Source organism: Barbus barbus (genome assembly GCF_936440315.1).
Source record: "Barbus barbus genome assembly, chromosome: 23".
Lineage (NCBI taxonomy): Eukaryota > Metazoa > Chordata > Actinopteri > Cypriniformes > Cyprinidae > Barbus > Barbus barbus.
Window position 1 is genome coordinate 25,775,772 of NC_136751.1, and position 144,179 is coordinate 25,919,950.

The 144,179-nt window shown below is 37.8% G+C and overlaps 6 protein-coding genes across 16 annotated transcripts; 2 read left to right on the top strand and 4 right to left on the bottom strand.

The window, feature by feature from the left end:
* Nucleotides 1-16,500: 16,500 nt before the first annotated feature.
* LOC306842893 (metabotropic glutamate receptor 3-like) lies at nt 16,501-42,689 on the top strand (the record flags this gene model as incomplete). Its single annotated transcript, XM_079374063.1, has 5 exons — nt 16,501-16,956; nt 19,908-20,781; nt 36,447-37,522; nt 39,875-40,052; nt 42,613-42,689. The coding sequence occupies 5 exons, from the start codon at nt 16,501-16,503 to the stop codon at nt 42,687-42,689; spliced, it is 2,661 nt and encodes an 886-aa protein (XP_079230189.1).
* A 6,478-nt stretch (nt 42,690-49,167) lies between these two features.
* LOC306843186 (endosome/lysosome-associated apoptosis and autophagy regulator family member 2-like) lies at nt 49,168-78,161 on the bottom strand (the record flags this gene model as incomplete). Of its 3 annotated transcripts, none has more annotated exons than XM_079374494.1 (22): nt 49,168-50,353; nt 53,173-53,335; nt 53,426-53,604; nt 54,737-54,863; nt 55,576-55,677; nt 55,839-55,935; nt 57,117-57,300; nt 57,372-57,545; nt 58,177-58,440; nt 58,532-58,669; nt 60,708-60,810; nt 61,065-61,155; nt 61,338-61,466; nt 61,587-61,767; nt 61,973-62,061; nt 62,352-62,504; nt 62,602-62,707; nt 63,046-63,135; nt 63,238-63,385; nt 63,827-64,016; nt 65,152-65,272; nt 77,908-78,161. In XM_079374494.1, the coding sequence occupies 22 exons, from the start codon at nt 78,025-78,027 to the stop codon at nt 50,285-50,287; spliced, it is 3,018 nt and encodes a 1,005-aa protein (XP_079230620.1). In that variant the 3' UTR covers nt 49,168-50,284. The 3 variants fall into 3 exon arrangements, 2 of the variants coding, with proteins under 2 accessions (XP_079230620.1, XP_079230619.1); XM_079374493.1 differs by lacking the exon at nt 77,908-78,161 and adding an exon at nt 67,963-68,130; XR_013781812.1 differs by lacking the exon at nt 77,908-78,161 and adding an exon at nt 67,963-68,130 and having other exon boundaries at nt 49,241-50,353; nt 54,737-55,089.
* On the bottom strand, nt 68,750-70,507 carry LOC306843268 (transmembrane protein 243-like). Its single transcript, XM_079374639.1, has 4 exons — nt 70,203-70,507; nt 69,907-69,957; nt 69,569-69,673; nt 68,750-69,139 (listed from the first exon to the last, which is right to left on the bottom strand). Exons 1-4 carry the CDS (start codon nt 70,266-70,268, stop codon nt 69,017-69,019), a joined length of 345 nt encoding a protein of 114 aa, XP_079230765.1. The 5' UTR covers nt 70,269-70,507; the 3' UTR covers nt 68,750-69,016.
* Nucleotides 71,053-78,349, bottom strand: LOC306843187 (transmembrane protein 53-like). 6 transcript variants are annotated; one of them, XM_079374498.1, is made up of 4 exons: nt 78,130-78,349; nt 77,908-77,964; nt 73,662-74,152; nt 71,053-72,344 (listed from the first exon to the last, which is right to left on the bottom strand). In XM_079374498.1, the coding sequence occupies exons 3-4, from the start codon at nt 74,137-74,139 to the stop codon at nt 71,983-71,985; spliced, it is 840 nt and encodes a 279-aa protein (XP_079230624.1). In that variant the 5' UTR covers nt 74,140-74,152; nt 77,908-77,964; nt 78,130-78,349; the 3' UTR covers nt 71,053-71,982. The 6 variants fall into 6 exon arrangements, with proteins under 6 accessions (XP_079230624.1, XP_079230626.1, XP_079230625.1 ...); XM_079374500.1 differs by lacking the exons at nt 77,908-77,964; nt 78,130-78,349 and adding an exon at nt 74,787-74,943 and having other exon boundaries at nt 73,662-73,793; nt 73,959-74,152; XM_079374499.1 differs by lacking the exons at nt 77,908-77,964; nt 78,130-78,349 and adding an exon at nt 74,208-74,871 and having other exon boundaries at nt 73,662-73,793; nt 73,959-74,128.
* Nucleotides 78,350-84,667: 6,318 nt separating this feature from the next.
* On the top strand, nt 84,668-90,882 carry LOC306843042 (proline-rich transmembrane protein 4-like; the record flags this gene model as incomplete). The annotated part of the gene is made up of 3 exons (XM_079374278.1): nt 84,668-85,367; nt 86,781-86,924; nt 88,994-90,882. The coding sequence occupies 3 exons, from the start codon at nt 84,668-84,670 to the stop codon at nt 90,880-90,882; spliced, it is 2,733 nt and encodes a 910-aa protein (XP_079230404.1).
* A 765-nt stretch (nt 90,883-91,647) lies between these two features.
* On the bottom strand, nt 91,648-110,670 carry LOC306842516 (inosine-5'-monophosphate dehydrogenase 1a). 4 transcript variants are annotated; one of them, XM_079373437.1, is made up of 16 exons: nt 109,775-110,670; nt 105,869-105,967; nt 104,101-104,149; nt 101,875-101,976; nt 101,712-101,786; nt 101,365-101,571; nt 100,810-100,897; nt 100,528-100,727; nt 98,230-98,320; nt 97,984-98,079; nt 97,259-97,402; nt 96,993-97,137; nt 96,588-96,731; nt 95,164-95,247; nt 94,875-94,891; nt 91,648-93,575 (listed from the first exon to the last, which is right to left on the bottom strand). In XM_079373437.1, exons 1-16 carry the CDS (start codon nt 110,005-110,007, stop codon nt 93,481-93,483), a joined length of 1,869 nt encoding a protein of 622 aa, XP_079229563.1. In that variant the 5' UTR covers nt 110,008-110,670; the 3' UTR covers nt 91,648-93,480. The 4 variants fall into 4 exon arrangements, with proteins under 4 accessions (XP_079229563.1, XP_079229565.1, XP_079229566.1 ...); XM_079373439.1 differs by lacking the exon at nt 109,775-110,670 and adding an exon at nt 106,422-106,667; XM_079373440.1 differs by lacking the exons at nt 94,875-94,891; nt 109,775-110,670 and adding an exon at nt 106,422-106,691 and having other exon boundaries at nt 91,649-93,575.
* Between the last annotated feature and the right edge of the window lie 33,509 nt (nt 110,671-144,179).

Here is a 144,179-nt window from a genome sequence, read left to right on the forward strand (position 1 = left end):
TCTCATATGTAGCTGTAAACGGCCCGTTAGATTATCTGTCACTTTTAGAGGACAGAACCAGAGAGAGAGAGAAAGTGAGAAACAAGGATGGGGGGGGGGTTAATGGAAGGGGTCTAACAGCACACCCCAGAGGGTCCTTGCTCAAATAATTCCTCTCAAGTCTCATTTGTTTAGCGGCAGACCCAGTGTGGTATTAATAAATGCTGCCTATTTCCTTTCCCCTTGATATGCATTACTCTGGAGGTCACCGTTAAAATGGCATAAACATTGTTTCAAGATTGGACTCCACCTCCTTACCTATTTTTTATATTGTAAAAGTGCATGATATTAACTCTAATGTAAAATATTACAATATATGAAGTCGATAATGAAAAAAACGCCTTAACATAAAGATACACATATTAAGTTCATGTGGATGGACTAATACAGCTGATCTGGTGTGTGTGTGTGTGTGTGTGTGGTCCTTGTATTGCCTACGTTATGGGTGTATAATATAGTAATACCATTCAATTTTGACCTTGTGGGGACATTTTTTGGTGCCCATGAGGAATCAAGCTAGTAAATCACACACAACAAAATTTTTAGAAAATCTAAAATAGCAGAAAGTTTTATGTGAGCGGTAGGGCTAGGAGTACAGTTAGGGTAAGGGGATAGAAAATACAGTTTGTACAGTATAAAAACCATTACGTCTATGGAATGTCACAATAAAACATGAAAACCAGTTTGTATGTGTGTGTACTTATCTATAGGTTGGCGACAAAATATTCCTGAAAACAAAACTAGATATGACAATTATGGATGTCCTGTTAAGAGAAAAACAATAGATGTTAAAATTCAATGTGTTACTATATTTATTTAGAAGTCTGTCATTGACCACATTTAGCTAGGTAAATGTGTGTTTGTGTGTGATCGTTGTGCATTAATGCCTCACATCAGAGTTGTACAACATTAGCTAAACCCCACACCGTGCATGCCAACTAGTTTATCACACACACACAGACAAAACAATCAGTACCTGGTTTCTTACAATACAGAAATTAAACATCCACATTTCCAAATTCCACTCCACACTTCACCGACTTGAAAAAAATGCATAAATAATTAAGAGTGAATCAATAATAAATTTTTTCTTCCGCAAACGAACATTTTGTATTTCTCATGCAGTAAAGTGTGGACAAAGCAGAGCGCCACACACACAAGCTCAGCCATGCATGCGCCTTTGCTCCGTCCAATTGCAGCCCATTCGAGGGGAACCACAGGCTTAAATACTTGCATTTTAAAGACACCCGACAGACCTTGTTGACATCACGTCTGAGACAGAATGGATTAGTATTGAAGGACAGAAATCTAACTGCACATCCTCCACTGTAAAGCACAACATGCTCAAGTGTTTACCGGACATCTCAATAGAGTCAGCATAATGAGACAGGAGTGTAGCCACACACAATAAAGATGACAGATTGCAGATGTTACATTGGTTATCTAAACAATTACCTTAAATTGAAATGACCATGGTGTCTCTGCACATAATTAATATTCTCAGAGATGTGTTTGTATGCAGAATGAAAATGATCTGGCTGCATATCTAACATCACTGCGCACTGCTGCCGGTGGGCAGAGCTCATTTCACACAGAGCTGCTGATACCCCCACACATAACCGATCAATGTTTTGTTGCATTTAAACATGCATTTGAATAGATCTGAAATGCTTGCAATTCATAATGTTGATCTATGCAATAATATAACTAATCCCCAATTATGACTACGGACAGAATCATAGCACACCTGAGACCCTGACCATGTGCTCCTGTAGGTAATGTTTGTTGCTCTCTCTCTCTTTCTCTCTCTATACCTCCCAAGCTCTCAAATGCATTATCTAGGTAGCTAATCTTTATCCGTTTGAGCGTGCAACTCGTATTAATTGTTTAAAGGTGAGTTTTCTCTCTTTGGCCAATAAAAAATGCATCCTCTCCAGATCGATTGTTGTTGCTAGGAGACAGAAGCATCCTGAGGCGAGGCAGCATCCCAAACGCCAGACGTGTGTGTTTTCTACTACAGCAACGGCACTATTTCTCTCTCCCTCTCCCTCCCTCTCTTTCTAGCTCTCGCTCGCTAGCTCTCTGATGAGTGAGGACAGTGTTGTCAGCCTCTCTGCTGCGCTCCCCGCGTGCAGACCCACACAAACGGAGTTAAGGAACAGTTTGAAATACGGCAAAGAAGAGGAAAAATGCAAGATTGCCAACAAAAGGAATGTTTAACAGAGGTAATGCATTTTTTCACACAGAATACTAAATAAGCTTTGCTGCTGTTTTATAACACTGGAGAAATGGAATGTGGGAATGAATGCAAAGAGAAATGATGCTGTAGATAAGCCAAAGTGCAGAGTTGAGCTTCATAAATCAGGGCTGATGTGATATCATTCATTCATGAGTATGTGGTAATGCATAAAAATTAAGGCAAAACACTATTCGCAAATGTTTTAAATTTGTATATGGGGTCTAAAATGTTTAGGAAGACATCAAGATTGCATGAGAAAACTTTGCTTCTAAGCTCATCATGTCTATAAGAGATGCGTCTTAGTTTACACAGATGCAACGCGTAAAAGTCTTCAACCACTCTGAAATCCAAAGTGAATCAAAACTCACTGGGTAAAAGGTTTTTATATATCTTATGCATATATCTTAGCCATAAATGTAAATCGATCAAGAAAATACTTCAAGAAAGAAACACAAGAAAACAGTGCTTCAAAACTCACTGGGATACTCCTGGAAAAAAAATGTCCAGAAGTTTTGTATGACCTCTAGGTAAAAATATTGATTTACATGTGCTTGTTTAGGAAGTCTGGAAAAAGCGGTAGTGTTGCCTAGTGGTTAAAGGTCTGCGCCCAGTTAAGCACCTTTCATTGTAAGGGTTGTCTTAGCTTAAGAGTTTGTTGCTGCTGGTGACTGAAAGGTTGCAGGTTTGAACATGAATCATTCTGTCCTTGATCAAGACACATAATCTCTGATATCTCCAGGAGGATGGCTCTTATTCTCATACATTTAAGTCACTTTGGATAATAAACATCAAATAATAGACTAACTTGTAATTAGTCTTGTTTTGCATCCTTACAGTCAGTTTCAGCAACAGTGTGGCAGCTGTGCTTTAGACTTCACCTGGATCTGTAAGATAACCAGAGAAAAGACGAGGATGATTCATAATTTATTGCGTCGGGGGTCTGCGCTGAATTTTAATATCTCTGTTGCGTTGGGTTGGAGCAATGAATGTTATAGTGAGATGTGAGGTTGTAAAACCTGATGATGTTCGGATATTCTGCATGCAACAGAGGTGTGGCTTTAACTCGTTTGGAATGATAATTAGCACAAGTAGTTAAGCTGGAGAACACTACAGAATAGAGTACACACATGTGAAGGGACTTTCACTTCAACTTAGCCACTGATAAAGGCAAAGAATGTCTGTGTCGTCCAGGGTTGCACTGGAGAGTGTGCGTCATTAAAGGTCTATAAATGTAATGATGCGCACATGTTTTGCATATATGTTTATAGAAGAATAATAAAAACTGTTAATGTGTGTGTGTGTGTGTGTATATATATATATATATACAGTATATATATATATATATATATATATATATATATATATGCATGTATAATAAAAGCTACTAATGTATATATATATATATATATATATATATATATATATATATATTAGATATATAGACAGATAAATAAATATAGATATTGATGTAGAATCCACATCATATGTAGAATACATCATGAATATATTAAGCCTTTTTTGTTTTTTTTATACTTTTTAATAATTTTTAGTATTCTCCTAGATACATACAAATATACAAACCACACATTATATGTATGGAATATATATAAAATACATCAAAATATAATAGCTTATTATTAATAATATAATGCATAAAATTATACTTAATTTTTCATCAATTGACATATTTATCACATTATAATAATTTTATTAACTAATCATATACACAAGTTTTCACAGTCACCAAAGAGTTTCCAACATAATATTTGCAACATATTTTATTTTAAAATGCTGGCTGAAATCGCTGATGTGTGGATTGTGTGTGAATGTGGGTGAGCTAAAGAAAACATTGTTATTGGACTGGAGGAGTTGGCCTTGAATACACCAGACCACCCTGTTGAAATGCCTGAGAGTGTATTGTGTTTAAAGCTCACAATGCATGCGTTCTATGACCATGCATATGTGCATGAAATTTACAGCTTCTAATAAAACTGCACTTTCATGCACACAATAGCGTTTGCTAATTAGCATGCATCAAAGTTGTTATTCAAACTAACTACTGGGATTTGCAAGATGTTATGCATGTGTGCTTCTCTCCATCAGCATGCATGTTTGTGCAATGGGCCGTTTTGTACACATGTGTGCTTGTGTGGGAGTTTAAATTAGTAAGATGCAGAATGGCCTTGTATAAGACCAGACGGCGCTACATTTACTGAATATGATGCAGTAAAGTGCTGTGCAGTAATAATTAGCCTTTCAACAGTGTGGTCCGCTCAGCGCATGTAAATAAGTTCTTCCACAGCCCAGCGTGCTATAACTAGACTTGCACATATGCTGGCTATCCGTCAGTCAGATGAGCGTTAAATGAGACTGAGATCTCACTCTATTACAAACACATTAGAAATCACGTCTTGATGATTACATAGAATAAACGTAAGGCAGCAATGGATTTTATGCATTCTGGACCTTGTCACCATTCACAGGTATTTTCCAAAAACCAAAAACATGCGACAAACAGCATTACAAGTCGAACCCAAAAACGGCAGGCATGTAAACCACTGTGAACACAGCTGAAGTATTTGTGAGCTCAGTGATGCGAATGCTGTTTATCTCCATAAGCGTTAAAGCATCCTGAGTGCTTATATTTTTCTTCCTCCTACGCATGTGTTCTCTCTCCGCTTAGGAAGTCTACCTTTGTTAGACTGCGTTTTTCCCTGCGACGAAGCCCATGGGTGCAGAGCTCTGTTAGAAATTTTGCTTTAGTAAGAGACTCCAAGGCCCCATCAAGCTTTCAAAAGCCTTGCCTTCATATTCATTAATATGGAAAGAGTATGGAGCTGAAAACTAAAGATGCCATCAATGCATAGTAATATTCTTACATACGCAGGACAAGTATGCTGCATGGTTGCATGCAAACACACTTCCAAAGTGCTCCCCTCTTCTCGGCTTGCTAAAATATGAAATTTGCATTGACAGACATCGTGTAAGAGTAAAAGAGTAGCGTTAGATCATAATGAGAAGAATGAGCACGTCAAATGCACGTCTGGTGGCTGCCAGAGTGTGGCGTTCCCGCTGAAAGTGATTTCATAAAGTAGGCTAGCCTCTTCAGACTCCTTCAAAACAGCAATTCTGTTGCATAAGTCATGCATCAAATCAATAAAGAGATGCTTGAGTGTGTGTGCCTGTCTGTGTGCATGCAGAGAGAAAGAGAAAGTGATATGCAGAGATTTCAGCAGTCTGGCAGTCCCACTCGCTGCCAAGTAAATCCATTTCTGAGCAAAAAGAACAGCTTTGTAGTTTTTTTTTTCTGTTTTGGAGGAGCAGCGTTGTTGCTGCAGAGCACTTCTACAGTCTACAGAGCTCTACAATCTCACATTTACAAAGCAAACTGAATCTCAAACCAGATGCGAACGCTTTATTATGATAAAAATATACAAGTACAGAATGATTTCCCAACAGTAGGAGGTGTCAATTATGTCAATTAGGTTTAGGCTTAAATTCAGCCACAGATTATTTTGGTGGAAAAACAGATACAAGGGCTATAAAGTGAAGAAGGCAACAACCTTTCATGTGAGAACATTTAATTGTTCCTCGAGGTCAGATTAGTTAAACTCTTAAAGTTCACCCAAATATGAACATTCTGTCATAATTCACTCACTCTCATGTTGTATCAAGCCTGCATGACTTTATTTCTTCTGTAAAACACATATTTTTGAAGAATATGCTGGCCACCTTTTTCAATATAATGTAAGTGAATGAGGACTGGGGCTGTCAAGCTTCAAAATGATAAATAAAATGGTAAATGTATCATTAAAGTGGCCCATGTGACTTGTTTATTATTATTATTATTGAAAATCTTGACATCCACCCCTCTGTAGTTCTAATTTGCGATTCATTCTTTTGAGTGATTTTTTTCAAATGAATCAGTTTACAAACCGAACTGAATGATTCATTCACAAATCAGACTGATATAGCTCCCAAGTTCAACTCACTGACTATCTCTATGTCCATTAATTGCAAATAATTTTAGGTACAATATTTACCTATGTTGTATGGTCATGTTCATTGTCATGAGCTTGGAGCAACATCTAAAATTTATCTACGTAGCTCCAGATCAAATTCTTTGATAAATAATATCAGAACCCTTTCTGCTGAAGTAGCATAAAAAAGCATTATCAAAAATGTCATAAGATCAATTTCTAGAAGGCTAAAATAAAAGGAAACATGGTAAAACACTACACACAGTTCTTTGTGTAAACGGCACAACACCGGCTTATTTTCATGGTCAACTTATGATATATATGAATTCTACATCAAGTTCTGGAATTCATAAATATACCTACTCACATGACATTTGGCCTGATATGTTACGCTGTGGCACTTGTGGGCATTCTGAGTTGCAAATGTAGTTAAAGTTGTTTTCCTATGCCAAAACAAATATATAAATAAATTATGCTAATATTAAAATCTATTCATGATAGGGTACATGTCTAGATCATGAAATCTGATTCAGTTTGATTCACCCAGTAGGTCTTGTTAGCTTATTTACTAGGAAAACCCTTTTATATACAGCATATAGTTCAGTTTTGGGGTAGCAATGAACAGGGGATTCGGTATCTGCCTTAAAATTCCCTTTCAGCGCATGTTGAGTGACTGAAGCAGACTACATCTGAAACGACTGAGATGTTAAACATAGCGTAACGTGCATCTCTTCTAGACTGGAATGAAGACTTTCTAATGATAGTAATTACTGACTGTGACGGCTTGGCAGGAGGGATCACAGTTTGACGACAAAAGTTTGGGCATGTAGCCCAAAATGAAACTAACTGCTTTGTCTTTTAGGAGTCTTATGCTGATTGTGTCTGAAGATGTATCTATTTTGTGTGTGTGTATGTGACTAAATAAATGATGTGTTTTATCAGCTTCAGTCTATGGCTCCTGCCAGCGTATCTCTAAGTCGCCACTGCAGGGCCACTTCCCCCGCTGAGTCACAGCATCCTGACATACACTTTATCTCTCTGCTCTCTCCAGCTTCTCTGAATATCTTAATCCATAGAATGCGATTAATGGCAAACTCACTCAACTCCATTTCATATCTCAGGATACAAAAGTCCTAATAAAACACGTTGTAGGTCACTCTGTCTTGCAGGACTCGTCCTCACGCTCAGCTTTCTGGATTTGCTGCGTTTGGAGTTTTTCCCGGCTATATCTCAGTGTCGTGTTTATGGATCAGTGGCCTTACAGCTGTTACAGAAGCATTTTTAATATTTAATTGTGTCCCTCCACTATTGCTGCTCAAAGGTCTTTTTCTAATCTGCAACACATGTATTATCGTCAAAAGCTTTCCTATGTATCTAACAAAAAGATTGAGCAATATCACACTTGCCTGTTGTGGTTTTGCTACTGCTCTCGAATTCGATTTGATACTGATCTTGTTTCAATATTGATTCTTTTGGAAATATTTTACGTACGTGTCAATTTTTCTTAAGTAAAAAAATATTATCTCAACTAATGCTGCAAACTGCGATCCTTCTCACTTGATGCATTACTATAATATTAAAGGTTAATATTAACCCAAAATATATTAAATTAAATTGTTATTTATCAATATTCCATTGATATCAATATTAAACATTTTATTTTAATTATCAGCACTCTTAATAAAGTTACATTTAAATATACACATAAGGCAGTATTTATATCCACTTTCTAATGATAGAAAAGCCTATGTTTTGGTCCAATTCATTATATGAACCTTTAAATAGTGGCTATCATAAAAACTAATGACAAATATATTACTTCAACAGGTTAAAAATATATATAATGAATCTAATAAAGTATGTATATTTACCAAAATTTTACTTTCTAAGATCAAGTTAATGAAAAAAAATTTAAAATTTAAATTTAAAAAAAAAAAATGACACATATGACTGGTCCAGGGTCACAAATGGGTTGAAATTTGTATGATGTGTCATTGTGTGAGAAGGATGCGTTTCATACAAGTTATGGCAACTTGGACAACCTTGGAATATGTTGACGTGATTATTCATGTGATGAATTATTCATATGATATTGTTTTTTATAGAAAGATTAAAAATACGGGAAAATATTTAAACGGGATGATAGCAGGATAGAATGGTAAGATACGGGAGAATCCCAGAAAAAAACTGGAGGTTTGACAGTTATGCATTTGTATCCGTACATAACATGATCAATGCAGCACGATTTACGGTGTATGAAGTGTATTTGAACAAACCCTTAACTCTAAGGTTCCTTTAATGCAAGTGATCTGAGATTAAACCTACTGTCTTTTAATATGAAGGGCAGAACCATTAAGCTACAAACATCTTAACCACAACAGAGATTGTGTTAAAGCATGGGAAACAAATGAAGAGCTCTATGGCTCTGAATAACTACTTCATTTAGCAGGGTTGATGGTCCATCGGGCATGTGTGTGTGTGCGTGTGTTGTAGTGCCAGGTTTCAAGCTTAGTACCACCCCCTCTATGAAGAACTCAAGTGGATCTTTTAGTCCTTCTTAAAGAACCGCTTCAATAGTGGGAAAACGGTCCTACAGACACTCTCATAACATACAAGCAGAGAAGCAGAACACAAACACTTCAGAAATGAACTCTATTTGAACCCAGCCTTAATTATCAAACCTCTGTGTGTAATCCCGTTTACTGTTCAGAATTATATAATTTGCCTGGAGAATGATAAAACAGGTATAAAAATTAAATCATAAACTCGTAAAAAAAGGGAGGGAACGACCATTTATATACACGTGAATATCTACTTAGACTGTTGATATATCGTAGCAACATGCAAAAAAGGCTCTGTGTGTGCCTTTGGATAATTTCTAAGTTTTTTATTTTGTGTTTATGTTGTACCTTCCTTGCCAATACCTTAAAAGGAACTGCTAAAAAAAGGTACAAATCTGAATTACTGTACTAGCCATACAGGGGGGAAAAATAAGAAAATCTTTATTTTTGATTCTAGAATGTTAGTATCACCAGAATTCAAAGCTGAACTGAGACGACTCGCCTCATTAAAGGTCAAAGGTGAGCCTGAAGTCAAGGGTCTACCATAACAGTGACAATTCAGTCCAGATCCTTTCTAAAAACCCCATAACTAGCAGACAGATTCTATATAACCTCATCTACATCAACACACAGTGACTGTATTTAGATGAGAACAGAGGTTCTTAATGAGCTGTATCTGGTATCAGATGCACCAGTGAGCGATACGTCCTCTCCATGCGTAATTTGTCTTCAACTCCATTTCTAAAACCATGCAGTAGCTTAATGTCGTGCGCTGTGGTAATGTCCTCCCTTGATCTGCTCTGTTGATTGGCAGATGAATCGATTGGCATGTTGGTTAAGACTCTCCGGCGCCTCTTTTGGTGTGTTTCATCATCAGAAGAGTTACTCACAAAGAGGACGAATCATCAAAGGCTCTAGTGCACATTACAACTTTGCAAATGCAACTTCTGATGGATGATTGGATAATGTCTAATGTCTCGGCCAATCAAAAGCTCTCATTTTGCTGCGGTAAAATGGTTTTGCGTGCACTACATGCTTAAGTTAATGTGTCAAAAATCAAATAAAATATATTTTTAAAAGCAATTCTATCTATCTATACACACAAAATATAAAAAAGAAAGTAAAATTGTAAAAACAAAAAAGTTACAAAAATATAATAATTGGCTTACCATACTTTATCATTTTCAGCCCATTCTAACTGTTGCTTGCACAATAGTCCCATAAATCATTTTCACAATTTCAGCAAAGTCTCATCTGTGTACGCCAGCTACATAATGTTACCTTGGTGACATATTTAATTTCCAGGAACAATGCTATAATACATCACACAAAAACAAATGTTAAAATTTGAAAGGCATGAAAACATATGCACGTGATCAACAAACATGAAAAGCAGTGGCAATGCAGCACTTGCAAGTGGCAGTTCTGTCAACTGGTCTGAAATGCTATCACACTGGCCCCGGGCCATCCTTACTGTTGAACCCCTGCTATTATTCCCGTACTCTTGTAAAAGCACAAGTATGCAATTTAATAGAACGTATTCTGTCCCAGGAGGATCCAGACTCTCTCCAATAAAGACTATTTCCAAATAATTGCACCATGACAAAAGAATTCTTGTTAAAAACATTTTGCAACAACTCACTATATTATTTGTGGCCCTTGAAGCAAGCAAAACAAATTTCATAGTTTTTACGGATGAAGAGCATTGTTGCTTGGAAAAAGGGATAACTTAATTTTTTTTTTTTCCAAGTCCTTTTTTTGGCACGGGAATTTAGAATTGATTTTTTCAAGCTGACTGTTTGATTTAAGCATGCTGTTAAGGATCTGCCTGCGAGCAAAATCCAATTAATTCCTGAGCCACTCTGTACCCAAAAAACGCCCCGTACCGCTCTTCTGTCCTATTCCTCTTAACTAATTAACATGATTAGCCATGAGGAACTGCTTAAAGATAGGCTACAGTAGGTGGTTGAGCGAAGGAACAAAAATGTCTGCAACTTCCCGCCACCAAGAAATTAATTACGAATTAATTGTGTCAAAATCAACCTGTTTGATTGATTTGATAATGAGCATGAATATCATAACTAATTTAAAGATGTTCAGGGATTTGACCTCGGATTTTGTTGTGGTTCATTTTTTTCTGCCTCTGTATTGATTGCACTCATGAGAAAATGACCTGTGTGATGGACTATTTAAAGATAAAATCCTTTATAAATTTAAATTTTAATTAGCAAAACTCTCATTTTAAAGTGTTTATCTTACTACAATTCATATGGTTATGAAATGTGATTAATTAGCCCACTCTGAGAACTTTTTTCACATGTAACACCTGTTCTTAAAATTAGATTCCAGCTTTGTGGAGAATGTAAATAATTCATTAGCACAAATTATGCACAGGGGCTCCCTTTGTATACAATAACATACAGCTGGTTATTATATTCCCACTGATTTAAGACAGACATATTTACAGAGTATAATAATGGTTAAACATCTGTGCTCTTATTTTGAATGTGTGCCATGTTTAAAATAATCACAAAACAAGGTTTCCAACTCATTTTACCTCTGTAATCAGATGCATTTCTGAGAGAAGCAGGATATTCAGCAAGAAAATAATGCAGGACTTTTATCCGTCGGGAATTGAGTGGATCGTGAAAACTGCTTTCTATATGACAGGTGGTCAGAGGAAAAAGGCTGGGGGGAAAAAAAAAGTGATGTCAACCTTTTCAGAGGCAGAGAAAGTCATTACATTTTGATGTTTTTCTTTGAAATAATGTGCACTGACTAATCGTCCATAACGTCAAGCATCTTTGTTCCATCTTAACATTTTTTTTTTTTTCAGTATTATTTCTTCAACATTTTCTTCATTTAATCTTAAACATAAAAATATCACAAAAATAAAGACCCTCCCATCCACTATAATGGAGACCATTGTTGTGTGCCATACAGAACTGAACTGAGAAATTAAATTCTGTCATCATTTACATACCCCCAAGTTGTTCCAGACCTATATGAATTTACCTCTTCTGCTGAACACAAAAGAAGATATTTTGACATTTTGGACACTAGCAAATGTTTGGTTACCCACATTCTTCAAAATATCTTCATTTATGTTCAACAGAAAAAAGAAACTCATATAAGGTTTGTAACGACTTGATGAGTAACTGATGACAGAAATGTTATCCTTGGATGTACTATCCTTTTAACAAATGTAAGGAATCTGAATTAAAAATAGCTGAAATGTAAACGTTTTACTGTACGTTTTTACTATGTTTTACTTGTATTTAACTACAAAAAAAGTTTGTTTGGCAAACTTTAAATGTAGACATTATAAAGCCTTGTTTGAAAGCTTATTTGAAAGCTGAAAAAAAATTAAAACCATTAATATAAAAGGTTTATAGGCCTCACAGATAGAATGACAGAATCATGGATAGAACGTTAGATAGATAGATAGAACGTTAGATGGATAGATAGATAGATAGATAGATAGATAGATAGATAGATAGATAGATAGATAGATAGATAGATAGATAGATAGATAGATAGATAGATAGATAGATAGATAGATAGATAGATAGATAGATAGATAGATAGATAGATAGATAGATAGATAGATTGATTCAAATTCAACTTGCTGGTGTGTGAGGCCAATTCAATTCAAATTCTAATTCATAAATTTGAAGTACAACCCTGTTCATGCAGTTCAGCACATTTCAACTTGTGGATGATGTCTGACAGGGCCGCTCATGCGTTCTCCTCGCATTCTCACTCAGTTCTGCTCGGCGTCAGGGTGTGAGCGGGAAGCGGGCATGAATTTCTTCTTGCCCAGTGTGGCCACAGATACTCAGTGTGCTAAAACAACACCAGTCCACTTCTGAAGAGTCCAAGAGTCTGTCATCAAAGCAGAAAGTGCTCTCCTTCCCCTCTCCTCCAGCCCTCCAGATCTCCCGCTGACCTCTCGGGAGAGAGAGGAAGAGCACAAGCAAGTGGAGGCACTTTAAACTGGCGGCGGCCGCGTAGCTTTTGCCCAGCGAGAGCACCATTGTTGCTGTTTGGCTGGCTGACTGAATCACGGAAGAAGATAATGAGGAAAGCTGCTGTTAGTGCGATGCTGCCAGAGGCCTGCGTGTTGAGCTTTGTGTTGCATTGCACGGTGACGATAGCATCACTGCGGTTGAGTGTTATCCAGCCTTGGAGCCATCTCCGGGCCAGGCTGTGAGCCTTTGTGTAGCTGCCAGAGCCGTGGAAACCCGGCAAGCCGTCTCACACACCTCATAAATCCACCCCCCATCGCCGTCACCACTGCCTGCGCTCACCCACCCTTCTGCACGAAAAAGTGGAAGAGGAAATCAGATTAGGGACGTTTTTTCCCAAGCCCTGAGATCAAAAACCAGGCTTAGATATCAAGGCTGCCTTTTGCACGGTTTCAGCACAAATGGAGAGACGCACATACCCAGCATCAGATTTAACAATTAGTGCCTTTCGCTTAGCTCTCTGAGAAGCTATTTATCAGGCGGCTAAATTTGTAGTGTTTTCTAAAAGTCGTAGGTTCAGGATTTAATTAGTATTTCATACTTCTGTCATCTGAGCTCCATTAACAAGGGGGAAATCAACTCCATACTAACAAGGAAGAAACATTAATGCTTATTTGAAGAAGGGAAAGGAAATGATGTTACATAACAGGACATAATGGATTTAGCTTTACAATAGTTTCTCATACTCTCCACAGACATTCACAAACCGTTGCATCGCTTTTGCACATTTCAGTGCAAAAACCTTCATCATGCACAGTTGAATTTAGTGCTTTAACACAGACTCAAACTTAACAAATGTATGACTTTTCCACACAGCTGAATGGATTTATGTGAACTTAAAGGGTTAGTTCACCCAAAAAATGAAAATTAGCCTGTGTTTTACTCACCCTCAAAGCATCCTAGGTGTACATGACATTCTTCTTTCAGACGAATCCAATCAGAGTTATGTTAAAAATTGTCCTGCCCCCCCCCCCCCCCCAAGCCTTACAATGGGGTAAGCGGGTGCTTTTTGTCAACAGTGCAGAAGAAGTTAAATAAAGTGTGCACATCCGTAATGTGCCTTATACGGCCCTGGGGGGGTGAACTAATTTTTATTTTTGGGTAAACTAACCCTTTAATCCCCGTTCACACCAAGAACGATAACTATAAAGATAACGATTAATCGTAATTTTTTCAAACGATTAATCGCAATTAATCGCATCCAAAATAAAAATAAAATATACTATGTAAACAAAAACTTTTATTTTGGATGCAATTAATCGTGAGTAATTGTTCGACAGCACTACTATAAAGATAACGATATTAGCGTCCACACTAGTGGATGATATCGTCTATTTATTGTAAGCGCACGCTCATCTGCCGCTTTAAATTTTTTTGCTCGTTATAGCAGGATGGATTCTGATTGGCTGTCAATGTTTTCATCGTTCATCAGCTGGAAAAAAAAAACATTTTGAAAGTGATTCCAACAATATCGTTTGTACAATATCTGTGCCTTTATCGTTATAGCTGTGGTGTGAACTCTGCTATACTTTAATATTGAGGACGATTTTTAGAACTATATATTTATCGTTATCTGTATAGTTATCATCCTTGGTGTGAATGGGCCTTTAATCTGGGCAAACTAAAGAGAAAATAATAATCTTGCTTGAGATCACAACATAAAATTGCATCTGACTTACTGTTTACTCAATGAACTAAGCAACAATTATTGAACTTTTTATCACAACTTAATTTCATTATGTCTAATTCGGGGGTTTTTTTCAAACATGAGTGAAATGTTTGTGAAATGTGTTACTTTAGACCATTAAGCAAAATAGGGGGAAAACAGGCAGCAAAAATATTTTGCCATACAATTTACTATTCTAAAGAGACACCAGCATGCATTTTCTATTGATCGTAATAATGTAAATAAATGTGTTGATTGATAATTACCTGATTAGCATAATTCCTTTAGTGAATCAAGGGTTAAAAAAACTAAATTAAATATCAGTGGATACAAAGTTTTGTTTTGTTTTCATCAATCAGCTAAACAGTTGCATCATCTGTCTGAGCTTCTGTGCTGATTAATTTATGTTTCTCGTGTGTTTTCCATCCTTGAGAATCTGTTTTGACAAATCTGTTCGTAAGTGTACGGAAGGCGCAGAGGAGTTGGTGTTGGGCGAATTTGTTGAGATTCGTTTGTCTGTGCGCGCCTGTTTTATATCTTTGCAGATGATCTTCTTTCAGTGTTCTTTAAACAGAACACTGTGATTACAGAGACCAAACTGACCCTGCAAAACACAGGAGAGCCCTGAAATGTCTAATGCTGAAGTCTGAGCTACATCTGACTAACAAAAGTCTATTTAATTCAGTTCAAGCGGCGGCTGTCTTTGTAACGCCTCTGGGTAGTTATTTCCTATGCAAGTAATAGAGCTGTTCAGGTAGTAGTCTAAAAACCCAGAAGAGAATTAGCATTTTCGACCTACAGGTTCCCTCTGGATTTTCCTTTGGGCTTTTATAGTGACAGTTTTAAATTTAGGAGTAAAATAAGGTCTGTGGTAAGCAGTACTGGAAGATACTTGAACATTTTATTCTATAACATATATTGCACAGTTATATGCTAAACGTCTATTTTATATACCAAATATGTATTGTGTATTATGTAAACATGTATTTTATATGCAAATGCCAAAATGCTTTACGAATCAGACAACTATTCAACTTCCTTACATTAAAGAAATAGTTCACTAAAAAATGAAACTTATGTCATTATATATTCACCCTCCAGTGTTGCACAACTGTATGTACAGTATTTCCTCCTTCTGCTGAACACAAAGAAGATATTTTGAGGTATTTGTGTAACCAAACAGTGTTTGGTCACCATTGAATTCTACAGTATTTTTTTTCCATACTAAGGAAGTCAATGTGGACAAGCAACTGTTTGGTTACACGCATTCTTCAAAACATCTTTCATGTTAAGCAGAAGAAAGAAACTCATATGGAATACTTGGGTGAACTAAAAATATTTAAAAATGACAAAAATCTTGACAGCTCTTCTACAGTAACTTGTTAGCAACTTATGTTTATAAAAACTTCAAAATTCACATTTGAGGTATGATTTTGTGTAATTTATGTAGTAAAACAAAGCATCTAAATATAAAAAAAAAAAAAAAGAATTATGGCACAAATTTATAGTACATAATGGCTTAACAGCTCTATAGGTACATCATGGAAGAAATAATTAATCAAAATAAATACTCTGATTAACTACTTGAAAAGTCTGAAATCTCCAAAACTGTCATGATTTCATGTCATTTACATATTTCAAATATGTTTTGCTCCTAAGACTAAGAACAACTTTTATTTTCCAGGCTGGTCCAGTTTATGTGCTTCCCAAAACAAACTTGTTTTTTACTGAAAGGCGGGAAGTACTACAGCATTATGATTTCTCACATATATATTTTACGCTTAGTCTCCTTGCCTTATAGTGTCTCTTTCTCTCTGTCTGTTTCTCTGCAGTTCAAAGGCTGAACCCAGTGCTGTGGATCTCCATGAGTAACCAGACAGAGTTCCCTGCTTCCCCTTCATGCCTCTGTCAGTTCCTTGACGCCCACCTTTCACCCTCTCTCTCCCCACCTGACCGTTACACCTCCTCAATCTTCTTCCCTTAAATGATGTGGTCCGGAGTCCGTGCTCTGCTCCTGGTGCTGCTGGGTACTACGGTCCTGCTCTCCAGCGGCGACTTTCCCCGCAAAGAAATCAAGATCGATGGGGACCTGGTTCTGGGAGGCCTCTTCCCCATCCATGAGAAGGGCATGGGCATGGATGAATGTGGCCGGATCAATGAAGACCGTGGCATCCAGCGGCTTGAGGCAATGCTCTTCGCCATAGATCAGATCAACCAGGACGTAGGTCTGCTACCGGGTGTGGCTTTGGGCGTCCATATCCTGGACACCTGCTCGAGGGACACCTACGCTCTGGAACAGGCGCTGGAGTTTGTTAGGGCATCGCTTACAAAAGTGGATGATACAGAGTTCATCTGTCCTGATGGATCCTACGCTCTTCAGGAAGACAGTCCGCTGGCCATAGCCGGTGTCATTGGGGGATCTTTTAGCAGTGTCTCCATACAGGTCAGAGCCAGTCAGTTTAGTCTAAATCTAAAATACACAAAATAATAACATAATTGTTGAGTTAAAGAGAAAAGTTTTACTAAATTTAACCAAAAATAAAATTATCAAAAAATAATTAGTTTTTGCATATGCTCCAGCATGCAACATACCAGACCACATACATTAGTCCACTTTAACATAGTATTACAAATATTATTATAATATGCACTATATTTCTTTATAAAACATTTTTTCAATTTCTGGGATCTTACAAAAAATTATTTTAAAATTAATTCTTTAAAATAAAATAATTGTTTATGGAATAAATTAAATATTGTTAGCTATTTAGGTTAAAAGGCTTAAATTTCACATTTGAAATATGATTGTGTGTAATTTATGTAGTAAAACGAATAAATCCAAATATCTAAAAATGTCAATAAATAAAGAAGGTAAGTACACTGAAAAAAATGCCTTTAAAACTATTTTCATTCAAAATTGCTAGGAAAAAAAAAAAAGGAAATTAATTACAAAGAAACCGCAAGTAACTAAGACTGAAAGACTGAAATAGTATTTTCTAGTAATAATATTTTTGAAAAAGCATTTCGTTCTAAAGCATAATCATTGGTTTATGTACAACTTAAATTTTTTTAAACAGTGTAAGTAATAAGCAACTTACAAGTCTAAGTCATGCCTGAATGCATTAAAATAAGAAATTGTTTATGGAATAAAAGAATTATGGAATACTACAAGAAAAAAAAAGCAAAATTTCAAATGAAATATAATTTAATATAAATATATAAATGTAATTAAGCAAAATAAACCTATACAGATCATATTAATTAAAAAACCTATTTCTTATTTTCTAAAATATTTGTGACCCTGGACCACAAAACCAGTCTTAAGTGTAATTTTTTTCAAAATGGAGGTTTATACATCCTCTGAAAGAAGCTTTCCATTGATGTATGGTTTAATAGGATCGGACAATATTTGGCCGAGATACAACTATTTGAAAATCTGGAATCTGAGGGTACAAAAAAATCTAAATATTGAGAAAATCGCCTTTAAAGTTGTCCAAATGAAGTCCTTAGCAATGCATATTACTTATCAAAAATGAAGTTTTAATATATTTACGGTAAGAAATTTACTAAATATCTTCATGGAACATGATCTTTAATTAATGTCCTAATGATTTTTGGCATAAAAGAAAAATCGATCATTTTGACCCATGCAGTGTATTTTTGGTTATTGCTACAAATATACCCCAGCGACTTAAGACTGGTTTTGTGGTCCAGGGTCACATTTATAGCATTCCATATCGTCCCAAAAAATGGATTAAACATAGTTTGATTTCACAAATTAGTTGCAACAACATGTTCAAGAACAGAGTTTAATTAGCTCATTTAATTCACTAAAGTTAAACAAGCAGCAGAAAATCCAGTCTCTGTAGCATAACCTCCCTTGAGATCTTCCGTCACCTAAATAAACCCCTTTTATTTGTATACAGTTTGGAAGAATACATCATTACTGAATTATTTGCAAGTTCTGCTTTGTGAATCACAAATTTGTTCTTTACCCTCTAGAAATCTAATTGGCAAAAAAACAACACAGCTCTTTTTCCTGACCAACTATGAAGAACTCAATCCATTATTTAGAGGGCCGCCCTCAAATAAAACTCTGCGCCACCCCCCGTTTCCATTCTTCGCTCCTGTAAATCCAGTTTGCTCTTTCCTTTCCTCTTGTACGTGCACGGATTAGCACTGCGGCTATACTATTGTGTGTGTTGTGCGTTGTTGCTTTCTAGTACCACTGGTGACAGAGCCATGGGAATCTGCATAATTTTGCAAAACCCTCTCCCCATTTGTGGCTCAGCAAAAGCTGACTTCCTCTATCAGTTCCGAAATCCGTAATCTGTCTAACCCTCCTTTCTTCTTGTTCCCTCTCTCTGTCTTTTTCTTGTTCTCTGTCACTCTGTTTTTCCCCGTCTTCCTGCAGTTTTATTTACCGATATTGCTCTGTTTCTGGCAAAGAGCCGGGAGAATTGTGACCTCACAGTGGTCTCTCGTTAGATAACCATTGTTATCCATCGCTCTCCTTTCATCGCCAACGACTGGGCATTGTTTTTCTCTCACGACACCGGCTGTTGTTTGACAATCCCGCCTTCCTCCCTATGGCAGACTTTCTCCTGAGAGACTATGTGCACTACTGTCCCTCATTCCTCCAAGTTACATCATATCTCAGCTTTCAAAGGGATAAAGTAATACAGGTTTCCTTTCCGTCGAACTGAAAAAACAAGGTCACTTTACAATTGCTAAAACAATACCTTAACTGGTTAAAATTAGCTAATAACATACATGGCCTCAGTGACGTCAGCAAAAAAAGGAAAGTAGACTTGATTTAAACTTTTTTCCCCTTTGGAATAACATGCTTTGATCAATCACAATAAGACCAGAAACGTGCATGAAGAAAATAAAATGGTCAATATAGATTTCAATTTGACTTTAATCTCTTCTTCCACCTAAACATCAACAAAGTGTCAGCGACTCTTGTTTTGAGCATTTTGCAAACATTCATTACTTTCATATGTAGAACAAATATCTGTGAGCATCCCAAAACACAAAATAAACAAGAGGACCGAACTGCAGGTTTTGTCCTATTTTTGACGTAAAGAGCTATGAGCTGTCATTGTGCATGCCAGTGTCAGTGTTATGCAGGAAAAGAGATGTTATCCTGTACATTTCTGTGCGTGGGATGTGAGATATGGAAGAGCCAAGCTGCGTCTCACCAAAGAGAAACATTTCCACGCTGCTCGGCCCTGCTGAGGCTACCTGCGTCCTCTTAATTGGGCTAATGTGGTTAAAAAAAAGAATATTTTATGTATCATAGACTTTGGATAATTAATTCATAAGATGCTGACTTATTGATCGAAACAGGGTTCGTAATGCAGTATATGTTTGTGTGTGTGTTTCTCCCAGGTTGCCAACCTGCTGCGACTATTTCAGATCCCTCAGATCAGCTACGCCAGTACCAGTGCCAAACTCAGCGACAAATCCCGCTACGACTACTTCGCACGCACCGTCCCGCCAGATTTCTACCAGGCCAAGGCCATGGCGGAGATCCTGCGTGCTTTCAACTGGACCTACGTTTCCACCGTCGCCTCAGAGGGTGACTACGGAGAAACGGGAATCGAAGCCTTCGAGCAACAAGCCCGTTTGAGAAACATCTGCATCGCTACTTCGGAAAAAGTAGGACGGTCGAGCGCGAAACGCTCTTCATACGAGGCGGTGGTTCGTCAGCTTCTACAAAAGCCCACGGCCCGTGTGGCAGTGCTGTTTTTGCGTAGCGATGATGCACGAGAACTCATCGCGGCTGCCACCCGCCTCAACGCATCTTTCCTCTGGGTGGCGAGCGATGGATGGGGGGCGCAAGAGAGCATCGTTAAAGGGAACGAATTCACGGCGGACGGTGCGATCACGTTGGAGCTCGCGGCTCATCCTATACCAGAATTCAATCGCTACTTCCAGAGCCTCACGCCTCTTAATAATCATCGCAACCCTTGGTTCAAAGACTTCTGGGAACAAAAGTTTCAGTGTTCGTTGGGCGGCGCTTCAGCAGCAGGGGCGGGAACCCCAAAGCCACCTTGTGACCTAGAACTGGCTGTCGACAAGTCAAATTTTGAACCCGAATCAAAGATCATGTTTGTTGTAAACGCTGTATACGCCATGGCGCACGCCTTGCATCGAATGCAACGGACTCTTTGCACCAACACCACACGCTTGTGCGACGCAATGAAGAGTCTCGACGGCAGGAAACTCTACCGGGACTTTCTACTTCACGTCAACTTTAGAGGTAACCTGCTTTGTTTTTCTCCACACAGTCTAGCAGCATACGAGTTTACGTTGTTCGCAGCGTATCTGTGTCACTCCATGGTTCCGAAACGACAGGTTTACAGGCTCTGTAATTAGAGACACTGTGTGTCTTGATTGCGACTGGGAGAATGAGGCAGGAATTGAGCGTCTTCTGTCAGCGCTGCTGAGAGCTAGGCGTTGACTGACAGCTGAAGGAGAGAGAGGCAGGTAAAAATAAACTATGTAAAAGTGCTCAGCATGCTCAGGTTGGCGTAGCAAGTAGATGGGATTATGCCACACTTATCTGTGACTATGCACAAACACATTCAAAGACAAACTCACAGAGGGAGAGAGCAAACGATAGCTAGAAGTTTAGAGGAGGAAAGGATGCAGAGAATTCTGACTACGCCAAACAGAGATGATGGGAACAGCAGAACAATTACATTATACATAAGCACCGCATAATGAATACATAAGGGATAAGGTAGAGATGCAAAATAAACCTCAACAGGGTAATCAGGATTAGAGATCGACCGATATATCGATTTACCGATATTTTTCCCGATATTTAAGCATTTTTTCATAATCGAATATCGGGTTTGTAATATCGGATTCCCCGATAAACACCGCCATCTTGTGGACGTTTTCAGAATTGCGCGCAGGATCGCAATTGCAGCGCATCTGAGGGGAGAGACAGCAACGGCGTGCAGGTACTTGATTTGCTGTAGTTAGTAAACTATTTAATATTACAGGCATTAATGCACAAATTAGATGTATTACATAAATGCCTGATATATAGTTTAAATGCAACTTGGCTCTAAGAAATATGATAAATAAGATACTCTGTCAAGCCCTGTCCCTATAAAGATAGGCTATAACTTTGCCTGAAATAACACAGCCATGAATTAGCACATGGTGGAAATAAAAGCGCTGAATTTAATTCTCTCTGTGGTCTATTAGTCTCGTGAAGTCGGAGTCACATAGATAATCCATCAAGTCCTCTCCCAATAAAGACGTAATTTTGCATGAATTAAATAATACAGCCATGAATGATTGCATGTTGGAAAGAAAAGCATTGAATGTAATTCTCTCTCTGTTGTCTATATGCTCATCATTAGTCTCGTGAAGCCGCTTTCATATTGCAGTTCACTCAGCGGGTTGATGCTCAAGAAATGCTCAGCACGGCCACCGCATGTAACTTTTAACAAGATTCACTTTTTTGAAGCACCCTAAATTGTATTAACACTTACTATATAACCATTATTTCGTTTATAAACATCTAAATTAATACAACTCAATGGAAATTAATTATTTATTATCTCCGCGATCGATCGCAGTTTGAGTAGCCTATAGTTCTGTGTAAAGGCATAGATAAACCGCGCTGTCAGCAGCATAATTTAGAGCATGCCAGTTGAGAAATGCAATAAAATACAATGCTTGTTATATTCCAATATTCCAGAGAATATTATTCCGTGAATTAACATTATCCAGTGAATTATTCTTCACTCTTTATCCTATTAAACAGCTTAAAAAACTGTTTTTAAAAATGAAGTTAAAAATGAAGTTGATATGACTCCTTTCCTTTATTTTTCTCCATTTGAAAACATTAGACTTTCTATGTTCATTTTGCTTACTGCTAATATTAGTGTTGCTGCTAAAGCTTTTTATAAATAAAATGTTTTTTATTGTTGTAATACGAAGATTACATTTAACATGACAGGGCTCTAGACTGCGACCAAAATGGTAATTGTTTGCGAGTTAAAATTTGACGTGGTCGCATTTGTACGAGTGCCAGGTCTGCGCTGCTCCAAAGCGTCTGCTTCATACAGCGCGCGCTGCCAGCCGCAGCACATTATAGCAGGAGTCAGATTTCACTGATCACGTGAAGAGAGGTGCTTTCAGCCGAGCGCTTAGTGGGTAGAGCCTGGTTCATACTCGCTGCGTCAGCACGAGCGTGAAGGTGCGCTTCGCGGATGGAGCGCAACGGATGGATTTGTTTTCAAACTAAAGTAAAAGACCGCTTCTTAAACCAGAGAAGGTGAACGTGGTGGTATTCTTGTAGAAAAAACATGCAAGTCCTGTCAGCTACAGCCAGTTTAGTTTTACTTTTCTTTTTCTTTTCGTTTTGAGAAGCTTGTTATCTTTGCTGTTTACCTCAGGTTATGCTGCTTTCCTTAATTATATATATATATATATATATATATATATATTTGCTTCCTCAGAGTTTGCTAAACATTCTGTAATATACTAGGTATATAGTACAGCATGTGGTGTGTCCTATGCATGCCTCGTCTTATTCGTTTTTGTTGATAAATGTTATGCAAGATAATTTGTCATTGTCAACGTACTGTTTTATTGTTGTTGCGCTTTTTAATTAAGAATAACAATGAATCCATCTTTTGTTTTAGTCTTAAAAAGTTAAAGGTGTATAGATATAAGCAAAACAGACAATGATCTTTTCTTGTAAAATGTGACACCAAGATCGCAAATTTGAAAGTAAAAAGCGCACGAAAAAAGGAATTCCTGTTCACAAAATTTAAATCACAAATAATACAGATGAAAAAGAACGAGTTGAATGTTGAAAACTTTCGTTACCATATAACTATAAACTATGATAAAAGTTCATCAGCATGCATTGATTAATCAAATGTTGTAGCAAAAACAAAAAACAAATTGCAACCAAATTATGTGCTCGTGCGCAAAAGTGAGATCAGTGGGAAGAATGAGTCTAGAGCCCTGCGTGAAAGACTGCTAATTCTCAAAACATTTTTTGTTAAGATGACTGAAAGGAGGTAAAACTAAAGTGAAGTATGGACTTACTTCACGCAGTCATTTATTTACTTCATAACAGTAAATAAATATCGGTTCTGCATATCGGTTATCGGGCACATAGACATGCAAATAATTGGTATCGGTATCGGTTATAAAAAATCAATATCGGTCGATCACTAATCAGGATCCTCACTTGAAACAGAGTGGTCTTATATCATTCTAAGGGGGTTATTTTGCAATAATGACTGGCAGACTGTGCATAATTTAGTTGATTACAAGACTACTTACCAAATAAATAAATAAATGGACATTAAATATTGATTTGAGCTGAAATTTATGAATGTGAGAAGAAAGAGGCTGCAGAGTGATGTAAATAAATACCATGGTCTATTTCACAGCATTCACTTAGCCTACAAAAAGTACTGTGATGGTACTATAGTACAGTGGCAGTATCAGATGGTAATACTGTGGTATTTTGAAATATACCATAGTACTGTATTTCATGGTACCATATCTAAAATACCATAGTGGCACCATAGTAAAATCCCAAAATACCATGGTTAGTACTTTTTATAAGGGATGTACAATGGATCAGAAATTAATATGTACATTTAATAATAATAATAATGCTGATAATAATAATAATTAATAAATAAATACTCTTAATAGAAATCTCTTGCTCACCAGGAATACATTTATTTGATCAATAATACAGTAAAAAATATCATAAAAATCAGTAATTTTGTGAAATATTATTACAGTTTAAAACAACTGTTTTCTTTCTTGATACATTTTCAAATTATATTTATTCCTATGATTGCATAGCAGAATTTTCAGCAGCCATTCAATGTCACGTGATCCTTAAAGGGATAGTTCACCCAAAAATGAAAATTTGATGTTTATCTGCTTACCCCCAGGGCATCCAAGATGTAGGTGACTTTGTTTCTTCAGTAGAACACAAATGAAGATTTTTAACTCAAACCGTTGCAGTCTGTCAGTCATATAATGGCAGTTAATGGGACCCACAGCGCGTAATGCGTCAATGTGCTTTGGCATACTAGACGTATGCGTGGAAGCGATCTAAACAATGAGTGACATATACGCGTGACAGATCACTTCCGACATTGCGGTGGATCAGAGTAGTGCTGCTCAATTATGACAAAAATCTGAATCAGAATCAGAAAGAGCTTTTATTGCCAAGTATGCTTGCGCATACAAGGAATTTGTTTTAGTGTCATAAGCTTCCAGTTCACAGTGATAACAACGACACACAGACAATAAAATAAGATGAGAATAAAAAATACACATATGTAAATATAAATAACCAAAACATTTAAAAAATAAATAATTGTATGTACAGTTGTGTTATAGATGATAGAAATGAATAGAATAGAAGAATATGCAGGGACTTACTAGGATGGAGGTGGTAGTAAATAAATATAAGGTTATTGCACATTTTTATTGCATAATGGGGGGGGGGGGGGCATTTAACTGTTCATAAGGTGGATTGGGGGAAGAAACTGTTCTTGTGCCTGGCTGTTCTGGTACGTGGGGCTCTGTAGCGCTGACAAGATGGCAAAAGGTAAAAAAAGGGATGACTTGGATGTGAGGGATCCAGAGTGATTTTCTGAGCCCTTTTCCTCACTCTGGATGTATACAGTTCTTGAAGGGTGGGCAGGGAGGCACCAATAATCCGTTCAGCAGACCAAACCATAGTCTTCCGATGCCTGATTTTGTAGCTAAGCCAAACTAGACAGTTATTGACGTGCACAGAACAGACTCGATGACGGTGGAGTAGAACTGTTTCAGCAGCTCCTGTGGCAGGTTAAACTTCCTCAGCTGGCGAAGGAAGTACAACCTTTGTTGGGCTTTTTTTTTACAATGGAGTCGATGTGAGTGTTCCAATTCAGGTCCTGGGAGATGATGGATCCCAGGAACTTGAATGTCTCCACTGCTGCCACAGTGCTGTCTATGATGGTGAGTGGGGGGAGTGCAGGGGGGTTCCTCCTGAAGTCCACGATCATCTCCAAAGTTTTGAGCGTATTAAGTTCCAGGTTGTTTAGACTGCACCAGACAGCCAGCTCTTTAACCTCCTGTCTGTAGCAGACTCGTCACCGTCTTGAATGAGGCCGATGAGTCTGCAAACTTCAAGAGCTTGACAGAGGGGTCCTTAGAGGTGCAGTCTTTGGTGTACAGCAGGGGTGCCCAACCCTGTTCCTGGCGATCAACTATCCTGCAAAGTTTAGCTCCAACTCTAATCAAACACACCTGAAGCAACTAATTAAGGTCTTCAGGATCGCATGAAAATTAAAGGCAGGTGTGTTTGATTAGAGTTGGAGCTAAACTTTGCAGGACAGTCGATCGCCAGGAACAGGGTTGGGCACCCCTGGTGTACAGGGAGAAAAGCAGTGGGGAGAGAACACAGCCCTGATGGCTTTCAGGCCTTTCCACACTGAAGCGGAATCATTGGAAGTGAACTGATCTTCCAGCTTTTTAGCGTAGCTTCTTTTAGCCGCTCTAATCTCCTTATTCAGTGTGTTCCTGGCCTGATTGTACAAGACTCTTTCCCCATTTCTGTAGACGTCCTCTTTGGCCTGATGAAGATGTCTGAGTTTTGCAGTAAACCATGGCTTATCATTGTTGAATGTTACATTAGTCCTGGTGGGAATGCATATATATTCACAGAAACTGCTATATGAAGTTATAGTCTCTGTGAGCTCGTCCAGCTCGGTGGCAGCAGCTTCAAAAACACTCCAATCAGTAAGGTCGAGACAGGCTTGTAAATCCCGCTCTGTCTTGTTGGTCCATCTCTTTACAGTCTTTACAACAGGTTTAGCCGATTTAAGTTTTTGCCTGTAGGTTGGTACAAGATGAAACAGGCAGTGATCAGAGAGCCCCAAAGCTGCCAGTGGGACAGAGTGGTATGCATTCTTTATTGTGGTGTAACAATGGTCCAGTATATTACTGTTTCTGGTGGGACATGTATGATGCTGTCTGTATTTTGGTTCACGTGAGAGATTTGCTTGATTAAAGTCCCCAAGAATTATTAAAACAGAATCCGGGTGTTGTTGTTCTGTGTCTGTGATCTGATCAGCGAGTTTCTGTAAAGCTGAGCTCACGTGCGCCTGCTGAGGAATGTAAACACTCATGAGAATGAACGAGTGGAACTCCCGCAGCAAATAGAACGGCTCACAGTTAATGAAGAGCGCTTCTAGATCGGGACAACACATCTTCTTTAACACAGTTACATCTGTACATCCCCTCTCACTGATGTAGAAGCATGTCCCACGATTTCCCCGTTGATTCTGCACCGCGGTCTGCTCTAAACAGCTGAAAGCTCGATGGATGAAGTGCGCTGTCCGGAATGGCGTCATTCAGCCAGGTTTCCGTAAAACACAAAGGAGCAGAGTTTGAAAAATCCTTATTTATCTGGGAGAGCAGGAGGAGTTTGTCCGTTTTATTGGGTATAGAGCGTAGATTTGCCTGATGGATGCTAGGCAACAGCATTCGAAATCTACGCATCCTGCGTTTGATCAGCGCCGCCGCTCCACCGACTACAATGTCCAGCAAAACATCTGTATAATCTAAAACTGGTAGGAGATTTTGTGGTGTGTTCTGATCGTGTTTGAGAAACAAAAAACAGGAAAAACTAACAAAAACACTAAAACAACTGGAGAGCGAAGCACGGTGGCTGCCATATGCGGCGTCATCTTGAAGAGATGATTCATAATCAAATCATAATCACGGTTATTTTGGTCAATATTGTAATCACGATTATTTAACACGATTATTAGTGGGCCATATAACCAAAAAAAAAATCTAATGGAAGTCTAAAGTATTCAGTTTACAGCCTATAGAAACTGAATAATCAATTGTCAAATAAAACAGCATAGTCTTCACTGTAAGAATTAAACTTCCTTTGTTTCTTATTAAAGCTAAAGACCTTTTAAAATAACTTCTGTGAAGAGCAGTGTGTTATTTTGTCTTTTGATTCATATTAAGCACACAGTCGGCAGCAGGAATATAGCCCACTGTCAATTTAAGAGCTGCACGGATCCAATTTACTGTTACACACGTATTTTCATTCTCGTCTGTTTAAATTAATTTATTACGTAACCGATGAGGGTTTATGTGAATAATCATTAAGCACCACATTTTGACACATTTTTGCGTGTATTTGACTGTTTAGGCGCATACATTCAGCTAAAAGATGATGTCCATGTTCTGTTCCGTTTCTGAGCGCAAGTCTCCTGAGGAACAGCGTAGGTTCCCTTTCGCGCTTCTAAAATCATTAATAAATCTAAACAACTTTAATAACTCAAGCATGTCCCATTTTGCAAAAGTCACGTTACATGATTATACAGATTTCCACGTGAAAATGGGCTTTTATGGAGGAGTGAAAGCACACTGCTAGAAAGGGGGCAGAATGGGGTTTGGTTTTGTCTGTGTGTTTTTTTTTACTCTCAAAGCCTTGGGTCCCATTGACTGCCATTATATGGCTGACAGACTGCAACGGTTTGAGTTAAAAATCTTTGTTTGTGTTCTACTGAAGAAACAAATTCACCTACATCTTGGATGTCCTGGGGGGTAGATAGATAGACAGACAGATAGATAGATAGATAGATAGATAGATAGATAGATAGATAGATAGATAGATAGATAGATAGATAGATAGATAGATAGATAGATAGATAGATAGATAGATAGATAGATAGATAGATAGATAGAAAACTACATGAAAAAATGTGCCATACAACAAAATACCATGCTTTTTCCCTATGATACTATCACTGTACCGCCACAGTACGTTTTGTACAGTGCATATGTGTGCATGTGCATGTATGAAAGACAGAGCAACAGAGGGAAGTAACGCTAGTTTCACACACAGAAAAGAGAGAAACAGACACAAAGACAGATGGAAAGAGTGTGGAAAGAGTGAGAGAGAGAAAGAGAGAAAGACCGGGCAGATAAAATGACGGTAGAGAGGTTGAGTGGGCTAGTACGCATCAACAGAAGAACATTCTCTTTGAAGTTCACCATCTTCATTTTTCAAGCGCAGAATCAAAGACGTGTGGGGTTTGCTGTCTGGGGCGATTGAGATGGAGGCAGGAGGCAAGCCATGCAGGAGAACAGGAGGGGAAAAAACGTCATCATCATGCAGACAGAGGAGATGGCGGTAGAGGGAGAGACAGAAAAGACAGAATGGAGGAGCTTGTGGAGTGAGAATGATCGTAGATGTGCTTAGAATCAAAAGAAGGGTGTTGGTATAGATGATCTGCCATGGTGAAAGACAGAAACGGAGGAAAGATGGAAGCGATGAGAAGAGAAGCCCAGAAGGATTTACAGTTCACATTCTCCTCCCTACAGTGAAGAATTAAGTCCCTCTGCGCTTCTCAGCATTCTGACTCACAAAGTTCACACAGCTGCCCCTTCTCTAGCTCTCTTTCTGTCTGTGGAGAGCCTATTATTACTGAAGGTGCTTTCACACTCAAGCTTTTGGAGTCTATTTGTTGTTCGTTTGACTGGTTTTCAGATGCACACCTTTTGGCATTTAGTATGACCAGTGGCAGCCCATTTACACTTGATATTAACATTTGCTCTGTTCCAAAACCTAGTGAGCTGGGAGCTTGGAATCGAGTCTGGTCCTTAAAGTGATAGTTCACCAAAAAAAAATAAAAAATTATTTGGTGTATTTTATTTTTATTTTATTTGGTTTACGTTTTTGTATTTTTAGTACCTCAAGTTCAAGCAAATGAGAACTAAAAATGAGAAATATTGCAACTACTATTTTTTAACTAATTTTATGTTTTAAAATTCTTTATTTCAGTTTATTTTAGTTCATATTTAAGTAACAAACCTTTTTATGTTTTAGTTTTATTCAACTAATAACCTGGCACAAAAGAAAGAAACTCGTACAGGTTTGAAACAACATGAGAGTGGATAAATGATGACAGAATTTACATTACTGGCCAAACTATTCCTTTAATTAAATCCATTGGATACACATTTTAACATCTGGTATACAGTTAATTGCAAACATCTCAGTTGATCATCTGTGACTGAATCACCTAAAGATGGCTATTAACACCAGGTTGCCATCTACTCTACAACCCTGAAGAATATTCCAGCTCCTTCTAGAACATTCCTCCAGCAGGACCTGTTTATTGCTTATTGCATGTTAAAAGTGTTAGAAGAGGTTAGCTGGATGTCACAAAGTGGTATTCACAGGCAGCTCCTCTTGTCAGTGGTGTTGTGTAAAAACCTTACCCTCTGCGTCAGAGCGTTTCTGTGCTGTGAGGAGCCTGTCACATCTCCAAGAGCCCGACTCCTCGAATAACCTAACACACTGTGGCAACATGCCATTGCTATAGCAATTAGGTCGCCACATGGCATCAAGTGGTGAGGTAATCCAGTAGGTTTACAGAGGGGAGTTCTGTCAACAAAGAGAGAAAGAAAGCAAGATAGAGAGGGATACAATACTTCCACTGAGTGCCACTCATTTAGACACTAAGCACAAACACATATTCGCCCTCATATTCCAAAACTGCATGATCTTTATTGCTTTCTACTACCTACAAAGGCAACTGCTTTATTAAGCAACATCCAAACTAAAATAAAACTTCATATGTGATACTGGATGTCTGGAACGCTTTACACAGGGAGCAACTGTACTTAAACATAGTCAAATTTAGTTGTAGCTTATATTGGCTTGTACTCTTTTTTTGTAATGAAAGACTAATTTAACGTCATATTGAAGAGGTTGAGAAACTAACAGTTAGCACCTGCTTACAGTATTTACAGTTTCTGCTGGATAAGTTAAAAACAGATATTGCTAAAACTATAACTGTAAGCCATTTTCAATTGCAGTTGTAGGGCAGTGTACATTTAAAATGACAAATGTATAAATATTTATAAATATATGTCATTTTAAATGTACTAAGCAATACCACTGCGATGCATGCAAAAACTATATAATAATACATATATTTGGATAATTTGACTACCTAAAGCTAATTTAGATGACAGGCAATTATATTGAATATTGCATACAGTAATCTGTGTAAAAAATACTTCAATTAATTTAAAAATATATATAGTATTGTTGTATTTCTCCATGAAGGATGCATGCAATTACAATTGCAATCTACAGTACACTACTTTGTAATAAAATACTAAGAAATTTTTATAAAATTTAATATAAATTCTTTATATATTTGATTGAAATACTGAAAGAGAAACTTTATATAAAGCTTTATATATAAACGTGTGTGTGTGTGTGTGTGTGTGTGTGTGTGTGTGCGCGTGTGTGTGTGTGTGTGTGTAATAAAATTTAAAACAAATTCACACGGGTATCTAGAGGGCAGTATAATTCTGCCTCTATCCTTTTGAAACAGTCGCCTTTGTGTCGGAAACACCTGTGACGCTTCAAAATAATGTCTAGGTAGGCAGATCATAGAATCTGAAAATGAGCTATCAAGGCACACACACACACACAATAGGATATTTGTGTTTTTCCTTTTCTCAGACACTTTCAACCCACACACCATGAAACAAAACAATTGCTCGTCCGCCTACTATACACACACACACACACACAAACACATTGAAAGCTGGGATTTAAGCATCACCTCCATCTGCAGCCACTAGATCACTTACAACTAATTAGCCGCCTCTCAAATTCACAGATTTGGAGTAAATATTTATCATGCCTAACAACAATGGATTATTATTTTAGCGATGGTGTATTTTTGAAGCTGCAGAAGCGTTTGACACAGCATCTACAGAAGAGTTTTCACCTTGCTTACATTCTAAACACACACACACAGAGTAACATCATAATACACTATGAAACAAAGCAATCGCTCATCCACCCACCATTAACACAGACACACACATGCACTACACACACTGAACTGACACCACAGAAAGAAGAGCTTGTGTATTTGTTTCTCTGTGGAAGATTTATTGTCATGTAAACAGCGATGGGGGAAAGTCAGGCATGGATAGCATCTCTGCGCTCATACAACACTATCTCACAATACCGTGTCCAAACTGCTGTGCATTTATATAGCTGAAAAGAGTCATAAACACATCCACAACTATCTAGCATGATGGTAAACCATAGGCAAGTCTCAAGTCTGCAGTAAAGAAAAAAGGTCAAGTCACTGCCTCACCTCATGCAAGTTGTCCCACTAAGAATCAAGTAATGTCACAGTACAAAAAGTGCCTTATATTACTTATTCATGTCCCTCCAGAAAATGAACTTTCTGTTTTATGAATTATAAATATCCAAAAAGAAACATACTCTTGTTTTGGCTACATTAACATCTAAAAGCTGATTCTGTCAGCTGTAGCTAAATTGTGTTACGAGGAGAACAAAAATATAGTAAATAGATCACAAAAACATTAGTTGTTAACCCTTTATATGAATGAAAATTTAGGATTGACTCATTTTTGGAGGAATAGGACTCAAGATGTAAAGAAATGTAAAATGATGTATTAAATTGATCTGAAGTGACAGTACATCTCAAATAAATGCAGTTTCCACAAAAAAAATAATAATATTATTATTATTATTATTTTGAGCACCAAGTCAGCATATCAGAATGATTTCTTGAAGGATCATGTGACACCTAAGACCGGAGTATTACAGAAATAATTTGCATTTTAAAATTTTAAACATTTAAAAACTGCTCTTTTATAGGCCTATATGTTTTTTCAATAGAGTGAAAATAAATTTTGTTCAAAATTTCGAAAAAGGACCTAAAGGTAGCATGAAAGTAATCCATTAAACACAAGCAATTTAATACAATATAATCACATTGTATTATGAACAGAGCAATATTTAGGTAGTTATTAAATCTTGAATCAATTGAAATGATTGATCAGCTCATGTATACACCCAAGAACCAATGAGGTTTGATGTTACTGAAATGTAGCTGCAGCCTATTTGATTTGAACTCTGTAAAAAGTTGAAATTTAAAAAATAATAATAATAATAATTAAAAAATAAATAGATTCAGTCTTCAATTTCACTCTGGGTGACAAAAGCAATATAAATGGCATGCTTTTGCATGTCAGTGCACTGTGTAAATGTAGACAGAGGTTTTAGTTTTTCTGTGACTGTCATTTTGCAAAATAATTTATTATTATAACATTGTTGCATCATCTACCACAAGTCCAAGTAGTCTCCTGAGTCATTTCATTTAGTCAAGCAAGTCACAAATCCTTAAATGAGCAACTCGAGTCAAATCATGTAACTCCACCTCTGCTATCTACTCATGACACACCTCTTTATCATTTCTTTCTGCTCTCCTTTCTCTGTGAAGAAGCTCTTCAAAACACAACTGTCAAACTCAGCTGTGCGTAGGTCTGTGGATGTGTGTGTGTGTGTGTGTGGTCCTTGACGGGGAAGCTGTATCTGAATGGTGACTGTCAGTTGCATAGGTGTGCACAGTAAAGATACGTTGTTTTTAAGCCCTGAATTTTGGAAATGTCTCGGATGCCAGATTGACATGTTGTGGTACAGTACAACAGTAATGCCACATCGCCAACTCTATGTGTCTCTGTCAAAACGGAAAATAACGTTACCATAGAGCTTAAAGAGTAACTGACAAGCATATATTACCTGAGAGAGACAGAAAGTGAGACTTCACAAGTTGCTACAAAAAAAATAATAAAAAATACTGAAACTAGCACTTTTCTGTTGAAAACAATAGTGTTTTATATAGCTATGTATGTATATATACACATGTATGTATAAAACATACACTGTCAAAAATCAATCTAGTTAATGTTATAAACTTAAGTTCAGCTGCAGCTAAATTGTTTGAGTGCATGATTCAACACGTCACTAATTTATTTGCTGAATGAACCAGTGTTTTGGAACAAATCGGCTGAATTAATTAATCAATAACTCACTCATAAAGAGAGTCACTTGTCGCCACCTACAGGCATAACGATGTAGCCTGCAGAAACGGTCACTGAATAATCCTCGCCATTGCGCATAGTTCATCTGGAACGAGAAAACACAGACAAGTGGAGGGATAGGAGCGAAACGATATACAGGACTATTAAGTGAGTAAAAGTGTATAACACGTATAACAAAAATAAGTGCATAACACCGCTGACCGTGTTTATACACTCGATATGATGTACAGTGATGTTCTATGTGCCTTAATGGTGATCTTTATACCTTGTGTCAAAATCTGTAAACAACTTTGTGAATCCCCTACAACAAGAGAGATGTAAATTATAAATTCATGTTCATCCTCAGTCGGTCTGTGAGTGTTTATGTCCCTCCGCTCCACGAGCAGTCTGAGTGATCCGTGTCGAGCAGTAATAGACAGAATTGCTCTTCTCACACAGGTTAAACTGCTCTTGCCGGATCTGTTCAGATCAATAAAGCTATTCTAAGGCATCGTCAGACTAGCCTGATTTGTTGATATACTGTATCTGTGTCTAAAGCATCCCATAACAAAACATGCAAACATCTGTCAGGGATGCACAGAGAGATATTCTGATCGACACTTAGTTATTTTACTTTGGGGTTTTGGCAACGATACTTTGTTCTTTGAATGACACAAGGCATCAAAAGACCATAAAATAAAAGTGTAAAAAATTTACAATAAAGTAATTATTTTGTAGACTGCCATAAAATAAGAGATTTTGAGAATTGAACTCGGATCAAATCAAATTATGACCATTTCAAGCTATATTTCAATCATAATCCCATATCTATCCATCCATACATGATCTAATATCTGCATTTCAATCATACTGATCTATCCATCAACCTATCCCTGATAGATGTATTACACCCTCAATCATAACCCCATATCTTAGATAGACAGACAGATAGACAGACAGATAGATAGACAGACAGACAGACAGACAGACAGACAGACAGACAGACAGACAGACAGATAGATAGATAGATAGATAGATAGATAGATAGATAGATAGATAGATAGATAGATAGATAGATAGATAGATAGATAGATATCCACATCGTCGCTGTGAATCCTATATGGAAAGCATTTTTAACCACAATAGGTATGTCCATATCCTTGGAGGCTCAGCGCAAACTAATTAACTGCAATTAGTGTTTGTAACGGGTAATTATATTACAGTTAATTATCCTGTTACCAGATGCTGATTATTTAATATAAGGGTGTACTCAACATCTGCTGCCAATGAGGGATGATTACACATTATCGAGGGTCGCGTGCCATCAAATTCTGGAAAGAACAGATGAGCTATGAAGAAATGAACTATGGGCCTCAGAAGGTTAATTTGATCCAGCGCACGAAGTAGTTCTAGAATACAGCAAGACGTGTGTGGATTTCATTGCACCTCAGCTGCATGTGTGTGTGTGTGTGTGTAAGTGGGTGTGTGAGTGCATGGGTGTTGACATTGACATTATCTTTGTGAATGATGGGGTTCATAACTTCTAACCTGTTTTCCTTATCTGATGAATCATCATCCAGCAGCGAGCTTTCAGAGACCCTCTGAGCAATTATACCGTGCAGAGAAAATGCATTGCACCAGGTTTGGCTGTAGCCTACTATTTGTGTGTCTACATATAGTACAAATTACAAAAAATAAGTATATAAATATCCAAGCCAAATTTACCCATTGGGGACAATATTGTATTAGTATTGAATTGAATTGAATATCATGGCACTGTTATAAATACATAATATATACATATACACATCCCTGACAGAACCAAAATAACTAGCCAAATATGTATACATGTATATATTTATAAAATTAATAGTAATAATAATACGTTATACAGACAGACAGACAGAGAGAGAGAGACAGACATACAGACAGACAGACAGACAGATAGATAGATAGACAGACAGACAGAGAGAGAGAGACAGACAGACAGACAGACAGACAGAGAGAGAGAGACAGACAGACAGACAGACAGACAGATCAATAGATAGATAGACAGACAGACAGACAGACAGACAGACAGATAGATAGATAGATAGATAGATAGATAGATAGATAGATAGATAGATAGACAGACAGACAGACAGACAGACAGACAGATAGAGAGAGACAGACAGACAGATCAATAGATAGATAGACAGACAGACAGAGAGAGAGAGACAGACAGACAGACAGACAGACAGATCAATAGATAGATAGACAGACAGACAGACAGACAGACAGACAGATAGATCAATAGATAGATAGATAGACAGACAGATAGAGAGAGACAGACAGACAGACAGATCAATAGATAGACAGACAGACAGATCCAGAGGCAGAGAGATAGATCGACAACTTCTATCAACAACTTCAATTCTCACTCTTTCTCTTGCCCCTATAGAAAAATGATCACTTGTACAAACAGTAGTGACAGTTTCACCATCATCCCTTGAGGGGCATTTTCTTCTCGTCTTTTCTCCCGGTTCACAATATATCATTCTCCCTGAGGCCAAAACGCAAGACAGAAGCATCAGCTCCTCTGTGCTCATTTGCCCGTGTCTTATTTTGCAATGTGCTGACCAAGGACACTTACTCCCAGAGCCCCGAGCTACAGTACAGAGGTGTGTGGGAGACTTCATATGAACGATAAAACCAATACCTAGCACATAAAACCTGACAGTAAGCAGCCCGATTCCTCATCAAACCCGCGATATGTTCTCCGCTCAAAGTTGAACGGCATTGCAAAGTCATTTTGTTTAGAGATTTGATGATACTTTTCTTTGCCTACTATAATTACTTTATGAGCCTGCAGCCGTTTACGTACTTACTGATAATAACCAAAGACAGTCATAAAGGGAACTATCTGTTCTTGAGTTAATAATGTGTTTCGTTCCGTTTGATATGTGTGAATTAACTTTTCCCCTCTTTCTCGTACTCTCTCTCAAGCTCCGTTCTCCCCTGCCGGCTTGGAGAATCAAGTAAAGTTTGATGCATATGGCGACGGAATTGGCAGATACAACATCTTCAACTACCAGCAGGTGCCAGGCAGCGACAAGTTCACTTATATCCAGGTTGGAGAGTGGGCAGAAAGTCTTTCCCTAAATGAGGGCTTGATCGGCTGGCCGAGAGGAGCGGATGTACCCACATCTCAATGCAGCGACCCTTGCGCTCCCAACGAGATGAAAAAGATGCAAGCAGGCGAATACTGTTGCTGGATTTGTACTCCTTGTGAGCCCTACGAATACCTGCCAGATGAGTTCACATGCATGCCCTGTGCACCCGGCCAATGGCCCCGTCTCGACCTGACCGGATGCTACGACCTTCCTGAGGACTACATCATGTGGGAGGATGCTTGGGCCATTGGACCCATCTCGATTGCATGCGTTGGCTTCATATGTACCTTAATGGTCTTCGTCGTGTTCATTCGGCACAACGACACACCGCTGGTCAAAGCATCCGGTCGTGAGCTCTGCTACATCCTGCTGCTTGGCGTCTTCATGTCCTACGTCATGACTTTCATATTCATCGCAAAACCTTCGCCTATCGTGTGTACACTGCGGCGGTTAGGCCTCGGTACCTCATTCGCGGTATGCTACTCCGCCTTGCTCACAAAGACCAATCGCATCGCTCGCATCTTCAGTGGCGTAAAAGAGGGTGGGGCTCAGCGGCCGCGCTTCATCAGTCCCAGCTCACAGGTGTTCATCTGTCTGTCGTTGATCTCCGTGCAGCTCTTGTTGGTGTCTGTCTGGCTACTCGTGGAAGTGCCCGGTACACGGCGGTTCACAACACCAGAGAAACGTCAGACTGTCATTTTGAAGTGTAACGTACGGGACTCTAGCATGTTGCTGTCGCTGATCTATGATGTGGTTCTGGTGGTCCTCTGCACGGTCTATGCTTTCAAGACCCGCAAGTGTCCAGAGAACTTCAATGAGGCCAAGTTCATCGGCTTCACCATGTACACCACTTGTATCATCTGGCTGGCCTTCCTGCCCATCTTCTACGTCACCTCCAGTGACTACAGGGTACGTCTGTCTGTCGTTTCTTTTGTTCTGCTATGACATAATGACAAAATTTTCATTTTTGGGTGAACTTCTCTTCAAGTAGAAAAGGAAGGTCTGTCAAGGCAAATCTTGAATGATGGATTCATTAAGCCTCGTCTGAAAGTTTAAAGATGTTTCATAGACCTTATACATAGACAGATCTATAATATTTATAATTTATAGATTGTTTGTTATATGAATTTTTAAAAGAGTGCAAAAATGCAAAATTCTAATAATAGCAGACAAATCAAATAACATCTGAACAGTAACATATACTGTATGTGACCCAGGACCACAACACCATAAGTGTTAATTTTTTGAAATTGAGATTTATACATCATCATTGATGTATGGTTTTTAGAATAGGACAATATTCGGCCGAGATGCAACTATTTGAAAATCTGGAATCTGAGTGTGCAAAAAAAAAAAAATCAAAATATTGAGAAAATCGCCTTTAAAGTTGTCTAAAGGAAGTCCTTGGCAATTCATATTACTAATCAAAAATTAAGTTTTCATATATTTACGGTAGGAAATTTACAAAATATACTCATCGAACATGATTTTTACTTAATATCATAATGATTTTTGGCATAAAAGAAAAATCAATCATTTTGACCCATACAATGTATTGTTGGCTATTGCTACAAATATGCTGGTGCTGCTTATGACTGGTTTTGTCGTGCAGGGTCGCATATATAAATTCAGAATTAATGATTCCGCTGAATTGGCATGTGATGTGATGAATAATGAATATGTTTGCAATAAATCTAATTCATGGAATTATTAAATAATATGTCCTTATTGAATAACTTTAATTATTAGAGAACTAATTCATATTAATTAATGTTAATAAAAATACCAGCAGCCACTGTGAACCTCAGTTCTGATGGTAGGGGATATCTGACTTACCTTTTTACTTAAAAAAAAAATATATATATATATTTGTTATTGTATAAATTGAAATGAATTCAGCTTCCTTTGGGGTGTGGCCAAATGATTTACATTTCCAGCTCATGAATTTAAAGGTAACAAATTCTTAACATAACTGAATTATACCCAGTCCTGTCTGACATAAGCAGAAATACTGATCAAATCAAATGAAAGTACCTGAAGCTAACTGAACACAACTAGATTTAATCTGCTTTAGTGAGAATGAATCAAATTGATCTGAGCTGAAAAGCGGAACCAGAAAAAAAGCCATTAACATGCAAAACAGACGACGTTGTCTTGTATCCGCGCTTGTGGGACTGCAAGACGCCTGCTGTTCGGATAGCTGCTACGTGTATTAGGAATTACACCAAGTAAGCAGAACTGTCAGATAGAAATCTGTTGACAAATTTAAATCTTGAGCAAACACGTAGCCTCAACAGACAACTTTTCAATAGCTCGTTGATGCAACAAATATATCACATAGAGCGATTCAGTCTCTATAACCGAGCTTGTCATTCACCACACCAGCTTGAAGTACCCAAACAGAATTGCCACTCAAGAGAGAAACTGGACCATGTAGATAGCCTGCTGACGCAAAGAGGAATTCTTGCAGTGAGCAGGACGAAAACGTATCTTACTAGGCCGCAGTCAATGAAGTGCGAAGAGAGGCTCTTTTCTCAAGAGACGTGGCCCTCAGAGACCGTTCGCGCAGAATGCTGATGCCCGTAGAAGTGCAGCATAGTTGAAAGATACAGAAATCCTGAGTGCAAATGCATGCAGAGCTACGAACCAACCGAGTAAAACACAACAGAATAAGGAAGGCTTTGTAAGATGGCTCACGCTGATTACATTGCAGAAAATATGAGCAAGACTAACAGAACAGCTTATCGGTTCGTGTATTTTTAGCAGGACATGAACAAACGCGCATGGGGAACCCGCTGATAAGTCATAATGAGATAAAAGTCTAACTGAAATGGATCATATCGTCCATTTAGCTCTCTGGGAAATCGTTCCTTAAGCGGAACAGCGTTGGATTGTTAGTGAAGGTCTAGATTCCCCTGGGCTGATTCCTATTCAGTTTAGCGTTATATCCGTCCTCCTATTCGTTCACTAACAGCAGTGCGCCTTGACGGGGGACCGCAGGGAACAACAAGAAGATCTAAAACTGGAGGGAGGAAAATTATGTTGCTAATGGGAGACGTTCAACTACTTCTAATCAAATGCTATTTACGCAGCACTTTGCTAAATGTCACTGTTATTATACCCCCATGCTCTACCTCTTTATTAGCCAAGGGGGTTCTTGATAGTTACAACTAATAGCTTCTGATTATGGGAATGAATGGGAGACACCATAGAGACAGTGAGGGTGAGAAATGAATTGTGGTTTTCCTCTCTCTCTCTCAGGTCCAAACCACAACCATGTGTATATCTGTCAGTCTGAGTGGATTTGTGGTGCTGGGCTGCATGTTTGCCCCCAAAGTCCACATCATCATGTTCCAGCCTCAGAAGAATGTCACCAGTCACCGGTTAAACATGAACCGGTTCAGTGTGAGCGGGCCGGCCACTAGCTACGCATCCCACGGTGAGATCTACACACAAAACAAAAAGATATATTGCCATATTTGAAGTGTTACCGTCATATTTATGCCATTGACATGAATAATACAGTTGTTGGGGGGGGGGGGGATTATATATATATATATATATATATATATTTATATACACATTATATATATATAATATAATATTTTTAATTATTACTTCTCTAAGCAAGCAGACTACAGACTTAGCAGATTATCTGGCAACTACCATGGACACCCAGTGTGTTTAAACCAGGGTCAAGAGCAGGGTCTGGGACAAAAACAATAAAAAAAAAAAAAGCCTGGATAATGAAATTGTTGTTTTAATAAATAAAAAAATAAAATAAATATATATCTACTTATTACTTTTCTAAGCAGTTAGACTTAAAATTTCCACTTAGCAGACTGACTGGCAACTACCCAGAACAAATAGGGTCAAGAGAAAGTATAAAATAAATATTTTAAAAAATTGATCAATCAATTTAAGTCTAGGGAGCACATATTATAAAATAGTTCATTCAGACACAGGCTTAAACACATAACACCTTAATAATGCCTTAGCAAGAATTTTTGTTATTGTTGATTTTATCGCCATGGTTGTGGCATGATGGGTCTAATGTGATCATATATTATATACTTACACAATCATGCAAACTTGCAACCACGTTGACCCACAAAAAAACAGCAAAAAATGAGAAAATGCTGCAAAGCAATTCATTTGTGCTCTAAATACAAGTGACATGCAAGGCCAACTGGTTGCATGTGTTGAACTTTCTGCAGTGATTACACAGACGGTTTGTAGTGATTACAGCCCTTTGATATGCCAATTTACACTGAGGATTTTAATGTCAGCATTGTCACACAGAGCAGTTGTGTAAGAGCCCAGAGGAAAGGTAAGCATCTGAGCGGCCGTTCTGTCGCCTGATGCTAGGTAATAAGCCCATGTGTGCACAGAAAACAGCTTCTGCTCTAATGCATTATTCACAAGCACAAAAACAGATCAGGTAAACAGTTTCATCTTTATTTACATTTCATCTGTCTAATAAATAACATGGCAGACACTGCAAAGAAGAGAAGACACTGCAGAGCAGAGATCACATACAGTCACCCGCTAGGAGGGAAAAGAGGAGGAGGGAGGTGATGAGAGGAGAATTAAATCGGGGGAAAGCATGTCGGTGAACTTTGTGAAAAGTTTGTGGTGCCTTTTATGTGAAGTCGGCCAACCTGGCTGTGTTTGGAACTGCATTTTAACATGCATCACTATTGCTGCAGTATACAGTATAGCATGTAAACACAGTATGAATATCTTAATAAGTGATGGCCCTATACCTACTTTATGGTCACACTTTATCTTAAGGTCCAATGCTCACTATTAACTAACTTTTAACTATGACTGTTGCCTCAAATACATCCTAATTTGTTTCTTGTCAATAGTTAGTAAGGTGGTTGTTAAGTTTAGGGAAGGGTGCAGGATTAAGGGATCTATAATATGGTCATGCAGAATAAGGCATTAAAATGTGTGGTAACACTTTATTTCGAAAGTCCACTTTAGACATTCTACTAACAGTAAATAACTTTGCAACTACATGTCAACTAGCAGTCATTAGAGTATTAGTAGACTGTCTGTTTAATATCTTCTAACACTTTATTTTGATGGGCCCACAACATACAACATACTGAGAAACTTTGCAAGTATATGTCAACTTATTCTACTAACCCTAAACCTACCCTAACAGTCTACTCTGAGAGTTAGCAGACATATAGTTGCAAATTAATGAGAATTAGTTGACATGTAGTTGACATGTAATTAAAAAGTTACTTATAGTTAGTAGAATGTCTAAATTGGACGAACTAAAGTGTAACCATATGTGTTTTATAAGTACTAATACACAGCCAATATGCTAGTAATATGCATGCTAATGAGCAACTAATAGTGAGAATTGGTCCTTACTATTTCTAATGCTATTTCAGTTTTTCTTTGCAATTTCTTTGTAATTATTTGTTCAATTTATTTGTTTACACACTATGCAAAAACGATTAAACTATGATATATGCAGTTACCATGATACAAAATTACTGGATAACTGAAAAAATGCATGGCTTAATATGCATTAAATATATTAATATATTAAATGCATGTAATAACTATTAAAAAAACTATAAAAAATAACTATATAATGATGTATGCAGTTACCGTGTTATAAAATTACTTAATACATCCTGACTCATTTACATCCCTTTGTCCATTCTTTCTTTGCATTTGTTTAATTCGCATTCAGCTTGCTTTCTTTTTTTGCTCCTTCGCTCATCAAGTAACTAAATTCTATAAAAATTTTAATTAGTGAAAGAAATTGATTTTACTAGATGATCAAAAAATAATATGCATTACCGCATGGTTTCGTAATATATATAAAAAAAAAAAATTGTGGATGATAACTAAGTGATAATATATGCTGTTACAAATATATAAAATGATGACCTGTTAGGTCCCACCTCTTTTACATTCCTGTGTCCATACCTTCTTTTCCTTTGTCTAATTCTCCTTTTGCTCTCTTTATTAAGCATCTGTTAGTGCCCACTGCGTTCCAACAGTGTGCAACGGCAGAGAGATCGTCGACTCCACCACTTCCTCTCTGTGACCTTGCCTCTTCCTCCAGACTCCTGCTCCTTAGCGACTGTTAGCCAATCAGCACACATTGTGCTCTGCCCAAGAACTAGGTCTGCCTACAGTGTGTAGAAAGTGTGTATGATTATGATGATTATTAAATTATTTTTAGGGCTTGTTGTAAATATTAACTGACATTGTTGTAGAGAAACAAAAGAACAAAAAAATAATTTATAGAGAGATTTTGGATTTTGATAGCTTTATTATGTATGTTGTAAACGGCCATGATGTGATGATGTAAAACTCAAACCAGTTCTCGATTGGGCCACAGTAGAGACTGACAGAAACGGCTCCGCCTGCAATACTGGACACTGGAATTTGTGGTCGTTTTCTTTTGTAGACCTCATTGTAATAACCTAAACTGTATGTATTTCTATGTTGTACATTTTGTACAGAATCTTAATCGATGGTTTTATCAGCACAAGTCGACAGTATTAGAGTCTACGCTGGTCATGAGGTCCAGAGCAGGAAAACCATCGAGTAAGCGCTCGCACCTCAAACTTCACATCGTCTCATCACAGGCAGTGGCTTGATGCCAGAGGTTACAACACCATTTTAGTACACTGTCATGACATCTGAAAGCATATTACATTAACTGCATCTCATAAGTGTTGCGTTCGGATTGGCTGTGATGCATGTTTATGTTGCAGCACAGATATGCAGTGCTAAGAGACGTTATATATGTTTACATTGCCTGTGACGAGAAGCCTTCAGACACGGAAAGTCTGGAAGATGAGCATGTGAGGTTGACGTATACCTCTTTTCCACCATCATGGTGCCGTCCCACACTTGTCGACTGGATAAAAGGTGATTCGCCAGAAGAAAATAAAAAAACACGTCCACACCTGCCCCTTAAACCTGTTTGTGACAAAGCAAGAATCAGTATTGTCAGAGGGCAAACAATAGGATAATGTCCTCACCAAATATACTTTTTAAAACATAAATTGGAATTGTAAGTAGATTTGAAATTACAAGTTCTTGGAAAAACATAATTGGCGACCATAATTGGAAATCGATAGTAACGAGAAAAACTGAAATTAAAAATATTTATATTATCTTTTGCTCACCAAGGTTGCATTTAATCAAAAATGCAGTAACATTGTGAAAAATTATTACAATTTAAAATAACTGTTTTCTATATTAATAGATTTTAAAATGTGATTTAATTCTTAAATGGCAAAATTGAATTTTCAGCATCATTACTTCAGTCTTCAAGTGTCACATGATCCTTCACAAATCATTCTAATATGCTGATTTGCTGCTTAAGGAACATTTCTTATCTTCAATGTTAAAAACAGTTGTGCTGCTTAATATTTCTGTCTACCCCAACACTGGAACCGGTGCCATTTCAGTAGAAAACTGGTGATAATCGGTTGCGTTTCTGATGTGTGAAATGCTTTGTGATGCAGTGAATGTAAAATGTATTCTTTTGTTCGATATCGGCTGGTTGTGCCTTATCATTTGTCCTATAGTTTTAATATGAGAGGTTCCTCAGAGCCTTTGGGCGGGAGGGGACCAGGCCATTTTTTACAGACGTCTTTTTTTACATTTCAGAAGTTTTATACATTTCTATGTTTTCTGTTGGTTTGTTTGGAAGAGAGTGGGACGCTTGGGTTCTTTGACAAGCTGAAGATTGTGGAGAGCTAAATGTTAAAAGTTTGCTTGTTTTTAGCTTGGGCCATCGCACGCCCCCAAGGGATTCTGTACAATATCACGCTTCCTAATGTAATGTGTCAAACTGTATCACGTCATTGTAGGATCATCCATTCTTAGCTCGTCATGAAGAGACATAGTAAACAGTAACAGTAACCTAGAAATGCTAAAGCTCTCAACATTCATAATTCAACAGCATGGCAGCAAAGGAAATCATTTGTGTGTCAGTTAACAGTACCAGGATGTGAACACACAGCAGGAATTGGAAAATCAGATGAGAGAAAAACATAACCAATCAATGACAGATTTAGTCTTCCGATGGAGACGGACTTGCTCACAGTAACACAAGAGATGTAGCTCAACTACACAAATATGTACAATCAATATGCAGCTGAGCCCATATAAACTGTACACTTCATCATTTTTTTCCCTTTTGGCCCACTAATTAGTGATGACTACTGGTGAGCAATAGGCTTACGAATTCCAACAAACCCCTAACCCTAAGTAAATGTCATTAGGTAGCCTAACTCAAAACTCAGAATACCCTGCATAGCAATATTTAAAAAACACTCTGAACATCTGCAGCACCTGCACAGTAACTTGCTAAAAACCACTTAAAACATCTGAACAACTGCATAGCAACACCCTGGAAACTGCCCAGAACACCTTAAAACATGCTAACCAACACTTAGGAACACCTTAGGAACTGTATAGCTACACCCTGGCAACCATCCAAAACACCCTAACTGCACAGTAACATGGTAAAAGAAACACTCAGAGCACTTTAGCAACTGCATAAAATGCCTTGGAAACCACCCACAACACCTTAGCACCTGCATAGTAACATACTAAAAAAGCACTCAAAACACCTTACCAACTACATAGCAATGCCAGTAACATTCTAAAAACCACCAAGAATATCTTCACAACTGCATAGCAACACCCTGGAAACCAACCACATCCTATTAACTGCACAGTAACATTCTAAAAACCACCCAGAACATCTTCACGACTCCATAGAAACACCCTGGAAACCAACCACTTCCTAACAACAGCACAGTACCATTCTAAAAAAACACCCAGAACATCTTTGCAACTGCATAGCAACACCCTGGAAGCCAACCACATCCTAACAACAGCACGGTAACATTCTAAAAACCACCCAGGGGTGCGTTTCCCAAAACCATCATTAGTTAACTATGGTCGTTAGTTCCATTTAACTCTATTGGTAATGACGGAACTTGCGAGCTTTGTTGCTTTTGTGAAACCCACCCCAGAACATCTTTGCAACTGCATAGCAATACCCTGGAAACCACCAACAACATCCTAACAAGAGCACAGTAACATTCCAAAAACCACCCAGAACATCCTCGCAACTGCAACACCCTGGAAACCACCCACAACATCTTAGCAACAGCACAGTAACATTCTAAAAACCACCCAGAACATCTTCACAACTGCATAGCAACACCCTGAAACCAGTACTGTGGCAGTCAGTTTACACAGGTAAGATCAATAGATCTAAATTTTGCTCTTTGTATAAATTACCAATGAAAGAACTACAAAAATATATGAGGCAATATAAGGACAGCAGATACAGTCCACATTTGAAACAAAGAAAGTCAATAATTCAGCGAGTGCAGAGAGATAAACAGCATGGTTTATGTAATGTATTTCACTGCCCCATAAACTCAGCCCCATACTCAGCAACTCAATGCTTTTGTGGTGAGGCTTACAGTACAACACCCTCCCAAAATCTGCACACATCCTCTTTCTGCATGTTAAGTTGCTAGGGGTCTTCGTTCCAGCCTTAGCCTCTTTAAGAATGTTTTTGAGAGAAGAAAAAGTCAAATGTGGCGGTTTCGTCTGAGTGGCTTAGAAACGGTTTAGGAGGGAGCCGAGACTGCAGTCTGCGCAGAAACACAAATTAAGAGCGAGCCTCCCTCACCCACTGCAGCAATTTCATTTCAGAGTGGGGATCGAGGGTCTTACTGCAAAAGCAGCCGGCTGTGTCTGAACGCGTCACTGCGTGGGAAAGTTTAAGGCAAATTTCAGAGATATGTTCATGTTTGACATAAATCTTCACCCCACGGCAGAATACAGATGTAAGCCTTATTTGGAGTGCTAAATACGGTTAGATTAATAAATTGTTTTGAAAGAAAGTGACAACCGTCCGTATCCTATAATCAAAGTGACTACTTCACACTTCCAGGTGTCACATCTGAATTCAACATCGAGTTCGGTTGATGTGTGAGCAGAACTACAGACGGTAAATAGTGGAGTGTATATTATGTAGGCTGAGAGCAAGATATAAATCCTGTTAAAGAAACAGTTCACCCAAAAAAGAAAATTAGCTGATTTTAAAATGATTTCTCAGGCCATGCAAGGTGCTCCTTCATAGGAACAGATTTGGAGAAATGTAGCATTCCATCATTCGCTCCCCAATGGATCCTCCGCAGTGAATAGGTGCCGTCAGAATGAGACTCCAAACAGCTGATAAAAACATCACAATAATCCACATCCTGTACATCAATTATCATCTTGTGAATTGAAAAGTTGCACGTTTGTAAGAAACAAATCAATCACTGTGGTGTTTTTAACTTCAGACCGCTGCTTCTGTCCAAAATATCAGTTCATATTCCATAATAAAGGACAAAAGGGGATGGACTTATTTTTGTTTGTTTCTTTACTGGAAAATGCATTATTTTGAAGCATAGACATGATGGATTTTTCTTCTTACAAACACACAACCTTTTGCTTTTTAAGACATTTAAGTGTGACCTTTTCAACGGCATTATGTCATGACCGCGTATCACAGAACAGGCGATCATTTGTGTAACTGATGGACTGAAATCTTCTGGATTTCTTGTTGATTATTGTGATGTTTTTATCAGCTGTTTGGACTCTCATTCTGACGGCACCCATTCACTGCATTGGTAAGCAAGTGATGTAATGCTACATCTGATCTGATGAAGAAACAAACTCGTTGAATGGCTTAAGGGTGAGTAGATTTTCAGCAAATTTTCATTTTTGGGTAAACTATTTCTAAGTGTCTGGACAGACAAGGTAATTGAGAAAAACAAGATTTTTGACTCAATATCTACAGTAAAGGCAGAAGGAATTGCCAAAAAAATGGTTTAGATTAATCCAACTAAATCAAAACAATACAAAATCTTGATGTTACTGTGGTTATCCATCACTTATGGTTACAGTCACGACTCGAGACCAGGCCTGAACAGAATCTGCAGACTTTTCCCCACATTTTTCTGGAAAGAAAAATTAAGGATTCATTTTGTTTTCTGTTGTATGTACAGGACAATTTAGTGTCACGTCTGTTAGTAAATACAGTACAGTTGTCAATCCCAAATACTGAATGTGTGACTCTTTCTCTGTCTGTTTTTCTGAAACAGCATGTTCGTTGGATGTACCAAGAACAATTTGGGGTGGTTTCGAATTTGTATGTAAGGCTTAAATAGACTAAAAACCCTCCTTCAGATCTGTAAAGGAGTTACAAATGTGTGGGATGTGTACTTCTGGAAGGCACTGAACTTTTCGGTTTGAACACAAAGCAATAGAACAGTACCCATGGTGCAGTGTGCAATAAAAAAGGACATTATGACATCATAATAAACAAACTAAAGGATGAATTGTCTGTTTTATTCCTCGTGTCGAGGTTGTGTGATAACAGTGAATCTTTATCATACACAAACACACAATGACGTACCTTCTCAACACTTTCTGTCATTGGGACTGTGATGGATTCAGATGTCAAACAAAGAAGAGTCAGGTTAGCATTTCCTCACTGAAATTAAAAAGAAAAGAAAAAAACTTCCCCTGGTATTCTCTCTTCCACTAAATTATTCTGCTGACATTCAATCAGCTGGCTTCTGGCTTTCTAAAGAGAATGAAGCAGCAGAGATTATGAGCGGGGAAAATGGAATGCAATTTTTGCCAGGGATTTTCTGGCCAGAATAATACATCGGAAGTGCTGAAGCCTTTGAAAACTCTTCCTTTTATCAGCCACACGAGTTCGTCTGAGGAGAGAGAGAGAGAGAGGGGAGACAGGTGAGAGAAAGCGAGAGAGAACGGCATGAATGAGAGAGTTTAAGTAATGGCTGAGGCATAGAGATAGTGAGGGAGTTTTTTGGTGAATTGTGCACATCACACTTCCTCCGTCCTCGGTGGAATTCTAATGGCTGTGGCACTGAGTCAAGGCTTTTATGGGAGATATCAGAACCGCTACACTTTTCCAGGTTAGACACGACCTCCTCCACCTACAACCACAATATATCTGAAGCCCCACAAAGACGAGGAGGCACAGGAATGAGTGAGAGTCAGAATAAAAGATAGTGAGTCAGCCTGACATTCAGAACGAGTCTATATTGTGTTTTGTCACTGTTATCATCCCATTTGCTATACCCACAATCTCAGCTAGCCTACTTTTCAGTATTTTTCATTCATTTCCAAAACTTTCAAAAATACAAAGGAAACCAGATTCACAATATTCGATTGGAGGAACAGATACATTTAAAAATAGCATAAATAAATAACTATACAAATCTTGACATCTCTCATGAGAGAATGGACGACTTGTACCATGAAGTACTGCAAATGATGTAATCAGCCATGAAGTATTAAAAAATAAAGCAAAATAGAAATCTTTAAAAAAAAAAATAATAATAATAATAAAACCCTGTCCAAACTACTTAAAATTAAAAGGATGACTGAAAACTTAATAAGCTAATTTCAAATATTTATAAATATTATAATAGTAAAAAAAATTCAACAAAACATCAGATGATGTCATCAAGATTTTTTACAGAAATTCTTCACATTTGTTTTTTTTATTAAGTTCTTAAAATTGACACATTTGAGCGTGCAAACAATCATTTATTATACACAATATCAAAAACAAATTATATCAAGAACTGACATCAGTTGGACACATCAGTTACAAGTTCATTTCACTGTAAACACACACACACACACACACACACAAATCGAGATTACTCAAGTGAATAATATTGCCTACCTAACACTTCAGAGTAGTATAGTGGACCAAACAAAACAACTAAATCCCAGTGGCACAGTAGGAGGTTTATACCTCAATCCAGAATCAATACGGGTCTCAGCAGATCATTTCCAAGATTTCATGTCGATGGGTCTAAAATTTCATGAATAAAAAAACCCACCGGCAGTTCATCAAGTTCCTTAATTAGACTGCTAATGTTTCATCACCTCAGTCTGCAGTCACAGTTCTAAAGGAATCCTTTTCTCCTGAAATCTCCTGTGTTTGTCTTGGTACTGTAAGGCGGATTAACACAGAGGTATGTCGAAAATCATAAAAATAGCTGTACAGAAATGACTCCTGCTTTGCTGTAATCTCTTTATGCATAGACTTTATTCATGTCATATTTCATTTGGAATGTCACCGTCACAGTCAAATAGGTTACTTAACTAAAAAAAAAAGAAAAAAAACAGTCTATTTTGGCTGCACTTGAACACAACACACTTTACATGGCTTTCCAGTGCTGTTTAGCTGGGATTGGAAGCGTCTGTCAGTAAAGCTTAACGTCTGAATGTATTTGCGTGACCCTTGGTTACATTCACTCTGACAAGCTAGGACTCGTGTAAAGTCGCGGCTGTCGCTCCAAAAAGCTTCTGGAGAAACCCGGGCACTGGAGAGGGAGGGAATTTTCACACATTTACATTATTAAAAAAACACATACACAACTGCATAGTGACAAATCTCAACAGGAATATACGTAAAAGCACGTCCATCCGGGTTCCTGAGGCATCGCAGGCTTGTTTAACCCATATTCCTTCCTCGGCCAAGTGTGCCCTTGCAAGGCCACTGCGTGTGATATCGAACTTCCATTCATCCCTTTCTTTTCCATATTCCTCTTCGCTCCTCTTCTATCCCCACACAGACTTCTCTGTATTGGAGAATTGCAGTTGGATGGCTTCACCGCTCTTCTTGTTGCCCTAGAAACAGGAACATGGTTTTGAAAACGCAGGCGAAAAGGGAACAAATCACTGAACGCGGGTGCGACAAATGTACACAAACAGAGTGCGGATTCGGCCTCTTCGTCAAGGTCGCCTCCCTTTGAAAAGCCTGCCCTGCGAAGGCCAAGGACTGTCTGCGGACACCGCGTGTTACCAGGACAACCAGTGTGCAAATCAAACAGCTAGTTCTGTTAAACAGAAAGACAAATGACATGCAACTGCCTCTGTATGGCACAGATTTCTGGAACGCTGTTATTCACACGTAAGTTTGGTTATGAAACATAGTTTCCTACATAGGGAGTGTGCCGGTGATGCGTTAAAATACCGTCTATGCAAAGCCTGTTCTAAAAGGTAGCCAACGTAATATTAAAATAGACCTGATTTAAGATGATTACACATTCCTTTTTTTTTTTTTTTTTTAAATATAAAAAAAAAACAATAGAAATAATCACTAAAAACCAAATTATTAACCCTCAAAGACCCAAACATTGATATTCATGTATTTTTTTAGGACGTCTTTAGGATGTCATTAGTTGAAAAATTGCATCTGTACAATTTGAGAAGTTTTGAATTTACAACACACTCAGCACAAAAATGTACTTGAAAAATAAAATATTTTAACCAGTAAGAATACAGTTATGAATATTCATATGACAGCAGTTTTAAATAAAATGTATTCATTTCTATTTTATTTTATTTTTATACCTCAGAAAACTATGGAAGCCCGTTTCCGCCACTGAATAAAAAATAAAAGGTTATTGCGACACAATTCTGACTTTTTTTCTCATAATTGTGATATAAACTTCAAATTGCGAGACATAGTCACAATTCTGAGATATAAAGTCAGAACTGTGAGATATAAACTCACAATTCTGACTTTTTTTCCTCGCAATTGCGAGTTTATTGCTCAGAATTGCGAGATAAAAAGTCGCAATAACCTTTTTTTATTATTATTTAGTGGCGGAAACGGCCTTCCATAGAAAACAGCTGAAAAAAGTATATTTTTGTAGGTTTTTTTTTTTCATACACTCCACTGTGAGAACAACAGAAAATGCATCAATTTTTACTACACTTTAAAAATGGTCTCAAATTTATGTACTTTCACATACAAGACTTTTCCTATCACTAGACACTGACATAAATGTGTCAAATACGTATTTTGTGAATATATAAATTTGTTTCAGAATTCTGTTAATATTTGATTTTCCAGTCCAAACTGGTTTAAGCTGGTCTTCCAGCCTGGCCAAGCTGGTGTTTTTAGCTGGTTTTCTTGCTGAAAAGTTCCCAAAACCCAGCTAAAACCAGTCTGGGAGACCAGCTAATACATTTTTCCCCCGTTCAGCACAGTTTATCTAAGGCAAAGCAGTCACCAGGAACATGATTGATTAATTCCTCTCGATTTGGACAGATTATTCTCTTAATTAACTTCCTCGATAATTACAGGACCAAAACTGACTCCATATACTGTAGGAAATCTGAGCACGTTCCCAAGGGGGGTTATACGGCATTTTTCAGGACTGAATGCTTGAGACTTTAAGTGACAATGGGAGCTCTGAAGAGTGACGCTTGAATACATCTCTCTCCCTCTCAAACTCTCTTCTAATTGGCCGTGAACACAGTGTGACACGCCGCATATGCCAATGCATCTCAACAGTCTTTAATCTTACAGATGATTCTAGAAGTCCCTCAGCTGCCCTGAGTTAAACATCAAGGCATATACACACCCACTCTCACGCAGATTCGCAGCTAACTTTCCGACTGCAGTGGCTGCTAGCGCAGGGTGAAAGAGGGTAAGACAAAGAAAAAGCAAGGCGAGGGAAAAGAGTACAGGGAGGGTTGAACTGAGGTCATTTCAACAGAAATGCAGTGAAGAAACTGCAGGGTGTGGAAGGGAAAATCATTAAGAACTTGAAGCATATTTTAGAAAACACTTAGTCCGTGAATGTCCATTAGAGGTCACTAAATAATACTCTACTGGTCAAAAATTTGGCATAATTTACGATTTTTTAAAAATTTGAGCATTTATTTGCTCAAAAATCCAAAAAAATAAATAAATAATAATAATATTGTGAAATATTACAGTTTTCTATTTAATATATTTCAAAATATAATTTATTCCTGTGATGCTAAGATGAATTTTCAACAGCCTAGTCCAGTCTTTAAGGTCACATGATCCTTCAGAAATCATTCTAATATGCTGATTTGGTGCTTAATTTTTATTCGTGCTAAATTATTATTTTTATTATCAGTGGTGAAAACAGTTTTTCCTACTTAATAGTTTAAAGGAAACTGACTATTTTTGAAACCAGTCTTTATTTAATACAGAAACCTTTTGTAACATTATAAATGTCTTTACTGTTACTGTAAGTAAAAGAAAAGAAAAAAACATTTCTCCTCTTCTCTAGCATCTAGTTGTCAAATAAATATATTTTATATTACAACTCTCGTTGGCTCCTTAACTAACTGCTTTTGTTCCTCCTACTTAAAGCACTTTGGATAAAAGCATTGCAAATGTAATGTAAATGAAGAGTTATTATTCTTGCAGTTCAGTTTGGTGCAGCACAAACTCAATTTTTTTTAAAAAAAGTAGCATAGCAATGAAGTTCGGTGGTGCTGATGTCTAATTTCCTCAATCAGATTATTTTCATAAAAACTGAGTACTTGTTTTTCTGGGTTTTATGCCTCTTTAATAGCAAAGAGTGAGAGGAGAAAGTTGGGAGAGTTTCTTAGCATATTTGCTATGGCACCATTTACAAAGTCTCTAGTAAAGCATTTAAACCTGCTGTTGTTTAGCTAACCTTGGCCTTTAGTTTAGCCAGAAGAGAAGACTTGTTGGCATAAACCACTTCTTCCTCCTCGTTCTCCTCTCCTTCTCCTTCCATAATGGCACAGCTGTCCGCCGCTGGTAACTCGCACTCTTTATTGGCTGACATCTCGAGTTTGGAATACTTATACTCCAGCCTATCAGAGCACAAAGATAGAGAAGCACGAAGCTTATTAGCATAAACTAAAAAAAAGGAGGTTGTATCTCTCCAAAAACAAGAATCATACTTTTTGTTCTTCTTCCAGAAGTAGCAGGTCAGGGAGACGAGCAAAAGAGCAGAGCACACTCCAAGCCCAGCGCCCACCTTCAGCCAGAAATCAATGGCCTCACACGGAGACGTTCTCTTCAGCGGGAGAGTCAGTCCTCCAGTGCAAAGCCGAGGTTCAGTCCACACAAACACGGTGTCCTTAGAATGAAAATTTGCATCATTGCATTGTTAATTGTGGGCGCTTTATTGTCTATATGAATATGTCATTATTTAGCTACACTATGTTCAAAAGTTTGGGTTTGGTGAATGCATATTTCCAATGTTGTAATATTTTTCATATTCATTAGGAGTTATTTTATTATTACTCCACATTATATTCATATTACTGTTTCATGTTACTGGCATATACTCGAGTATTACACATTTATTCTCTTTTATTGTTATCCATTCCATTTATACTCATATTCCATTGATGTAGTATTTTCTTTTAGATTCCACATCTTGTTATGATTAAAAAGTGTTTATCGGATGATGGAAACTTATTCTCAGACAAAAAACATTTTTATATGCAAGGATGTTTTGCTAAATTTGTCTCATCCGTTTTTCTGGGTACTAAGTGTCCTCTTCTGTTCCAAGAACTGGTATTTGCAAAGTGATATTTAAAGATTGCTAAGATCTGCTGTATCTAAAGGTGCAAAACCACAACTCCATCTTTATTTATCATTTTTTAATCTGATCTTATCTATTGCATTTCATTGTCATGTTAATACGACCCAGCCTCGACTTCAAAATAATTCGTAGATGGTCGTAGATATAGGTCTAATTGGCTTTTCAATAAAACAAGTTAAATTATACTTTAAAAAAAGCTATTATACTTGGATTTTAGATAATTCTCTTAAAGTTTTAGCAGAATATACTCAGTTTGGATTTTGTATTCATTTTTAATTTTTCTTAAAATTTAATATTTAATTTTTATCATCTGTAATTGTTATCACCAATTATTTATGATTTTTTGTTTAAAAAAAAATAATTAATTTTACTGAAAGACTTTCTCTGCCTGGATCTCTCCTTGCGTCAGGGGTCAGTAAGTTTTTTTTTTTTTTTTAATTGATAAATGCTACAAAATAACACATTTTTGGTAATAAACTAAATGAATGTAATAAAAAATAAAACAATACAAATACATATGAATATATTTTAAAATGTAATTTATTCTTGTGACACAAAGCTGAATTTTCTTTAGTGTCACACGATCCTTCCAAGATCAATATATATATATATATATATATATATATACAGCGATTCGTCATCAGAACTAATGACAGAGTACCTGCACTCCTGCCTTACAGGCTCCTTCAATGGCGTGGTAGTCAACAGCAGAGCAGCGTGGACAGGCGCTAGAGCTCTCCCAAAGGAAGTGGAACATGCAGCCGTCACAGGTCCCTGCAGGACACTTACTGACACAGGACAGAGCATGTCAAACTAAACTGGAATTGAGCTACTTTTGTTGCCGCGGGGGGGTTAACGCAGTTAATTTCGACAGAGGATGAAGATTTGACTTCCTCGTGGAAGGAAAAACCATAGGAAAAAAACACAGTGGCGCTATTTTTAATTGGCAATTGTGCTGGTTTTGTTTGAGACCTGGCAATCCTGAATGAAACCATCTTAGAGCGATCTTAAACACTGTTTAAAAAAAAAAAAAAAAAAGTTTAGAACTCATTTTATAATAGATACAATGTAATAATTGTTATATATCATACATGTAATTACACAATAATTGCAACAATATTAACAATCCATAAAATATAAAATGTGCATATATATACACTTACAATGATAACATTATTATTAATTTAATAATATTATACGACAATTTAATATATAATCACATATATACATATATACATATATATACATACACTAATTACATTAATATTAATAATCCATAATATAAATGCAACAAAAATAAGTGACTACACCTTTGGTAATAACCAAAATAAATTTAATGAAAATAAAACAAGACAAATACATCAACTCAGTGGCCCTGCATGATGGGAGATGACCTGTACCAAATTTAGACTGCATTAACAGTGGTGCACTTGTTTATGTGTTTATGTGTGTCTGTGTGTGTGTGTGTGTGTGTGTGTGTGTGTGTGTGTGTGTGTGTACCTGGGCACAGATATTTCTCCCCTTGTTGTTTTCTCCGGGTTACAGCGCAATGAAACCACTGCATTCCTGCCTCTCGGACATGAGGTTGTGACCTGTGAAGAACTTTACAAATAAAAGAGACCATTAAACACGTAATGGATGATAGAGGGAAAAGAACAAACATCACACTTTATTAAAAAAACCCTACAACTAAAACCCCAGATAACGGTATATGAGAGGAACTTTAAGAGGCACTTTAGGTTTGATGATGTAAACACCAGTACCGATAGAAGAAGTGGACATCTGGGATTCTCACAGATGCAGATGGAAATAGTTCTGGTCTGGTGGTTATTCCGTTAAGAGATTTCTCCACCGTAGCTCCTGTGGCACAAACACACACACAGCCTTCTTAGAGGACACATGGGGGTGACAGGCAGCACAGCAGGAAGTCCTTAGTAAGCAGGCCCACCCGTAGATTCAAGTAATTAATCGTATTTATCACTAAACAAGAAGCCCGTTTTATATATGCTTAGTTTTATGCATGAGAACACAGATGACAGGCACTGTGTAGAATTAAAGCAACAGAAAACTACAGCACATTTTCATTGGCTGGAGCTTGTCTAATATTAACGGCTCTGACCAGTAAATATTCTAAATGTCTGAATATTATGATCTTTTTATGAAAACATGGGTTCACCTTTGAATTGTACAAAGAACATATCCAAGATTTTTGTGTGAATATTGTGTTCCATCTAGGTCCCGATAATGCTTCATTTAAAAGTTGGAAACATGTATTGATGCCTTTGTTTTAATTTTATTATTATTATATTTCTGAAAAAAAAAAAATTGTATGATATTTTATTTTAATAGTAATAAAACAATATGTTATAAAATAATATACAGACATAAACATAAAATGCATAATGGAATATTTAAAAAATAATACAAATTTATATATTTAATCAATTTCATTAAATACATAATAATTACATAAAGTAAAATATTACATATTGTTTTCAGGCAGGACTATTGGGGTGTTACAGGATTACTTATGTGGAAGGTGTGTGGAAAACATTTCTATTCGGTTTCTTGTATACATAAAAAATATATTTTGCATAATTGTCCTTTAAAAATCTACTCGTATATAATGCATTCAGATAGTAAAGACAAAACATAAAACACTGCATGAAGATGTTTTATAGTTGCCACAGTCCCCAAGTGGTATCCACATTAACAACAGCAGCGCTGAAAATGTTTTTGCTCATAGGTGATATTTCATAATTATTGAGCTTTGATGATTAAACTGCAAATGACTTTACTTCAGTTAGAAGTCCCATTGGAATTTGACTCATAATTAAATAAGCCGTTAAGGACACTTTTCTCCATTATTTACAGATAATGGAAAGTCTGTTAAACATTTAATTGATGTCATAACTTACAATATTAATTTTAGCAGGCTTATTAGTAAGTAATTCAAATGAACGAAATATGGATGCACATCACAAATGGAACACTATTAAGAAGAATACATTTTTCGTTTTGAAATTATGAAATGTTCTCACCCTGAAAAGTGTCGGCCAGGCTAATGGACTGAGAGGACAGAGCTGTTCTTAAGCCCCGCCCATCAGATGGAATAATCGTTGATTGACAGAGAAAAGCCTCCACTGAACTGCCCAGCTGACCACCTTCAGCGTCCTCATTGGGCAGGTTTGTGACATTATCTCTGCAGACCGCAGCCTTGTGACCCTGACATGAGACAGATGAAGCAATAAATAACATTATTTTGATGTAATTTCTGCTTATTTCAGGTGTTGTACCTCAGCTCCACACAGGCTGATATTGAAGAGGTGATAATACTTTGTGCCTTTCGTAGTGAAGCTGGGCCCGTTCATGATGGACCCAGCGGAGTTCAGAGCACTGAAGTCATACCGAAGTGTCCGATTCTGGTCAGTGTATGTGAACAAACAGTCGCTGAAACACACACTGTGCTCCTATAATTGAAACATTCAAGTGACAACAGTTATCATTATTCCTGAAGCACTTTAAGTAATGTGTATTTTCTCAACCACTAAGCCAATAGAATGAAGATTTATGTATCTGTTTGTTTGTTTGGTCGTTCAATTCAAAATGATAAATTTTACCAATTTACATAACGAGTTAAATTAACAGCATTTTTCATACAAAATAACCCTTCGCCATATTTTTTCAGTAGTTTCTGAATATTTATAGTGAATAGTGATAAATGTCATTAGCCAAACTTTAAAAAACAAAATTAAATTATTTTACGTCTTATATTTAAAGTTAAAAGTATAACCAATATTACTCCATAGAAAAGGCCATGTTTCAATATACAAATATGTATATAGGGAGAAAAAAATATGAATAATAATAATTATTATTATTTATAATTTTTTTATTCTTATATATATATATATATATATATATATATATATATATATATATATATATATATATATATATATATATATATATATAAAAATAAAACAGATTCATTATTTTTTATATACTAAAGGAGAAAATAAATAAATAAATATAAATAAAATAAAACAAATTTATAAGTGCTACTCTGCCATCTAAAAACAGAAACAGTAGTTGAAACACCTTGTTGCTTTTGCTGCCTGGCCCACATGGCTGGCACGCTTCTTTGCCATAGATGTGATGCCCAGATAGGACGGTGTTAGGAGGGCACTCTTGGCACTGGTTGGTCTCTTTATCAATGTAGTGTCCAGCTGGACAGGGCACACAGGAGGAGCCGGCCTGCTGAGACTGCAGGGCACACGCCCGACACGCTGATGCCACCCCGTCCATGGCATTAGTGACAGTCACAGAGTAAATCTTCACCATGTCATTTACATACTGACGCACCTGACGGACAGTGGGAACGACCATTATGAGTACTGTCGTTCTATAAACATGTTGTTTTTTATCAGTGTGAGTGTGCATGCAGTGTACTGACATCACTAGCCTGACTGGCGCGTTGAAAAGCCCAGGTGAACGCAACAGAAGAGTCTTCAGTCATGATGTGTGTGTAACTCTGTTTGCTTTTACTCCCGTCCCATGATTCAATGACATTTGTGCTTCTTCTGTTCACATCCTGAAGCAACAACAAAATCAATAACACTTTAAAAAGAAATTAAAGTCTGACCATTTTAAGTAAACGTAAAGGCATAGTACAACTAAAAATGAAGATTCTGTCATATTACTTATCTACACTCCAAACCTCTATGACTTTCTTTCTTCTGTAGAACACAAAAGATCATTTGAAGAATGCTGGTAACTAAACACAGTTCCACAGAAGAAAGTAAGTCATAGAGGTTTGGAATGTAGATAATAAGGGAGATTCAGCTCCCATTGACTTCTATAGCATGTTTGTCCAAGCTGTGGAAGTCAATGGGACCTGATACCATTTTAATCAACATTTTTCAAAATGTCTTCATACAGGTTTATATGGAGAGTTTTTTTTTTTTTTTTCTTAATCTTCTTTTATTTATTTTTTTATTTTTTTGTTTGGGTGGACAATGTCTTTAAAGGGGCACTAAATATTTTTAAATTTTTTCGCAAAGCATGATTTAGTACTTGGTGGCAAAACCCTTGTTGGCAATCACAGAGGTCAGACGTTTCTTGTAGTTGGCCACCAGGTTTGCACACATCTCAGGAGGGATTTTGTCCCACTCCTCTTTACAGATCCTCTCCAAGTCATTAAGGTTTCGAGGCTAACGTTTGGCACCTCGAAACGTTTGGCAACTTCATCTCCCTCCCCAGATTTTCTATGGGATTAAGGTCTAGAGACTGGCTAGGCCACTCCAGGATCTTAATCTGCTTCTTCTTGAGCCACTCCTTTGTTGCCTTGGCCGTGTGTTTTGGGTCATTGTCATGCTGGAATACCCATCCACGACCCATTTTCAATGCCCTGACTGGCTTCAATGCCCTGATCCTGACGGTACATGGCCCCATCCATCGTCCCTTTGATGCGGTGCAGTTGTCCTGTCCCCTTAGCAGAAAAACACCCCCAAAGCATAATGTTTCCACCTCCATGGTTGGTGGTGGGGATGGTGTTTTTGGGGTCATAGGCAACATTCCTCCTCCTCCAAACACGGTGAGTTGAGTTGATGCAAAGAGCTGGATTTTGGTCTCATCTGACCGCAACACTTTCACCCAGTTCTCCTCTGAATTATTGGCAAACTTCAGACGGGCCTGTACATGTGCTTTCTTGAGCAGGGGGACCTTGCGGGCGCTGCAGGATTTCAGTCCTTCACAGCATAGTGCGTTACCAATTGTTTTCTTGGTGACTATGGTCCCAGCTGCCTTGAGATCATTGACAAGATCCTCCCGTGTAGTTCTGGGCTGATTCCTCACCGTTCTCATGATCATTGAAACTCTACGAGGTGAGATCTTGCATGGAGCACCAGTCCAAGGGAGACTGACAGTTATTTTGTGTTTCTTCCATTTGCGAATAATTGCACCAACTGTTGTCAACTTCTCACCAAGCTGCTTGGCGATGGTCTTGTAGCCCATTCCAGCCTTGTGTATGTCTACAATCTTGTCTCTGACATCCTTGGACAGCTCTTTGGTCTTGGCCATGGTGGAGAGTTTGGAATCTGATTGATTGATTGCTTCTGTGAACAGGTGTCTTTTATAAAAGGTAACAAACTAAGATTAGTCTAATCTCACTAATCAAACTAATCTCAGCTCCTTACCTGTATAAAAGACACCTGTGAGCCAGAAATCTTGCTGATTGATAGGGGATCAAATAATTATTTCAATCATTAAAATGCAAATCCATTTATAACTTTTTTTAAATGCATTTTTCTGGATTTTTTGTTGTTCTGTCTCTCACTGTTCAAATAAAGCTACCATTAAAATTACAGACAAATTGTTTCTTTGTCAGTGGGCTAACGTACAAAATCAGCAGAGGATCAAATCATTTTTTTCCCACTGTATATTTTTTGGCATATTTCTGTTGGCAGAAAGGGTTAATATGGGGGGTACAATTTTGTTTCCATTCAACACCAATGACAAGCAGTCATGAGAGAGATAACAAGTGAAAAGTACCAAACTTCATAAAATATTTAAGCTCACGTTTAAAAGCAGATAAAACTGTCTATCAAAAACAAAAACAGCAAATAGCTCACCGTCATGAAGTAGAACTCGCAGTCAGCTGAGCAGCTGGTTTCAAACTCAAAAGTGATCCGGCCATACTCACTGCCGGATGCTCCTCGAACTGAGACAGGCAACCTGATACGACAAACATTAACAGACGCACAGCACAGGTTATGTAAGGACAAACACCTCTGCATACACACCAAGTTCTGTACCAAAAGGACATCATGTTCTTGTAATACCAACTCACACAGCAGAAATGTTCATGTTCAGCATTTTAAGTATGTTAATCATACAAGGTTTTAATGAGTTTTAATGAACGTAATGCGCAGTGGGCGGCACTTGAACAGTGTAGTTGTGTGGAGGTGGACAAGTACTTGAAGACTCACTTGAATCCAGGCACCGTGAGAGTTAATATGAGATAATCGTTATCTGAACGACCTGCTCCTGATTGTACATGATCACCCGCTACTTCCCAACCTAAAACACACAAAATGTTCAAGATATGAAGGTATTACACACACAATGTACACAGAAAAAGAAGAACATGTAGAAAATCTCATTTAAATTTATCAGTGACGACACAGCGACACCTAGCAGTAAAAACAAGCATTACAGCCATATGCTGTACCTTACCACACCATACTCATGTAATCTCTCACCATTCAATCCATCACAATTGTTGTTGGCCACATTGAAGCAGGATGTCTTCATGTTGGCAGGCAGCACGTTCCACCACTTGTACTCATACCCGAGGACAGGCTCCGTGCCAGCTGGACAAGGCTGGCATGCTACAGATGCCACACAATCCATGTTTAATATCTTTTGACTGTTTGTTTGAAATTATGTTCTTGCTTTTGAAATAATCATAATTCGTACGTCCTTCTTAAGATATCCGGATGGTTTCTCACCTTTGACCCCATCTGAGTAAGTCCCGGGTGGACAGGGAGAACAGGTGGCAGTGTCATTGTTATAGAAACCAGGATTACAGGGTGGGCAAGGCTCACGCTGACCAGAAGGTGGCAATGTTAGTGCGCCAGCAGCAGCTGCCAAACAAATCTGAGGCTCTACCCACTTATATATGACCTGAGTCTGAGAGAGACAGCATTAATGTATTAAATGGAAAAATAAAGTATATTTCTATTTTACGACATTACTCTATCTCTCATAGATAGATAGATAGATAGATAGATAGATAGATAGATAGATAGATAGATAGATAGATAGATAGATAGATAGATAGATAGATAGATAGATAGATAGATAGATAGATAGATAGATAGATAGATTATTTTACCTTTCCATCTTTATCACAGGTGCTGTATGTCTGGATGTAGTCTTTTTCTGAGCATGGAGGTCTACTTTTGCACATGGCAGAGCTTTCTGCTATTAAAGATACAGAAGAGTCATACCTCTCATAGACATGAATAGTTTGGAACTGGTAGACAAGCCTAACACAAGCAAACCTATTCCAAGTGTTAAAAAGGTCTTATTGTGATATGAGGTCAAGGTGAGTAAGTGATATCAGAATCTTTTTTTGTGTGTGTATTCTATTCCTTTAAAATCAAATGGCTTCATCTCTGCATAAATTATGTATGCATACAAAGTAAAATAATATCAAAAAATAATATTTAAAAACCAGCCTATGTGGTATTCATATGCATGTATGTACTTACAGGCGTAGTGTGTTTTTGTGTTGCAAGGTGTGCAGGAGCTGGCCCCTCGGCCAGAGTACGTGTCCCGTGGACAGGGCTCACAGGAGGAGGAGCCCGGGGTGCGGCTGAACGTCCCAGGCTTACATGGAAAACACTCTGATGTATATGCCACACCTGAAGGAGAGAAATGGGGTCATATAGTCTTTCAATGAGGTGAAGCATTTTTTTTGTTCAGATTAAAATGGAGAACACACTCGTAGCACATCCTAACCTTCGATCCGTATGTTCTTCAAGAGTACAGGTTTGACTGCTTTAGAGCCGAGTGTTACTCTAGTGGTTCTCCAATACAGGATATTAGTGGCAGAATTCAGATTCACCTGATATATATGAGGAAAACAACTGTTACAATGATTTCTGAAGAATCATGTGACACTGAAGACTGGAGCAATGGCTGTGATTCAGCTTTGCGTCACAGGAATAAATGACATTTTAAAATATACTCAAAGAGAAAACTATTATTTTAAACTGCAATCTTATTTCACAATATTTTATTAATCAAATAAATGCAGCTTTGGTGAGCAGAACAGACTTTCAAAAACATTTTTAAAAATCCCCAAACTTTCAAATGGCAGTTCAAGCATGAGTGTATATAAAAATAAAATAATAACAACAATAATAGTAGGTAGTAGTGTATAGTTAAGTGTTTCTGACTTACACTATGTGTTCCCCACTCTCCATGAGTAGTTAATTTGATCCATTTTTTATTTGAATCCTGGTCCATTTCTTGACACTGGTCGTTCTGAATCTGTCAAAAAAAAATATTTGTACAATACAGAATAGCTGCATTTGATGTCTTAAAATATCTTGCACAGAAATATTTCAGAGCCAAAATGGGATCCAAACTTACAAAAAACTCAAAGAAGATGCTGTTATCCACATACTGGTAGTCAAAGGACACTGCCCCCGGCTTCTTCAAGTGTACAGTGTAGATCAGAGACACAGTACACTCATCTCTGTTGGACTCCAGATACGAGCCCTGCGCGACCCACTTTGCACTGAACACACACAAATACACAACAACACACACACACTGTGGTGACAACACTCTTAAATTATATAACAAGATAAAAATAAATTATTGGTTTAATACTTGTATTGTTTCATGTCCCTGGAAATGTGTGTGCCTGCACGAATAAGTGTGTGTATGCTTTAATCTGAATTTTGATTAAAAAAAATAAATAAAAAGGAAAGGACAAAAATACAGTGTTTTATTGCAAAGACTTTGATGAGAACAAACAAATGAGAACTTGGATTGGGAACAGTCATTTTAGACATATCTGACTGGCTGTAAGTAAAACTGTATCTGTATCTGGATTTTATTTCTTTTAATGTTGGACAAATAAACAGAACATTTAATCAATACCTTTTAAAACACACCAAATAGATAAATCAAAACAAATCTTTTATACACGACTGACCCCTCTAAAGGAACTGACCTGCTGCAGGTGGATGCATTTTGTCCATTGGGTGCGTTATCAGGGCTGGTTGCCAGGCTGCTGAATCCAGGAGGGATGTCGTCCCACTCATCCAAACGCAGGCCGCTGCCCAGCGAGTAAGTGCCAGCCGCACACTGAGTGCACTCCTGAGCAGACATCTCTAGAAACTCCCCCGCTGCACACGAGAATGCTGACCGAAGGACGTAACAAAATGTATAATACATTTTATGCAAAAGAAAAAAACATACTGAGCAGATCAATCACTAATCCAAATACTGGGTGGGTCAAGTGCACCAAAACTATTCAGTTAGGCCATAACATTCAGTCCACTAACATACACAAATAAAAAGGAATGAATGAATGTTTGTTTGTTTGTTTTTTTAAAGCTATTTAGCTTTTTTGATTAATTAATGAATTCAATTTTATTTGCTTTTTAATTAATTTTATTTTTTGTTGTTGTTTTAAACACCATACCAGGCTCTATTTAAATTAAATAAATAGTGTTTTAAATGCCATGCAAGCGTAAATAAGTAAAAAAAAAAATTTATATTTTATTTTAAATAAATATAAAAAACATTCAACAGAATTCCAAGCTTTTAACTTCCAGCATGCAACACATTTTCAAATTATTAATAAAATGAATAATCAGCAAGAAATAAGGTAATGAGTGGGACCTATTTTATAAACAGGGATCTCACTAAGTCATGAAAAAATTTTATTCGCTAATTTTTTTTCCCCACCTCTGTAGTCTTTGTTGTGTCAGTAGAAAGCAAAAATAATTTCAGGGGCAGAGAATGTTTTGATGAATATTTATGACGATATTAATAATGTGCACAATAAAACCTAAAAGTAAAAAGGGTCACTTTTCAAACTATGAATCTTTTGTTAATATTACACATGACTAAAAATAAAATACAGGGGCCAAAGACTCTGTGAGGTTTTGGGAATGATTACTCTGCGGCCACTGAACATATTCTGTCCAAGAGGAAATTCCTCTGTGCTGATAAGGGGTGACAAATACGCTGGTCAAATTCACACACTTGACATTCAAAATGCATGGATTCACATGAGTGTACACTTTCATGCATGAACATGCAAATAAACACGCAATGTCCATTTAAACCGTATTTATCTGTATCTGAACGTGTTTAATGTTAACTGTATGCACCAAGGGTCTGAGAGTAATGCAATTTCAATTCTCTGTATGTATGTACTGTACATGTGGAAGAATTGACAATAAAGCTGACTTGAACTTGAACTTGAACTTGAACTTAACAAAGTCCCTTAAAATTAAACTTCCAGTCTAACACACTATGTGAACCTACAGCAGTCGGTGCCCTGCACAGGTTCTGGTAGTCCTGTACACTCTCCTGAATTCAGAGGAATGGCCACCCTCCATCTGGACCCGGTGCTGTCACACTCAGTGTACTGAAAGTAGTAGTCCGCCTGCGAAAACAAACAACACATCTAAATTTAACAAGATTCTTGTGTTTTGTGGGTGTGGATGTGTGAAGTTTGACTGTAAAAGAGTATAGCACATGGACGCTTGAGTATTACATTGGATTTAATGCAGAGGACAGTAAAACGGGTCGTAACATGCCTTAATAAATCCATGAGTCATCTGTCCTGAGTCTGTTGAGCTCACACCCTTTCCTTTCCAGACATCAGCATTAGTGGGGTCTCATCTGTGAACAGATCTTTCTTGTTCACAACCATCCACTGACTGATTTTTTGTTCATCAAAGCCTTTAACGATTTCCCCTTCACTCAACACGTCTGTGTTTTGAGTCAGAGTTAGACTCAACCAAACTGAACAAACTGGGATGTCTGAGACATATCTAGTTCCTGAACAACTTGAACAAACTGTGATAATGAATTGAATGAAGTGGCGAATGGCGACATATCTTTTTTGAAACTGAATGAACTGGGACATATTTGTGAAAAAAAAAAAAAAACTGAACAAACTGCAATTTCTTGTTCATAAACCAACTGAACAACCAACTTGGACATCATATGTTAACGAACTGGAACAATTTTTTCTCGCAATTCACAAATTTCGATAAAAGATAAAATGACTTGTTTTAGTCAACTTACTGATTCAATGAATGACTCACTCATTATATGCAAAGAGAAAATACTTGTTCCTATCTCTTGGCATAGCGACTTAACCTGCATTAAAAAAAATAAATCGGTGTACAAATTTGAGCAACTCTTAGTAAACAGATTCAAAAGAGTCGCTGGGATGAATCAAAATGCCCTCCACTAATCAGCATATAACAGATTTACTGATTTAGCAGAGATGTGTCCATTTTGTTTGGCCAAAATGCAACAAAAACCTCTGAATCATTTCTTTAACATCACATGCCTGCAGATCCTCCAGCACTTATTGAGTGACTGGGAAGGAAAGGCAGCTATCAGGAGGAAGCTGATAATAAAACCGAATGCCCTGCGGGTCAACATACGGGAGGGCAGACTGAGAGACACAGCTCAAAACAGGAAATAGTCTCAGATATTACCATACAAAAGCCTAGTCCATTACCAATGTATTAATGTGCCACTGAATGACACAAAAAACCATGTAGTAAAATCAATTATTTCCATGCAGCCACTATAATCACTTTAGTACATTATAACAAAAGATTAATATTTCAGTGCTTTGGTTATCAAATCTTGTTTTATGAAGAATCAGATTTGAATGTCAAACCCTATACTTCCCAACTATGCAATTCCCTAAAAGCAATTAAGTATATTAAGGAATCACATGAATCTCAGATTATATAAATAATTCTGCTTGTTTGCATGTTTTAAATAACTTGTCTTATATCCTTATATATTTATGTTATACTGTTTTTAAGATCTCGTTTTGCATCTTTATCAAATTGGCTCTAAATTAAAAAAAAAATGACGTTTTTACTTTTACATGATAATCTTTTTTATTCTAAAAGGTCCAATAAACTATTCTATCAATAAAAAGAAAACTATTATTTCATATGCCAGGCTTTACCGGATAATGTAAATAATAAATGCAGCTTTGAGGGAACTGTGTACCATTACCATCTGATTTTTGTGAATGCATAAACCAAATAGTTCTAATAATATTATTTCTTATTCATAGCCAAACACTGCAGTCAATCTTTTGTTTATGGGACACACAGGGATTTTAACAGTCACAGTTTTTCCATGCACAAAGGCCAGAGGAGGTACTGAGCTCTCAGTGAAAGCGGTTTCAGCGAGGCTATACTTAGCATCATATCACCAGGCTCTTGAGATGGGCACGCAGAGTTGACCATCTCTGTGAAAAGCTCCACTTAGCACTCCACTGGAACATTATTCAGCCATTACCATAACATTAGACATAAAACACACACCCTGGCTGGATGACAAATGCATATTTAAAACGAGATGCCCATCCCAAACAGCAATCTGACAAAAAGCATATCAGTTTCTTGATCAATATGCATCTGAAAAGCTTAAGATACCTTAGTTGGCCTTAATCAAATACACTTAAGAATAAACCGATATTCAGCTTAAAAGGATTTTGAGCTATTTGTATCATGTATGCAGTTTAATTATTTTAAAAAATACAAATAAACCACAAGAACTAGAAGTGCCTAAATCATGGTTTCACAGAAACTAAATACATATTCAGAGCCTCAAAAGCAATTTCTCGCAGTAAACGAAGCACTGACAGCCTTTACAGCTCTTGTAAGAACTTAATTAAGCACTTCAACGCTTCCAGAGATTTAAGGCTCCTCAAGAAGCCTCTTCTTTTGTGAAAGCATGGTTAGATGTTCACCAACGGTATTTGACAGTGACAGTCTGATTCCCACGTTAAAGCAAAGAAAGCCATAAATAACAAGTGATATTGAGCATCTAAACCAGCCTTTTACCTTCTTCAGACAGCCTACTTCTCATTGGTTAGGGCTTTTCAACCTGCACCTGTTACTTTGGTTATTGTAAGGTGTGACCACCACCTACATTATCTTGCTGCACGTGTCAGTAAAGAGACTGATCCCAAAAGTACAAATAAATGTATGGAAAACCACAGATGCTTGAAAAACAAGCCAGCGTGCGCAAAAACAGATTTATGAACTGGACGAGTGTATCAAACGCAATGAACGCAGAACGATCTCTCACCTCTTTACACGGGCGCAGGTGAGCGGCAGACGCCGAGGACGCGTTCATGATCAAAACAAAACATATCCACCACGCGGTATGATCCGGTACAAAACGGCTTCGGTGGCGGACAATGGATTTCCTCGTGCGCTCCATCGCTCGCCGAACGGAATAACGGGACCGTCCCATCATATCAGCGAGCGACGTCAACATAGAACGTCATCTGACGGAGCCGCTTTGAAGTCTTAGAAATGACGTCACAACGGTGTTACCCAAATTAGGCCCAAGAAGAGTATCTTAAAATAGTACATATCTACTTAAGTGTTTTAATGTTTTACATAAGTTTGAGGGTGACAATCAAATTATTTGTATAATTACACACCGTAGAGTCATAATATTAATATATTCGAATAAGTACAATGAACATGCAGAACACTGCTTTTACATTTACTAATAAAATAATCCAAAGCATTTGTGATTGTTATTCATATGCACACCACAGGATGGCAGTCGTTTCAAAGAAATTACAATGTGGAACGCTATGCTGTATTTAAAACTATTTAAAAAAAATATTAAGTAACAACTTAATCTTGATATTGAAAAAAAGACCATGTCAACTTTCCAACAATAGTACATTTTATGTCTAATTTTGTTTAGTTTTTTCTTGAAGAGATCCAATAGCCATCATGGTCTCCAACCCATACAATATTTCACTTCCGTAGAACATGTAGGCCTACATTATTTTATTTATTGCCAGTGTTCAGACATTTGGCACCAGCATTGTTCACAGAACAAAAACCACAATATTGAAATGCTGCTTTATTTAGCACGACTGACTCATGACAGCAACAGAAAATAATGTACAAAATATTCAGCATATAAATATTCAGCTTTGACAAAAGAACAAACACAAATTACAAAAAGTCCAAAAATTTAAATAAAAACTAAGAGATCTGAACGAGCATCTTATCACCCATGCACACAATCAAAACTGTGAGGCTCACTTCTGACAAATAAATCACTTTTTATTGTGCTTGACAGAATTACGAAGGGCAAGTGGTGTGTCTGAATCATGTCATCTTCCGACATCATGGAAGTACAGATTGGCACACAGACAGAGGAGGATAATCAGACCTATGGAATAATAAATCAGACCACGAAACTTTGGATCCAGATCACCTTGACGATACCAGAATATCTACAAAAAACAGAGAAACTTATTTTTAGCAAATTATACACATATTATGTTTTAATGTACATATAAACACTTGGGGAAAAAAAATAAAAAATCACCCCAAAGAATCAAACATCTGGTTACAGCACTGTGACCATGAAGCACGGTAGAAAACTAAGTTGTAAAACCCCCATGATTTGAGAAAATAAAAAGATTTTGATTTAGATATAATGATTATAAAAGAGATGGAAAAATTAAACCACATAGATCAGGGGTGTCAAACTCAGTTCCAGGAGGGTCACAGCCCTAATTAAACACACCTGATCCATCTAATCAAGTCATATAGGGCTTATTTGAAAACTACATGGTATGTGAGTTGGAGCAGGATTGGAACTAAACTCTGCAGTTTGACACCCCTGACATAGATCATAGTTGTATACATACAGAACTAACCAGCACCAGTACAGAAGAACAGATCATGATGATGCAGACCACAAAGAAAATATTTAATACAGTCGGAGGAGGTGAAGGGAAGACAAACGAACTGATGACAGTGACCTGAAAAAGTAAGGAGAGGGGTTAAAAAAAGTCTATTGAATTTGAAATTGCATTTGGATGGAGGGATCCAAATGGCATTTGGATCAGTAGATTTTTAAACTGTAAAAATGCACAGAGTGTGGGTTTGGTTCTAGTATTTGTAAGTAGCTGTATATACAAACAATAGAAGTCCATGTAGTATCCTCATTTAGATCGCTAACTAAACGTGTGTGTGTGTGGTCACTAATACTCACTAGGACAAACAGAGATGTGAGTCCACCAATAGCCAGATTAACAGCTGTGTGCTGAAACAAAAGTTGACATGAACTAATACAGGGGCTGCATTTAGTCATTTAACTAGTTTGATTTTATGATCTTTCCATATATCCAAGTTCATATTGTGCATACTATTTTAGCTGATTCATAATCTCCCTCTAAATGTCCTATAATGCCTGCTCAAGAGTTTTGCCTTGATCAATACGCTATTAAATCATCTTAAAATTCGTATTTCTGCATTAATGCTGAAAAACACTGCAACCGTTTCCCTCACCTGAGTTAAAGTCTCTCCAAGCAGCGTGTTGTCTGCGCCACTGGTGCGCGTCCTGAAATCATCCATGTCGCTGGTGGGACTGAGAGGGGTTTGTGGTCATGAGAAGCGCATCTCTGAACCCTGCACTCATGATCAGGCCTGAAAGCACTTTCTCATTCCTCTGGCCGAAGCAGAAACGCAAAGAGAGCTGTTTTACTACGTCTGAACTGAACAGGGAAAATGGTCGAGGTTATGCTTGCTAATTATGGGAAATTTACAGAAAAAGGTGTGCTTGCTTGCTTTCTAATCTAACATTAGACGAATTCAATTCACATCACATCCAATCTAATTAAGTGGGCGGGGCTTAGTGGCCCAGGTAAATATTTTATATTTTAACTATTCAATGTTTTTTTCCCCTCCCTCTCTCTCTTCGTTTAAATGTCTATAAATATTCTCAGTGTTATTATTCAGGTTAAAATTACTTTCAATACCTTTGCTGAAATAACAAAGTCCGAGGTTGTCATGTGGGACCTGTTACTTTACTCAGCGCTGGAGAGACTAATCGCATTAATTTGTGATTATTACTAGATGATCATCGTTAAAACCATTTAATGAAAATGAGTTACGTTTCACTTTTTTTATTAGTAATAATCACTGTGCAAGATAATAGTTTTTAAATTATTTGGATAATACTACTGCATTTACACCATTATAGATTTTAGTGCTCATTATCCCGGAGAGTCGACAAGCGTCCTCTAGAGGAAAACAATTCAAGTCATTCATTTTAAACACAATTCTGCCAAATTATGTCTAAATTTCATCTTGCACAACCCTTTTGCAAGACTTCTAGTCTAAACAGACAAAACACATCAACAATTTGAAATATTTATTTGACTTTTGCAAGATGAAGCAACAAAGTAAAAACCTTCATTATTGCATTGATGTACTCTCTTATAATTTGATATAAACGTTGTTTTGAAATATGCACGTTGGCATAAGCTAAAGATTTCCATAACACCACACAGAATAAAAATATAAAAACATTCTAAACAAAAACCTAAGTGTCCCACTTTACTTGTATTGACCATATTGTGTGCATAGATACCTGAAGAAACCACCTTTACTTTAACTGTCATTGCTAGAAAAACAACATTGCATAGGTTTACCAGGATTGTGTCAAACATTGTATTATATTTAATTTAAAAAAAATTAACGTTTTTAATTTATTAGTTTACTTGACAATTTTGACAAATTTAAGTCATTTCTGTAGATTTATAAAATAATTGTTTCCTTTTGAGGTAACTGATAAATGATCAGGACAGTATATTCAAATGAACATACTATAGATGTTAAATTGTCATATTAACAAAAGGTTGAAAAACCTTTTAAGTGTTATTGAAGTGCTTACGGTTTAGCAAAAAATATCTACAACAAAATAATGAAACAGTTTTGTATGTCAAGATTGTCCAACATTTGTTCGGACCTCAAAATGACTAAGTACAGGAGCTTCACATTGTAGTGCAATAAGCCTAACTGGTCACATATCAGCAGATTGTATAAAGTATTACACGTCCCCAACATGCCAGTACTAGTCTTCAAAAAGACTGATTCTTTTTCTGGACTGGGTATGAATTTTTGGCTGAAAAGGATTTCAACAGACTGAAGAAGTTTGAGAAACAGTGAGATTTTGCAAGATCAAAATACCACTTGAACAAAGAGCATAAGAATGTCAATGTAACAATAAAATCAGGCACTTCAGGCAACTTAGATGTTTAACGAGACGGGTGACAGCCTTCAAAATTCACATTTTGGCCTTCAGAGGCACCATGTTGAGAGACTGCACAAAGTACTCCAGCGTGGACAGATAATCCTGAGGGTGTGTGCGCAGATGACCTGCATGAACAGACTCCTTCCACTTCTTGCTCTCGACAGTTTGGCCGCGGCTCCTCCAGAACTCCACCATCTTCTCCAAGCTCTTGTAATCGCACAGTGCATCGTTCTCAGAGAAGAAGAAAAGAGCAGGCGTCATCACAGGAGTGTTCCAGAAAACACTGATCGATGAGTTGAAGTAGTCAACCGTCTGGTGTTTAAAGACACGGAAGTACAGAAGGCTAGCCGACTTCACAAGACCTTCCATCCGGGGCAATATAGTTTTACCCAGGCCTGGACAACGACAACAACAACAAAAAAAAGCCAAAATAATTAAGCAAGAGATTTCAGCGACTTCAATTCATCAGTACAAATTTCTATTTCTCAAATCTGAAGGTTTTTTCAGGCCTTGTGTAGTTTGATTACTCAAGCTGTCTAAAGAGAAATGTTTTAAAACTACAATTAGATTTCTATTTAAAATAAATGCTGTTTCTTTTACTTTGTGTTTAAAGAATTTGGAAAAAATTGATCACAGTTTTCACAAAAATATTAAGCAGCACTGTTTGAAGCAGCTGTTTTCAACATTGATGATAAATGTTTCGTGAGCATCAAATCTGGATACAGGAATGATTTTTGAAGGATCGTGACGCTGAAGACTGGAATAATGATTTCTGAAAATTTAGCTTTGCATCACTGGAATAAATTGCATTTTAAAAACTATTTAAATAGAAAACAGGTCTAAATTGTAATAATATTACACACTATTACTTTTCTTTACTGTATTTATAATCAAATAAATGAATGATTGTTTGGCTGTAGTGCCAACTTTAATTTTCCAGTATGTATTAAGCATCTGTTATGTAATTAGCTCACATTCCACACTCCTACACAGACATATTAAATTACAAAAAAGAGAGAGGTAGGAAACAATACATTCAGAGGTCCTGAACACCATGTCCACGGTTAAATACACTACTGGATCTTTAATGCTGTGGTCCTGTTTTTCTATCAAATACCAACAGATAAAAATCAAAACCTGACTGCCTCTGTTAGAAATCTTGTAATGGGTGGAGTTTGGATCTTCCACCAGGACAATAAAACAAACACAAAAATGGGTCACTGAGCACAAAATGTACCTTTTACCATGGCTGTCCCTGTTCTCTGACCTGAACCCTACAGAAAATGAGTGGGGTGAACTGAAGCGAAGTTAACATGGAGCTGTGAATCTGAAGGATCTGGAGAGATTCTGTATGAAGAAAATGGCCTCTGATCTCTTATCAAGTGTTCTCCAAACTCTTCAGGCATTATAGGAGAAAACTCAGAGGTGTTACCTTGGGAAAAGGACGTTGCAATAATTGGGTGCTAATAATTGTGGCCAATATGAACTAGAGAAAGCATTTATTTCACAATGAGATTTACCCCCCACTTTCAATTGTTTTACTTCAATGATAGGTTGGAATTTTCAGAATTTTTTGAATGAAAGATAAAAAGGATAAACAATGCAGACTTATTTTCACAGCCGCCTTTGCTCATATTTACCAAGGGTGCCAATATTAGTGGAGGACACTGTATATATAAATAAACACTTTACACTGCAATCTATGTACATACCGTTGGCCATATGCTCCAGCGATCCCATGACAAGGCTGTCATAGATGTGCCCCCTAATTCTGTTTCTCAGGCCTTGGTAACGCTGGGTGTCTTTGGCCACATGAACAAGCACCTGAGCGAATGTATATCCACCTATGGAAAAAGCATGGACCAGTAGGGGGCGCTGTGAGAAGCGATCGCTCTCTAATAATTCCAGCACATGGCCACCATACTCCAACCCCCAGCGTGGCCACAAGAACTGGCTCACCACACTTTCCACTACGAGCACATCAAAGCCTGTGCGAAAGTAAATCTCACAGTATTTGGCAATGGCCTGCGGTTTAGAGCCCAGCCATGGCAGCATCAGCAGTATTGGTTTAGGCTGAGCAGGTGAAACACTTGCCATGGGAGTTCCAGCGACATCATTGGCGAGGAAGGTGATGTGTTTACTGATCTTGTGAGCAGTGACCCCTGCCATGGTGGCCGCTCTGGAAAGCATAATAGCAGGTGAGCTAAAGAAAGGACAGAGTGGAAAGAACAACAGTTAATTTAACTGTTCCAACTTACTCACGTGTTGGTCGACGCCAAAGAAATCCTCTCAATGCCATATGAACTCTAGAAATCTGCCTTTTAAAGAAATATCTAATCCTCTGGATGAACGACATGCTGTATTGCCTTAATTCTTGCAGCTGTTTTAGTTAAGGTCTGAATCGATTAAAAGAGTGTGCTTCTCAGCCCTGCTCCTGAGTCACTGCCCATTTCGGATGTGTTCATACGATATCTGATAGACCATGGTGAAGAAACTTTCTCCCCTGGGAGAAAGCAATCTACAATTGATGAAATACTAAATATTTTTGTGTTGCACCACTAAATTTGATGAACTTAAAATGTAGCACTGCATGTAAAATAGCCTAATATTTAACCAAAGCCTCTGACTAAAAGTGATTGCAGTCTGACTAAATTAAATCAGTGAGATTTTTTTGGTGACAATCTTTAGATATACAGTATTTGATAATGTTTACATTTTATGCATATCATATATATCATATGCAATTATATATAGAACATTACAGAAGACTTAAAACCTATTAGCGTTTCTAACAACCAAACTAGAAGTGCTGAATAACAAAATAAGTAGCTACAAACCCCTTCCAGCAACCTTTATGCTCTGATTTAAGCAAGACCATTCGAAGGTCACTTCAGCAAGAAGTGCAGTGGCTATATCCTGCCTGAGTGGAAGTCAGTGGGGCAGATGCTTTAGTACCTCCAAAAGGAGGATGGACAAATACAGAGGAATGTGTGATCAAAGGTCAAAGAACAAACATGCACGTGGATTTTGACTCGTCTCAAAACATTAGTAGCATGATTCTCAAACCACTGTCAAGCTGAAATTACTTTTTGGCACAAGTGAGAGCACAACATGTACCTAGTTATAAACCTCACACATGCTATCACAAGGCTAAATCCACCTACTTGACTTATGCTGGGTACACACCACAAGATAATTGGTAGGGGTGGGAGAAAAAAATTGATTCACCTAACTATCGGTTTTCCTCAGAATCTATTTATATTTAATTATTTTACTTTCCTAGGAGGTGGTGGGGAGAAGTCAGCGCTTTTAATTCCAACAGAGGGCAAAAGGAGTGTTTGACTTGAAGCAACACTGTGCAGACGATCAGCGTATGACATCAAAGTACCGCGAGAGAGATTCGAAAGCATGCGGAGCCATCTGCTCTCTGTAGCTCTTGCGCCGCTTTGATGTCATACAACGACTGATCTTCGTGCGCAGTGCCGCTGCATTAGATGACGTCATATACATTTCAAGCCAGCGCGAGAAAGCAAAACCATGACCGAGGCAGAGGATCAAACCTCTTCCAGAATTGACCTATCGGTAAGCCCCTCCCTTCAAACGCAAACTAGCCAATGGGAGTCCAGTATCAGTTGCATGGGGAGCGGAACTCGGACATCTTTAGGTCTCAGCGCCATAGAGTAACATTGGAAGAGCCAAAGCTCACATCGGTTTTATGGGGTTTATGCTTCAAAAATGGAAAAACGATGTGCCTGGGGTACTTGTAACTTGTAACCTGATTCCAGGTATCCTGAGAGGATGGGCAATATAATTTACTTTATTACATTTCCTGAATCCAAACTAACCAGAGCAAAATGTCCCTAAGTATTCAACCCCAATATAAATGAAGACAACAACGTTCATTTTCTGGTTGTCATACACTCATTAAGTTACAATTTTCATCTGCTCAAGCAGAACATTAATTTTATCTTGTGCTTTAGCAAGATACATCTGGCTAAAACTAGCTAACGTTAAATTTAATGAGTCCATGCTAATATACAAACCTAAATAGCGGACTGTTCTCGCGTCTTGTAAAGTGTATCTTAAAAACACATAAAAGAAATGTCTACATTTCAGTGCCTCTCCATATTAAACTGGTTAAATGTACATTAATTTAATCGTACCCTGCGACGCATGAACAGTGTTGATCCTGCATGTTGTCATCCGCGATCGTGATGACCGACCGTATTGCATTGTGATCTGTAAACCCTCGCTTCGAGTTACCCACCGTATTTATTTTTAAATATTTTATAAATCCCTCCATGAAATATTTAATTCCCATTTGGTGGCCTTCTGTGTCCAAAATTGTGCAAAACATCGTGGGACAAGTTTTTCACACTGTAGCTATCATTGTAAGACAGTGGGCAACTCCATTTGTTTGTCCGAGGGAGCAATAGTAACTAAGGGGGCGGGGCTTACCGATAGGTCAATTCTTTCAGCACCTTCACGTTTTGAATCCCAACTGGCAGGAAAACATGACTAAAACGGTATGCAAAGTAACATAACATACAGAAAGTATTTTTTCTACTCATTTTGTTGAACATTTGATTATTATATTCACGTGCAAGTTCAGGGTTTTGGTACTTGAAAGTTTCATGGTCCAAGGAACTTTAAATATACACTGTGTATGTGTATGCTCCTGAAATAAAAGTTCAGAAAGATGTGATGCATTGTTAAAATGACTCCTCATATACAGTCTATTTTAAGGGTGTAATAAACTTTTTCCCATGGTCTAGCTTTAAAAACAAAAATCGCAATGCATCGCAATACTTGTAGAATCGCAATACATATATCGGCACCCAAGTATCGTATCAAGAGCTAGGTGTATCATCCCATCTCTAATAATCGGGCTGATTTTGGGCCGATTTCTCCCCTTCCGAGTCCGACAATCCTAGGTAATTATCTTGGTGGTTCTAAAAATGATCTTATCAGATTTTCCTGTGGTGTGAGTTGTGTTAAGAGTGACTGAATCTGCTTGGAAGACGTAAATCGTAAATATTCCTGATGTGTGTGTAAGGGGGGGGGGGGGGGGGGGTTTGCAGTAAAAATCTTCAAACTTTGTATTTTGATAGAGCCCAGTATCACAACGCAGTCATTTTTAATGCAAAAGCAACTGGGCTGAGAGTTCAAACGGTGCATTTATCTGTATTGTCCCATATGTCAAGTTCATGGGTCTATTGAACAAAATTGGTTGAGTACAAAATGCTCAAAATAAATATTTTCAGTGCATTACACTATGTATCATATATCTCTTTGTCACTCTTAACACATCCTCGAAAATGATAAAGAAACTCAAATTGGGCAGAAGGTCGCAAAGTCTCGTCAAGGTTATGGTCCAAGGATCAGTAGATCTCGCTTGTTTTTTTCGACCACGCATGAATTCAGCCTATGTGAACTATGCAAGTGCTCCAAGGTCAGTGACAACATGTCGATGATCCCACTCATGTTTTGATCCAAAACAAAATCCAGTCTCAAAATAACCCTCGATCATCATGCCTGATCATCCACTGCTGTCAAAATGATTATAATTATGTTTTTGATGGCGCATGCTCATCAAGTTAGCCGTATTGGAGCTTAAACCAGTTCAAATGTCTAACTTAATGTCAAAACACAAGCTAAGGAAAACGTTTGGAAGATAAGACTGGACATTTGCTGCACTTCATCCTGATACATTCAGTTATTATATTTAGCAGCCTGTCGTAATTTAGGAGAGATTACTTACTTGTTGACATGACTACGTTAGCTGCTACGTTAGCAATGCCAAACTAACGGATAAAACCATAACAACTTTGCGGTTTTTTTTTTTTTACTTAACGCTACATAAACTGTCTCAGATCTCTACTGGTCAGCCTAGGTGTAAACAGACAATACGTTTTGAAAAGAAATACGCAAGAAACACGGATATGAGTGAGCTCTTACCTGCTGCTGACAGGACTCGCGAGCTGACTCGGCAGATGCTGGCGTGCACGAGCAGCTCTGCGCGTGAAGCAAAAAATAAACAAATATATAAATAAGTCGGATAAATGAACACAAATACATATAGCCTATAAAACTATTGCACCTTACTCTTTGTGTAGTAGTAAGTAATAATGTTTTAAATAGCGTTATATTAAAACTCAGGACACTGTAAGTGCTCTTTACCACCAGCTGGTTTTCTAAGCAAGCACATTCAATCCAGCTGTGAAGGGTTACAACAGGAGTGTCCAAACTACGGCCTGCGGGCCATCTGCGGCCCGCTGTCACTCCTGTGGAGGCCCGCGAGGGATTTAAAAAAAAAAATGATACGAATCTGCAGAGGTGGGCAAACTATTGGCGTTTTCATCCAGTCCGTGAGGCAGTTGTTCCAATATGCAATATCAGTAAAATCCAATAGATGGCGCTGTATCCTGTATTGCAGCATATAACCCCTGATTTACACAGCTATACACTACAAACACTACAAAACTGCCACAATAGTAAATAAGTTACATGTTTTAAAAATGTGAAAGTGTTCATTTGTTTTGAAAAATTCCTTGTATTGGAACGGTTTTAAAAATGCTTAAAAGACTTTCCAGTATCAGAACAAATGCCAGTGTTATCCTCCTGCTCACGGGTGCTGTCATTTGGGGAAAACATGGAAATAATTTGTCATTTTATCTTGCAAAGATATGATTTCTTCTTCTGTTTCCCACACACATTTTTATGAAAATGGATATAGTACAGTTTTTTTTTCTGGATTACAAATCGCGTTTTTTTTTTTTATCTGAAACGTGCTGTAATTTCCAAGGTGACTAAAGCAATCAAGGTCAAGCGCAAAGCGCGCACATTAGGATTGGTGATGAATGAGAAAAGGCAAGTGAGTTTAAATTGTGCATATTCCAGCAACCACGCCGCTAGATTTAGTTTCGCTTTAAATATTTAAGGCTGGGCGTTTATAATATATGTTTATGGTGAATGCCACTATAATTTGTTTTGTTTTTTACTTATGTTTGCGTTCTTTTTTCTATTCTGAACACTGCTAAATTTACAGGACTTTTTGTGGAGTGTAGGGAATATAAAAACATGTTTCTAATGTTTGTAAACGTGTCGTTTATTTTACATTATTTATGAATGAAATGATAAAATGTGTCTTATACATAGACTTGTACACCAATGCAACTTATCTGTGTCATAAAGTGCTCATAAAAATAGGTAGAGATGGTACAAGAAAAGAACTGCCAGGTATGTAGCCTACAAGTAAGTGAGTGTCAATTTAGAATAAAAAAAATCAAAGCTTCATTTGTCATAAACATATTATGCGGCCCCTCACTTAATGTGGAAAATTTGATGTGGCCCTCGAGTCAAAAAGTTTGCCCACCCCTGGGTTACAACCTGACTTGAAGATATTAGTGAAGTCTGATTCATATCCCTGAACCGGTTCTTTTGAACGGTCCTCTGTAGTGAACCGACTCAAACCGACTCATCGATTACATTTGCGTCATCACGTAAAAGACTGTAATAAAATGTAAAAATCAAATGTTTGCATATTTTCTATAATGTGATAGGGTAGAATATTGTGACCAGTGCCTATTCAATGACTTTCCTGCAAGCTAAATGAGTTTAATCTCTTCAGTAGGTAATGTGCCCAAAACATTTGAAGAAAAATCCCTACATTCTATCCATCAATTAGAAATGAACTACAGGAGTTAAATCATCATTATTTTACATGACCACCACTCTACTGAAGTGACAGTAGAAGTGCATAACATATAAAGTATTAATAGGACAGAAAAATGGTTGAGAAAACACTTGTGCTGCTTAATACGTGTGTGTGTGTGTGTGTGTGTGTGTGTGTGCACGCCCGTTTTTGTGACAAATGAGGACATACATTTGTATAATGACACAGGTATTACAAGGTGAAGGTGACTTTTAAGGACATTGACACATGTCCCCACTTTTCAAAACGCTTATAAATCATACAGAGTGAGTTTTTTGGGGGTAAAGTTGAAATGCACAGTCTCCTGTGAGGGCTAAGTTTAGGTGTAGGGCAATAGCACATATAGTTTGTACAGTAAAAACCATTACGCCTATGGGATGTCCCCACTTTTCACAAAAACAAACGTGTGTGTGTGTGTGTGTGTGTTAATTTTTGTATTTTTCTAGATTTTAGGATTATCTGATGGAAAAAAAAAAAGTTAAACACAACATGAAATTTTTATATAAAAATGGAATATGAATGAATTATATAGCGCTTTGTGTATTGCTGTACACCCAATGCCCTTTACAATCATGTGGGGGGGGTCTTTCCTCAACCACCACCAGTGTGCAGCATCCACTTGGATGATGCGACGGCAGCCACACTACAACGGCGCCAGTGCGCTCACCACACACCAGCTACAGGTGGAGAGGAGAGAGAGTCATAGAGCCAATCAAGTGGATGGGGATTATTAGGAGGCCATGATAGACAAGGGCCAGTAGAGGGAATTTGGCTAGGACACCGGGGTTACATCCCTACTCTATACGAGAAGGGCCATGGGATTTTTAATGACCACAGAGAGTCAGGACCTCGGTTTAACGTCTCATCCGAAAGACGGTGCTTTTTGACAGTATAGTGTCCCCGTCACTATACCGGGGCATTAGGACCCACACAGACCACAGGGTGAGCACCCCCTACTGGCCTCACTTACACCTCTTCCAACAGCAACCTAGTTTTAACCGGAGGTCTCCCATCCAGGTACTGACCAGGCTCAACCCTGCTTAGCTTCAGTGGGCAACCAGTCTTGGGCTACAGGGTGATATGGCTGCTGTTTATGGCTGTTGTAATATTAATTTCTTTAAAGAAAAAAAAACTGAACAGTACTACACCTTACATATTCCACACTTGTGACTTGTGTTTGCATTTCCTTTTTATATGAAAAGTAAATAATGTTCAAAACTTACTTTTGTATTGGCAATGTGCAAATATAATTAAGTAATATTTATTTATTATAGCCTATGGTCTGTATTTTGGGGTTAGGTCTTAATCTGATCTTGACTTCGATTTGTTTGCATTAAAAACCTGTTTCTCCTTTAAAATGACAGGTTTTGTCCCATTATTCTTTCTGCTTCATAGTCATGTATACGAACTGTTTCTGCATAATGTGTGCTGTGAATTATTGCTGCTGTCTTGTTTGCAGAAGTCAGCATTGCTGGGTCCGACCCAACAAGCCCCCTTCTCAGCAGCAGTGATGCAGATGATTGGTGGGGCCCTAAAAGCAGCCCTAGCCTGGGGGGATCTGGCTGTGGACCACGCTGAAGTCATATGTTTGATCAGCTCATCTGGGTCATTGTTCTAACCAAACCCCCCTTTAGTTCCAGCTCATTTGGTGCCTTCCTGTACACACACTATAAGAGAATGCAATGTGCAATGCATTCAAAGTGCATGTCAGTCTGTGAAAACAAATTAAAACATCCCTTTGTATTCCCATGGGATGAATTTATTAGTCATCAGTCTCAACTTCTCTGATGAATATGGCATGCAGTGATTTCTTTAACTGTTTTACTAAATATTATAATCTGTTTATAGTCTCTGAGCCCTAACTAGTCCTCTCAAAACTAGCTTTTTATGGGCCTGCCCTAGTTTGTGTTCTCTCGGGGTGTGTTTTAATAAGGATTGATCTACATCCTGCTCATTCTGTCTGACCACACACATTGGTGCGTCCCAGCGGACCATCCACCCTGGATTCACTGATGGGGAATGGCTTTAAATATGTATTGAGTGTTTATATGCTCTGAATATGGAAGTAGACTGTTTGCCCAGCTATTGCCACTCACTCATTTACCCACTTAGATTTACATGCCAATGGGATCAGCTAATAAAATGCAACACCATAATTCATAAAAGCACAAAATATCGGAGAGTGCCAGAGGAATTGTATTATGTATTATATATATATATATATATATATATATATATATATATATAAAACTGGGCTTTTTAAATGTTTTTGAAAGAAGTTTCTTATGCGTACCAAGGCTGCATTTATTAGATAAAAAATTGGAAAAATCAATCATATTGAGACACATTATGTCAGACCTCTGTCGTGTGTGTCATGTGTTCCTGCCTCTTGTGTTCATATTTGGTTTATTTCCTGTCCTTGTCTAGTGTGATTATTAGTTAATTCTTGTCCAGCTGTGTTTGTCTCATTATCTATGATTATTCTGTGCAATTATAGTCCTGTCTGTTCAGTTTGATTTCGTCTGGTCTACTCATTACTCCCCAGTGTGTCTGTGTCTGCCCTGCCTTGTTTGGCCATGCCTTGTTTGAAGTAAAGACTGTTATTTAAAAAAAAATCACGTATTAGCTATGCTGCTTATCTTTAAAATAACCCTTTTTTATTTTGCAAAGAAGTATAGATTTATGATCATTAATATTTTTTAGATATTTTATTTTTAGAATACTTTATCTTAATCCACCGTAAGGGAAAACAGAGCAGCAGTCACTCTTGTGGTCTATAGTGCTGTGATTTATTGCTGCATATTGATCTCTGACTCTCTCTGAGGGATTCAGAAAATTCCGTTCAATATTGTATATTGATTTGCTAAACTGAATTGGGACGAGAGGCTCATCCTATTCTATTTATATCTTTGAATGTACTGTAAACATGCATTTTTTTCCTTTTTAGGAGCATCACTGCATAGATGCCCTGCCTCTGATACTCAATGATATAAGAGAAAGGAAGTCAAACACCTAACATGGCTAATCCAGCTCTGGAAACTAGAGGCACAGCTTAACCGAATCAGAAGAGAGGGATCGGGCACCTGAAGAGAGAGAGAATGGAGATGGGATACTAAAAGGGGGTGTGTCAGACAGCATGTGTGTGTGTGTCTGCGAAAAGCAGAGATGGGTATGTGTGTGTGTTAGAGAGGGAGAGAGAGAGAGCACTAAAAAACACACGCGTGCGCAGGCACAGACAGAATCAAATCTTTTCCGCTGCAGGATGGGAGGCAGAAGGATTACTCCTATTTTAGACTCTTCATCCATGCGTCCCGGGTGAGCACATCTCTTCTGGCACAATCAAACTTTGTGTCTGTGCATGTATGTGTATGTGAGTTCAGTTGCTTCTGTGTGAAAATGTGTCACTGGATGCTGAAGAGAAGGTGCATTAAACGGTGCTGCACTGGTTGGTAATGCAGACCAGCATCCCCCACTCTATTGCTGAAATATAAATGATAAATGCTGCATCCACTTTGGAAGAGTGTTGAGAAATGCAATAAGGCGAGAAAAGAAAAGGTTATTGTGAGGTAAGAAGCAGAGATTGGACTGCAGTAACTGTCAGATCATTTGACATAAATCTTTGCAAACTGTAATAGTCACAGCATATCTGCAATTATGTTATTACTAAGGACCGATCCATGTTAATTATGCAAAATATATAGCATTTGTTTGAGTAAAAGTATGCACTGGTGGCTGGTGGTTTGGTTTGGTGGCTGTCCTTTTCTGTGAGGTACTTTTTTTTTCTGAATTGGGTCATATGACTCGAGGGGATCGAATAAGACTGATGGTGTGTAAATTCAGAGCTCTGGCTGTAATATGCCACTCAACACTCAACTTTTAGTGCCACTGTATGTCCAATTCCATGTAAAGATACATATATTTGACATTAGAGATTCATGATATATCAGTACATTATATAGTTATATAGGATACATTAAATAAAATAACAGATATTAGCTGATAACTATTCTATTATGCATCCCTATTTTTCAGTATTATCAGATTTATTGGATATTAAGGTTAATAATAAGATTTATATATATATATATATATATATATATTAACATATCACCACCAACCTAAAGTGATAGCAAACAAGGGGGCAGTCGTGGCCTAATGGATAGAGAGTTGGACTTGTAACCCAAAGGTCGTGGGTTCGAGTCTCAGGTCCGGCAGGGATTGTAGGTGGTTGGAGTGAATGTCCAGCGCTCTCTCCACCCTCAATACCACGACTGAGGTGAACCCCCGAACCCCCAATTGCTCCCCGGGCGCCGCAGCATGGCTGCCCACTGCTCTGTGTGTGTGTGTGTGTGTGTGTGTGTGCGTGCGCGCATTTGTGCACTACTCACTGCTGTGTGTGTGCACTTGGATGGGTTAAACGCAGAGCACCAATTTCGAGTATGGGTCACCATACTTGACAATACGTCACGACTTTCAATTATTGTAAACAATTAACCTTTTTTTGTTATATTGCAAAAAATATAGATTTATAATATATACATATTATATACTATATTATAATGTATTTTTTATGAGATTTTATCTTATTATTTAGCAAATAAGTAGATTTATAATAAATACATAAATATATATTTTAAGTATAAATCTATTCTAATTTGTATAATTTTTTTTATTTTTTATTCTATTGTTTTATTATTTATTGAAGTGTAGAATTATAATAATTTATAAATATTATATTTTATTTTGTAAAATACAAATTTATAATTGTGAATGTAATTTATTTATTTATTAAACAAGTATTTTTTTTCTTATTAGCTGTTTAACATCAAAATAATTGGAGTAATATTGGTGCATGTGTATTTGAAATTCAGTTACCAATCTACCCAGCTGTTCTTATCTTATCTGTGCTCCCCCTCCCCCACCAGAAACAGTGCAGAATGTGAGAGTCAAATGGAGACAACTTGGTGATATTGTGAGGAGTAACATCTTCAGAGGAGTGTCAGCATGACCCCTCACGGTGAAGCTCTACTGCTGGTCTTCAGTTTCTCACTGTGTGGTAGTCTGTGTGCTGTAACTTTAAATAGAAATGAAAGAGCCCACTTTTGGGGCAGCACGGACCCAGAGCCAGCTATCAGCTCATCATGGACATCTCAATCAACAGATATGGACATGACAAGTCCAACCGATGTTTTATATTCAGAAGTGACTAGCAGAGACCTTGAGGTGGACCCTTCAGTTGATCAAAACCCCTATGTCACAATGGAGGATCATGGTTTGTCAAGACTTCCAGCCTCAAGAACACCATGGATCAAAACTTTGATTTCCACTAAGATTGAACCACCTTCAGATATCCAGAACGATGAAGAGGGCCCTCAAACAGAGGCATCTGATTGGCCAAATTTTAGTAAGCAAGGCAATATGGAACAATCTTTTAAATCATCTTCACTGGCAACACTACAGCCTTTTTCTTCTCAGGCCCGGAGTACCAAATCCAAGAAACCTATTGCTTGGAATACAGAGACATATACACCTCAGACTCTTGCTGAAACTACATTTAGCACCTACCAGACACTGTGGAAGTCCTCTGGTGCTCCTCAGACACCATATGCCAGAGGAACCTTAGATGGTACCACTTTGCCAAGAGGGCTGACAGACAATATGCAGCCATCTGAGGAAACAAAGGATTTGACAGATGCTCCTCCAGGTAATCAAATTAATGATACATAAGAGCCAATTCTGAACCTGATAATGTGTGAATGTATATCTATGCACAAACTACATGAAAAAACTTGCAACAACAACAACAACAACAACAAAAAACTTCAAATCAAATTAACTTCCACGTTGGATCATGATGGTTCATGTTGTTCTGGTGCTCATGACTGAGAATAATCATGCTTAACTGATCAATCTTATATGTCAGTTTACTATAGTCATAATAGTCAAAATAATCATAGTGAGTCAATTGCTGTAACCATTCTGATGGATTCTGTTCGGTGGAGGATTTATCTGACTGATTCAAACCAGTAACTTGGCTAATAAGAGTAATTTGTTTGTAAATCTGACGTGCTATGTTTTTGGTTCACTAAAAGAATTGGCTCATAAGAGTCACTTGTGCGTGAATCAGACAACAAGTGCACTGTATTTTTTGATTCACTAAAAATATTTGGCTCATAAGAGTCATTTGTTCATGAATCGGACTACTCATAGCGCTGTATGCTTTTGATTCACTAAAAAAATAGTTTCAGAAGGGTAATTTGTTTGTGAATCTGATTACTCTGGTTGCACTGTATGTTTTTGATTCACTAAAAAGAAATCTATCCAAAAGAGTCATTTGTGCATGAATCTGACTATAAGTGCAAGTATGTTTTTGATTCACTAAAAAGAATCGGCTCATAACAGTAATTTATTTGTGAATCTGATTACTCTGGTTGCACTGTATGTTTCTGATTTCTGATCACTTATGATTTGGCTCAGAGTCATTTGTGTTGAATTACTACAGGTGCCACATTGTATGTTTTTGCATGAAGGACAACTCAGCAGAAAATAACTGTCATTATTTCTCAGTACAATGCTATTTTTTACTACATTGCTTTTAATACAATCAGAAAAATACTTATTCACTTATTCAAATACTCAATACAATATGATATTTGAAACACTGATGACATTTTAAACTGAATAAAATGTGTAAATGTGCACATCAGAAATTTGTAATAAAGTGATATTGGTATCATTGCACTTTTACTGCATCTATTTGGTAATGCTGTTTTGGCATAAATGCCTGCGTCAGTAGTGCATCCTCATTGCGCTCTTAGCTTACTCTGCTTGCTGTTCCTCAAGCTGCAGTGAAAACATCAGTATTCCAGCAGCGAACAAGCCGTTCATTACTGCAGATGTGAGTGGGATACAAGCCCCCTAGCGACTCATTGTGAAACTTAATGCAATTTACAGCTTCTTTTGTATGAATCTTTTGGAATTCAAGTTTGGCTGAGGATTATGGGTATAAAACAAGAACAAAAGGTTTAAATCAAATTATATTTCTCTTTGAGCTAGCATTAGCTCTCAGTTCTGCTTGCTTGAGAACATGTTTACAACCCTATTTTCTCTCTTTCAGATAGTCTGACAGAGCCGACTCTCCATATGACAAATCCTGACCCTGAAAGAGAGGAGCGCAAGGGTGTTGACCAAGTGAAAAAGAGACAAAATGGCCAGTCGACCACCACTGTGATCAATGTCACTGAAACCTATCCTGAAGCAGGTACTGAAGCATTCATTGTCAGAATGACCTCTATTGTAACACACGATCTTATACTGTTTGTGAGCAGAGTGCAAGAGCTTTCCAGTTCTTCACAATGCTTCTAAATTGATATGAATCTGAGAGATTACAAGAAAAATTTATTTTAAAAAATGAATAATAAATGCAATAGTTGAACTCAGGGTCTTGCATATGTAACCGGTTTTGTCATTTTGGCCTAACGCAAAAACAAACACACAACCTGATACTTGTAGTCTGATTTACATGCAAATGACTATTATGAGCCAATTCTTTTTAGTGAATCAAAAAAAAAATTGTGCTCTTGTGCTCACAAAGGCTACATTTATTTGATACAGAATACTTTAAAGACAGTAATAAAATTTAAATTTTAAATAACTGGTTTTAATACATTTTCTGTCTCAGAAATAAATATAAAACTGTATCAGAAACTTGTGAGCTATGAAGATTAATGCTAAAGGGGTTTAGAAAGTGCAGCTAATGAGATTTTTATTATACTTTGCATCTCTTCATTAACACATTTCCCCCCTCATTTGTTGCCCTTGTGGACAAAGTGAACTTGTCATTTTTGACCACCCAAAGGCATATTAAGGGTGGTTGTACTGAAATCTCTTCCTATGCACAAAGGTCAGTCATTAAATCTTAAGAGGGAAAACTCAAGCCAGGTTCTCTGACCTTAATTAACACATGCTAAAGGCTAATGCTGACTCAGAGATTCAGCCCCAGTGTATTCTGGATCATTACTCAAGTGGAAACACTTGCTAATAATCTACATTAATCAATCAACCCTTCAATAAGCAATAAAGTACCTTTTGATCCACAATTAGAGCGGGGTGTTGGTAAAAATGAGGCTGTATTCAGAAACACAAGCTTGCTACACAGAGCCCCTTCTCCTCACTTCCACACACAGGTATTTAAGTGATGTAATGTCATGAAAGTGTGTCAGTTAATAGTTTTTAAATAGTCACACTCATGAGAACAGCAACAGGGTCAATGCCCTCTTATCTGTGCCGTATGCGAATGTGTGTCAGAGCTGAAGTGTGCGACCCATTTACAACAGCCTAGTTCCACATCTCTCTATAGCTACTTAACACAGTCATTGTTTTATATATTTACGGCTGACAGTGTATCTACTTTTAATGCTGAGATTCATGACCCTGGCTTACATACTGGAGCAATGCACAGCTATCTCAGCCTACTTAGCTCTTGTTGATCATTTGTATACTTCTAGATACAGGTTTGTTCTGTGAAACATCAGTGTGTGGTTTGTTATGCGTTTCTTCAGCAATTTAAATAGCTCGTGTTGTATCAAGTGTAACTTCATATGCATAAAAAAAACTTCATAAGCTGCTTGTGGAGAATATTAGCTTAGTGTTTTGTGAATATAACCTCATGAGTGCATAAACAGACTAAATCTACTTTGAAGCTGCATTACAGTATCTTACGCCATTTGAAAGGCAGCATTCTATAACTAACATGTAGTAATATGAGATGGTTCACTCAGGATTGTTTTGTTCATTAAAGCAATTTTGTAAAAAAAAATTGAAGGAAAAAAAAAGGAAAATGCATTTAGCATACTGTTTTCCTGGGTTTTTAGTGCAAAGTCTAACAAGTGTGCTAAAAATCTTAACTAAATAAGTAATTAATAATATAAATAATTGAAAAAGAATGTTTGTGCTGTGGTTTCTTGTCATTGGTATGATCAACTTTAATTTTGAATATACAGTAAGTTGCAACAGTAAATGTTCCAATGTTCATCTATACAACATTGTTTAATGTTTGTGTGAAGTATTTTTTAAACAGAATTACTGTTATATTTTATGCATACTTATATACTACTAGGTATACATATAGGTATACTACTAGGTGTACATATTAGGTACTAATATGTACACTTCAGGTACTACACATGTACCTTTAAGGTATCAGTGCACACCCTTTAGGTACAAAGGTGTACCTAAGTGTTCCTAAGGTAACAGTGGCAGCATTTGTATATTTTCTGAGACTGCATGTATAACAATGCATTTTAAACTAAGCTATATATTGTATTTCAGCATCTCCAGGTGATGACAGGCGCAAATCTTCCACACGTCCGGATTGCAGCCTCGTTGGCACCGGGATCTGTCAGTCGAGTGACTCAAGGAATCATGCTTCAACTAACAGCACTCTGTCTACTCCACCTCCTGTGTTTGAAACCCCACCCCTTGAAGGCCTCACCCCGCCTCTTTTGGTCCCTCTATTGACTGATTGGAATGCTGCAATGGCGACATGGGGCCTGGCATGGAAGTTGCAGGTATACGGGCTCGGCTGTGTGTTCTCGCTCATTGCTGTGCTATCTGTGCTCAGCCTGATGTGCTTGCCATTGCGCTGGCCCTCTGGCTGTGCCCACTTCAGCCTCCTCCACCTTCTCCAACTACTAACAGGTTCTAGCAGAGCTCTGTGGCTCCTCTATGATCCATACGGCCAAAAAGAGCGCCTACCCATAGCCTGGGCATGGCTGCTGCATGAAGCTGCCTATCCCTGTATTACAGCATCATTTGGTCTCCTGCTACTACTGCTAACTGCTCGCTCTTGTACCCAGCTACTTTCTCAGAACACCCTGCAACGCAGCACCTGCTTGTTGGCTGCCCTAGTGCTGCTGCACATAGCTATAGTAATGGCATCCATGGCAATACTGCAACTTTTTCCCACCCTGCAAGTTGTGCCTCTATTACCGCCTGCAGCATTCGTGTTGATGTCCTCTCTCTTGTCATTCACGTACCTGCTTCTTTACTGCTGTGCTCGTGCCGATGTCAAGCACATTTACCGGCTAAGCGAGAGCTCCCCCGAGCGGCCGTCGTGCCATGCTAGCAGGTGTCCATTCACAGAAGCACGGATGTGGGAAAGGGCGGCCAGGACAGGGGTTTTCTCTGCCCTGTTTCTGCTAGCATGTAGCAGTCTACGACTTTATGCTATGCTCATTTCAGAAGGGCTGACCGGTGGAGTCATGGTTGGTCTGATGCCCTGGCCCTGGTGGGGCTTCCAGCTCAGCTGCCGAGTCTGTGAAACAGGAGTATGTCTCACCCTCGCTCTTGTAATCACTCACCCCCTTCTCTGTTGCGGAGTGCCCCTTTCCAAACCAGGAGGCTGCAGCTGGCTCTTCAAAAAGCCACCAACAGAAGGCACAACACTGGCCAAACCCACCATCCTCTCGAGTCGGTGTGGCTGGTCACTACGGCCCACCGAGAAGCTGGGATTGTGTGATGGAATAGCACGGCGGGAAAGCGAAAGTGTGCCGCTCTACACCTTGGTGGAACTCCCACACAGCGAATCTGATGGCTTGGACCTCCACTATCCCAGCAGCCCTCAGCACGAGTCTTGCACACAGCTCACCCAAACCACAAAGAAGAGCAAAGTATCCCATGCATCCTCCTTTGCAAGCTTCGATGCCGATTCCACAGCAGATCTGCGGCCCCCTTCACCAATCGACCTGCGACGAAGCATCGATGAGGCCTTGAACAGTGAGGCTCTGTTCCAGCATAGCCTGTTCGGCTCCTCCAGGCTCTCTCTCAGCACACGTGGACCCCCAGATGGACAACCCTGTCGCGGGAACTCCACCGAACCCAGCCTATACCGCACTGCCTCCTGTGGGGATGTGGACCCCGCTACAGTCCCCAGCCAACCCAGGCAATGGAGCACTATATCTGGGAGACCAGCTAACGTCTCGGTCCATTGCAGTGGGTTAAACTCAACACAACAGTCCCAGAGCAGCCTACATAGGGGCACTCAGTCCGGGCAGCAACTCCACAGACGCTACACAACCTTGGGCTCTACGTCTTCCAGAGGGAGCGTGGATGTGGAGACAACTTCTCATGTTGATGAGCTTGCCGTTCAGGCTGAATTCATCAACGTCTGCAGGCAGATAGATGCACTCAGTATCAGTAGTGATACGATTGACCTATAGGGGAAGAAATCTTTATTCAACTACAGATTGCTGTATAGCAGGGGTTCTCAACTACGGCCTGCCCTCGAGGTCCACTTTCCTGCATCGTTTAGATCACCCCAAATCAAAAACACCAGAACAAGCTAATCAACGTCTTCAGGATTACTAGAAAGTTTCTTGTAGGAAATTTAGTTAAAGGTTGGAGGTAAACTCTGCAGGGAAGTCGCTGAAAACCTCTGAAGTAGAGCATGTGTTGTACTTACCTGCAGAATTAACCTTAATATTTTCAAGTTTAACGTTTAACCCAGGGATGTCAAGGTGTGCTCTTTGAAGGTCCACCTTCCAGCACAGTTTATCTCTGAAATACCTGCTTGTAATTTTCTAGTGATCCTGAAGACCTTGATCAGCTAGTTCAGGTATGTTCAATTAGGGCTAGACCTAAATCTGCTAAAGGTGACCCTCCAGAAGCAGGATTGGATACCCCTGGTTTAACCTAACACAGGGCTGGGCAACTTCGGTCCTGGAGGCCCACTGTCCTGCAGAGTTTAACCCCAATCCTAATCAAACATCTGAAAAAGCTAATCAGTGTCTTCAAAATCACTATAAAGCTACCAGTAGGTGTATTTGATTAGGGTTGGAGCTAAACTCTGCAGGACACTGCCCTCTCTAGGACCGAAGTTGCCCAACCCTGACCTATAACACTTTTAAGTAACTTCAACCCTAACAGTTTACAGAACTTTTCTTGACATACACGTGGAGAAGAATTTGCTGTTGATGCATTCTGTTTGAATGGAAAGAAATGTTTTATTTTAGCAGACATGACATGGACAAAACAGCAACCTACAACCTCTGAGTGACTGATGTTCTCTATCAACGAAGAGAAATCCTCCTAAATCCACTTCTCACATTTGACAAATCTTGTTGAAAATGCTTGGTTTGATCAAAGGACTTTAAAAAATAAACTACTGTACAGGAGGCTTTTGTGTACCTTTCAGCAATAAAGCTAGCACTTATGATCATGTTTTATGATGATATTTCTTTTGGTTTTGCTCTTGCAACACAGATCACCTAAACACTCATTTGGCAACATTACAGTCAGATGTACAGTATAGAGACACATTCTCTAGAACCATTTAGCATTTTAATGCAGCACTATCATTGGTGTTAACCCACTTATTTGTGGCAGCACTGTCACTTTTGTAACATTTTGTTCTGGAATGAGACCTGGGTGTTCTGTTGGAGCATATACTTATGGGAAAAGACATATTTAGCAAAAGGCTGCCTGAAGATAACCATGAAAACCATGCTAATTAGCTGTTGTATGTATGGAACGCTTGGCATTTTAGTACTACTGTTATTGCATTACATTTAGTGCTTAATAAAGATCTATTCTATCTTGTACCCATAATCCCTCACAGCCATTCCGCTGTACAAATACTGCCTTCTGTTGGCCATAGAGATGTAACAACAAAGTTTTGACAGCTTGTGCATTTGTCATCTTTTGCACATCTGTATGACTGACAGCAGGAGCTCATCACAAAGACTTTAAGATTGTCTCACTCTTGCTTCTCTCTTTTTTTCAAATGTTTGAGATGTGCATTTTCTTTCTGTGACTAGTAAATGATCCGATGACTTCTACATGTCAATTTAATGCTCTGAATTGCATTGCTCTTTATGCTATTGTTTATAAAAGTGTATATTAACATCTAAAATATTTACGCCAAGTATGCAAACTGACACTACAGGAACAAAATAAGAAACACAATCTATAAAACTCATTCTTTATTCTATAAACTCTATTATATTCAGAATGACAACACAAACTACCAAATGGTGCCCAAAGTTGAAAGTGTCACTTTTACAGCAAATGCTTTTGACTGTCCTTCAATTCAGACCTTTTTTATACTGTAAAATGTTTGATATATGTAAATGCTTCGTAGTTAAATGATGCAAGTGTGTGAAACTGTTAAATAAACTTTAAGGAATGAGTGTCTCTAATGTCGGTGTGCATTATTGACTAGTGTAAGGCGAGTAACAGTACAGAATACCTGATTTTAAGGCTGATACTCATAATCTGGTCCATAAAATATCATTCTAGTGATGATCTGAAAAGCATCGTGACACAAGCAGTCTGTAAACCTGCCCTAGTGGAAAAATAAAGAAAACAAATGCATTTCTTAGATTACACCAAAACTGAACTCATAACACTCTAATGGCAATGCAGTATGCACATGGTTACGTCATATACCACGATGGTCACAAAAATATTGTTACTATTAAAATAACAGACAATATGAATTACAATGAACCAGCAAAACAGTCTGGAAAAACATACCCACATAGATCATAAATGTTCATACTCTCTCTTTACATAAACAGAAGTAGCATCCTCATATTTCAGATTCATAGGATTTTAAAAATAATATCTCTAGTGCCAAGTCTAATTTCTTACAGGAAAGCACGAACAAAATAAAAAATCTAAACAAGAAAGTCCATACTACATTCATTACTGTTGCTGGCTTTTATTACAATCAGACAGTTTTTTCATTTTAATGTTTATCTAAAGTCAAGAGCCACTAGGGAAAAGGATAAAGGGGTTGAGGATAGCAGAAATCACTTTCAGCTGCTGTGTTTAGTGACGGCTGGTGACGGGACATTGGGTCCAGCCCTCGGATGCCCCCTGCTGCCTGGCTCAATATAACCGCTTCTCGTAACTGCCGAGGAAAGCAAAACAACACAGCCTTTATAAATGAAGTCACATTCATTGCATTATATTGATTCAATTATTAAATGAAAGGTTTTTACAAACATGTCAGCATAACCAATTAAAGGAACAGTTCGCCCCAAAAATGAAAATAAAAAAGCAGCATGAAAGTATCATAAAAGTGCCTTTCAGCAATAAACAGACTACAATTTAAGACATTACTCAGTCTCAAATATAATTTGTGCATCCAAATATTGAAACATGCATACTGTCATCGGTTATGAGATGCATGAGAATCAATGGCTTTTAAAGATGTCAAATCTAGTGTCACGTTTAAATAACTATTAAACTACTATTAACCATTATATGGCTCCAGAAGATATGAAATATAGTGCCAAGTCATATGGATTACTTTTATGATGCACTACCATTCAAAAGTTTCAGGTCAGTATTATTTATATATATATATATATATATATATATATATATATATATATATATATATATGCATGTATGTATACTAAGATACAGTACTACTTAGTATATATACACTGAGATAATACTATGTATATGTGTGTGTGTGTGTGTGTGTGTGTGTATACTTTTATTCAGCAAGGATGCATGAAACTGATCAAAAGTGACAGATAAAGACATTTATAATGTTACAAAAGATTTCTATTTCAAATAAATGCTGTTTTTTTTTTTTTTTTACTTTGTAATCATCAAAGAATCTTGAAAAATGTATCTAATACATTAGGCAGCACAACCCTTTTTATCATTAATAATGATTACCAGCATTTTAGAATGATTTCTGAAGGATCATGTGATGCTGAATTTTTTTTTTTTACAGTTTTGCATCACCTGAATAAATTACATTTTAAAATATATTTAAATATAAAGTTGTCATTTAAAAAAAAAAAAAAAAAAAAAAAACAGTCTTGGTGAGCATAAGAGACTTCCTAAAATAAAAAAATCCCGCTGACCCCAACTTTTGAATGTTAGTGTACTTTCATGGTCTTTTTCATGGAAAAAAAAAGCTCTGAAATTTTCGAGTGGATAAATGATGACAGAACTGTAATTTTTGGTTAAACTATACTTTTAAAAGTATGAGTGGGATAGTATTACGAGTACACAACCACAGCACTGGGATAGTGGACACTAGGTTTGTCTACATGATACAACAGTAAGAGGAAACTAAAATAGTCTCAATGCCCACTAAAGAGCCCAGACCTTACTCCTGTTTACAACACAATCCCCTCCACCAGAACTTAACGCTATTATAAAAGACATGAGACGCTATTATACTTACATGGCACAAAAGAATATCTATGATGACAGCATAAGAGAAAGGAAGAGAAGACATTTTCACATGTAAACTCTACTTTTCCATGACAATGTAAGAAAGGATGGGCTGGGGGTCTCTGAGAGGAACTTCAAAAAAACGGGGGGGATTGCTAAACTTTTAGTATTATGTGAACCACAAGAATTCTAATGACGTGAAATGTGTTCGCAGCTAGTTTTTGAGGGTATGTGCTGTGAGGAAAGAAACACGGTGTTAGGGCAAGTGGGTGGGGTTAAATGAGTGGGCGGAGACTTACGAATGAAGTCCATGAACTCCGCCCTCAACCTGAGCAGACATGGTCCTCTTCTCAAACTTCAGCTCTCCAGAGTACATCATCGATCTATATGTAACGCAGGTGAGACTTACACAGGTGTAGGTAAAAAAAAAAAAAACTACATTATTTTTTATGTTGACGTTTTCTTTTAGAAAGTCGAGTCGAAAAAATATTTCCTCCACTTTTTCTATGTTCTTATTTTTCCTTAATATCTTCCTGTCCTAGCATTTTTTTTTTCACCCATCATTTACTACTATATACTGCTAGTTGAATGTAGGAAAGGAAAGGCAATATTCTTTTTCTAGAGAGAATTATTGAACAAAAATTAGTTTAGTGCAGAATGAGTATAATATTTTTAGTTAATTTTTTTTCCAGAAGAAAAAACTGCCGGCCAAAATTTTGTAATAATTAAGACCTTGTAATTTTACCTTGTAAATCTACTAAGTATACGCACCAAGAATAAAAAATATTAATATTGTGAAATATTACAATACATTTTTTTTTTTATATATTCCTCTGATGACAAAGCTAAATTTTCACAATTTTTGTTGGAGATTAACTATTAATAATGGCTCTTATTATTGTCAATGCTTTGGATTAAATTACAATTTTAAATATATTAAAATAGAAAACATTCTATTTTAGAAAATGTTTCACAATATTACTGTTTTTACTGTACTTTTATCAAATAAATACAGCCTTGTTGAGTTGGTGATGTCTTCTAAAAACATTTAAAATGCAAACTTTTGACCGGTAGTGACCCTGGACCACAAAACCAGTCTTAAGTCGCTGGGGTATATTTGTAGCAATAGCCAAAAATACACTGTATGGGACAAAATGATAAATTTTTCTTTTATGCCAAAAATCATTAGAATATTAAGTAAAGATCATGTTTCATGGAGATATTTTGTACATTTCTTACCGTAAATATATCAAAACTTCATTTTTGATTAGTAATATGCATTGTTAAGAACTTCATTTGGACAACTTTAAAGGTGATTTTCTCAATATTTAGATTTTTTTGCACCCTCAGATTCCAGATTTTCAAATAGTTGTATCTCGACCAAATATTGTCTGATCCTAACAAACCATACATCAATGGAAAGCTTATTTGTTTCGAAAAATTGACACTTAAGACTGGTTTTGTGGTCCAGGGTCACATATGTGATAAAAATTTGGTCCATTGGTCTAGAAAGAAAGACTTATACGTGTATATCTGCTAAAAGCTCATTTAGTTAACTAGCTGCTAGCGTATTTCTAAAAGCACCTAGAATACAGCAGATATTACCAAAGATAAGATATGGAATCAAATCTAATAAATATGAATTCAAAGTCACAAAATTGCTAGTATTTTAGTATTTTGTCAAGCTTTTCAGATGTCTATAAAAGGAAAATGACACACTTACCGCAGAATGGACAAGCTCTTTGCACCGATATCCTGGCAGCCATGTTGAATTCCAGTGATGAGGTAAGGAACAAATTTGTGTATCGAGCCTTTATCCTGAACTGAGCCAGAGACTCCCTGAGCCACCTTCACTTTATCACCTTCACTGGAAAACACACACATATACACACAACCCATTATATCCTGCATACAAAACACTACTATGATTTTTCATCATTTATTTTCACTTTTTTAATTACAATTGTGTGGATATTTTATTGTTTTAACCTTGTTTTGAACCTAGACTCTAAAAATATCAAATTTGAATTGTTGCTATAAACTATCAAATCAGTGAAGAGCATATGTGAGATTAATACACCCAATGTTGTCTTTATGTGCACGAGGTCACCTGAGTTTAAGAGTTTACCTAAAGTAACGTTTCTGACTGCTGTTGTTTTTCTCCATGGCGTCCAAAGAGCCCATGCCACGGTACTTCTTCAGTCGTACGCCATCTGAGAAAAAATACTCACCGGGCGCTTCTGTGGTTGCCGCTAACAATGACCCCATCATCACTGAAACAAAACAGGCAGAAGGGAAGGGCACGGTCTGACACAGACAGTGAAATGTAGGCAAACAAATCCCAGCCATTAATAACAATGATCATTCAGGCAAATCACCCAGAAAAACACACACCTGTGGAAGCTCCCAACGCAAGGGCTTTGACAACGTGCCCAACTGTCTGGATGCCACCGTCTGCAATGACCGGAACCCCAAAACGGCGGGCGTATTCAGCCACCTTATACACAGATGTGCCCTGCGGTCTCCCACACGCCATCACTATATGATATACACACAACACGTACACATGTTTACATGGCTATATAACATCTAATTAAATGGCTCCTGTTCTTAAAAATAAAATAAAATGATAAGTGTTATCCCCAAAACCCTAACTCTTAAATAAAACTTTTGGCATTTTTAGACATGAATAAAAGTACCATTTTTTTTTACCATTTATACACGTTTACATTGCTATATAAATAAGTCATTCCTATTTTTTTTCTTGTTCATAAAATAAAAGTAAAATAAAATAAAATCCCAAAAGTCCAAAAATAATTTTTAATCCATTTTCAGACATGATTATAGGAAAATGTTTCCTTTTAAGTATGTCTACATACACGCATTTACATCGCTACATAAATAGGTAATTCGTATTATTTTATTGTAATTAAAATTAAAGAAATATAATAAAAACTAAAATGATAATTGCTATCCCCAAAATAGTTTCTTTTTTCATTTTCAGAAGTGAATTAAGACACCATTTTTCCTTTAAAGTGTGTCCTCAAGTTTGTTTCACATTTAGCTAACTTTTCCACAGCAAGTTTGTCCTCCAAAGTCAGGCAAAAACTCACACATACCTTCCTGTGTGATGCAGATGGATCCACAGCCCATGCCCACTCGTAAAGCATCAACACCGGCATCTATAAGATTCTTTGCTTGAGCAGCAGTCACCACTGTATACAAGAGAAAGAGAATAAAACACAAATAATAAACTATTACTCGATTTGGAAAACAACTGTAGGTCCATGCATCCATGTGTCTAATATCACTCGATCCTCACATTATACAGAAAAGAACCACACATAGGGCAAAAAAAGTCTTACCGTTTCCTCCCACCACTTGTAGTTCTGGGTATTTCTGTTTGATGTAGTTGATCATACTGATCTGAAACACTGAGTTCCCCTGAGAAGAGTCCTGAGACAGAATAACAGAAAAAACATCACATATCATGTAGGCTTCAGAAGCTAAAAGGAACAACATTTTGTGTAGGCTATACTGTGATTTTGGCCCCAGTTTTGCTGTCTGAGACCAACTTTGGAAATTGTAAAAGACTTCTTTAACTTTATGCAATACTATTTTAATTTAGTTTTTCACATAAGGAATTAATGGTTGATGCAACTCTATTCTGCAGTCCTGTAGACTTTAGGTTCCACCCCAATTCATTTCCCAGTGAAATCAAAGAACTTGATTAGCTGGTACAGGTGTGTTTGATTAAAGATGTGGCCCAAAGGTGTGACAGTACGTTACATCTTTGCACATAAATAAAATTTTAACTGTCATTTGCAAGCAATGACATCATCCTTTGTTCAGACAAAGCCGTCAATATTTGGCAACAACAACAACAAACTCCTGTTGCTGCATATTAAGTCTGACCTACAAAATTATTTGACCAACACAGAATCTAAACATCATAGATTAATCACTTGACACTTGAAAGTATACAAAATCCAAACCTTTATAAGTGGAGTAGATGGTACACTACCGTTCAAAAGTTATAGGGTCAGCAAAAAATTAGTACTTTTATTCAGCAAGAATGCACCTATTATGCCCTTTTTACAACATGCAATACTGATCTTGGGTGTCCCCAGAATGTGTCTGTGAAGTTTCAGCCCAAAATACCCAACAGGTCATTTATTATAACAGCTGGAAAATGTCATTTTTGGGGTGTGTCTAAAAAAGAGCTGTTTTGGAGTGTATGGCTTTAAATGCAAATGAGCTGCATATTCCTGCCCCGTCTCCAGAAGAGGTGTCACGTATGAATCTGAGAGCTCTCTGACCCTCAATAAACCCCTGATGTTACATGGACTATTATACCGATGTCCTTGCTACGTTGATCGTTGATCGTGGTAATATCCTTGCTTTCTATGGAGGGGCAGAGAGCTCTCAGATTCCATCAGAGATATCTTAATTTGTTTTCCGAAGATGAACGAAGGACTTACGGGTTTGGGAAGACATGAGGGTGAGTAACTAATAACAGAATATTCATTTATGGTTAACTATCCCTTTAATACAAACTCTCTAAACGTGGCCTCTACATTGCGAGCGCAAAGCATCCCCATTTCGTTTTTATTTTCTTGTTTGTGTAATTCAAACTACCTTTGGCCCAATACAGTTTACCACTGAAAAACTCAAGTGTGAAAACATGCTAATGCTGCATTCCACCACTACCCAACCCATGGAACAAAGAAATAAAATGGAAATGTTATTTTTAACTTTGCAGGTGTTTGACCGTAAACAAAAGTCTCCACTGCATGTTTTCTGCAGGTGTATGATTATAGAGAGGGTTATTTACCAGGTTTGACACATTTGTCTCTGCTTGTTAAACAGGTTTGTTGCTAAAGGTTTTCTTTTGTCATGTTGGAAATTTGACTCGCTGATGCATTTTTTAGATTACCAAGGAATGGCTCACCTAAAAATGAAAATTCACTCAAAACGTACTCACCCTCAGGCCATCCAAGATGTAGATGAGTTGTTTCTTCATCAGAACAGATTTGGATAAATTGAGCATTACATTACTTGCTCACCAATGGATGCTCTGCAGTGAATGGGTGCCGTCAGAATTAGAGTCCAAACAGTTGTTAAAAACATCACAATAATCCACAAGTAATCCACATGACTCCAGTCATGACATCATTTAATGTCTTGTGAAGTTAAAAGCTGCACGTTTGTAAGAAACAAATTCATCATTAAGATGTTTTTAACTTCAAACCATTGTTTCCGGCACTCAAAGGACTGCTAGTTGTCTACTAATAGTATTGCTTTCTCCAGTGAAAAGGTCACCCAAACTGGTGTCGTGGGGATTACTTGTGGATTATTGTGATGTTTTGGACTCTCTTCTGACGGCACCCATTCACAGGATCCAATGGTGAGTATGTAATGCTAAATTTCTTTTCTGATGACGAAACAAACTCATCTTGGATGGCTTGAGCATGAATAATCTATCCCGGGTGTTTGCAGCTTGGCAGAACAAATGATGGAATTTTGCAAGAGAAGTTCTGTTGTTTCTGTCCAAATTTAAATTTCAATGGAATGCAGCAAAAGCGATGCAAAAGGCTAGATCTCCAGAAACAGGACTGTGTTCTGCTAAAGTTTAATGTCATCCTATTCCCCTTAGGACCCACCAGAACTATCACGTCCACTCCGGCCTGCATGAGCAAGTCTAGCCGGTACTTGTCATCCTCTCGGGTGCCAATGGCAGCGCCACACAGCAGCTGTTTGCGAGAGTCTTTGGAGGCTAGAGGATAGTCTCTGTTCTTCTTCAAATCGGTACGAGCTATTATAGCTACAAGCTCATCGCTGTCATTCACTATAGGCAGTTTACCTGAGAGAGAAAAACAGGAATGTGATCAGCAAGTTTCTGCAAAACATCACAACATAAACAGGACTGAAGTTGAGGCTCATACCTTTTTTACTGCGCTGTAAGATGTCATTTGCCTCTTTTAACGTTACCCCTGCTGGAGCAACCACTAAATCCTCTCGTTTTGTCATTGCCTGGAGGATTTAACAAATTTCAGAACTATCATTCATGCATATTAGTAGCATTAATGATTATTATGAGTGTTTAAGGACAACAAAAATGTTGAATTGTTTATTTTCTTAATAAAAGTAACTGGTTTTATTGAGAATGATTCATCAGTGATCAATGTTTTTTTTTTTTTATTAAAAAATATTTAAAATAAATAGTTTTGATATTCTTTTATATACACTGTTCAAATGTTTGGGGTCAAAATGTTTTTTAAAGAAGCCCCATGTGCTCACCAAGGCTGCATTTATTTGATCAAAACTACAGTAAACACATTATGATATATTTTTACAATTTAAAATAACTATTTTCTATTTTTTTTATAACTTTATGGAAGTTAAATGAATACTTTGATTATGAAACATCACTTAAATTAGAATCAAACTTCAAATTATTAAAGAATTAAATTCGAATTCAGAAACTTCAAATCACAAACCTCCTCCAGCGGCCTATCGTAATCTTTCTCTGACAGGAAGTCGATGTCTCTTGACGTAACGATGCCCACCAGCTTGCTGCCCATCTTGCCGGTTTCTGTAACTGGGATGCCGGAGAAACCGTGCCGTACCTTTGCTTCAAACACATCGCCAACCGTGTGCCGTGGACTCATCACTACAGGGTCCGTAATGAAGCCCTGCTCAAATTTCTTCCAATATGACAGATACACAAAACATATTAATTATAGGTAGTTTTCATTATATCTGGAACCTATATCAGGAATCTACAGCTCACCAGACTTACAAAATACACTTTTTTTTTAATTCCTCAAAATCTCATGTGACTGACCTTGACTTTCCGGACCTCGTTGGCCTGGAACTCAGGTGTGCAGTTGTGATGAATAATTCCTATTCCACCCATGAGCTATGGGAAAAACCAGTGGATGAAATGGAAAAGCAATTAGGATTCAGTACAAGTGCTGATATATAACGTTTCTGTGAGTGTTACTTACAGCCATAGCGATGGCCATGGAGGACTCTGTGACTGTGTCCATGGGAGAGGAAATGAGTGGCGTCTTCAGGGTTATCTTGCGGGTCAGGGCAGATGTCAAATCCTATGATAACACAAGACCGTTACAAAAACAATCAGAGGGGGATAAATAACCTTTGGTCATTTTAAGAGCTCAACTTAAGTACGCTACTTAGGTGCAAGTAAAAATGACCTTTTGTCATAAAATCATACAGGTTTAGAACAGCATAAGGGTAGGAAAATAATAAAAAATCTAGTTTTCTGAGTGAATGATTTCTTTACAGAAAACATTTACAGTACACAGAACAGTGTTGTTATTGTTAAGTAAAACTAACACTATGACAAATTGTTAATTGAAATAAAGCTGAAGTAAAATTATCAAATGAAAAACAGAAACTTAAAATCAAAAGAAATAAAAATCTAAGCTAATTGAAAATATTAAATACTTTAATGATATATAATGCATTACGCTGATCAAAAGTGACAGTAAATACATTCGTAATGTTACAAAAATGTCTATTTTAAATCTATTTCTAATTCTTTTAATTAAAAGAATGAAATGATAAAATATAGCTAAATAGAAATATTAAAAGAAAAAAATAAACGACATAAACACATAACAATGACAAACGTAAATTAAAAAAATAAATAAAGGCTGTAATTAAAATATATTAGTAAATTAGCACGAACGAATCTTTGAAATCATTCAAAATAAAAGTTTTGTTTGCATAATATGTGACCCTGGACCACAAAACCAGTCTTAAGTGTAAATTTTTTGAAATTGAGATTTATACATCATCTGAACGCTGAATAATTAAAGAAGCTTTCCATTGATGTTTGGTTTGTTAGGATCGGACAATATTTGGCTGAGATACAACTATTTGAAAATCTGGAATCGGAAAAATAAATCAAAATATTGATAAAAATCGCCTTTAAAGTTGTCCAAATTAAGTTCTTAGCAATGCATATTATTAATAAAAAATTAAGTTTTGATATATTTATGGTAAGAAATTTACTAAATATCTTCATGGAACATGATCTTTACTTAATATCCTAATGATTGAAAAATGCATATTTTGATGCAATGTATTTTTGGCTATTGCTACAATTATACCCCAGTGACTTAAGACTGGTTTTGTGGTCCAGGGTCACATATATGTGTGTGCTGTGTATATTTATTATGCATATATGAATACACACATGTATATATGCATGTATATTTTTAAAAATATGTACATGTATATATATAATTGATATTATATATAAATGTTTTATATATTCAAAATTTTTCTTAAATATATATACATGCATGTGTGTAGATAGATAGATAGATAGATAGATAGATAGATAGATAGATAGATAGATAGATAGATAGATAGATAGATAGATAGATAGATAGATAGATAGATAGATAGATAGATAGATAGATAGATTTTTTTTTTGATATCTTGGATTAATTGTGATTAATCGTTTGACAGCGCTATAATAAATACTATAATTATATACAAATATTACTAAAATAACACTGACTCAGTCACACAAGTTGACCTCATCAAACTGTAGACACTGTCACATCTTATTTTTCTTCTTTCTCTCTAACACCTGTGTCCCATCATTAACCTCAGCTCAGCGTAATCTCAGAAGTGTTCAAAGAAAACACAAACACTGTTGTGTACTTGCGTTCACATCTGCAGGAAACTAACCTATCTGCCCTAGTCAAAAAAAAAACAGACCACCACCTTAAACCAAAACACATGAGATTTTCAACAAAATAAGTTGAAATAGTATCTATTAAGTTCAACTGATTCCTTGTTTAACTAAATCATTGGCTTAAAATATATCCCAGGAAAGAGAATTTGCTCCATCTTTAATTAAACATGTGTTCCAGGACTGATATTAGTGTCATCCTGGTCTCTCTGTGTCTCACACAAACACCTGAGCTTCACTGCTTGTGACAACATGCCCAGAACACCAGGGACTGTGTGGATGCTAACACAGCCATGTTAACCTCTCATCCACACAAACACAGTCCTTTGCAGATCTTCCACCTCACTGATAGTTAAACAGCTCCTTTTCCATCAACTTAGCATCTGAGTTGATTCATGTGATCAGAAATGATCCTCTGAACTAAAACTATTTACTAATACAAGAGCTTTTGTGGTCTGTTCCACCCATTTGTTGATAACCTCTGATAAATGTTGGTACTCACCACTTCATCAGATGTGAAGTCAATGAAGCCAGGCAGTATGAGGAAATCACTGAATGAGGAAGGGCAGATGGCAGAGTTAGACAACAATGACCTTTAGATCAGCAATTTATGAAACAGAACATTATCAAAATTACAAAATGCTTAAACACACACTCAAATCAGTGTCAAAAACAGGAGAACCACTCTAAAGCAAGCATAAAACAAACCACGTTTGATTCAGAATTTCGGTATTATTATGGCTAGTTTATGCAAATATGACAGCAATGTATCCGACTACACTAAACACTACCATTTGAAAGTTTTTTTTTTCTTAAAATCAATAAAAATCATTTTTAATGTCACAAAAGACTGCTATTTCAAATGACTGCAATTCTTTTGAACTTTCAATTCATCAAAGAAAAAATGTATCATGTTTCAACAAAATTAAGCAGAACAACCACTGTCAACACTGATAGTTATAATAAATGTTTCTTGAGCAGCAAATCAGCATATTAGAATGATTTCTGAAAGATCACGTGACACTGAAGACTGGAGTAATGATGCTGAAAAATTTAGCTTTGAATCACAGAAATAAATTGCATTTAAAAATATATTAAAACAGAAAGCAGTTATTTTAAATTGTAATAATATTTCACAATAATTCTGTTTTTTTATCAAATAAATGCAGCCTTGGTTAGCATAAGAGACTTCTTTCAAAAACACTTAAAAATTGCATGAGCAAATGAATGTGTGCTTGTAGCATTAATACTTTAAGAAGCCACAAATGATAAACTTGCATGAGTACAGTATGTCTCTAGTCCTGTCAAGAGGAGTTATATAATCTACTTAAGATGTGGCATACGGAGACGTCCTGTTAATGTTCTTAACCGTGTCACCGATGTCACACGCACAAACACATAGCCTCTTTCTAATGCAGTGGTACTATACTGCAAAAATGTGTGCAAATAAAAAAAAGAGATTTAGGTTTAGTCACGTGACAATTTAATGTCTCCTTGGTGAGTAAAAGTATTAAACAATCTGACCCCGAACTTAAAGTGGTACCCAAAACTTGATATACAAAAGCATGTTATCAGTGTTGCTAGAACCTAACTTTGCTTAAAAGCACTGTTATTGTTTCAGGGCTACAAATAGAAAGTGTTAAATGATATCCCTCACTTTAAAGCATGATAATGTTTTGATACAGGAAAAATGGGACCGGATTTGTCTGTCTCAGGAGGATGTGTGAGAAGGCACTGTTCAGTGTCCCACCCCATGTGGCCTAACGCTCATAAAACCTCCATTAGACCAGATTAAACACTCCAGCCAGCATGACAAAAATAGAAGCAGAGACCACTGCTCTGCTAACAAGTTTTCATAAGGCTGGGAAAGCATAAACACGTTCATATTCACACACAAACACAAGATCATTTAATGCACTGGTGTAAAATATACCGTTCATAAAACATTCTGCATTTCTAATTGATACTAAAGCACATGTTGAGCAAGCAGGGACAAAAGGGACCACACATGCACTCTGGTTTTGCATTGTCCCATAAACACGGGCTGCATGGACTGGGACTGAGCACTTGAGCTCCCCGTTGCTATGGAGATGCACAGAGGGTTGCCATGGAGCTGAGAGCCATCTCACTGACAGATGTCCAGAAAGATGCCTACCTAGAGTGCATGTGTGTGTGTGCCAGGGTGATTGTGCTGTCCATGTCAGTCGATGTGTCTGATAACAAGGCAGGGCGTCTAGAAAAGGTTTTTGTGCACATGATCCTTGACTTACTTGTATGTGAGACCATCACCGATGGCAAAGAGCTGCTGGGCAGTGAGTCCATCCTCTGGAACGTACCCAGTTCCACCGCTGATAAGGTAATCAGCCATGCTACAAATATACAAAAGAGAGTTTGTAACATGAAATTTGGTTTCAACTTTAACCATCCACAAACAAAATGTGCTGCATGATGGTGCATACAAACAATGTTGTACCTATAAACTAATGTAACAACTTTAAAACACCTTTACAGAGAGGGATTGCATGTTATAATGATATGACATGCCAAAAAACAACAATGTCCTGCAGTGTATATATATATATATATATATATATATATATATATATATATATATATATATATATACACACACACACTGGATAAAGGCGTCTGCTAAATACACAGAAGTAAATACAGGAACAATGGCGAGATAAATGTCAAAAATACAAATAAATTCAAAATGAGAAGTATTTAAAAAGACAATTGTCTGGGCAGATAACCTGCTGCTCATTCTTATACGTTTATAAGCGCGTTAAATAGAAAAACAAAGAGGAATCCACTTACAATTTCGAGTTACGTGTTATGAACACACTTCCTTCTGCTGAATATACACCGTCATGTACAGTATCTCACACGATGACAGCTGTATTAAAGTGCATTAGAGATCAATGCGGGGATCAGCAGTCTCTCATCCCGTGCAGCAGCGTTCTGAGGAGGCTGAGGCTGCTCTGGATGGAGGGTCTCATGGTGAGACGCGCAGCCGTGAGTCCAGAGACCATCAACCGTGTGAACTGAAGTCACATGATGCCTGCTCAGTTTAACGCTTGGAAAGGGAACAGGAAAGGTTGAGCTAAACACTCCCCAAACCTGTTTTTGCACGTATTCTGGGAGTCAGTAATTATTTTGTTTATTTATTTTTTAATATCTCTGGGTTTACATAGGCTATGCCACTTTTAACGATTTAACGCATGCAATGTTCGTAAGACCTGAGAGATTTCAGTGAAACAGGTAAGTATCGAGAAACCGAACTCTGACAGAAGTAAACAAATCGTTCTTTTGAGTCGAATCTTTTCGATTATTCAGATGCATAAGATCGATCTGAAAAATGGGTTCACGAACAGAACATGTTTTTGAATTGAACGTGTTCAATTCATACTTTTTATGAGCAAAAGGCCTGCAACACGCCGAATTGGGACACATGCAATTACAATAAATATTATAAAAAATATATTGTTAATATTTATCAAACTAAACATGAAAACCCGTAATAAACAGCGATATAGGCTTTCTTTCTTTTAATGTATTTATAAATTTTCTGGAACCTGTTATTTGAAGCGAAACCTGTGCTGTCTTTCAATTTATTTTATTAAAGGATGCAATATTTTTTGTTGAGATATAATAATTTATTGTATTATTATATTGCTTCATTTTTTAATTTTATCTCAAATTTATTTGATCTTATTTTGGTCATTTTCATTTCTATATTTACTAGCCTATATTAAGTCTGTACTTTTGCATGCATATGTATTTATTATGTATTTATTTACTTAAATCAAAAAAAGGAACAAACCAATTGATAAGACAAAACTATTATGATCAAATAATATTTTATCTAAATTCCAGTTTCTTTTTTAATGCCAGATCTTCAGGTGGTTATATTTTCTGAGCATAAAAACTTACATTTCAAAATACATAAATTACTTAATTCCCTGAGAGTGTTGCATTTTTGTATTTAACAACTCAGTGGACTACAGTGGTTTTTATCATTGATTGCAAACTGCAAAATCATACATTGATTAATGAAGTCTTGATTGCAACATGGGATTGGAAATGCATTTTGCACTAGAATTTAATAGCACATACATTCAATAAAATCACTTTAACCATTTAAGCCTTGTTTAACATATAAGTGGTTATGCCGTCAGCTGAATCTATTCCTGATGGACATTTAATCTTGCCCTCTCAACATACACAGACGTGCTGTTCTTTCCTAGTGAGAATTATACTCTAAACTGCAGATTAGACCTAAAGAGTGCTCTATCAATGTAATCCTTCGTTAAAGTTGTCTTCTCATCTGTCGAGAGAGCCGACACTAATGGGAAAGAGAAAAGATGTGGTGGTGGAAAAATGACAATGTCCCTCTAAATTTTAATGTTTTACAGCAACGAGCTTCATGAATCATGACACAGTTAGCAGAGCTTATTTCAGATGCTGCACAACACAGAAGATGTGTACGGAGCTTTGAAGAGCATGCAGACACATTACAGATTGATGGGTCATGGCTTACATTCTCAGAGTCACATGGTGCTTGAGCTAAGCTGAAGATCTGCAGTTCTGAGGCAGATAATTACTAGTTAACCTCTGAGGGCAGAAGTGTCAACAGCAGAGGTGGGGGAGACCCATGCTTGACCCTTAGAAAAGCACCTGTGCCGCAGGTGTCGGTGTCAAAGCTGGGATGAAGTAACTAGCTGTGATGCCAGATCCAGCTGAAAGCTCATGGGGTTTCTGAAAAGGTGTCGTATCCTGAGAGTCAAATCAACATCACAGGCTGTTGCTGTGGACATTCCCAACTGTTATTTAGGAATGTGATTGATGCTTATACAGTGGACCCAAAAAGTATTTGGATACCTGACTGTCACCATGTTAGGTAACAAAATATCAAACAAATGGCATTTATTAAAAATGAAGACAGCACAAACACACTTCTGATAGGTTCTAAATGATAAAAAAATACATATATACTGTTAAAAATTAGTATAATTGCAATTAATTCATTCATTTAAAGTTGTTCAATGACGATTAAATGCTTAAATAAAATGTTTATTTGTTTATAAATATATCATTATGCTGATTCATTAATGTCAACACAGACACAACACAGACCCCTCCTTCTTCTCTCTCACTCAATCACAGCTATTATTCCATCTACATTTTCAACACAACACAAGTTTAAAATATAAAGAAATGACTCGCATATATACACAAAAGGGGACCAAATCGACATGAGTTATTCCCAAAACAGCATTAATGGGTCCAAATAGATTATTAATCAAAATTATTTAGTTGGTCATCATTGTTTTTACCTTTATATATAATTGTAATTGTATATTGTACAAATATATAATTGAATGAAAGAATAATATACCATATGTTTTATATATATATATATATATATGTGTGTGTGTGTGTGTGTGTGTGTGTGTGTGTGTGTGTGCACCTGGTATTCATCACGTCCTGGGGACCAAATGTCCCCACAAGGATAGTAATACCAGTAAATCTTAATCTTGTGGGGACATTTTTTGGTCCCCATGAGGAAACAAGCTTATAAATCATACAGCATAAAGTTTTTTGAAAATCTAAAAATGCAGCATGTTTCCTGTGAGGGCTAAGTTTAGGTGTAGGGTTGGTGTAGGGCAATAGCACATACAGATTGTACAGTATAAAAACCATTACGCCTATGGGATGTCCCCATAAAACATGGAAACCCAACATGTGTGTGTGTGTGTGTGTGTGTGTGTGTGTGTAAAATGGGTATAGACATAATTTTGAGTTGATATATACAGTACAAGTTAATTTGTAAATAAATGAAATACATATATTTCACACCTATATACACTAGTCAACATTTCAAGTTGATCAAAACCTTTCATCAAAGTTGTCCTAAAACCAAAATGCATTCTTGTCTTAGGACAAATTTGATTAACTTTTTTGATCCAACTTTTTTGGACTACAGTATTTGTATACATAATAGGTATAGACATAATGTATATTTGTGTGTTTATATGTCCATCCTTACTGAATGTGATCAAATATGATGTACAGTGTCTTAGAATGGTTAAATCAGATACTTGAGGGAAAAAAAACAAGACCTGCTCATTCATTCATTCTTAATAAGTAGACCTACACTATGTTCTCACCTCTCTGGTTCATATCCCGCCTGTATTCGGGTAGCACTGTAGCGCTGGGCAGCCGTCTCGTGCCCGTGCCCGTGTAGTGTATTATGTGTAAACGGGCCATGAAAGTGATGATCCGAATCTCGTAAAGACATCCGTGGCCTGGCCGGCTCCATGTCCCCCACAATACGCCGGTAATCAATCTGGTAGCTGTCCCTGTCCCCATCTGCATAGCGGTCATACCCGTGCCCATCCATATCAGTGAAATCCAGCAGGTCGTCCTCCACCGTGGCTCTGTTTGACCCCAACCAACCCCAAAAAAACACCTGATTGCTGTCTCACCCCCTCGCCTGAGACCACCTCACAGTCACAGCTGTTAGCTCATACACCAGGTTCGACTTCGGATTCAAACTCTTCCACAAAGTTTAAAAGAATACAAAATCAAAAAGAGCTGGATATGGGAGTCCTCAGTTAGATTTGCATCCAATTTGTTAGATTTGTATCCAATAAGCTATTAGCATCTTCCAAACCACAGGCCGAAGTTGTAGAGTTGTGCGAGTGCAAAGCAGGTCACCTGTAAATGAAGTTGAGATTTTGATCAGCAACTGACAATCCCAAATTTCAAATGTCCAAAATGAGAAGCTTCTAAGATCTGGTTGGATGTCTTTTTCGTAGTCCCACTGATCAACCTGCAAGAAAAACCAGATCACAGAACCTCAGACAGTAGTTAACCGGATGGCAGACAAGCAGAAATTGAATGAGCCTGGTTCTCTCTCTCTCCCTGTTTCACTTCAGCTAAGCTCTGTTTCTGACAGAAGCACGTCACTTTTACAAAGAGGATTGCGGCATTAAGTGTGCATGTGTGTTTGTGTGTGTCCTTTAACAGGGGGAGGAACTTGTGGTGCATGGTGTTCACTAATGGAGCGAAAGACAAGGGATGAGTTTTACATGCCCCACCTCTTGTTTCTCCAAAGGTACTATAACATTGCAGTGCACATTTGAGATTTTGTGTAGCTATGCAAAGCATGCGTTTGTGACAATTAAAATATGTGTTAACAGTTTATTTTGGGCATCATTTTCATTGTTGTGCGTGTACATGCATGCGCTTCTGTCACTATGTGCGCACACAGCCTAGAAACGCCTTTCTCACAAACAAAGTCAAATCCCAGGGTGCTCTGATGGAGTGTGCTCAACCCTGGAGAGGTTTCAGGTTGGAGCAACAGAAAACGACTCTTGACGGGCTAATTACACGCTGACGCTCTGCAAGAAGTGCTCTGGCAAAAACCGTGCACCCTTGTTTGTGTGCACAGGTAAACGAGTGTCCTTCCTTACATCAGACACTTGTGTTTACCTATTCATTTTGAGGAAAAGGCAATTAGCTTGTGATTGAAGGTGTGTGGTTTGTGTATGTCTGCATGTTGTGGGAAGGTTTTGGGAGAGGAGAAAGGGGTTATGGGTACACAAATAGGTGTTTATGTCGTAGGATGTTACGTTGTCAACAGGTCAGCCAGGTTTTCATATCCCCTTGACGTATGTTTGAGTCTCCCCATCACTAAGCAGGAAGAATTAAAAGACTTATGTAAGGAATGCAATTGTTGCTACACTGCCACCATCTGGCAAGCCTCCAACAGGGGTGTGTATTCGTGGAAATGATGAACTGTGTATTTAGCAAACGCCCTGTTGAGGAGTATAATTGCGCACATACTGTACATTAAACATAATTTAATTTGATTGTTATGTACACTGGGAAAAATCTAATTTACTTAAATCAATATTGTTGCAGTATCATTATTATTGTTAATGTTTATGTGTATTATTATGATCCACTCCACATTTGACTCTATTTCTTCTATGGAACACAAAAACACAATTTTTGAAGAATATCCTGGCCAGTTTTCATGTAGTGAAAGTGAAATGTCAAAAATGACCAAAAAGCACCACAAATGTATTCTTGACTTTGTGCGCTATATTATAAGTCTTCTGAAATTATACACTCTTAAAAATAAAGGTGCTTCACGATGCCATAGAAGAGCCTTTTTTGTCTAAATGGTTCCATAAAGAACCTTTAACATCTGAAGAAAGGCAAAAGAAGGTTCTTCAGATTATAAAAAGGTAAGAAATATAAAACATATCTAGATAGAATATTCCTTCTGTCCCACAGAAAAAAGAAAATCACACAAGTTTGGAACGGCATGAGGATGAGCAAATAATGACAGAATTGTCAACTACTTAAAATAAATGAATTTTTCTTACCTCATAGGTAAATGTTTTCACTGGAAACCAAGACAAAAAATATGACCAACGCCTAACCCTCGCAGAAACCTGTACACATTATTTGATTTAAATATGAACATAATTGGCCAATTTATGAGCCTTTTTAAGTAGTTAGGACAAATAAATGTCTTCACAAGTTGGTTTTTATTCTACTTAATTATATTAGTTAATTATATAAGTGAGGATGTTTGGCCCTCACAAGCATAGCCAAACCAAACCTCATTAACATCAACAAGGAGACAGAGTTGCTAAGGGTCTGATGAAAACCTCATCTGTACGTGACAGAGTGCTTGTGACAGTTGCAGGGGATTGCTGTAGGAAAGCCTCTTATAGGCACTTACTGCAGCTTCCCAATGCTGCTGAGAGACTGCAAGTTTACTTCTCACACACACACACACACACACACACACACATACTTCTCACACACACACACACTGCATGCAGATTACCTTAATGTTTTTATGAATGAATAAATCTGCTGGAAAGCTTTGTATCCAAAGAAGTCATGTATAGGTTTAAATGTATAGGCCTATTATATTATTGTTCATGCACCTCTTCCAATCCAAGTTTGTCATCTTTTATTTAATCACATTTTCTTTCTGTGACAGAACTGCCTTATTAGTGTGTCTTAAATGTGTGTGTCTGTGGAAACAATTTGTTGTCTAAATATTCTGGTTAAAAATACAGTGTGATTCAGACGTTCACCTGATGGGATGACGACCTAATCCAGTTTAGTATGGTCACTGAGGTCTAGGTGAAAGTGACTTTGAAAGTAACTACGATTTATGTACTCGTTTTAGAGCAGGGCTGTCCAAACTCGGTCCTGGAGGGCCGGTGTCCTGCAGAGTTTAGCTCCAACTTGCCTCAACACACCTGCATGGAAGCTTCTAGCCTATAAGAACTTGATTAGCTACTTCAGGGGCCCATTTCAGAAAGGAGGTTAAGTGAATATTCGGAGTATGTTAACCCTGAAATGAGGGAAACTCTGGGTTTTCCATTTCAGAATGGGAGGTTTGTCAAACCCGAGAAAGCAGGGTAAGTCAAGCCCGTTTCTGGCATTCATTCAGCCAGTTTCTCTGTCAGTGAATGAATGAATGAATGAATAAATTAATTAATAAATAAAAATAATAAGTTTAAAACGGTCTGATATAAATAAATAAATAGACCAATTAATATGAAAAAAAACAGTCTGATGAGAAACAACAAAATAAAAATAGGCTCATCTTTACATCTTGCATTTAACTATTTTTATCTGTAAATACACAGATATAAAAATAAAAACTCCCTTTTTCCACAGACTCCAGGGTGTCACTCAACCAGTTTTAACTGATGTGTAATTTCAAAATAATAGTCCTCTAAAACGAATCGTACTCGGTTACTAACGTAACCTCGGTTCCCTTAGATACGGGAACGAGTACTGCGTCGCTAGACGCTATGGGGAAAAACTCCTTTTTCTCCGAGGACTGAAGACTTTTTCAATCACGCAGTGTGACTGCACGACCATTGGTTCGCGCAGTAATAAAAAACGAACCAATGGCTCGTCAGGTACTGCACGAGCCTATGGCGGCAAAGCCCGCCAGAGCCCGCCAGAAGGGGCGGGGTCATCTGGCTATATAAGCGGGCGCTTCGCCATAGGAAAACAGGCCAATTCGACTGAAGCGACGACCTGAGTCGTGCAGCTGCATGGCATGGCATAGTACGCAGTACTCGTTCCCGTATCTAAGGGAACCGAGGTTACGTTAGTAACCGAGTACGTTCCCTGTCGATACTACACTCGTACTGCGTCGCTAGACGCTATGGGGAACAAATACAATCCCGCCATGCCATGAAGAGAAACGACAACCTTAAAACTGGTCTTTGAGCAGTAAGGCTCAGAGGGACCAATTATGAGCAGGAAGCATCCTGCAGGAGGCATGAGGACCGAACTCTTCAGAGGTCAGTCCAGCCTAGAAATCGTTTCAACGGTCATAAGTACAGCCTCAGCACCAGGAATGGGGCCAAGAGCGTTCTTGGAGAATCAGGCAATGCCTGAGGGGACCGCTTTAAGACAGGTGTGTGCCATCTAAGCAGAGAGAACCCTAGCCTGTAAGGCCGGGACATCCAAGCTATAGAACCTGGCAAATGTGGACGGTGAGGCCCAGCCGGCCGCCGCACAAATGTCTGCCATAGACACACCACTAGACCACGCCCAAGAAGAGGCCACGCCTCTTGTGGAATGAGCTCTCACTCCAATGGGGCTCTGGAGGCCCAGGGAGGAGTATGCTAGTGCGATAGCGTCAACTAACCATCGAGATATTCTGTGCTTTGTGACCGGAGACCCCTTGGTGCGGCCGCCAAAGCAGACAAAGAGTTGTTCCGTCTGCCTAAATGGCGTGGAACGCTCGATGTACATTCTCAATGCCCTGACTGGGCAGAGAAGGCTGAGCTCTTGGTCCTCCTCAGAAGAGGGGAGCGCAGAGAGCGTAATAACCTGGGCTCTAAACGGAGTGTAGAGCGCCTTAGGAACATAGCCGTGTTTTGGTTTTAGGACGACCTTAGAGTCGTTAGGCCCAAACTCAAGACAGGCAGGGTTTACAGAGAGAGCCTGCAAGTCACCTACTCGCTTTACCGATGCTAGCGCTAGTAGCAGAGCAGTTTTGAGCGACAGTGTTTTTAAGCTTGCAGCTTGTAGTGGCTCAAAAGGAGGGCCTTTAAGGGCTCTCAGGACCGTGGGCAGGTCCCATGCAGGGACTGTGAGGGGTCGGGGCGGATTGAGCCTCCGAGATCCCTTCAGAAAACGGACAACCAGGTTGTTCCGGCCCACCGACTGTCCGGCTATAGGAGCGTGAGAGGCTGCTATAGCTGCCACGTAGACTTTGAGCGTGGAAGGGGCGCGGCCCTTATCCAGCAGCTCCTGTAGATATGACAATATCACTGATATGTCACATGTTGTCGGGTCTTTACCGCGGGCTTGACACCAGGCGGAGAAAACCGACCATTTAGAGGCGTAGAGGCGTCTCGTGGACGGGGCTCTAGCCTGTTCAATGGTGTTCAGGACATTCTCGGGGAGATCTACTGAGTCCCATCGAGTGCCCATAGATGCAGGTCCCACAGCTTGGGCTGGGGGTGCCAGATCGTTCTGTTCGCCTGGGAGAGGAGGTCTCGCCTCAGGGGAATAGGCCACGGCGCTGCTATTAGCAGCTGCGATAACTCCGGGATCCAAAGCTGGTTCTTCCAGAGTGGGGCCACTAGAAGCACTTTGTGCTTGCACTCCCTGATCCGCCTGATTACCTGAGGAATCAGAGCGATCGGGGGAAAAGCGTAAAGAAGGAGGTTGGGCCATTCGTGGGCCAACGCGTCCTTGCTCTTCGAAAAGTAAATCTGGCAGTGAGAGTTGTCTTTGGAGGCGAAGAGGTCGACCTCTGCCCTGCCAAAGATTCGCCAGATTTCTTGAACCGTCTGTGGGTGGAGCATCCACTCTTCTGAGGGGACATTGTTCCGAGAGAGCATGTCTGCTCCTTGGTTCAAAATGCCGGGCACATGAGCTGCTCTCAGTGAACGCAGGTTGAGATGAGCCCATAGTAAGAGGCGCTCTGCCATCTCGAAAAGGCGTTTCGAGGTGAGCCCACCCTGGCGATTTATGTACGACACCACCGTCATGCTGTCCGAGCGGACTAGCACGTGGTGACCCTTCAGGACTGGCAGGAAGAACTGAAGAGCTCGACATACTGCTTCCATTTCGAGGCAGTTGATGTGCATTTGTCCTTCTGCGTTCGTCCAGGAGCCGAAGGTCGGCTTGCCGTTGCACAGAGCTCCCCAACCTGTGTTGGAAGCATCTGTTGTAACAACCTTCCTTCTGTAAACCAAACCCATTGTCACGCCTTGTTCGAACCATTGTAGGTTCCTCCAGGGGACCAGGGCTGACACGCAGGCCCGGTTCACCCTGACACGAATGCGTCCATGACGCCACGCATGAGGCGGAATTAGAGGTTTCAGCCAGTACTGAAGGGGTCTCATTTTGAGAAGGCCCAACCGAAGAACTGGCGATGCGGAGGCCATGAGGCCCAGCATTCTTTGAAACGATTTGAGTGGGTAGGAGGCTCCAATCTTGAAGGAAGCCGCGAGCTGCCGTATGGCCAGAACGCGATCTGGCGCAACTTTCGCCGTCATGCAGGCGGAGTCGAAAACTGTCCCCAGGAACGATGTTCGTTGGCTGGGGGACAGGGAGCTCTTGGCTAAATTGATCCTGAGTCCCAAGTTCTCCAAGTGCCCGAGGAGGAGGGACCTGTGTGCTACCAGCTCTGCCTCTGACTGTGCCAGAATGAGCCAGTCGTCAAGGTAATTCAGGACACGGATTCCCATCTGTCTCAGAGGGGAGAGAGCCGTGTCTATGCACTTCGTAAAAGTGCGGGGAGCTAGAGCCAGCCCGAAGGGCAGGACCGTGTATTGATAAGCCACACCCTCGAAGGCGAATCTCAAGAATCGTCTGTGATGGGGGGCTATCTGGATGTGAAAATAAGCGTCTTTCAGATCCAGCGAAAAGAACCAGTCCTCTGGGCGAATTTGCGAGAGGATCTGCTTCACTGTAGTCATTCTGAATGGCCGTCTCATGAGGGCGCGGTTCAGACGTCTGAGATCGAGGATGGGCCGGAGGCCGCCATCCTTCTTGGGGACGAGGAAATAACGGCTGTAGAAGCCTGACTCGCTCTGAGCTGGGGGAACTATTTCTATAGCTCCTTTTGCCAGCATTTTCTGCACCTCGGCTCGCAGAACGTGAGCGTTGCTGCTTCGCACTAAGGTGGGGACCCTGCCGCTGTACCGCGGGGGTCTTCGAGCGAATTGAAGTGTATAACCTCTTTCTATAATCCCCAGAACCCACTGTGACACTCCGGGGATGGCCCGCCAGGCCTTGGCCCGTGTGGAAAGGGGTTGGATTAGCTCGGGTGGTGAGTCGCCTTGCGGGAACCCGACGCACCTGGTATTTGGAAGAGGAAATTTGCTCTCTTTTTGAAAATGTTTGTTTTTTATTTTTCTCGCTATAACAGCGGCTGTATGTGAAGGCACTTCTGGAAAGGGCCTGTGATTCACAACAGGATTTGAAACAAACCGGTTTGCCTTGGCACCCAGAACTGAACGGGGTGCTTGAAGGCATAACAGAGGGCGTTTTGGGGTTGGTCCAGCGTCTGCGGGACATTGACCCTTCCTCTTTCTTCCTATCAGATCAGGACGACGCCGGAGGCGCAGGGTCCAGGGTCAGCCTGGGCCGGGGTCCTTGACGCTTTGGATAGGGGTAGCGTTTGGCCGAGCGGGAGTGCTGCCGAGGCTCAGGCTTCTTTGTAGGCTGAGCGGGCGACGGCGCAGGTTTAGCTGGCTGTTGCGCTGGAGCAGGCTTGGGGCGACTGGTGGCCGTTGCAGAGCTGGACCGTTTAGGCAGGAAGTGTCGCATAGCCTGGGACGACTTCTGAGCCGTGGTGAATCGCTCTGCAAAGCCCTCGACGGCAGGTCCAAAGAGCCCAGCAGGGGAGACCGGTGCGTCGAGGAAGGGGACCTTGTCGGCCTCCTTAATCTCCGTGAGGTTTAGCCATAAGTGGCGTTCCAACACCACTAAGTTGGCCATTGACCTCCCAATGGACTGTGCTGTAGCCTTTGTAGCTCTTAACCCTCTGGGGTCTGAGGTCATTTTGGGGCCCTTGAGATGTGTTGACATGCCCTGATATTTGTGCTTATTTCAGCTTCTTAAATCATACTATTGACCAACATGTAATTTTTTTTGTATTCAGCACAAACTGTGCTACAATAATATGTGACCAAGATGGATGTACATGTCTGCATTTCTTAGAAAAAAAATATTATGCGTGGTTAGTAAGTTTTGGGGAAAATAATGTAGCTGAAATAAGGCCATAAAAGCCACACTAAATCGTCCTGAATAAGACTTTTGAGTAATCAGTCTTGTAAACTAGAATATTTACTTCACAATTATGTGAAAATCATTCAGCTTACTCATTCACAGAAAACAATATATTGATTTAAATTTTTAAAGACATGTTTTGTGATCTAAAGCGTATATGCGAGGGAGTGGTAATAGCCTTGAATATTAAGTGATTCTCACCTGAGAGACAAAGGGCCCTCCCCTAAAGCTGCTAATGGCCCATCAGTGTGACTGTGACTGAGGCAGGTAAGAGAGTGTGAGGAGACTGAAAAAATTGGGTTTTTTAAATGATTTGTATTTTATTTACAACACAGTATAATCAAAACATACATAATGAAAGTCAAAGACACATTATTGTGCACACTGATCTAACCACAGAGATGTGAACAGACTTTGAGTTATTCCAGCAACAGATTCTGTTCAACAAGTGAAACAAATACCTGATATTTACTTATTTCCATGGATTCAAGAAGAAAAAAACACAATCAGTAGCCAAGGATCTTGTTTTACCATAGAATATCAGTGTAGTTGACCATCTGATGCTGGTACAGCACTCTCAGAGGAAAACATCTTGAAGAAAGTCATCAGGATTCATCTGTGGTTCAGGTACCTGATCCAAAAAAATACAAACAACCAAAAAAAAAAAACATTTGTGAGCATAGACTCATGCATGCTTTGTACTATCATACACAAAAAAAAATCATTTTATATCTGAGAAACTAATTATTATTGTTTAGTACGTTATTAAAATCTATTTTTGAACAGAGTAGGCTATTAATAATAAACATGTTCTAAACAGACTCGTAGTATTCATCATGTTACAATGTACTCTCATATTACTTGTATTGTTTTATACAGAGCATGAAAACAACAGTTTGGGGAAAAAACAACTATGATTGTGTAGTCATATAGCCTAGTATGCATGATTTTATAGAAGCTGTTATGATTCTGCAGCACTAGACTCAAGTATGCTGTGGACTACAAAAGGATGTACTTTGTACTATAAAAAATTATATTTTATATCTGAGAAACTATTTATTATTGTTTAGCACGCTATTATAATATATTTTTGAACAGAGTAGGCTATTAATAATAAACATGTTGTAAACATACTTAGACTCGTAGCATTCATCATGTTACAATGTACTCTCATATTACTTTTATTGTTTTACATCATCGTGCCATAAGAAATTTAAATACAATGAAGTGCCCATCATATTCAAACACTGTAGTCTGGAATTACAGTTTGGGACAAAACAACTATGATTTTGTAGTCATACAGCCTAGTATGTATGGTTTTATAGAAGCTGTTATGATTCTGCAGCCATAGACTCATGTATGCTGTGAACCACAAAAGGATGTACTTTGTACCATAAAAAAGGATATTTTATATCTGAGAAACTAATTGTTATTGTTTAGCACGCTATTAAATCTATTTGTGAACATTAAATATTCTTCTAAACATTCTTAGATGCGTAGCATTCATCATGTTGTCGGTTGGGAAAACCCCAACTAAACGCGTTCAAGTTTGTCACAATAACACGCTAACTAATGCAAAAAAGCATTACTTACTCAGATCGATCTTCTGTATGAACTCTTGCACTTATTCTGAGGTGAATCCAGCCTTTACTCAGCGCGTCTCCTTCCAGAAACGAGCAGCAACAGAGTCTCGTGATTGTTTGTTGTTGGGCGTCTCCAAGCGCGCGCGCGTCACGTGGTTATTTACATGTGAACACGAGGGGGCGGGATCACATTAGAAATAATGAGTTAGACTGGACAGACTGAACATCGTGTCGGTTTCATACTGATTACTTTATCACAGAACATTTGTTTTCGATAACACTTACTTTGTTTGAAAGCAGACACTTTAGGCTTTCTATAGATATAACTCTCATGTTTCTGTGTTGAGTATTCGCTGAGTTACACTTCATTTTAGTGACCCGTTACTATAAACATATCGCGGAGACGGAGAAGACAGAGAGCGCATCCTGTTGGTTTTCTTTTTTTTTCCAAAACCACAAAGTTTTGTTGTAATCGTGAGTGTACTCAAAAAAAAGTAGACACTTAACAGTTTCAATTGATGTATAACACTTATTTGTGTGACCAAAATCAACAGAGTACTTTTAATGTCTTTTGCACTTATCGTAAAAAAACCGAGTTCGTATCGCCGGCGATACGGCGGGCCCCAGAGGGTTAAAGCCAGGTCGGTGGCACTGCGCAGTTCTTTAAAAACTGCGGGATCAGGCCCGAACTCGTCCATGGATCGGAGGAGTTTGGCTTGAAACACCTGGAGCACAGCCATGGAGTGAAGCGCTGAGGCGGCCTGCCCGGCGGAGGAGTATGCTCGTCCAGCGAGGGCGGAAGTCGTCCTGCACGGCTTGGAGGGATGAGCAGCCTTTGCTTTCCATCCGATGGCGGAGGGCGGGCAAAGGTGCGCAGCCACAGTTTCGTCAAGAGGGGGCAACCTCTCGTAGCCCTTCTCTTCGGCGCCATCCACTGAGGAGAGAGCAGAAGAAGAGTTAGAGCGGAGTCGGGCCGAATACGGAGAACGCCACGACTTCGTGAGTTCGTCATGGACCTCCGGAAAAAACGGAGAAGTTCGCTGACGAGGGGCCGTGCGGCGCCCCGGCAGGAACCATTCGTCCAGACGACTACGAGTGGGCTCCTCCGGCGTAGACCACTCCAAACCCAGCTCATCAACGGCCTTAGAGATGATGCGGAAGAGCTCGGCATCCATCCCTTGCTTTGCTTCGCTGGGCTCGGCAGACGAGGAGGGGGCGGGGTCAATGGTAGAGCCCGAGATATCCTCTGCGTCTGACGCTATTAGAGACATGCTGTCATCTAATAGCTCCTCCTCAAAAGCACCGAACGAGATCACGTCACTCGCGCCAACCGAGGGACGTTGATCCGCGTGCTCAAAGAGGACGGGAGAATCCACTCTGCATAGCGGGGGCGAGGCACGCGGGGTCTGAGCCGGCGTGAGCTCGCTCGCCGCTGAGCGCTTAAGCCCTTTACCCCGCCGTTTTTTCCCACCAGGTCCCTGGGAGGAAGAAAACGGGAGAGCGCGAGGGGCGGAGTCGCTCTCTGAAAAGAAAGCGATCCGAGCGCGCAGAGTCACGAGACTCATGTTCATGCAGTATGAACATTCCATCTCGCTCAGAGCGGCTTCTGCGTGGGATTTACCCAAGCAGGAAACACACTCTGAGTGGCCGTCGGCATCGTGCAGCGAAAGCTTGCACGAGACGCACTGACGGCGCGGCATTTGCAACAACGCCGCTTGCTCTTTTAGAAGAAATTTGCTCTTCTTGAAGGCTCGCCGGATGGCAGCAGGGGACGAGCTGACGTCCGCTCTGATCGCTGAAGCGGCTCGGCAAAGCGGGCTGGATCAGCGGGGAGCGGGGAAAAAAGGCAGCCTTCCAATCCGCAGCGATGCGTGTCAACGGCGAGCGTCTGGAGTCCTGGATCAGCGAAGAGGTCGTCGCTGAAGGAGAATTGATCTGTTTTCCTATGGCGAAGCGCCCGCTTATATAGCCAGATGACCCCGCCCCTTCTGGCGGGCTCTGGCGGGCTTTGCCGCCATAGGCTCGTGCAGTACCTGACGAGCCATTGGTTCGTTTTTTATTACTGCGCGAACCAATGGTCGTGCAGTCACACTGCGTGATTGAAAAAGTCTTCAGTCCTCGGAGAAAAAGGAGTTTTTCCCCATAGCGTCTAGCGACGCAGTACGAGTGTAGTATCGACAGGGAAATGCTGTTTTCTCTATTGGTGCAACAGAAATTAAACTCCCTGTTTCCACAGACCACTTTCATATCAGATGGATTGTACACGTAATCCCTCCAAAAACTCAGAAAAATGCATTTTTGTCTGACAATTCAGATTAAAAAGTAAACTCCCTGTTTCCACTCAATATGTGCCAGTATTCACTAATGTAATATATAACGAGAATGAACATTCACAATATTGTTATCGGGGGCACGTGAAAATTATTTCTTACAAATTATTCATATTTTTGGATTGATTTCATTTGATATTTTTTTATTATTATTATGTTATCAAGTTTGATTGCGGCAGTTAGCTGTAATATATATATTTTTACCTAATCAAAATAACCCAACTGTAGTTTGTTTGAGATTAATTGGAATGCACAATGAAAAAACATGCTTTTTGAAATTAGTTCAGAAAGCATGTTTTTTTAATTTAAAGACAAAACATATGTAGTGGACTATTAAATTGAAACTGTCTGTGGAAACCTGCTCTGTGTGCTCTGTGTTTTAGAGCAGCAGTGTCGCTACAAATTGTCACGTTATTGGTGCTAGAGTTGCTCATTTGTAGGCTACAGTGTAGCAGTAATTTCGTTCACAAACTCCAAAACGTTATTTTCACTGAAATTATCATTTAGCTATGTCTGTGAATCTGAACTATTTTGAGTCAGTTCTTTTCAATGAAACTGTTCGAATCGGTTCTATTGAATCAAATGATTCCAAATCGAACGCCTCACGAGCTGAGTTATTTGGAGCGATTTTAAGACGCAGATAACAAAGCAAGGCAAACAAAAATTGTGTCGAATTGAGTAAATATCTCATATACCTTTTTTTTTTAATCGATTTGCACGCGCAACTTGAGAATGAATAAGTAAGTTACCTCAGGTAAAACATTCTTCGGTTCACGAAAACACCTGAGTTACCATGTTATTTATTTATTTATATTTTATAGGTGGTAGAAAGGCGTTTTTGAAGTCTAATAATATTGTACGTGATCTTTCAGTAGTTTTTTTTATCTAACCAGTGTTATGTCACGTGAACTAGAAGTAGTTTAGAAATGATTTTGCTGTGGTTGCTGTGATTTTGCAAACCAACATTTGGTTATTGGAACTATTCAAATGAGCATCATTGTGAATGTCGATAGTCATTTGCTAATGCATGTTAGATGGTTGTGTAAATCGTTTTGTACCTTATTTCCTGTGCTCTTTAATGATTGGAACAGAAAGAATGGCATTCTGGAAATTACAGTACTGTACATTCAACTCTTTTCCAGAAACCTTTTTACTGCTTAGTTGTCGGCGCCAGTATATGCAAATATATATATAGTTTTATCTTTTCTCTACTGCTTAGCTTTGTGTGAATTAAAAGCTTTGCCTTCCGGCTCACTGCACATGCAGTTGTGAGATTTGATTTATCCAACTCCAGCAGAGGGCACTGTTGATTTGTTTTAAAACATTGCTTCCAGTTTGTCTGTCCTCTAGTCTAGAGGATAATGGATCAAGATCAAATTCCAATAGGTTTTGCTATCAAAATGTAACAAAAATGCACTCTCAAAGCATGCATTTTTTCATTTCCTGGTGGAATTGTGTCTGAACTCTGCCCATCTGTATTGAAAGACTATCAATTATACAATTATTGTATTAGAAGACAATCAGTCTGATTTGAGATTAAATACTGTAGTTAATAATAATAAAAAAAAATCCTATATTCTGAGGATAAGGTCATGAAGTATGCTGTTTAAGATGAGTTTTATTGAATGCAAGAACATTCTGCTGCTTAACTTTGCACAGATTTGAAAGGCATGAGTTTTGAAAAGCATGTTCTTCAGCAGCCACTCAAAATACTTTGACTTTGAGATGCAATTCAACTTTATTGTGTGATATATTATTATTGAATTCTTTGAGCACTGCATTCTTTATTAAATCAATAGGTCACAGAAAGCAAATCACTCTGGCACAGGGTTCTTTCCTTTATCGCTCTACTGTGTTAAAAGTGATTTTAGGACTTTCAGTATTTTTTTTCAAGGCACGGAGAGTGTAAAAGCATGAGACATTTTATATAACCATGCCCAGCCTCCTCACAGTTTGTGTCTGGAAAACCAGAAAAAAATAGTATTGAGCTGTTTCTTACGTGGTGACGTTTTAGTAAATTAATTCATCAGTTGATGATGGATTAGTCTCCAAATTATTATGCATACCTCAATAAGTAACATATCTAACAATTCAAGCATGCAAATCCTTTATCAGCCTGTGGGGTAATGTGGCCAGGTGTGAATGATTTATTTGTCCAGTGACAAGATCAATACAGATCTGGCTACAAATGGCTGCATGATAGACCTCTAAATGTTCTTTTCTCACAGCTGACACTCAATAGCTTGTGAGAACATTATGATAAATAGAATGCATTCTATTGCAATACTGTACATCATATATATTGCAATGCATTTCCATTAATGAATCTTTTTATTCTTGACTGGAGTATGACATATTTGGCAACGTATGAGACAATCCACTTATCTAATTGGCATATCTAACAGCTCTGCATTATGTTAATGACAAAAAAAAATAAAAAAAATTGCAAAACAAAAATAATAATTAAAATCAATACCTGGCGTCTGTGTATTGATGTGGTATCGTGATAAAATCTTATTGCAGTACTAGACAGTATTGATTTTCCTCCCACCTGTAGTATTCACAGATCCCAAGAGATACTTTATATTCTCAGCAGGTTTCATTTGATTTAATTTAAGTATATAGTTGAATTTAAGTTATTTATTGGCTTTGTGGTGAGATTTGTTGCAGAGCAAGCCCTATGTGTCACAGAATATTTTTACATATGCAAATTATTTGACCAACAGCTGATGTGCATTATGCTGTATTATTTATTTATTCACTTAAAATAATTTGTACAATGTAATAGCGCAGTCTGAGCTGTCTTTGGTGACTGTAGCTATAGTCTACTCTAAACGGTGATATAAGATGCCAAAACTCATTTATAGGAGCTGAATCGTTTATGTAAATGAGACCTTTTCCACTCATGTATGTGACACATCTTGTTTATTTTCCAGACAGTTTAAAACTGCAACAGACTTTGACTTCAAGCGTATCAAGATTGGCCTTTGCTCTCTTCCGGCTGCGATTTTAGATCTTTTCTTCTTCTGACATTTAAAACCCCCAATGAGAGAAGAGATGGAGGTGAAAGGACGGAACATTCCCAGAGGTCTTCAACAGGATAGCTCTTACCTGCAGTAAGTGCTTAGCTCATGATGATTTTTAAACATGCAGTCTTTGTTAAAAGGAGATACATGTACACAACCATTCAAAATTTGGGGGTCAGTAAGATCTTTTTTTTTTAAAGGGATCATATGATGCAATTTCTAGTTTTCCTTTTTCTTTCGAGTGTCACAAGCTATTCGTGCATAGATAAGATCCCTAAAGTTGCAAAGATTAAAGTCTCAACCCAAAGAGATATTCTTTATACAATTTAAGACTTGTCCACACCCTCCTAAAATGGCTAATTTAAACACTAATTTAAAGATTTGCATAAACCGCCCAAATGTATACACAAAGAAAGAGGGTGTGATTTTTATTCTTGCTGTAGTATTGTTGCTGCCGCCGGCGCCATGTCGTGGAGACGCTGTTTCGTTGTGAAAGCAAAATTACTTTGTTTGGGCTTCCAAAAGAGGACACAACTAGAAATCAGTGGTTAAGTTGTATTTACAACACTGTTCCAGAACAGTTCAATCCAAGTATTAGAGTGTGTGCAGCGCATTTCAGGGCTTGCAAAATCGCTAGCTTTGCAAGGACAGTTTGGTGCTTCTGACTCACAGCCTGTAAGTATGTTTTCATATTTAAAGAATTTGCCACTGACGATTCAAATGCGGGTTTTGAGCTGTGTAGAGTAGTGCTTGTTGTTTGTTGTTTCTCCAATCACAAATGCAGACATGGTAATATTTACGTGGCGCGATGCAACGCGAAAAGTCAGTATAAGTTATTATAATCAGTAATTATGTCCCCACTGGTTGCAACAAATGCCTCGTTTATAATGGGTTTCATTGTTTTTGTGTCGTCGCGCCAGGACACGGCATCACAATACGGTAAGAGGCGTAACATTTCCGTCACACGCTTGAGGTATTCGGCCAATCACAACGCACTGGATAGCTGGCCAATCAGAGCATACCTCGCTTCTCAGAGCGATGAGCTTTGTAAAAATCAACATGTTTCAGAACGTATAGAGGAGCAACAATAATCTACAGTATGTTGAAAATAATGTGTTTTTTAATATATTTGAAAATGTACATTTATTCCTGATGATAACGCTGATGAAGCATCATTACGCCATTCTTCAGTGTCACATGATCCTTCAGAAATCATTCTTATATGCTGAATTGCTGCTCATATTATTATGAATGTTGAAAACAGCTGTTTAAGAGTAATAAAAACAAGTTCAAACTAGAAAGCTTTTGTAGTATTATAAATAACTTTACTGTCACTTTGGATCAATTTCATGCATCCACGCTAAATAAAAGTATTAATTTCTTAAAGGGGTCATATGATGTTGCTAAAAAGGACATTATTTTGTGTATTTGGTGTAAAGCAATGTGTTTATGTGGTTTAAGGTTAAAAAATAGAAAACAGTTATTTTACATTGTGATATTATTTTACAATATTACTGCTTTTACTGTATTTGTAATCAAATGCAGATTTGGTGAGCATAAGCAGCTTTTTAAAAAATTTCAAATATCTTACTGACCCCAAACTTCAATGGGAATGTACATTAATCTTTTTTTATGAATGAATGAATGAATGAATGAGGCATTTTTATATGACTTTATAGACAATACAGCATAGACTGCACAAAACAGAGGTCTTATAATATACTGCTTACTGCACAAAATAGAAGGATGAGTTTGAAATGTCTAAAAGTGTGGAGAAATAAATATCTTAGAATATAGGCCTAGTTTAATTTTTGTTTTTGTACTAGACTGGTACTAGGTTATGCATTGAGTGGTTTTATTTCAAAAGATCAAAGCAAATTTGTCTGTTCACAGTCTGTTCCTATTAACTGAAGCAGATAGAAACCAGAGCGTGTCTTGACCGCATTCATGAATTAAACCTCAGCACGTATTGTTTGGACTGACAGTTTTTGATTGGCAAAGCTATAGCAATCTGAATAATGTTTTGATTCTGTCATGACAACGCAGACCCTCTGCCACACCCCAGACGCCCCCCACCCCACTGTCTCGAGTCAGTCAGTCAGACCGCGAGTGTGACTTCATTTATCTTTTTTAGTCCACTGCTGCTCTGGAGGGCTAATTAGTCCTGTGTGGGTTTGAAGAACCAGCCAAGGAGAAACAATGTGTGTGTGCATGGAGAGAGAGAGCGAGAGAGAGAGACCCAGGTGTGTGAGCTTCAGTAAAACTACAGAAAGCAAATCTTTTCAAAGGGATAGTGCTTTTAACCCTTACTGAGGTAGTGTCACATGGGACGAGATCTTGTAAGGAGAAGTAGAATCTAAAAAAAAAGAAAATGCAGCCTTCTCACCTTGTGGATTGTGTGTATGTGAGAAAAAGAGAGGGAGAGTCACTGTATCTAATCATATGTTTGTGGAAAGTATGTTAGGTCCCCTGAGGCTCCTCTCACTATTGCTTTCGCTTTCTTTTTCCTTTTTAATCCCTTACACATTCATTCATTCTTTGCACCAAGAACAAAAGTGCAGATTAAAACGGGATCTTTGTTTTCTAAAGAGAATGTGAGTGGTGGTTGAAATAAATATATATATATATATATATATATATATATATATATATATATATATATTGTGTGTGTTAGAGAGAAAGAGAGACAGGGTCACATCACAGTGGAGTCAGCTGTCGTAATCACAGCTTGTGTACTGCAAATATGTACGAGCATCATTACTGTGTCTGTCACGCGACTCTGTTCCCCTTTCAGGTAACTGATGGTAAAACTAAGGACATTATTAAATGTCTTTACATTTATTTTGAAAGATGAAGAGTGCTTGCGATGTTCGGCCAATCACAATGCACTGTGCCAGTTGGCCAATCAGAGCAGACTGCGCTTGTCGGAAGGAGGGACTTTGTAGAAAACGACGCGTTTGAGAGAGGCGGGGCATAGAGGAACTACAATAATGTACAGTATTTGAAAAATGTGTCTTTTGAACATTAAAGCATGTCAACATATTCTGTTACACCAAATACACAAAATAATGATCTTTAAAAAAGCATCATATGACCCCTTTAAATAATCAGTGTTTATAAATATTGAGTGTTAGATGACAGCAAAGGGTGTTGTGGGTGGTAGCCAGGTTGTTGCTTTGCACTAGCTAAGATATTCTCATAGGTTTTTAGCTTGTCGCTATGCAGTTGCTAGGTTGTTCTGGGTAATTGCTAATTAAAGAAGAATACACAAGTTATTCTTTCCTGTGTAAAAGTTAATGCCATGGTGCTATAGTGTTTTGTGAGTGGTTACCAGGGTGTTGCTATTAATTTACTTAGGTGTTCTGATGGTTTTTAAAGCATGTTGCTGTGCATTTGCTACGGTGTTGTGGGTGTAGGTAGTTGCTTACAGCAGAATGTATATATACAGAGCTGGGTAGATTACTTACAAATGGCAATCAGTTTCTGATTCCAAACTACATGACAAAAATAATGTAATCCATTACATTATGCATTTTGGGTAATATAATCAGACTACTTTTTGATTACTTCTAGTGCTGTCAAACGATTAATCGCATCCAAAATAAAAGTTTGTGTTTATATGTGTATGTTTATATAATATATGTGTGTTTACTGTGTATAGTTATTATGTATATATAAATACACGCACACACACAGACGGTTTATATTTTGAAAATATATATTATATGAATATAAACATAACATATTTTCTTAAATATATACATGCATGTATGTGTATTTATATATACATAATAAATATATGCATATGTTATGTAAACAAAAACTTTTATTTTGGATGTGATTAATCGCGATTAATCATTTGATCACACTACTTTTGACTCTCGTTTTTCACATTGATTTAAATAACTTGTACCATATTGATATAAAAATACAAAGAGTATGAAAATATATTCCATTTGTTGTTATTAACAACGTGAAGTGCATTAAACATTATGTTATGCCAAGGTTTCCCCAATTCCCCAATTGTAAATAATAATGACTAAATGTAAATGTAAAGGTTTCCAAAACTGGGTGTGTGAAGGAACTCCAGGGGGTTTATGAGTTTCCAGTCAAGTCTGATCGCTTAGAAAAGTACTACACCACGATTTGAGGTATCTCATGTGTGAAGAACAAATAATATGATTACACACTGATTTTAAATATGGATGGTTAAAGGTTTGTTCAAATCCTTTACATTAAGTATGAATAATAGTAATACTGCATTATTCATTTTCTCTTTTCATTTAGGCAAAGTGATGCTAGTAGCTGTCTATTGGCACATGCAAATCAATTCATTTAGAGTAAAGTGTGTTTCTGTGTGTTTGCTCATATCCTAAGTGGCCTCGTGTTACTTAATATGATTTCTGTGTTTATTGATGGATGTGCATGCGTTCTCTCTCTCTCCCTCCCACTCTCTCTCTCTCTCACCCACACTCTCTCTCTCTCTTCAAGTGCCGTGTTTGGTTGTATCAGTTGGATTTGTGAACGTGAGAGCGCATGTGTGTCTGCAGTGCTGCTTGGTCATTTGAAACGGCAGTTTTTGCCTCCTCTTGGACCGTATGTGTGTGCAAGTGTGTGTCCGTCCCAGCTCTCCGTCCTCAGGGAGGAGGGAGTCTAACAGGCTGTTGGAGATCAAAGAAGAGACATTTTATTTGGATCAAGGACGGAGCTTGAACAGTGCTTTGGGATTTCTGAACGGAAGGGAGGAGAGTACGGGAGCAGGAAACTATCGTACAGTGTCCTGTGAAAGAGTAGATGATACGTTACTTAAGCGTTAACTGAACGTTGCCTGGACAATTTTGGAGGTGTTGTAGTGCGCGACAGTTGCCTTTAAGGTTTCAACACACTACTTGAACATTACCTAAACATTTGGTTGTGGTAAAGACATCATGGCTGTGCAACTGATGCCCGAATCTGCCGTCTGCCTGCTTATGGTGAGTACAAAGCCAACTCTGAACACACACACACACACACACACGTCCACTTAAAAAACCCTCGGGACTGAGTTATGAACTATCTGTCACATCTGACCTGATGGATTTGACTGCAGCTCAATTTTTCTTTTTACTTTATACACACACACACACACACACACACACACAAAAGCCGAAGCACATGCACTCTGCTGCACCACCACCAAATGCTGACCGAATTGCAGTACAGCACACTAGCATTGCAGAGAAAAACCCCTGACAGGTATCCTGACATCAGCATCCGTGTGTCATCTCTAGTACTACTGCCTCAGTTTTGAGAGAAAGCCAGAGTTCGGCGGACGCACATTTGCAGAGAGTGTGCTTTTTGAACACTGGGGTTTCATTACTGCACGATGGGCTTCTTTTTAATAGTGCTGATTTTTGTTTCGCTGACTTTGTATGCGTGTACACACTCATGCCATTTAGCTGAATAAGGTGGATTCAATCTGTGAATTGTGTGAAATCAGGTGGATGATGATTATTGATTGTGTGCACCTGTTTCAGTGTGATTTAGTTGGTGTATTGTGCTTTTGAGAGGTGTAGAGAGAGGTTGTGGAGCTGAAAGAGGGAGGCAGTGTGGTGTAAGATCACCTCTGGAAAGACAAGGAGAAAGCATGTCACTGCCCCACCCCTCTGCCCTACCTGTAACAGCTGTCTGTCTCCATGGTGATAGGCCACGGCTCTTTCTGACATGTTGAGGGGAAGCGGTGAGACAGACAAGGAGAGAGAGACAGAGCAAAGTGCTCTGCAAATAAGCTTTTATCTTCTATTTCTCATTTTCTTTTATCCTATTCTATCACCTCTGACACTGGAGTTCAGAATACCTTGGAATCAAATCCAAATCCGCAATTGCTTTGGAAGATCCGTCCAGGGATGCAGTGGTATAGGAATTTTGGCTGTTACGGATATGTACTGTTTTAAAAATGTACAGTAAAAAGGAGATTTTTTTTGGTGTAAGAGTTGTCGGTTTCAATTGAAAAAAAAAACATCAGTCGCTGCTAATAAACTATCTATCTATCTATCTATCTATCTATCTATCTATCTATCTATCTATCTATCTATCTATCTATCTATCTATCTATCGTTCCATCATTTTATCATTCTATCATTCTGTCTGTCTGTAGTTCTAACTATTGTTCATTTATCTATCGTTCTATCGATTCATCTTTATAAAGATGAATAAACAGTATGAATGCATATCTTCAGTTCTCCTTGTGCTTGTCAAGTTCTCTTTCTCTTTTGTTTATTATCATTCAGAAATGTTGCCAGGACGGTCAAATGATTCACACATGCGTTCACATATAAGTCCCCTTCCAAATATAGACAGCTGAACATATTCCTATAGTATTCCTAAGGGCACTTCATCTTCCCTTGTTTTTAGGCAGTAATGATTGCATTTCCTTTGTATAATGTATTCATTAAAGAGCCTCAGCGACTGTATGCTTTTATAACACCAGAGTGCACACTCAAGTACACGCTTTATCGTGTTAAATCTGTGGTAACACGTGAAATATTAACATGAATTTGGGCTGCCTTTGAAAGAATATTAATGATGTATCTGCAGAGAGCATTAATATTTCAGTCAGGACGTTAATTAAGATGCTTGACATTTGTAAGAAGCAACAAACCACAATAAAACACAAGCAGGAATCCATGGGAAACACGCTGGCTGTGTCTTTCTCATTCTCTCTCTCTCTGAGGGGGACATCTGTGGGTAAATGGCTGCCAGCCTGGCTGATGAAGGGCCCTCATTCCTCCCGCTCTCATTAGTCTTCCAATAAAAGCAGTGAGCACTTCATATTTTCATTCATCTCCTGCATTTCTCCGAGAGACGCTCAGACATGGTTCAGTGTCACGGATGTTGAAAATGATGCGCACGGTATGAGCAGAAAACTGGCTCTTTTTTCCTCTGTTTACGATTTGCATGTATCAGGGGACTAGAGTCATACTGTAGTATTCATAAATAAAAAAAGAAAGTAAAACTGAACATCTTTTGCTGTTTTTCTCAGTAGATCTGGTGGGACGTTGCACACGATCAGAGTAAACTGGATTTTTTTGTTAGTCGTTTATAATTTGCATACATCATGGGATTCAATATCCCTTGTGCTGTGCTGAAAACTCTTTATCTAATTCCTGGTCAAAAATGAACAGCCTTTTAAAAATTGCTTGTAAATCTCTCATTATGCTACATTATCACCAAATATTGGATTTAATCTTTTTGTCGTCATGTTTTCTTTCAATTAGCACAGTTTTTGTACTTTTTGCAATTGATTGAGCTGAGCTTATGCATAAAAAGCATTTTTGTGGCTTTTTTTTGTTTGTTTGTTTTTTCAAAAACTGAGATGCATTAGATCAGCTATAATCTATATAATTTGTAAAGGCATTTTTTAAACTGGTAACATCACAAGTATAACAAGATTGGAAAAAAAACTAAATAGTACAAAAATAATCTTTTTTTTTTTTGTGGGAAGTTATGCACTGTGTGAGAAAAGTTGGTCAGTTTTAGTCCAGTGGAATAACATTAATGAGCATGTTCAGGAAATCAGTTGTTCCGCTTTAATATTTTTGAAATAAAAAATTTCTCAAAATAATTATTTGAATAGAAAGAACATTATTTATTTTGAAATATAAATATTTTGTAGCATTATGCATCTTCACTGTCACTTTTCACAATTTAATACAATTAATTTAATGCATCCTTGTTGAAAGTACTGTACTACTAAAAGTATTTCTGCAATTCTGTGTTTTTTGGAAGACATTAGCATGTATTTAGCATCTGTTTGTCTTTACAATTGAATATCAATAGTAATAGCATTCATCTCTTCACCTGCATTTGATAATGCAGAATTTACGGATTTATGTCACCATGTCTGATGATTCCCAGTCTGTGACACGCGCTCCCTCCCCACACCGCATGCACTTCCTGTCCTGACCCATCTGTTCCACTGCCATGGTTACAATAATGGCATACGACCCCACCTATCAGCTCCTCCTTAGCCATCTTGCCAACATCAAACTAAATCATTTTACAGAAACTATGACTGAAGATATATTCTGCTTTGTCAAAATATTTTATTTATTGTTAACATGCTTTTATAGTGTCTGTGACAATCACTCATACTTTATTAGTTTCAGTATCCTGCTGTCATATTATGTTATTACCAGCGCGGTGTATTAGCTTAACAATGCAAGCTTTCATTCTGGGAAATTCTGGTCCTTATGGGAACTGCATGTGCACAGATGTGGCATCTGCGTGCACTGTGCTCCATCATCAACCCGTATCTCTTGCTCCGTGCTATTTGCGTCTAGATCAATAGCCTTATCTGTCTGAGATCCTCTGGGATGTGCAGTACAGCTCTGCGACCATCCGAATCTCATTACGACTGCAGATAGTGGTTTTTAAATGCGTTCTGGTATTGGCTGGTATTTCTGTCTGTGTCATTTGTCTAGCGCTCCTGTAGCTTAAACAGTAGCAACTCCAAGGTCATGGGTTTGAGTCTGATGCATGGTTGAACTGATAAAATGTGCTTTGAGTCACTTTTGATAAAATCATAACAGTGTAAATATGATTGAATTGTTAAAAGTAGTAGCAAATTGGTATAAATGATAAGGGGTATTTGGGGTAATTGGAGAGCTGGTAAAATAGAGCACTTTTATCAGTATTAGTTAATATATTAATGTCTCAAAACACTTAAAGGGAAAGTTCACCCAAAAATGAAAATTTGCTGAAAATGTACTCACCCTCAGGACATCCAACATGTAGATGAGTTTGTTTCTTCCTCAGAACAGATATTTAGCATTACATCACTTGCTCACCAGTGGATCCTCTGAAGTGAATGGGTGCCGTCAGAATGAGAGTCCAAACAGCTGATAAAAACATCCCAATAATCCACATGTACTTCACATGGTCCATCAATTAGCATCTTTTGAAGTGAAAATCTGTGAGTTTGTTTTAAAAATACCAATTGCAAACGTTTCATGGTGAACATGGTAATTCTTAGTGCCATTGCATATTGGGGTTATCCTATTGGCTCTGACAGACGCTGCTGAATAATACACAAAGGCTAAGGAGATTATAGTCAAGCGTAGTGGGGAACCTCTCAGAATAAAAAACTCATTCTTTCGTTTCCCCTAGCCTTCTGTCCTTTAAAGATCAGCTGCATACTAAATTATAGCAAAGAGTTTGTTGCCGGGTGTATTTCACCCTTTGAAAGGACATTTTTTTTGCATGAAACTAGACAGTTCCTTGGCCCTGAGTAGCATTTTGCATATTTGGCCCAGGAGTGGAGTGGCAAAGGTGATGAGATAAGCAAATTCTGCCAGTGAAAACATTTCATATGCGTAGTGAAAAACACGCCAGCGTTAAACAAACATCATGATGAATTTAGACATTAAAATATTCTTTGAATTTGAACATGGTCTTGAAGCTTAAGAATTGTGCAAATGCAACAGTGTTATTTTGCATGTTTTTGAAAGATTTATTTTCAGCATCATTACTCCAGTCTTCAGTGTCACATGATCCTTCAGAGATCATTCTAATATGCTGATCTGGTGCTCTAGAATTTTATTTTTATTATTGTCAATTTTGAAAACAGTTATGCTGCTTAATATTTTTGTCAAAACTGTGATACGTTTTTTTAAAGTTACTACTGAAATAATATAATTTTTTAAAGAATTTTATAACAGTATTATGTATTATGTACTGTTAAGTATTATGTTCTTAACAGTATAATGTCCATAGTAAATGTGAAGTGCAATGAACACAGATGCTCTACCTGCTCAGGTGTTTGGACACTGAGGGTTTGAGATCTGTCTGTTGAGACTCTTCTGAGAGAAGCAATTATATAGTCCGTGGGGAGCTGTTAGGATGAGTGAGCATTTACTTTTTATCTTCTGTGTTTATCATTTTACAACCTCTTTTCTGTCTTGTCGGCTTTAATGCGGAACTGGAGAGATGCCTTCATGTGTGCTCATGAAGATACAGTCTTTCAGTGTCCCAGAGTCACTTGGTTCATTTACTGTGAATAAAGTCACTCTGAGACGCTAAAACACTATATCATGATCTGCACGTGTAACTGAACACAGTGCCGCATTTCACTCTGAAGCTGGCTGCACATATATTTATTAGCCAACAATCTGACAAAATAAAAGGTGGATGGTTTAATATTTTAAAATGAAAAAGTGCGTAAATATTAGTATTGTAATTTAACAGTACTATAAAATTATTTTTTTACAAATTATATTTTAACATTTTTATTAAAACTAATATTTTAATAAAATATATTTTTAAAATTAATATAAAATTTTTAAAAATGTTTTTATTGAATAATAATCGCAATAAAATATTTTGTAGTAATTTAAAATGGGTCAAAAACAGTGAAAATGTGGCCTATGAAAACTCAAGAGGAAAATGCTTTGTTCGTATTAGAAGAGGTTCTTGCAAGTGTGAACAGACTTTTTTTTTTAATGTTTCCAAAATCATTAATTCCTAAAATATTATTTATTCTTAAAGTATATTTATTTATTTTTATATTGTATTATTTATATTATTTTTTAATCTTTCTGGAAATATTAATTATTTTCCAATATAGCTATTCAAGTCATCTGCTGAAAATACCTGTATTTTTTCATGTGGCAGTATATAAAGCATCACAGAGAAACAAAATTCCAGGTTATTTTTTTCCCCCATTATTGTGGAGCCTTAATCAAAATATACTTTTTACTTTTTAATGCGTGATTCTCATCTTAATGTAATAAGTTTTGTAACCTCTTCCTGAAATGAATTAGCTTTTTGGCTGACGTCATCAGTCACTCTAATTTTACAACCTCTCCCTTCCAACCATCCATCTCCCTTTTTGAAATGTAATGCCCACTTTTCATAATCCAGTATATTGCTGTTAGATTAAATCAAGTCCCTGACCGCTTTTTTTCGCATTGAATATCCTATTTTACTCTGAAATACATTTGATTTTGGAACTGAGTTGTGAACAGTGTTTCATGTTGACTTTAATATAATACATAACATTTTAACATTAATGCGTTTACTTACAATCTGCCTGATTATGTTACCTATACCTTATGTCTGTTGTACATTACACACAGTACATTAAATGTAATCTGCCCTTGATTAAAGCAGCTCAGAGCGCTGCGTCTTCATTTCAGCAGTAGGCAGTCTGTTCACACACTGAGCTAATGGAGAGGAATAGATCATCTCTCCCTCACTCTTACAGAACAGCCCTTGAATCCACACTAACCTCATTAACCTGCCTGCATACGGGACATGAATGGAAAAATTAGGTTTGAGATGCACACATGCGAGTTCAGAGCTGCACATACACACCAGATGTCTCTGCCACATTCACTTTTAATCACGTTAGAGCTTATTACGGCGCTGGCCTTCCGTTGTTTGGCTTTATTGATGATGTCAGCACTGTGTGTATGTGAGGGTGTGCACATATCTGAAATATTGAGGTCAGTGGAGCACAACACCTCACCAACAGGACATCCATCACTGTGTACTTCACCAAGAGAGTACAGAGAGAGTGTAGTATGTACAATCCTGTTGGTCAGATGGCAGCAGGTTTGCTCTGTTATGGTAAAATGTTTTGTCTGTTAACATAAAAAATATACTTTATATGGTAATATCTAAGTAACTTGTTTAATTCAAGTTAATTTAAATATAATTTTTAAATGTAATTTTTTCTAATTCATGTGATTCATGCTCTAAATCCGCAGTTATGGAAACAAGTGCATTGCTGTTGCTCTCAAATCTCATTTGTGTACAAATGGCCTGTCGTGCAGTTTTGGCATTGATGGCGTTAAATGTTGATATACGCTGATATATGTATGCAAATGCACATTTTCAGCTAAATGTTAATTATCTTTTCATTGGTCAAAGCTATTATGGCTTTCAAAGTCTTGGAGTAAAATCCACAAATCATTAGCTGAAATAAAAATATATATATATATATTAGAGGAATAATGTAAACTTGTAAAAAAAAAATTTTTTTTATTTCCTTGGTAACTTAGTTTAGTTTAAGCTTAAATTGAAGTACTAAAATGACTAAAACAGAAATGAAAATTAATGAATGCTATATAGAAATATAAAAAGAAAACTCAAATTTAAATGAAATAAAAACTGAACATGTAAAAATTAAAGCTAATACACAGTATTAATAAATACAATAATAGATACTAAAACAACAATGCAAGTCATATGGACCACTTTTATGTGCTTTCTTGGTCTTTTTTTATTTTGTTTTTGACTTTCTGTTGCTGTTCGCTTTCATTGTAAAGCAGAAAAGCCAGGAGATTCTGTAAAATAACTTTTTTCATGTGGAAAAAACAATTAGTCATGGGTAAGTAATGTCATATTTTTAATTGAAATGTGACTGAATCATCACACATTAAACCTGAGTTTTAGAGAAGATTGCAGCTCTAAATAATTTGAATTATGTGACAAAACATTTAACATTTGAAACAAAAACCAAAAAAAATGTTGGAAGTTCAACAAACATGAAAGCAATTTTTTAAGGTTCAGATCAAGTGGAAATATATCCTTTAGCCAGCAACTGCACATGCTTACGGTGTAGTCTGAGAGTCCTGGTCCTGTGGGTGTGTGTGTATTACTTGATATTCTGCAGAATGACATCATGTAGAAGGTCTAAGTGGAAGGAGAGAGAGAGAGAGGATGATTTATACCAGTGTTGGGAAGTATACCTCCCTTCACACACACACACACTCACACACACCGCTAAAAGACTGCTGTGAGACCTCATGCTGCTGTGAACCAAATAAAACTTCCTCCTTATTAAAATGTATAAAGTGTGAATATAACTAATGAATTCGCCCCATAATAAAACCGCTATTAGGAACTATTGGGTCGTCAGCTCATATCCCACAAGCAAATTCGTTCAGGATGTGCAGTTTAAACAATAAGACAGAGGTTATGATATTGCTGGAGGATCACTAGTGGCCGCCGGTGTGTGTTGATCTCTCAGCAATGATCAATATTAATCTGTGTGTATGAAGCAGCAGATTGAATATCACTGTACGTAATTGAGATGATCAATGGGGTGCTGTTTCCTGTGACTCTCTATTTATACATCTTATAGATTTCCTCCCTGCACTGCGGATCTCAACCTCTCACCTCATGCGACGCTTTGTCCTGTCCTGCTGTGTTTGTGTGCAGGAGGGGAGATGGTGAGTTAATGTGACAAAGAAAGGAAAAGGAGTGAATATAGTGGGTTGACTGTGTGTTGCTGGAATATATGAAACATTAATTTATTTGTCAAATGTACACTGAAATCAAATGGAATCAAACATATTATTCTACAGGGATTTTTTCTTTTTAGTAATGAATTATTGTAAAGATTAAAATATTTTTGTAATGTTTTCATTAAATTTTATTATTATTATAAAATATATATAATTATTATATAAATTAAATATAAAATATGTATATTATATAAAATTATATATAAAATTAGTTACAAATGTACACTTATAGAATTAATTATTTATTAGAATAATGAAGGATTTTATTTGTGACAATGACCTGACATGGTAAAATTATTTATTAGTTTACTTAAATATAGAGATCTGTCAAGTGCTCAGAAAAGATGGTTGCTCACTGCTTGCATTCTCAATTGTTGGATTTCCATCCAAATGTTTTGCATTATTTTAGCACATTTATATGAAAATTCAACTAAAGACAATGCTTAATATTGCAGATTTCCATCAGCTTTCTTATGCTCATTATGGAGCCCACCTGTATTGTGTGTCACTGGAGCAGCTGAATTACCTCCATTCAGAGAGTTAAATTTGCCATACTGAAGCATTTATATATAGCGTTATTAAATGCTGCCAGGCCCAGGAGATTCACAGAATGAGTGCAATAGCTCACATAATGAATGCTGCCAGTGCTCAAACCTGTTCTGGCGGATTGTGAGAATGCAAGCAGCTGTGGGTTAAACACTTCTACCTTTTTTTTTTCACTTGGATTAATTAAAAGAAAGCTGTCAACTTCTTGTCAGTGCCCAAATGTTTAGCCCTTGACATTTTTATGCAGAAAAATTAAAAGCGAATGTTTTTTACATGTAGAAAATTGCTTTCAGCACAATTTTTATTTCTTGCATAGCTCCAGAAAATTCACCATGCATAAACTTTAATGCACACATCAAGCAGTTTCCATTCAAAAATTCACAATTTGCAGAAAAATAGTTGGATGCAAACCCAGTATGATGTTCTAGTCTCATATGGCTCAATTCCCTCCTTCAGTGAAAGCCTCTGGGATTTTCTTTGCACTCCAGGTGAAAAATCCTAAATCCAGTTGCTTAGAAAAGCAATAGCACATCTCTCCTCAACAAGCCGTATGTTTCATTCAGGTGCTTTCTAAAAACGTGGATGATTCTGTTGCCGTGTAAATGTGGATTAGGTTGTGTAGACGCTATTCCACTGCCAGTTGGTTTCAGTACATCACACCTTACTCATTTTATTTTTTACATGCGTGTTGTGTGTATATTCACATGTGCCTGTTTGTAAAAATCCTGGACCCCCGAACGTTTGAGCGCCTCAGATAATTATAAATCCCATCTGCCGGCGAGCTCTTTGAGCGTTCACACCAACTGTGCAAAAAACAACAACACAACACTGTTTTTGTCCTACGGTGTGGATGCATCTCACCTCATCTTCCCTGATCAGAGCCTCGAACTGGGCTTTTCTTTTGATCCTGGAGAAGCGCAGGAGCAGACTGTATGTGTTTATGCATATTTGTGTGTAGCAGATTGTGTGTGTCTTTCAAAGCAGATGCGTATTTAACACATGGTTAAGCATAAAAGCAGTTCAGATTTAAAGTTCAGAGCTCTGCAGTAGAAAGACCTCTGGACTGTTTCTGGGTGCTTTACTCTTTAAGTTATGAAAGCAAACAAACATACAGAAAAATCTGAGTGCTTGGTGCAAAGGGGCACAGAGGTTAGTGGGGCATTCAGCCAAACTCTTTTCAATAGCAAACAGCTCTGAATAGAAGCAGCAGAAGGAAGAACATCAATGGGTGGGTGTGTGTGTGTGTGTGTGTGTGTGTGTGTGTGTGTGTGTGTTTGGGCTTCTGAAATGAAGCAAAAGCTCCTCTGTGGATTTTCATCCAATGTGAATTTATGTTCCAGTTCCATTTGATGTTACACCATTTCTGGGCCAAAGGCCTTTGGAACACCATTTAATTTATACTCAGCAAGCCACGAATAACATATTTTTATGTTTATATTATCATACTGTTAACTAAAATCTACTTTCATCAGATTTAAACATTTTTAAAGATTTAGTTAATAAGAAGGCTTCAAATCTAACTCATACAGTACAAAAAAAAGTCATATTACCATTTTAATCAAACATTTAAAGTAAATTCAAGTTTATTTTCATTCAAATGAAATTGGAAGTGGTCACGTCCAAGTGGGTGAGTTGTTAATTACTTAATAAAACTAAAACAGTTTTATCTTGAATTTTATTTATAATATTTGTTGTCTCCTTTCAAAGAACAAGAGAGGAGAAAAATGCATCTGAGATAGAAATAAAGAGAAAGGTTAATGTCCATGAGTCACAGCATTGACCGAGAGAAAGATCGGACCAGATCAGCCGAACAGGACTTGAGTTTATTTATAGGGTTTATTATTATGGAGGAGGTGGTAGTAGGATAATGCATTCTGATCAGACAGCCTTGAACTTTTCCAGTGTATATGGAGTCACAATTTCAGCACAGTCAGGAAGAAATAATAGCAAACATATATAGATGGTTCTGACTCTATGTCCTGCCTTAAAGATTTTAAAAAAGCAAAAACACACACACTGCACAACTGAAGTATTAAGTCTATAAATCTACAGTGTCATCTAGGCTAAAGAACTGTTACTTAATGGAAAAAGTGTCAATTGTGATTATAGTTTAATATATGAAAGATATGTAATATATTGTAAATGCTTTTTATTATGTTAATGTTGCCACATTTTTATAAAACACTGAAATGTCTGATATATATATATTCAGTATATTATTTAATGTTTTTACTAATTAAATTGTATTTACACTTTTAATGAGAAACTCATCATTAGTCAATATTATAAAGTTTTTTTTTGTTTGTTTTGTTTTTAAAGAGATTCTAATAAGTTCAAATTTGGAACTAATGTTATATTTTGCTTTTTTCATCTGATATGTATTTGAACGCATCAACGCAGGTTTTGAATGACATAATGCTGAATAAATTGTGACGAAATTGCCATTTTGGGTGAACTATCCCTTTAAGAGGATCCATCAGTAGAAAGGATGTGATTAGGATACTAGTTATTAGTAATAATGGCTGTGTTAGAAGTCTGCAGTGAGGGCTCCCTACAGATGAAATGTGGAAAGGAAACAGTCTGACTGTACCCGGTTAGTTAAATCCCATGGGAGTATCTTTGACGTTTTTTGACGTGCACTAAATGACTCGAGCCTCATGAATTAATGGAGTACTTCTGCTGTTTGTGTTCGTGTTTCTATGGCTAATCCTATACATATTAATATCGTCACGGTATTTCTGTGTCTCGTTGTGTATTTGTGAGAGTGTGTCATTTCTTTGTGGGCTGTTTCATGCTTGACTAATGGCGGGGCTCAAGGTTATCACTTTAGCCTGGCACACGGAGATGGTCTGATCATGAGGGGCCAATTAAAACCTATATAATGAGATATGATCTTCACAAAGACATGCGATACACACACACAGATGCACAGATACAATAAGGCACTGAAGGTCTTTTGGGATTTTTTTCTATGTTCGTCTGGTCTCTTTTCAGATGCTGACAACCTGTAATCATCCCTGACAGAAAGATGCACAGATAATGGAGCGAAAATGCAATGTGTTTATGTGCGACTGTGCGTGATAGTAAAGGGGGCTCTGTAAAATGGAAATAGCAAGTGTGTGAATGTGAAAGGAAAGAAACAAAGGAAGATTCATTTTAATCAGTAAACAGCCTCAATCTATTTCAGACACCCACTAGGCTGCCTACACATGAAAACACACCCAGAAACAAACCCAGGGGGATTCGAGGTGGGCGAGTGAGTTGGATATTTTCAGAGACAGACTTTTGAAACCCCCGCACTGTAAAATATATCCGACACGTTTTGCCTGAGCCTTCTGACATGAAGAGTAATCGATTCAGACCACAAGCGTTCACATAACAATCGAACATGTTAAATGTAGTCATATAATTTGCTTGGTTTTCTTTAGCAAGAAAAAGTCTACAAAGACAATGTAGAGAAATTGAATTCTGAATTATTAAGAGAGGAAAAATCCTCCATTACGATCAATTTAAGACTTGCTATGTCAATGTATACGATACACAAAATGATTGTCTAATTGTATGCTAGGGTATTTTGGACTATCACTACAAGGGTAATAAAGAGTCATTTGATTATTTGCCGATTTTCCTCTTGACTTTCAATTCAAGTTTATTTGTATAGCGCTTTTTACGATACAAATCATTGCAAAGCAGCTCTATAGGAATTTAAGTTTCCACAATATATTTATATATTGCAGAACCTTAATATATTTAATTTATGGCAAAATTAGGTAATTCTGTATGTTGTCTGAGCGTTGGCATCCTCTGAGGTTATTATCTTTCTTCAGGTGTTCGGTCATCTCAGATCATTTAAGGGTTGGATCCAGACTGAAGCTTCTGTCAATCCTAGTTACGGCAGAAACAGAGAAACAGAGACATAATTAGCGTAGCTGCTGTTCCATCTAAGCAAAAAATGATTTGTTCAACCCAAGCTAAAGAATAATAATAATAATGTACATTTGATCAGATATAACTGCAGTACAAGATTATAAAATGCATGATGTGAATGCTTGGCTAAAGAGATGTGTCTTTAATCTAGATTTAAACAGAGAGAGTGTGTATATCATGACTTAATATCATCTAAACTGTTTGGGAGTTCAAATATTTGTTTGTGATTGAATAATGGTGATCTGTGAATTAATTTTATGTTGGATATTTGTTGGAATGGTTTATAATATTTTAATAGAAATTACAATGAATTTGAAAATTTGAAAATTGAATGAAACGAGGGGGAAATTAGCTGAAATATATACTATAAGTTATATTATAAATTGGAAGTTTTTACTATACATAATAAATGATGTTGGAACTTTTTATGTCTGTTAGTTTGTAAAGTGTTTGTGGACAGTGATCCAGTTTTTCATTGGAAACTGAAAGTTAGACTCTTGAAAGTAAGATGCACCCCACAGGACAGAAGACAAAAGAAGGTATTTTCATTTTTTAATTTTAAATTATAATTCATGTAGCTATTATTTGATCATTTGATCACATATATGCATTATTAATTATTATAACCAACTGAATTATGATATTCCTTTCAGTTATTTTTATATTTATATATATATATATATATATATATATATATATATATATATATATATATATATATATATATATATATATATATATATATATATATAACCACATTAAGACATAATTATATCTTGCAATTCAGTCAATTCTCTTTGACTAGGATTTTTTTTTTATTATTTATTTTATGTATGAATTATCAAAATGTATTTGCATAAAATATTTCATTTAGTATTACACCTTTAAAAAAACTGAAGTGAAATGTATTTTTTTTTACATATTCAAATGACAGTAATATAAAATTGCTATAGATGCTATTTAAAAGATGTTACATTTTAGCTGTGTAAATGCACACTTTTCCTAAATTATATATTTTATTTTATAATGAAATAAATGTAAAATTGTTATTATTGTTATTATTTTTTTATTATTATAACCCTCTTGGTCACATTGCAACTAATTATGGTCAAGAACCACCCACTTAGACAAGTAAACAATGTCTGAATGCAACCATTTGCAGTTTGTTTTGTTGAAGTTTGTTGAAGTATGCACTCTTACAGTATAGCTATGCCGTTGTCAGGTGCAGAGGGTCATTTCGATGGGTTCTGCTCCAGCAGCAGGGGAGTTGCATTAGTGGAGAGAGTGCCATGCCTCTGTGTGTGTGCAAGAAACCATCTGCCTCACAGACCCAACAGATGTCCGTGACTGAAACCCACGCTGCGGTACCGAGGGAAAGCCGACCAAATCATGTTATGTTTAAATTGGATGTCTATAAGGAGAACACATCCTAATACCTCAAATTAAATGCTACAAATTGAATTATCCACCTGCATGTCATATTCCAGATTAGATGGTTCATCCTTTATCTGCTTTTCCTGTGTATCTGTGCATAACACAGTGCAGAAGAGATGATTACAAAGAATAC

Coding starts and splice junctions, on each gene's coding strand:
- LOC306843268 (XM_079374639.1), bottom strand. CDS start 70,268: ATGGATGATTTCAGGACGCGCACCAGTGGCGCAGACAACACGCTGCTT. Junction 69,958..70,202: donor TTGGAGAGACTTTAACTCAG/GTGAGGGAAACG, acceptor CTTTTGTTTCAG/CACACAGCTGTTAATCTGGC. Junction 69,140..69,568: donor GTTCTTCTGTACTGGTGCTG/GTTAGTTCTGTA, acceptor TGTTTTTTGTAG/ATATTCTGGTATCGTCAAGG.
- LOC306843187 (XM_079374495.1), bottom strand. CDS start 74,305: ATGTCGTTCATCCAGAGGATTAGATATTTCTTTAAAAGGCAGATTTCT. Junction 74,129..74,207: donor TGGCGTCGACCAACACGTGA/GTAAGTTGGAAC, acceptor TATGCTTTCCAG/AGCGGCCACCATGGCAGGGG. Junction 72,345..73,661: donor GCTGGAGCATATGGCCAACG/GTATGTACATAG, acceptor GTCGTTGTCCAG/GCCTGGGTAAAACTATATTG.
- LOC306842516 (XM_079373437.1), bottom strand. CDS start 110,007: ATGGATGGGCACGGGTATGACCGCTATGCAGATGGGGACAGGGACAGC. Junction 100,898..101,364: donor ACGATAGGCCGCTGGAGGAG/GTTTGTGATTTG, acceptor TAAATCCTCCAG/GCAATGACAAAACGAGAGGA. Junction 98,080..98,229: donor ACAAGTGGTGGGAGGAAACG/GTAAGACTTTTT, acceptor TCTTGTATACAG/TGGTGACTGCTGCTCAAGCA.